Consider the following 144179-nt stretch of genomic DNA (forward strand, 5'->3'; position numbering starts at 1 on the left):
TAATTGATGAATTTTGGAATGGGAGAGGGGTACGTTGGTTCTTCATTTTTACTAATTTCTTTAGGTATTGGGAAAGAGATTTCCTGTGAAAAAATTTCAATCTTAAAGCAGAAGTCTAGTTGATTCTTTTCTAAAAATGAATAGTCTCTTGATCCCCTCTGATGATATTAATTTTAATTATTGAAAAGTGTTTTTGCTGCTATTGTTTCCTCTGTTAGCTATTTTACCTACAGATATTGTTTCCTCATTTAATGCAATTTAGTATTGATCTTTCCTGGTGGTTCAAATCAGATTGAACCAGATATCATTACTGATGATTGACTCTTTTGTAACCTACAAAAATAGCAATTTCATATTTGGCAAGTCTTGTAAGAATTTCTGTTTTTCTGCTTATGCTTTTCTATGTAATTTGGCCTCTGATAGAGGTTAGGAGCAGGTGCTGGATGCAGTGGGCTGGCGCCTTGTGAACCAGAATCTCTGAGGGTTTTCCACTGCTGGGCCACACAGCAAGCAGTGTAGGTGGGAGGGGTGAAGGAAGAGGGCTGAGCATCACTTCCCATTTCACCACCCTGATGAACTGCCCCTCCACTTTTTGAACCCACTTGTCAACCATGACACTGGGACTACATGTGACCATTCTTATCTCTGCAACAGTTTCTCCCACAGTATTTTGGACAGCACTTGGCTCCATATATCTAATCTATTCTTCTGTCTTGCTTTCATGCACTCTGCAACATTTCTGTTCTATTTATTACACTTTTTTCTTTTCGATTCGTTTTTTTCCCCTATAAGGTAATGAGTGTGCTCAGTTTACCATCTTGATCTAACTTCTCGAGAATGAGTTTAAGGAATAATTACTGATTCAAGAAATGATAGTGAATCTGAATATAGCAGCCATGAAAAAAAATTTTAATTGTTAATGAATACCCTTCCCGATTAGGGCTCCAGATCTGAATTGTTTCATGGATAATTTTTATATTACTCTTGAGAAATATATAACTCATAAATTATTTATGCTTTTACGGAGCATGGAAAAATATAGAAAGTTTTCATGTCATTTTATAAAGCCAGCTTAATTATAATAAAAAACCTGACAAAAATTGAACACAATAAAAGGTTGGCCTTTTGAATGAATACAAATGTAAGCACCCCAAATAAAACCTTAGCAAAACATATACAATAGCAAAATAAAATAATAATAACAATACCACATTATCAAGAAAGTGCATGTGAGTACAGTTCCACAGAAGCACAAATTGATGTAACATAAAATGTTATTAGATCACAGAAAACAAACCAAAAAAAAGGTATCTCAGTATCTGTAAAAGATATTAGACAAAATCCAACAACTATTTATAATTAATGTGTATTTTTAATATTAGAAATGAAGTTAGCTAATTCCTTAATAAGATAAAGAATCCATAGTGGAAAAAAGAACTAATGTCATACTTAAAGATCAAACTATAGAAGCATTCCATTAATAACATAAACAGAAGAAGGAAATCTGATCTTTTACTATTGCTTTGCGTTATTTTTACAGTTCTAACCAATGCAACGTGGCAAGAAAAATGAATGTTAGACTTTTGGGAAAGAGGATTTAAAATTTTTATCAACTAGATATTAGATGATTGTCTACTGAAAAACACTGAAATAATAGAAGTGCCCAGTAAGGATGCCAGTTACTCAGTATGCATGGAAAATTTAAGAGCTTGCTTATATATCAGGGAAAAAATCATGAAAAATATCATGGGAGAAAGATTCATTCACCAAACAATCATACGTCTAAATCACTGCAGGATAACCTTAACAAAAGATGCAGGAATTTTATGAAGACAATCAAAAATTTTTCCTGTGTCATGCAATAGAATTTAATAGAACAGAATAATTGTAATGTAATAAAATAAGGCATACCATGTTCTTGGAAGGGATTATATCATAAATACGTGAATTCCCCCTCAAACAATCAATAAATGTAAAGTCCAAAAAAACGTAAACAATATATTTTGGGGGTGATTGACCTAATAAACTTCAAATCTCTAGGAAAATAGATATGTGAGAATAGTCTAGACATTTTGAAATGATAGTTAAGGGTTTGCAGGCTTAAAATTATACTATGTAGTAAATACCATGATAATAGTGTGCTGTCCCAATAAAAGTGGCAGATCAATAGGACAAAATAAAATGTCCCAGGATAGATTCAGGTACATATCAAGTTAAACATAAGATAAACGTGTCATTTCAAGTCAGCAAGAAAAGAACAGGTATTAGGAAAACTAGTTCACCATTTGGAAAAGGAAAAAACGTTGGATGGTTACCTTACAACAAATGGAGAAATTGATTAGGTAAGAAACTTACTGAGAATGTCTCTTTCTTGGTAACTCTCCCTAGTCTTGCTCATGCTCTCTTAGGATGTTTAGTACATTAGCTTGACTTGCCCTGTCTATAAACAAACAAAAAAAAGAGACCTAATCATATACAAGCAAATAAAGAACTATTTTTTTAATTACTATATAGCCATGTCTAAAAGTGTCATTTTGTCCTGTATAAATGGGTCTATAAAAATCACACTCTTATATAGTCTGAGATTTGAATTATTCTAAGTCCTTTGAAAGAGTGAGACCCGTGTCAGAGGTCAAGCTGTAAAAAGCTTGGAAGTGATTTTGGGCCTTTAGTGTTTAATTAGTAAAGATAAGCATTATCTTTGAAGCCCCAGCTAATATTTCACCAGTTAAAGGACAGAATGCTAAAGAGAAGAGACAATCAGACGGATAAAATACTTCTTCACACCCACAGAAGAAACACTGGCAAAATCAGTCTCTCTCTCTCTCTCTCTCTTTTGCTTCTTATCATGGAAAGACTGCAAGAATTAAGAAAGTAATCAAAGTTGCAAGAAAATCGACTTCATGTCTTTCCTAGGAAATGACAAAGATAAGAATGAACAGAAGCTCCCAAAGAAGAAAGCTTGTAGGAGTTCTAACACGTGAGGATGTTTCTAGTAGTCCTACAGGTGCGAACAAGATACAGCAAGGAACTGCAGACTGAACTGGAAATGTGTTTTGATGAAGTCTGAGACAAAATAAGAGTTCTGTTGAATCGCTATGGAAAACCTTTGAGTATGTTGTTTCCTTAGAGAGATGCCCAGCCTTAATGGTTAGGAGCATTGGCTTTGGAGTCAGACGGAGGTACCTTGGAGCTGGTCCTGCCACTTACAAACTGTGCAACTTAGGGTATGTTTCCTCATATTCTTTGAGCCTCAATTTCTCCATCTGTCAAATGGGGTAATAAAACCTACTCTCAAGGGATCATGTGAGAACTAAGTGAGACCATGGCTGCAAGGCACTTAACACACAGTAAGAGCTCATAAATGCTAGCTATTATTATTGAGCTAATTGCATTGATACATGTTTGCTGGGTTTGAGTTGTGTCCTTCCAAAAGATGAGTTCAAGTCCTTAGTACCTGTGAATGTGATCTTATTTGGAACTAAGGTCTTTACAGATGTAGTTAATATTTAAATTAAATCGGAGTCATACTGGATTAAGGTGAGCCCTCAATCCAATCACTGGTGTCCTTATCAGAAGAGACACAAACCCACAGACACACACAGAGGGAAGATGGCCATATGAAGATGGAGGCAGAAATTGGGGCAATGCATATACAAGCCAAGGAACACAAGGGTTGCCAGCAACCACTAGAAGCTAGAACGAGGCAAGGAAGGATCTTTCCCTAGAGCCTTTGGAGGGTGTATGGCTCTGCCAACACCTCGATTGTGAACTTTTAGCCTCCAGAACTATAAGAAAATAACTTGCTCTTGTCTAAAGCCACCCAGTTTGTGGTATTTTGTTACGGCAACCCTAGAAAAATAATACAATGTGCAGTAATTAATCTTGCACTTTTAGTTGCTTAATAACATGACTGAAAAACTATATTATTGTGTAAAAAATAACTAGAACTAAAAATGTGCATTAATTTACTGTTGTACTACACGAGTTTTCATTAAAAAGAAATGCCGATGCAATCATTCTGTTCCAGAAGTTCCAGTACAACTTGAAAAAAACTAGTAGATAAGGAAAGAGAGAAGATGGGCATTAATTCTTTGGGTTGGCATCATTTGGATCTTCATCTGGGAAGGCAAAAATTCAATGAAGGGGAAAGCAGTAAAGGAGGGTGTGTTTGCAAAAACACTCTAAGAGCCTGAGCCTATGTCTGACCTAGAAGAGAAATCCCATGAGGGACAGGAAAAAAAACCTTTCCTCTTGATAGTCACTGTCTACTTCCTTGTCAGTGACCAAACTGTGTACCATGTTCTTTGGTGAATTTGCAAGTAATGCAATATTTTTCATCATCTATGAAATTTTATTTATTTTCCACTATCTTCATGTGTTTTATGTGCTTTGTGAACTAAATTGCTGAAGGCAAAATTTGCTTAAGTGGAATATTGCACAACCTGAGGAGCATCAGCAATGATTATTCTAATTCCAAATAATATTCCTGCTTAGCTTTATAAGTCCTTTTTTTTTTTTTTTTTTGAAAAATCAATCACTAGCAGGGGAAAGGACATGGATCCTAAGAGGAAAATCAATTCAAATCTCTTGCTATAAATATGAAGCGATTTTTGTTTATGTGTCGGTATGTTTATGTATGACGTGCACATGCCTTATCGAGGTATTCCAGAGAACATGAAAAGGAGATTATTTGGACAAACAGAGTAGAAAAGATCTCTTCTCTTGAATTGAAATTATAAAACCTTAAATGCCTTGTGAATGTGAACATTTAGTAACTTGATCAAATAAGAGCTGTTTAGACTGTAGGAGATCAAACTATCCAAACTTTAAAACTTAAGTATTTAACTTTGACCAAGTCAATGTGCATAAAAAAACCAGCAGTAATTAATCTTGCACTCTTAGTTGCTTAATAATTTGACTGAAAAAGCTATATGATTGTGTAGAAATAAGAATCAGAACTAAAAACAAAAATGAAAACCATTTGTTGGAAGAGGTGGTATCCACAGGTGTTCTAAGGCATGCCTTATATGTTCTCCTGAGTAAACTAAGCGTAGGGCCCTATACCTACTTCAGGGAGTGATGCAGGCGTAAAAATGTCAGGCTGGGAAATCAGGTGTGCAAAAAATAGCTTTCTTATGCTTTTGAAAACTGAACTGAATTTCATCTTTGAGCACCCATTTTTCTAAGAGGCAGAAATGTAATCTCAGTCCATTCTGGGTAATCTCAGGGTCTCCCCCTGCCTTCCCCTGGCCCTGCACCCATTTGAATCCTTCTGCTCACACTGCATATCTCCTGTTTGGTCTTAGAGAACGCCAAGATATCATAGGGAATCTGGGCTTTGGCCATTGTTACCCATCCACGGGGCATCTGATGAGCTGCACTTTGTCCTACCTGTTTCCATACAGCATCTAATGAGTTGCACTTTGTCCTACCTGTCCTTGGTCACCAGTCCATGTCTATCACAGCTGTGTCGTGCCTTGTTCCTGACCCCCAGGCTTCTCCAGACTCTGCATCATTCTCCAGACCCTGCTCAATCTCAGTTGTTTCTGGACCCTTCTCCCATGCCTCTGGAGCTTTGAGGGGCCCCTAGTGAGTTGTTACCAGTTCTTTCTGCTAAGAAACACCACAGCCCTTCTCCTCTTCTACTCTTATGATGCTGTGAGGTGGGGGATCTCTTCAAGGCTTGCCCCTTCCCTGGGCCCTCCCTGGGGACTGAGGCACAAGTCTCCTTTGCTCTCAGATTCCCTCAGGCTTATCTACACAGTCTATGTCTCTCCTCCAGCTCCTGTTAGATGTACGCCTTGGGAGTGGGAGTGACAGGAGATTGGCTCCTGCTCAGGAGCACCAGCATGTCACTCTCTTACTTTCCCTCTGACTCACCTCCCTGTCTTACAACACAAGGAATGTTTTTAAATCTCCTTTGGAAGTGGGGAACCAAGGAAACTCACTCAGACTCCCCTTATTTTTCAGATCCATTATTTATGCCCCACATCCTTCTAAAGTTCACCTAAGAGGTTAACTTAATTTTTATCTGCTATGCAAGGTATATGATATTTTTAAAATAAAAGAGAGTACCAATATTATAATGAAACACAGAAAAAATTATGGACTCAGCATCTTCTACTTTCAGGAAAGAAACTAAAAAGAGAACAAATAAAATAACCCTCACTGAATCAACTTTTAGCTCTATGTTACTTATTTAAATATGTCCTATTTTTCAACTAACAGTTCTTGTTTCTTCCGATGCTTAATTTTTGTTGTAGCCAAGAGATTTGGAAAAGCTGGATGGTCCATCTACTGAAAAATGTCTCTTGACTCTTTTGCATGCTAACTCATTTCTTGATAAGGTATATTTCAAAACCTGCACCCATTTCTTTCATGTCACAGAATCTGAAAGAATTGACTCAGAACAGAAGCAACAAGCATGAGGAAATCTCTACATAATTATCAACCTTTCCAATTATTTTTGGCCAAATCAATAATTCATGGAAATTACCATTTGTCAAGACCTTAGTTAAAACCCTATCCCCTGGGGAGGTGGGCCCCTGGAGAAATAGTAGAACAAAGAAAATCCCAGATACTTGGTGAACTGTCCCCCACCTGGTCTCAGAGTAAACCAAGCCCTCGCTCTGTGCAGCTGAGGCTCCAGTACGCTCAGGAAACATTTGTCCTCCGAGGTTCAGACAATAGCAAGCCCTAAATGCTTAGGATTGTATTTCTTGACGCATGTTCCCCAGAACAATGAATGTTACTGGATAGGGCATGGGTAAAGGGAGTCCATGGTCCAAAAAGCTTGGAAAACATCAGAATAAGCAAAATTTAACTGGTTTCTTTACTGAAAAGTCATTTCAGAGCCTGTAATATGCTAAAGTTTGTCAGGAATGCTCAAGAGAGGATATGGTTTCCCAAATTTATTCGATCACAGAATACATTGTTATGGAACATTTCCCAGGACTAGGGTTATATTTGGGAAAACTCTGGCCTCTTCATACATTGGAAATGACTAGAACAGATCTGAGCATCTACTCGGAGTGAGACCTACTGGGAACAACCCCCAATGCCCAGCACAAGGCCTGGCCTTCGTGAATATTAGCCTCTTGTAAGTCTCTCTCCCTCATCATCCTTTCTGTCCAAACTACAACAAATTTTGCTCACTAATATTGGTAACAATCCTTCTTAATACTATCTTGTAATAACTTTTTTTGTTTTGTTTCTCAGTCTGGAAAAACCACCTTGCTCATCTCCATCTGCAAAAATCTTACTCCTTCCTCAACAAAGTCCTTCTTAAATTCCACTTACTTTGGGACTTCTTGGTGATCTTTCTATTTTATTTGAACTCTTAATAACTCACAGCTTGGCAATTAATAAATTTTTAATCATCATGTCGCTTGAGATCGAGAAAACAATTTTGCCTCCAACATGAGATGAGTAAGAATCAAATAAAATTTAGACAGTGATCAAAATAGTCACTGCGACTTCATTTCAAGCCTGCTTCATCCCTTGGTGAGAACTGACTTGTGACTAAGGCTGTATCTTCAGTTCTGATAGTGACTTGACCCACCTTCCATTCCCACTTGGCCACTTGACTGCTACCCACTGGACTCCATCTCTCCAGTCCTACTGGCATGTCCCCAAGTCAATGCAGAGCAAGGACCAGCATGCCTGACTGCAAAGATAGATGAAAAAACCAACCAGCAGACAGACACCAGGCCAACTGTGGAAGGACCAACTCAATGGGAACGCTCGGAGTGGCTTTTAACTTTCATTTTTCCTTCATCTGTTATATCTACCATATCACAAAGTTTTATATTTCTTTCTTTATAAGATATTTTAGATTTTCTCTTTATATTTGTGCCGTGCACCAACATTGCAGTTTGGGATTCTATGATTTCATGGCTGGTCTCTCCACTGGGTTGTCTACTTCAAGTTTTTCTAACCTATCCAGCATTTGGCTCTCAAATTTTCTAAAATGCTGCCTTCATTATTCCTGGGGCTGAGAGCAAGAAATCAGGAACTTGAATTTGAAGTCTGAAGATCCTAGACCCTAACTTTTTTTGTCTCTTTGTTTTGACCATAAATAAATCTGAATTTATGGGACCAGGTAGTTTTATATCCTAAGCATGGATGAATCAACCTTCTATTCTCCTAATGTTGCTGTGATTGAAATAAGTTCAGAGAAGCAAAAGGTTTCCATTCATGAATAATAAAGCCTTTAAAAACTGTATTGGAATGATGTGCATAAATAATCCAAAGCAACAGGGGCATCTGTGGTATGAGAGTAACCAATTAGATTTCAAAAGCAAACATTCTGTTTTCTAGTAAAAAATTCAGTAACATGTTAAACATCTCATAGGGTCAATAAAAAGTTTAAAATGTCAGAATTTTAATTTAATTTAATTTGAGCTATGTTCTCTGGAGTCAGGCTAGGTGGCCACAGTTCAGGCCTGGCTGATGTGCTGGGGACAGGAGGGCAGGAACAATCAGACAAGTGGGAACAGTTGGTTCCAGGTAGGTCTTAGCTGGTGAGCATGAGCAGTGTAGGCTGGGGGCATTAATAAGATCACCAGTGGTATTGTCTGACCAGCCGAGAAAGCCTGTATGGTGGAGTAGAAAATCAGATCTGATGAAATCGAGACATGTTGCTCTAAAATCCCAATGAACATTGAAAATAGCAAGAGAATTTACTCAGGGGTGGAGATGAATCCAGGTCTCAGATCAAATTTCCAGGAATCTATCTCTCTCCCTCTCTCACCTCTGCATTCCTGTGTTGATTTCATCCTCGGGCAGGTTTGGCTTCACAGAGGAAAGTATGGCCACCAGCAGCTCAGGCTTATATCCTTCCAGCCTGGCAAACCTCGGGCAAAGATCACAGCTTTTCCAGTAATTCCAGCGAAGTCCTGTCATTGAACTTCTGGGCCTGCCTTGATTTACTTGCATTTTCTAAACCAGACCCTATGGACTGGAAGACAGCCTACTCTGATACCTAAAGCTAGGGGTGAGTTTAGCTTATCAGGATTTATGGCATTAGTGTAAGGAGAAATGTTTGCCCAGAGGAAAATCCAGGTGCTATTATTTGAAGGCCAGACAAAAATTATAGATATTCACCAGTGCGATTATTGTGATTTATAAGAAATATATATTTGGTCATCCAGATCACCAAAACATATTTCTCATATCTTTTTGGTCTTTGTCCATAGTTCCTGACTCACAGCTCCCCAAACCCTTGGAATTTCCTAAGTGTTGAGAGTGACAAAGGTATCTCTTGTTATGTTAATGAAGGTGACTTTTGTACCCCACCCAACGGTAGGGGCTGGTTGCCAGGAGAACCAGCCACGTGATCAGAGGATTGGAAGTTTCAGTCTCGCCCCCTGATTTCCGGGGAAGGGAGGGGTTCTTGAGGTTGAATCAATTGCCAATCGCCGATGACTTAGTCAATCATGACTATGTAATAAAGGCTCCATAAAAACCCTAAAGGACAGCTCTTCTGCCTTTCTTTTTCAGAGACCTTCCATGTTGGGGAAGCAGAATGCTTCCACGTGCCACCGTGCTGGCCCCAAACTCCACAAGGACAGAAGCTCCTTTGTTCGGGACCTAACCCTATCTATCTTTTCATCCGGCTGTTGAATTGTATCCCTTAACATCCTTTGTAATAAATTGGTAATCTAGTAAATAAGTGGGTTTTTTTGAGTTCAGTGAGCCATTCAAGAAAACTAATCGAACCCGAGGAGGGGATCATGGGAACCTCTGATTTATAGCCTTTCGGTCAGAAGCACAGGTAACAACTTGTGACTGGCATCTCAAGTGAGGGGTGATCTTGTGGGACTGAGCCCTTTACCTGTGGGATCTGATTTTTTTTCCAGGTAGATAGCGTCAGGGTTAAGCTGAATTTTTGGACACCTTCATGGTGTCCGAGAAGTGCTTGTGGGTGTGAGGAACACATACGTGGGAATCGGGTCCAGGAATCCTTTTCAGCCAGAACGTCTATGATAGCTTCCTATCTCTCGTCTGGCTTCTCATGGCCGAAAGCACCTCTTCCCAGGGCCTCACACATGTCAGAAGCAAACTTCATTCCAGAGAGTTTCAGCACCCATGTGAGTCCTCTCGACATAGATAAAGGTGCTTCTCAAAACACTGTAATGCCATCCGACAGAATTACAATAAACTACAACTCTGCAATGACGACCATGTGAATGATGTCTCCTGGAACTAACTAAGGTGGGGCCAAACTGCACAACCAAAGTATGACCCCGAGGTCAATGTTCCTTTAGTCCTCACGTTCCCCTTCAGATAAACAGGGGCATTTTTTCGAGGCTCCTGGGTCATTTCTTGACCTCAGTTTATCCTTTTAGGTCTTCAAGGAAGTTTCTGGCAGCAAAATGTCTGATCCAAGTCTTCAGAGACACTGTTGGAAGCAGAAATGTTGGGTGAGAACACTAAGAGAAAAGGAACTTGGCTTCTCATCTGGTAACTCCATTCTCAGGAATGCGGAGTAGCCTAGAGAAAAGGCAGGGAATGCATAGTTAAACAGAGAACAATTTAATACAGAAGCCTGAGACAAGTCCTGAAGGCTGCTAACATCAATCTTCTGTTTCTAGGAAACTTGGCTTAAGTTAAAAGAGAGAGAATTGAAACACTTTCTTAGGGCTAAAAGAAGTATAAATGAAGATTTGGTCACAGTTAATTATTCAACATTTATTGACTGCCTCTTGTGACGGCCGCATTGGTGCTTATTCGTTGTGACCCAAAATATCATGTCCTTCCCAACCGATTCCTCAAGACCCGTGTTGAAATCCACTACCTCCACCAAACCTCCCTCCTGCTTTCTAATTATTGATGGTCACTTTTGCTCTGTTCTGATAGGTGTTGGTCACTGAGCTGGAATCCCTCCCATCAATCTTGACACTGCTAGGAGAAAGCTTTTTTTTTTTAGGAGAAACCTTCCTAAAAAAGCAAATGTAGTCATTTGAGTCTCCACAGATGTGTGACAAAAGCACAGACACCCAAGAAAATCATACAAGGCCCTCAGGATCTAGCTCCGGCTTTCTTCTCTATTCTCATTTTTGTGGTGCCTCTAGCTCCCTTCAATGCCTTCCCCAGGCCAACCCACACTTCATTCACACCAGAACACACGCAGTTTATGACACACCATGCCCACTCTTGTGTCTCGGTTTTTCTCTGCGGTGCTCTCTCAGGCTGGAATGCTCACCCCCAATTCTTCTCTAGTTCAACACCAGATCTTTACTGAGCATCTCCTTGCACCAGGTGATATGCTAGACGTTCCAGGCGTACTAGTGACCAATGGTCTTGGGCTCCTTGGAGTGCTTACAGTCTAAGGGGGAAGCATAGGCAGAACCACACACTTACAACATTACAAACCTCATGAAGTCTGTAAGGACAACTGCTGGGAACTTTGAGAATCTGGACCAGGAGACTTGATCGAACCAGGGACGGGGGATGGACAGGGAAGGCATCCTGGAAGATGTGTTTTGTGCTGATATCTGAAGGATGAAGAGGGTGCACATTCTAGGAAGAAACACCATGTGCCTTGGGACGGGAAGGGACAGAGCACATCTGGGAACTGAATGTGAATCTGGTGAATATGTGGTACAACATCTGGTAGTTCAGTTGAACACAATGCAATTGTGCATTCTAAGGAGCGTGTACCTGTTTTGTCCCATTAAGATGATAAGCTCCTACAACCCGTGTTTCCCCACATGCAGGACATAGTCTGTTTGCTCTCCCAGAGCCGCTTCCCCCACTGCTCCTGCTCCTGGAGGCTGACCTGGATGTGTTACAGCAAGGGGCTCCCGAGCTCCCTGGCTTCCATGTTGGTTTGACTAGTGGTGCCCTGGCAGGGGATGGAGGCAGGGATGAAAGTGAGGGACGGATAGGAAAAGAACAGGGCAGTGGAAGGCCATAGGGTTACTCCTAGATGCGCTGGTCTTCTGGGGTTAGTGGAGGTAAAAAAGGTCCAATAAAGTACCCTAAATTCTTTGAGCAGAACCATTCATGTGTCCATACACATCAATTATGCTCATTACTACAGGTTGCCAAAGAATGCTCTCCATGTTCTCCACACTGCAAGAAAGTCTTAGTCTTTTTAAAAAATATCTATCTCTATATCTATTTAACTATCTATTGATGGATATACATATAATTTCATATATATAACTTTATATATATTATAGATAAATACATACATAAAATATAAATAACTTTAATATATAATAAATTATTTTATATATAATATAATGCATATATACATATATTATAGTTTTATATATGTTATATAAAACATATTTGATGTTGTATAATTACTATAATATACATTATGATATTATATATTATGGTATATAATATATAATAAAATATAATATAATTTATTATGTGTGTGTGTGTATATATATATACACATATATATAAATAACTTTAAAGGAGACTAACCAGTATTTAATCATAGTCATCTCTGGCAATGAAACTTGAAATTTTGAGTGTGATTTGTTTTATTTTATTCTTTATACTTTGTTGTATATCAAGTTTTTAAAATAGCATGTATTATTGATTCTAGGGCAGGTAGGAGAAAGTCAGTTTTAAAAATATTCCTTACTTGAAAATGTAAACCCTCTTTGGGTGGGGTATGAGGGAAAATAAGGGATCTCTTGTGCAGTAGAGTGAAGGGGTGTATAAGACCCAGGGCTGGGAAGGGCCTGAGGGACACAGAGTGAGGACTGTAGAGCGGGAGTGGACACCCGCGGAGGGGAGAGAAGGACCAGAGAGGGAAGCTGGAGGTCGTTGAACATCCACCTCACCTGTTTCACCACTGAGGACAAGACCAGCTTCTATGGGAGCAAGAGCTTTTCCTGGCAGAAACTTACCACTTTTAAGGAGTGGCTATATGCTTTAACATGGAACGGCAAAGAGAAGGCGAGAAACAAGAAGAAACTGCACGAAGTCCGTAGTGCTTGTTGGTAACTTGGTAGCCATTTTTTCCCTTCAAAGCGCCATAATAATGATTAGCCATGACTGGTTTCCATTCTAATAAATGCATCGGAATGGGTGAAAGGAAGTACTTTCTACAGGGTTGTGGAGTATGGCTGTAACTAATGTTATCATGAGACTTTAATTAGTCTTCTTGATTTTTTCCATGATTAGACATAATGCCATATACCCGTCCCCTACTGTTTTGTCAAGAATCTTTTCCTGACTCTTTCCCGGAGAGGTTGCCTTGGGTGGCCTGGGTCCCACCAATAAAGCTTGCTGCTTCTCTCAAGATGACTTCTCTCAAGTCATCTCTAAATGACATTTTCCTTCTAGGTTTTGATAACCACTCCTTTCCCTTATTCCTTTGGACTTAAGGGTGCAACAGCCCAACGCCACTAGCCTGGGGTCATTGCACTATGCCTTAGCCTTTCCTGGTCCCACTCTTTTTTTTTTTTTTTTTTTGTGAGGAGATCAGCCCTGTGCTAACATCCGCCAATCCTCCTCTTTTTTTGCTGAGGAAGATGGCCCTGGGCTAACATCTGTGCCCATCTTCCTCCACTTTATATGGGACGCCGCCACAGCATGGCTTGCCAAGCAGTGCGTCGGTGCGCCCCCGGGATCCGAACCAGCGAACCCCGGGCCGCCGCAGCGGAGCGCGCGCACTTAACCACTTGCGCCACCAGGCCGGCCCCTGCTGGTCCCACTCTTTTGTAAACAAATCTTTTGTAAGTAATCCCTCCAAGAATTATCCTAATGTGAATGTGTTGTTTCCTGTTGAGACTGACAGATACACCCCTCTCACCAAAAGCAACATCCCCATCTGTGCTGTCCAGTATGATAGCCACTAGCCACGTGCGGGTATTGAGCATTGAAATGTGTCCCAAAAGAAAAGTGCTGGAAGTATAAAATACACACTGGATTTCCAAGACTTGGTATGAAAAGACTGTAAACGACCTCAATAATTTTTATATTGACTACATGTTAAAATCACATTTTTAGGTATTAGATATATTACTAAAACTAATTTTACCTGTTGCTTTTTACCTTTTTAAGGTGGCTACTAGAAATTTTGAGTTACCTATGAGGCTCATATTGTGGCTCATATTTTATTTCTAATGTAGAGAAAGGCCCTAGATATTGTGTGAGTGATCCTGAGAACCACCGTCTCCTACACAGTGTGGATTGTTAATACCCACGTAAAGGAAATACCCATGCTCGTGAGATTATAAATACACAATATCCTATCCTGTTGGAGCTAAAAGGGAACTTAGAGACTGATTTTCCTGATGAGGAAACCGAGGCAGGTTTGTAAGCATTTATGGGATTGCATATGCTTTCAGAATGACTTTAAAATGGTCTTTGTTTTTGTGTCTTCATTCTGCAAATCAGACTGAAATTCCTAGAGAAAAACTTTAAAATATATTAAAGCTCCAGGTAGTATTAAAGCTCAACTGGTTTGTCAATATCCAATTTTAGAACACAAAGAGGCATTAGAGCTTGGCAGGACTCACTGTTCATCCTTGTAAAAGCCAATTGCTCTATGGCATCAGAATCTAATAAGCTCTTCGCTGGTTCATAGAATAGGTTGGGATTGGTACTTTGTAAACATAAAACCATGTCCCGCACTGAGTATTTATCCAGCAGGGCACAAATACACCACTTCCACCCAAGCACAGAGTTACAACCACCACTAGGTCCCCTTTGGAAGGTTAAAAGGGACTTCCCTGACTTCCCCCTCCGTGGTCAAATAGAGCGCAGGCAGGCAGGCGAGAGGAAGGTTTGGAAGTCCCAACACTGGGCAGCAGGAATTCCTCGTGAGTGTCCTGCACTGGGCCTGCCGCGGGCCCTGGTGTGCAGCCACGGTGGGCCCAGACAGCGGCCTCCACAGCTTAGAGGAGTTGGTGTGGAGCGGCCAGGCTACCGCCCACATTGCGGGGCGTCCTGCCGAGACAAGGAAGCCAAGAAATCAGGAACAAATCGGCCTGGAATAAAAAAAACCACCTCACGCAGGTCCCACGGGCCACCTCCCTCCATTAAACAGCAAGGCGATATGTATCCCTTTCTAACCTGCTCTCTGAGGAGGGCACGAAGAGGATAGAGGGTCAGGGGAGGCAAGAGAAAGAGGAAAACCGCTGTTCGTGAAAGGTCATTTAACTCCGTTACCGACGCGCGCGCACACACACGCGCGCACACACATGCACATACACTAATACAAACAACATTTAAGAAAAAAATTACTTCTTCAGAAACTGGGCTTATGGATTTTTTTTTTAATCTTAATTTCTCCCCCCTGATTTATTTATTGACTCATTTCCTAAGAGGTTGTTCCTTTTAAGGTCCTGGGGAACTCTTCATCATCCTATACTACTACAAAGGAAAACAATCAAAGAGGAAAAAAATACTGCTGGGGGAGAAAAGGCTTCGCGAGGGCCGGCAGTGGACAGTCGAGTAGGTGGAAGTCAAAGCAGATGCGGAGGAAGTCCGCTCGCCCCATACAAATGGGGGCGTGGCGCGCATCGCGCTCCTGGGAACTGCAGCCAACAAAACTTCCAAAGGTTCGGGCGGCGGGAAGAGGGAAAGGATGTAGCGAGGGAGGCGGGAGGGAAGCAAAGCGTAGGGGACTTGGAGCCGGTCAGGGCTGCGAAGAGCTGAGCGCAGCAGGAGAGGTTTGGGAGCCCCTAATCAAGTGAGTGGGTGGAAGTCAGGCCCCCGGGGATCCCGCCGCCCTTGCTGTCAGTCAGACAAACCCGGGAGCCGCCGCAGCCCGCAGCTCGGCTCAGAGGGGGCGAGGCTGCCCGCGGGACTGTTGGGGGGAGAGGGCGGAGTGGGGAAGGGGCGTCGCCCCTGTCGCCCCCGCCCTCTCCGATGTCATTGGGCCGCCGCTGCGGGGTCCACGCCACCTTTTCTCCATCCCAGCCCGCCTGCCCAGCTGCGCTCCTCCCGGGGCTGGTCCGGCCCGGGCCGTTGACGTCACCGCCAAGTTTGCTGCCCTTGGCGCCCCACGTGTGGCGGAGGCGACGGCCCCGGAGGCGGCAGGGGAGCGCCTGCGAGCACAGTGGCCGCGGCCGCTGACAGGTCCCGCGCAGCCCGGCTCCGGCACGCCGCTCACAGGTGGGGCCCGGGAGCAGTTTGGAGCAGCCGGGCGCGCACGAAGAGGCTCCCGTTGGGGCAGAGGGACTCGGGGGGACCTCATCCCAGGGCCGGAGGTTGCGCGCAGGCTGGCAGAGGGACGGAGGACACAGGGAAGCACTGCCTCTGGCCGCTGTCTGGAGCGCACGGAGCTCAGCAGCCCCGGAGCCGCGCGTCCCCTCCCCGGGACCGAGCGAGGGATGCACGATCGCTGAGCGGAGATCGGCGCCGAGAGGCCGCTGCGGCCGGGACTGAGACGCTCGCTTTCGCCACCGCCGCGAAGACCCCCATTCCGGGGACTCTCAGGGAACTGGGGCGCCAAGCACTCCCCCAAGACTCAGGACTTGGGCGACTCTAAGACGATGGTTTCTTAAGCACGGCACCACGTCCCCCTTCCCGCCCCCTCGACCGGAGGCAGGGATCCCGCGCGGGGCTCCGGGGGCTCCGTCTTTTCTGGGAGCCCCGGCTGCCGCCTCCCTGGGCAGCTCGCACGGCCGCAGGCACGCACGGGCGATGTGGCCTCCGTCCAGCGCGCAGGCCCTCCTGGAGGATGTCAGGGCACCTGGCAGAGCCTAGCATGGCCCGCGCGCTGCCCGACGTCGCCTCCGGCTAGGATGGCCCCTCCGGGCCCGGCCGGCGCCCACCCCACCTCGGCCGAGCCTCTGTCCCGCAGCATCTTCCGGAAGTTCTTGCTGATGCTCTGCTCCCTGCTCACATCCCTTTACGTTTTCTACTGCCTGGCCGAGCGCTGCCAGACCCTGTCGGGCCCCGTCGTGGGGCTGTCCGGCGGCGGCGAGGAGGCGGGGACCCCGGGTCGGGGCGTCCTGGGCGGAGGCCCGAGGGAGCTGGCGGTGTGGCCCGCGGCGGCGCAGAGAAAGCGCCTCCTGCAGCTGCAGCAGTGGCGGAGGCGCCGGCCGCCCGCGCCCCGCGGCGACGGCGAGGAGGCCGCCTGGGAAGAGACCCCCGGCCTGGCCGGGGGTCCCGGCGGCTCCGGGGCCGGGAGCAGCGTGGCCGAGGCCCCGCCGGGGACCCTGGCCCTGCTGCTGGACGAAGGCAGCAAGCAGCTGCCGCAGGCCATCATCATCGGCGTGAAGAAGGGCGGCACGCGGGCGCTGCTGGAGTTCCTGCGCGTGCACCCCGACGTGCGCGCCGTGGGCGCCGAGCCCCACTTCTTCGACCGCAGCTACCACAAGGGCCTCGCCTGGTACCGGTGAGCTGGCGCAGGGCGCAGGCGGGGCAACCAGAGCGCAGAGGCGGTGGGGGCGGGTTAGGTGGGAGGTGGGCTTGAGAGAGCCGGTGATGACCCCCAGTTCACCTCCCGCCGCATTTCATGCAGAAGGCCAAAGGTCATCAGTAGTTGTCCTCAAGTTTAGGGGTCTCGTGCCCCGCCGTGCCTTCTCCTTCCGGGGAAGTGGATGTTGAGGGAAGGAGTGGGGTGGAAACTGTGGCCTTAATTTTTTCTTTAGTCCTTGGGATTCCCTTTCCCCCGCATGGCCGCTCTCGTCTTTTTCTCCTGCTCTGTGAAAGTATTCATGTGGTTAGCCAAAGAAAAAAAAAAAGTACTTCCTAAGTTAGAAACCTGTTCAATTCTTAGTTTGTAACCTAGTCGATCCCTCTCCCAAGGAAGCCTGTTTTCATGTCTCCTTGATCTTCTGGGCAACTCCCTGTGGTTAATGCAGTCTTTGCCATCAGGTATTTATTTACCTTGACCCTCTGCCAGATAATTGTCTTAGGTGGTAAGTGATATAGAGACTTAGTAAAAGTGTCAAGAACCAGTGGGGAAATATATGTCCAAGCAAGTGCCGGCAACCAGTCACCGTGTTTGAAAGAAGGCTTCCTTGGTAATAACTTTTGTTTGGGGCCAGGAGTGAGTTTTGTAAAGTGCTTTGTTTATTTATAGGGAAGAGTACCTTTTGTCTCTGGCCTGGCAGAAACTTCTAAAGATCTTCAAACAATTCTCTTTACAAGTGAGGTAGCCATTTTTTTTTTTTAAAGGAAGAAAAACGGAAAAAAATAAATAGGGACACTGGTTACATTGTAAAAAACTCCCTCCTAATACTGTTTAGGAAACAAGTCTGATTTAGATCTTAATTTTGAATTTGCCAGTCTTCTCAAATTCAGACCACCTTTAATAATAGAATCAGCCAAACTCTAATAAATCCTAGCGTCACCTGGATTTTGTTTGTCATATATCACTGGCCTTTTTTCTTTTCTCCAAGAACAAGGAAAAATCATGTTGCCAGAATTTTCCATTTTATAAAGTTTTGTCTTGTTCATTAAATATGCATTCTCCTTGTTGTTTTAAGTGAAATAATATTACAAAAGTTACAACACCATTTAGATGTATTTCAAAAGCCCACTAAATTAACCATTCATCCCCGAAACAGAAATGGACGTGATTTGACAAGTTTATTTACTTGAGAGGTCAAGCACACCCTCAGATTAATTTCAGGAGCCAAATTCACAGTAACGTAACTCATGAGAAAACATTTCGTCCTAAAAGTCAAATTCCAACATGAAACTCTTTTAAAACAGTAACTTTCCATTTGTGGGAAAGAAAAACAAGCAACCTTCCCTTAATATAGAATATATATCATTTAAAATCATCAGCCACTTAAAAAATTCCCTTGTGTTTCTGTCATTTATGTTGTATCCTCTGGGAAGTTCTTATAAAAATGACCTGTTGAATCTGGAAACAACAGGTCCTTCTTTTTAGCACAAAGGCAGCTCTGTTTTTTCCATCAAGGACACAAAAAAGAAGTGATTAAAGACCCCTCCCTAAAACTCTTATCTAGAGCAGTTTGCGTTGAATTCGGCCTGGTACGGTGCTATAAGTGAACACATTTCAAGCTGGCTGCCCAAAACATCTAAGACAATGTTGGGCTCTGAGGTGCAATTAAATATGGTGAAATATTTAGTACTAAAACTCTTTATTTTCGTTTTGCCGTATAGATTTTATTTCCACAAAGTGGGATTGTTTCTTCTTATTCCAGAAATGAGTATTTGAGGGCACAGTATATCTACAGACCTGGGTCTTATTTTCCGTGGAGCGTTCTGAGCTCATGTAAGAGAAGGAAGGTTTCAAGGTAACTAGAAACACAAGTATTAAAAAAAAGAAAAAGAAAGAAAGAAAAGAAAAGAGAAAAGAAAGAGTCATAAAGTTTTGGGCCATTCTCTCGTTTAGAAACTGGATGCACGCTGTAAAGTAAATCTCTCCCTGGATTGTTTACTCCAGCAAAGGACTTCCATAAAGCAATTTATGGCGGTTACAAAAATCATTGCACAGTAGACTTCATGGTTTGGTAAATTTAATTTTCTAAGTGTTGGGGCAATGTCTTTGTTTTACCATTTGCAATGGTTTTTTATTGGATGCGTAAATTTAAGTTTAACTCAATTACATAGAAAACCCTTATTTAAAAAAAATCCAATTTATGGAGCCTGGATTATGTGATTATTTAATGAAATTTTGCCACAGTTCACTTTCATCTTGGCTCTGAACTTGGAGTTTGATGTGTGTGAGAATGACTGAAAACTGAAAAAAACCTCTCCCACACAGAATGCCACTTAACTATTAAGAGCACTTTAGCTGCTTGTATTTGTCCAGTATTTTAGAGTAAGGGATTCGGTTAGACCTTCTTGAGTCAGCCCCAAATTTGTAATATAGGATTTCTACCACACACTTATGACCGCACACACACACACACACACGCACACACACATACACGAACAGGAAAAAAATCCCAGTATTTGCACCCAGAAGTAAATTATGGAAGAGAAAAATCTTTATAATATTTTTAAGATGCTCACTGACATGAGAGAATCATAAATGTCTAGTCCTGTTCTTTTGCCCGACGAAATCTGTTTGCCATAATAGTTTGTTGTGGCAGCGCCCCCTACTGTCCTGACAAAGAAAGTAATCTTGCTATTAGGAAGTTGGAAGAAAATCCCTTGGAGAATGAGTTTGAGAGTTAGAAATGCCTGTTACTAGGATGTTTCAATAAATTTCTCTCACTAGGAAAATAATAAAGTGCTTTATAAACTGCATCCCAAGAATGGTGTAATTGACAGTTTCTGCGGTTGAACAAATTTGTAGCAGTAAAGGCAAAGAAAATGAATTTATCAAAATCTCTATGAAGGAAATTGGCCCTATTGATTTAAGATGTCTAATATTACTCTAAAATAAATAAAACAAAGGCAAATTTTAAAATGCCAGGAAATTTGTTAATGATAATTTAGGATGCTTCGGTGGAGTCTTCTGGGTATGGAACTCCGCCCTGATGGAGTTTAAAAAACATTCCACGACTTAATTTAGCAGCCGTGGTATCAGCACAACAAATGTCTGTGGCTTGCATGTCATGGGAAAGCAGTCCTTTGCGATGAATAGTCTCCATTTCCATCGTACGTGTAGTGGTTTCTTAAAGGACAGTGGGGAATTGTTTCATTAGCTTCAAAACTTTGGGATCCTTTCTAGAAGTCAAAATCAAATGCCTCCACTGTAGTTCGAGAGCAGGTGAGCTTAGAATTTAATAAAAAGGGCCCTCTCTGCCTGTGTATATCTGTACCAACTAGAAGGTGTGGTTTTTTTTCCTCCTAAAACAAAAGATACCTATTTATAAAGTAAAGATATGTGTGCATTTATATATGTATTTATATATGTGTGTGTATATAAATGTTTGGTTTTTGTAATACTTTAATCCTGTATTTTGGGACAAGATAGTAAGTATTCATCATCCAGTCTCTTATACTAGCACATCTACTTTCTATGCTTGATTCGTTTTCTTTAGTAAGCCTGGACAATTTTAGCAGAGCTCAATATCACTTAAATTATTTTACTCTACGGCACCCAGGAAGATCAAAGATTACTCAACTTGGAGTTTAGGAGTTAGTTCTCCCCTGACTTCATCAGAATTTGAAGTTTTCTGGCCTCTAGTGACCATCGCCTGTTTTTCAAGTCCCCCAGAGAGGCAAACTGAACAGAGGAACTTTCGGTTCCTATCAGGAGACACCGGCATTTCGGAGCAGCTGGGAGCAGCTGCAGAGTACGTCCCTGTGCCGTTTCCCACCCTCCTGAGCCACAAGGCCCTTCTGCCTGAAGGGTTGGAAATGAAATTCGAGCCAAGGGAGCTGCAGAGTCTGGCCACCCATGCAAGGTCATATGGACTGGAGTCCAGAAAGGCTCCTCTGTCCTTACAGCAAAGTTAAGGACATTGGGAAGGGACGAGGGGTGGGAGGAAAGTGGGAAGAAGTTGCTTTGGACTCAGTCTAGGGTACGTGTCTACAGGGGGAGAGGGGACAATTTCTTTCATACGTGTACTTCCCAGGAGGTCTCAGTGACTGGACACTCTCCATTCACTGAGAGGTTGCAAGTAGTCCCTTAAAAAAGCCACAATGCTGTCATTTTGTTCCCTGAATGTCTGAGCTCTGGGCTTATCCCCCCAGTAGACTGCTCCAGCAATCCAAGTCAAATAGCTGAGTGCCTGTGTGTACGTGCACATGTGCACACCCACACACATGTGTGTGCAAGAGCAGACACCCAGTAGGTGGGGAAAGTGATGGAATTTATAAGAGGAAAGTTGTTAAGTGGTTGGGGGAACTTCTGAGTAATATCAGACACCCAGGGTATGGAACAGGCTTTGGGACTCTTGAGTCCAGGCATTAACAACAACAACAACAACCGCGTTTGGTATAGTCTGGAATTGGAACACCTCTTGTGAGTGAATATTCCTTTATAATGATGAGATTTATAATGTGCTGATATATTTTACGTGAAATGCTTAGCCATCTATGAGTGAAAATCCCCCACAATATGGTAATCTCCTGCCCTCCCTATAAAAAAGAAAACACTCTGGCCAAAATTTTTGTCTCATATAAATAAGTCCGTTGATTGGCCGGGAAAGAATATGTGCCAAATTTGTATTTTGGAGGGGTCATGGGAATGAAATAAGCCTGTGCAATTAATGACAACAGGAGCTAACCTTACACAGACCAGATGCTCACATCGTGAGAAGAGTGTTGCAGAGCAAACAAACCGACTTGACATAAACAACGAAAGGCCTCATATCTCTAAGGGATGCATTTGGACAACTGCAAATTGCAATTAACATCAGTCGAATTGCTGGGCCTGGTCGGGAACTTTCTATACTTGGCGCTTCTCCACAGGGGGACATCTTCCTTCACCAAGTAATAGTAACTTGGCTGATAAAGAGTGTCGTTTCTTGGCATGTTTCCTGATGGTATTAGACTCTTAGATTTTTGAAAATTTGTTTCTGCTTAAGCGATGAGTTACAATTGTGAAAATGAGGTTGCTTATTAAAATATATGCCTTTAATATGTAATCAGAGGAAACTGCACCTAAGTAATATTTTAGCTCCCTAGTCTTTGCATTTATAAGAATGTCTTAAAAATGCTTGCCAGGGCTTTAAAACTTTTGCTAATTTGATACAGTTTAAAAATCTCTGTGTGGGATATTGATATAGTTAATAAATAAACTTATGTGAAACCAGAACTTAGAAATTGAGGAAATGCTGAGTTAGTGAATTGTAGCATCTTCCTAGTCGCTTGCCTCCAATGATGCAACTCCTGACTTTTTGCATTGCTCATGTGGTCGTGACTGTCAGGCTCTAACATTTACGTGTCCTATGGTCACTTGAGGACTGTATTCCCGAAGTTCAGATTTGACCCTGTTTCAGAAGTTGTCAGATGACAGTAAATGTAGAAAAGAAAAGGGGAAATGTTTATTAAGAATGAAGTTTAGTACTTAGCGTTAGGCGTGTGATCTTCTTGCGAAGGTTAAAAAAAAAATGCTACGCCCTGACTCTTGAGAACAGCCCACTTTGAATGTGACGCGTAGCGCCACCTAGTGGGAAGGAGAATCAGCAAGGAACCCGAACGGCTGAACTTTGAAAACCCCATCATAATCAGTATATTTGCAGTCTCAATTTAAAAAAAGGGAGGAAAAGTCGTGTTAGGTAGCACTCATAGAAAGTATGATCTGCTGAGCCTGGCTGAGCTGCACTTTGCCTCTCTGCCTGAGCTCACTTCTTTTAGGCAGGGCGTTTATTCTTTGGAGAGAAATAAAAGAGACTTGCCTTCACAATAAACCTGAAAAACAAGATATAAATGATTAGGAGATTTATATTAGAAATGCACATGACTGAAAGGAATGCCATATGCCCCAGATTAGTTTTGTTAGTGTGTTTTGCCTCTGTTTCTGAAAGCCGGCTTCAAATGAAAATACTTCCAGATGATTTTATTTCAACGTCAGTACTGCAGCCTCTTTCCTTCCCCTGTGTCCTGTGTACAGGCTCTGGAGGAGGGTCCCATGATTCGGAACAGGCAGCACACAGAAGCCTGTTTAACCCTCAGTGCACCAGAGACACACTATTGAAGATCCTGCCCGCCTGGGACAGTTTCACAGGAAGGTGCTTCCAGAGTTCCAACAGGAGAGGCCCTCCTGGGACTGCAGTCCAGTGCCAGGGAGGCTTGGGGGAACAGGGTGGTGATCAGGTTAAAAGTAAGACTGGAGGAAAGGGAAAAATAGGACCTTTACAGTGGAGGCCCCTGGCAGACCCCACTGTAACCAAGTGGAAAGGTTAACATGTGGAGATTATGTGCCCTCTGGTGTAAGGCAGTGAGGGGGGCACTTCACTTGTGGGGTGTTCTACCCCCAAATCCACACCCCAGTCTCATCCTGAGAAAATGTTAGAGCAATCCAAATAGAGGGCAGCTACAAAATACCTCCCAATGTTGTTCAAAAACGTCAAGATCATAAAAACAAAGTAAGATGGATAAACTGTCCTAGATGAGAGTAGAAAACGTCAAGATCATAAAAACAAAGTAAGATGGATAAACTGTCCTAGATGAGAGTAGAGAGAAGGGACTGGTCACTAATGAGTAAAAGCAGTGTGGTACCCTTGACTGGATCCTGGAACAGAACAAGGGCATTCATGGAAAAGCTGGGGAAATGTGAATTATGTGTGTAGTTTAGTTAATAGTGTTATATACTAAGCTCAATTTCTTGGTTTTGGTCATTATACTAGGGTTATCTAAGATGATAACCTTGGGGGAATCTGGGCGAAGGGGTATATGAGAATTCTCTGTACTTTTTTTTTTTACAATTTTAATATCTAAAATTCTTCCACAACAAAAGGAAAAGCTGCAACATCGACTATGAAGGCAGGAGATGCCTCACGGCGTCGAGGGATGAGGGCTCGTACTGAAACGCTCCTCTGCGCCAGCTCCCTCTTAGCCCACGTTGCTTCTTTCCTTTCCTTCCGAAGGCCCCCGGCCCAGGCCTGCCAGCTTCCCCTCCGCTGCCAGCACCTGTTGCTTCCAGACATGCTGACTTTCCCTCAGCTTATTTCATAATAAAATTGGCTCATGGCTCCCCTCCTACTCTCTTGTCCTTGAAACAAGCACAGAGACCGTTTCATTTTTCTTTCTTTCTCTCTGTTACGGCTGGCAAATGTAAAGTGAGGAAGGTAGCAAACATTGCTCGCCCTTAACTGAATCCTTCTTGTGCTGGAGAGCAAAAACTTGGATGTAAATGACAGGTTTTTGAGAACACGAAGAAAGGAAGTAGGCGTCAGAGGGAAATCAGACTTGGGCATCTGGCTTTTTTACTACAAACAGCGGAAGAACAGTTGTCAGGGGTTGGGAAGCTGGTTTCTGGGTAACGATATGGGGCCATGGCTGTGGACACTTCGTATGGCCAAGATGACTACACAGTCCAGATTTTCTGGGCCAGCTTAAATATTCTATCTGCCCTGGGGCTTTGACTTTTGGTTTAAACGCTGTGGCTTATGAGGACAAGCCATGGGAGCAAAACAGACCCAGAACAATCGCGGTGTTCAACGACGAGGGAGGAAGAGAGAAAATCTGCCTTCAGAGCACTGGAGGACCGGGACCTGGTGTCCTGGGTGGGTCTTCCTGCTGGGACTGTTAAGCCTGGGATGCCAGGGTTATCAGACTCAGAGTTCCTGTCTAGGTGGCGTGCTGGCATTTTCTGCTTCTGTTTTTAAACACACAGTTGTGCATCTGAGATTCTGGTTTAATAGAGTAATGAAAATCTGCCTCAAAACATTTCCTTTGATATTTTTAACAACTGTAAAAATAGACTTATCCATATTACATTTTCACTTAAGCAAAACAAAACAACAAGACTCAAAGTTGAGACTCAACGTTAACAGCATTTCCTCCTAATGGTTGATTCACTTATCTTTTTGGATCCGTTTTATAAACCTGTTTCATGCAAAGCATGAAACAGTCTACTAATGCTCATGTAGAAAAAATAATTTCTGTGATTTAATACCATTCCCTACCTGTTGTTTGGCATTTTTCCATCTTAGTTGCTATAAACTTTTCTTCATGTATTTTGAAGCTTTTTTAAGACAGCAAAATATTTGAACCCTGAAATGTACATTTGATGAAATCTATCCATTTAGTCTCTGTTTCATTTATTTCTGCTCTGATATTTGTTATTTTCTTCTTTCTACTAACTTTGGGCTTATATTGTTCTTTTTCTAGTTCCTTGAGATGTCAAGTTAGGTTTGTTCATTTGAGAGCTTTCTTTTTTCTTAATGTAGGCATTTGTCACTGTAAACTTCCCTCTTACAACTGCTTTTGATGCATCTTATAAGTTTTGGTATGTTGTGTTTCCATTTTCATTTGTTTCAAGATATTTTTTCATTTCCTTTCTGATTTCTTTTTTGATTTATTGATTTGTGAATTTTCCAGTTTCTTCTTTTTACTGATTTCTAGTGTCCTAGCACTGTGGTTGGAAAAGATACTTGATATGATTTCAATCTTCTTAAATTTGTTACTACCTGTTTTGTGACCCAGTGTATGATCTACGTTGAAGAATGTTCTGTGTATTTTGAGAAGAATGTGTATTCTGCTACTGTTGGATGGAATGTTCTGCGTATGTTTGTTACGTCCATCTGGTCTAAAGTATAGTTCAAGTCTGATGTTTCCTTATTGGTTTTCTGTGTAGAGGATCTATCTATCATTTTAGACATAAGGTAATAATACTTACTTTTGGTGACCCCTCACTATGTGCTGGATGATGCTGAATGACCTGCTGTATGTAGTCTGGATATTTTATTAATGAGATTAATATTCTTAGGTAGGTTCTATCACTTTCTGCCCTCTATAGATCAGGAAACAGAGACTCAGAAAGGTCAAGTAACTTGTCCAAGGTCCTATAGCCAAGTAAAGGGTAGAACTGGTGCTGGACCCAGGTCCACCCGCCTCCAGCACGCCAACACTTCACCACTAGGATATTCTGTCACGTTCTCAGATAGAATTGCCCATGTGTGGTTCCTGCCCAAACAGCAAGCCGTCAGTGGCTCAGAGATTGTGGGGACTGAAAGACTGCCCCATGTGATTGGACATGTTTGTTTCTGGTCTTGGACCTTTAGTTAGAAAACTGGGCAACATATCAACATATTGTTGAAAAAATGAATTTCTAAAGGTGTTTAAATATCCTTGTGAGTCTGTGTGCCTATAGGGAATAAGTAAAGCTGCTTCTGTTTTTTATCAACTTCTCTTTTATTTTTTTAGAAGTAATCTGATCACAGAATTCATCCTATAGAGCGTATGTGAAACACTGAATCATTCAATTGATTTTTCTCTCCTATCCATTAAAAAATAGCAATAACCATGAAAAAAACTCTTAACTATTAGTGGTCCAAATGAGCAAGTTTCCTCCTTCTAAACTGCTGAATGGGAAAGCCAAAATATTGTCAGAAATGCAATCAGAAGACTGCTCACTGCTCCTGGCATTGGGCCAAGGTGAGTTGGCCCATTATTAGTGCCAAGCTCCCTTTTGACAAGGAATCCGCCAGCTGGGCACTCCCCCTGACATGGCTGAGTCATTGCCAAAGTCCATCTTTCTCACTCTTTACTGTATTTGCATCTTTTGATTGACACGCCTTTTTTCATTCTCTAGATTTATTAATACTCCCAATCAGGGCACAGCCCTGTTGTCACCCCCAAGCACTATCCAGTCTATCTTCATTATTATTATTATTAATTTTCATCTAATTAATTTCTTGCAAGCTGGTCGTTATTAGTGCCAAGCCCTTTACTATAATGGTCATTTCATTGCCACATAAGACATGGCTGTTGATTTGAATTTCCTTTGGCTCTAGCCAGACAGAATCATAACTGTAAAGGATGTTGGAGTTAGAAGATATCTTAGAGATAAAGATTATCTTTTGCTTATGAAGAAACCGAGATGCCTTGCCCAAGGTTAAGCTAAAGGACAAGAACTCAGCCTTCTAATTCCCAGGGTATGATTCTGGAGAATACAACTGGGAAACAATTGCATGCTCCAAATGATGTAAATTTTGTTTTGGAGGGTTTGCAACAGTAACAAAAATGTTCCACAGAAGGGAACAAGATGTAGCATTATTTTTTCTCCTCCTAGAGTGGGTGAATTAAAGCACTGAATTGAATTGAGTCAGCGGTCAATTCATCTTTAAATTTCTGGTTTCCATGTCAGGTGTTTTCCCCAATATTTGGATGTGTCTAGATTTTGGAACCCGGCTGTCATTATTAGCCTATGGATCCTTGTATGAAATTTGTATGTTATGGTCGTTGCCTTCTTGTACAACGTTAGTGGGAGAAATCCAAGTACACACAGGAAGAAGTTTGCTTTTTCTCTCTTGAGTGTTCAGGGTAGGAAGTAATCAATCACATTATGGGAATAAAATGCCTTTTCCCTTTTTCAGAGTTCTTACTTGGATTAGATCTCTCCTTTCAATTGGAAATATCAAAGTTGCCGGGCTGGTTTGAATGACAAAGTCAAAAACAATGTGTTTGTTACGGTCATAAATCTTTGCAGATTCTCATTAAGAAGTTCAGGTATTTAAAAAGGAAACTAGATTAAGCAGCAACTGAAGTTACATTCCCAGAGCTAAGCGCTCCCCTCATCACCTTTCTTAACTGAAGCCATGTTTGCTCCAACGAGAGGTTTTGAAAAGTCCTGGCAGTAGGAAAACACTGCAGGGATGAAGTGATTTCATTTCACAAACAAAGCTTTTGAGTAAACAAAAACTGGCATCTGTTTTTTTTTTTTTTTTAATTTCCTGGTGGACTGTAATTATTCTTGTAGTTTCTTTCATCAAATGTTGTAGGTTTTTTTTTTTTTTTTTAAGGAAATAAAAGCCACTTGTTTTTCTTTCTAATGAGGCCTTACTCTTTCTTTTTGGTGTAGGAGGACTGGGGATTACAACAGTATCTGTTAAAAAAGCTTTTCCCAAAGCCAGAGGGTCTACCAGAATGCGTTGCTAGGCTTTAATGATGGAAAGAAAACAAATTGGATCTGTTTTATATTTATGTGGGGGGAGGTCATGGGGAGCTAATGCTTGTGATAAAAATTCTTGGGATTTTCAGGTGCGTTTGCCCTGTGGCGAAGGGTGGCAAGTAGGAAGCAAACATTGGAGAAACTATTTCTCAGCCCCAGATGATGGTCACCAAGTAAGAAAGTGGACTCGTTATTGCCGGGCCCTCTGATTTTTCAAAAGAATCTTGGAATACTGATTTTTTAAACATATTAAGAAAGAATTCACCTATTAAAAACCAAAACCAAAACTAAAACAAAATTCTGCATGGATTAAACAAGTCAATCTCATTTGAAGGTAAATGGTTGCTAGTTTATAACCTATGGCTTATTGTGAAGACCGGAAATAGATAATGAATAGCTGGGGTGCGCTAAGAGTTTTTCAATCTGTGACTCACAAGATGTTAATGTATAATAAAATCAATTCTTTTTTAAGCGGAAGGGAATATAGTAGGATAAAATGGGAGAGTGAATCTCATGTAGTAAGCAAAACAAATACTATCTTGACAAACTTGGTTCAGTTATGCACATATATAGAGAAGCGTGTGCAGAAAGAGTTGGATGTAAACAGTATTTGTTATAATGGATCAATAGAAAACAGTTTGAAGAACACTGGCTAGTGTGAACAGAAGTCCTATTTGAAAAGACTAAAATGAATATGCTTCAGGATCCCTTGAGAAACTAAGTGTGAGCATTCTAGGCTATGGATTCTAAACCTCCGTCTTTTTCAGCCTTGTAACCCCAGGGCCTGGCACTGTATCTGTCACATAATAGATTTACTATTTGTTTAATTAAAAAAAAAGAAAAAAAAATGACCCGTTAGGCCAGAGGTCAGCAATTTTTTTCTGGAAAGGGCAAGATAGTAAATATTTTAGGCTTTGTGGGCCATATGGTCTCCGTCACAACTATTCAACTCTGCTTTTATAGTAGGAAAGCAGCGTTAGACAGTATGTTAATGAATGGGCATGGCCATGTTCCAATAAAACTTCACTTACCGAAACAGGCCTTTGGCCCACTGGCTATAGTTCGCAGACTTCTAGGGCAGGCTAAAGGCTTCAGATACCTCGGTCACCTGCTCTTGCCTTTCTTAACTTATCGTGTTACTCTCAGATGAGTAGCCACCACTAACATTCATGGAGGTGCTGTGAATGCATGATGATTAACTCCCCACTGGAGATACAACTCAGAAATAGCAGAGCTCTTGCCCTCTCTGCATGGCAGTGACCTATAGAACTTTGTGTTCCGAATGATGGCATTCCACGTAATCATGTAGAGATGATTACATGCTCCACCACAAATATTCTGTTTTGGAAGAGACGTCATATAAACACAAACAAGGCAGTCTTTGGTCATTTTTAAAAAAAGTTTAATAATCCATTTTGATGTTTCCTTGACTCTGTACTTGAGTGCGTCTGTAATTTATACATTTCCCCCTACTTTTCCATTTTTCCTTTTGTCTTTTGGACTCCTGGCATCCTGTGAAGCATTTGGAGGGTGGGTATTAGGGGACACAATAGGTAATACTTCATCACCTGACCTCTGTTCTGAGAAGCAATCCCACCATGCAGTTTAATTCAACGTTGGGTCTTTGCAGGTGGGGAGCGAGACATCAAGTTGAGATCAAAGTGTGGGGAAAGATCTCTGAGGATTATTAAATGGCATGTTTAGGGAATTTGGACTTTGTTCTAGATCATCATTGTCCAAAAGAAATGAAATGGAAACCACATATGTCATTGAAACTTTCTAGTAGCCACCTCAAAAAAGTAAGAATGAAGAGGTGAAATTCATTTTAATAATATTTTTATTCAACCCAATATGTCCAAGATATTATAATTTCAACATGTAATCAAAAATAAAACATTATCGGGGCTGGCCTAGTGGTGCAAGCGATTAAGTGCGTGCACTCCACTGTGGCGGCCCGCGGTTTGCCGGTTGGGATCCCGGGCGCGCACCGACGCACTGCTTGTCAAGCCATGCTGTGGCGGCGTCCCATATAAAGTGGAGGAAGATGGGCACGGATATTAGCCCAGGGCCAGTCTTCCTCAGCAAAAAGAGGAGGATTGGCAGATGTTAGCACAGGGCTGATCTTCCTCACAAAAAGTAAAATAATAATAAAATAAAATAAAATAAAATAAAACATTATCAATGAGACCTTTTGCATTTTTCATATGAATTCTTCCAAATCTAGTGTGCATTTTGAGCTTGCAGCACATCTCAGTTCTGACTAGCCACATTTCAAGTGTTCAGTAGCCCCACGAGGCCAGTGGCTACCATATTAGACAGCACAGCTCTAGAGGCAGGGGCAGGGGAAGGGGTCTTCAAGGCTTTCAGTAGAGGACTGATTCCACAGATCTCCTCTGGTTCTGCTGTGGAAGCCTAATCCTAGGTGGCATATGAAGGGTAGAGGATGCTTGCTACACTGAGTGGCTGTTGAGGAATCTAAAGGACAGAGATGGGGCTTGAACCAGAGCAGCACAGTGGGCATGGGAAGTGGGGGAAAGATTTGCTAGATGTTTGGGTAGTAGGAATTACAAAACTTGGTGTGGAATGCTAGCAGTGAGCAAAGGGTGAGAAATTGGAGAATATATGAACATTTCTAGGTCAGGTGTATTTATTAGTAACTGTGGCTGTGATAGGGCACACAGAAGGAAATAACAGGTATCAAGGAGAACAGACCGCTTTGTTTCAGACACATGAAGTGGAAAGTGTGTCTGGGTAAGCTGGAGCTCACAAATAAGGTCAGACTCGGGAGCCATCACGAGGCCTGGTTGTTGAGGTTGTGCCAGCCGTCACCACAGCTGAGATGTGGAAGTGTGTAGCAGAACACAAGGAGATGGTGGAAAGAGAGCAGGACCAAGACAACACGTTTCTATTCTTGCCCCAAAGGGAGACAGTTTCTGTAGTTTGTGCTTGCAGAAGTGTTTAGAGGAACTGTACTGATGTCTATAATTTACTTTGAAACTCATTAAAAGTGGTAAGATGAATTGATGGATGGATAGAGGGATGGAGAGATATGCAATAATAAAAGTATAGAAAAATATATATTTAGAATTTAGTTGGTGGGTAAATGGGTGTTTATTGTACAATTCTTTCTTATGTTTAACATTTTCATAATAAATGTTGGCGGTAGTGGGGAGGAGAGAGTTTCAAGGCCAGTGGTATCAGATGCTGCAGAAGGGGTGAATAGAGGTCTGAGACAAAAGAATGTCTCCTCAGTTAGGATGTCATTGGCGACCCTGAGACCAGGTGGGCTATTGAGTTGTGACAGAAGCCAGCTGGCAGTGTGTTGATGAGTAAATGGAACTGTGTCAGAAGAGACAGAGAAGGTAATGAACTTCACCCATGTGTCTGTCTGATCTCTGCTGTCTCCCTCTTCTTTCCTGGGCTTCAGTTGACCAGTGGGGTCATCATACTTGCTTTGTGACCATGATGGCTAGTCATCCATGTAAATAAAACTTCCCTATATGAAAGGAGGGTTTAAAATGTGTTGAGTGTGTTGTTGTCCTGGTTGCTGCCTTCGTATGTCCTGTTTTCTGCACTGATGTGGTTACTTATACATGGTGGCTTGATCAACGGTTTCCTCATCAGAAGGTTTTAGCCAGATTTTTTTTTTAATTGCAGATGGTGCTTTTTGGATGGATGCGTAAGGTTTCCAGTATTAATTATTGAACACAAGTGGCATCTGATATGCCTATTTCATTTTCTCAAAAATTTTGGTAAAAGCATAGTGGCTATTTTTCAGGGCAGTGCTGCACCAGTGTATTCTAAACTCCATTGTAAGTGTGGAAAGAAAAATAAACTTGCCGTAAGAATCTCCATCTTGGGGCTGGCCCGGTGGCATAGTGGTTAAGTTCTCGTGGTCCGCTTCGGCGGCCCAGGGTTCGCCGGTTCGGATCCTGGGCGCCGACCTACTCACCAGTCACCAAGCTATGCTGAGGCAGCGTCCCACACAGAGGAACTACAAAGACCTCCAACTAGGATATACAACTATGTACTGGGGCTTTGAGGAGAAAAAAGAAAAAGAAGAAGATGGGCAACAGATGTTAGCTCAGGGCCAATCTTCCTCAAAAAAAAAAAGGGGGGGGTGAGATGGAATTATTGTTAAAAAAAAAAAACTCCCTCTTTTTGAACACTCCCTTGCAAGTTCCACGCGATAATGAAGAAATTTAAATGCTTTGTGTTTTCTCTCACAAACATCGAAATTTTTTTAAAGTTTCAACCATCAGATATTCATTCATCAGTGACATATTCTTATTTCTTCTCTGTGAATACCAAATATCAGACATTCTTTGTTAATGCTCCTCATACTTTCCTTTCTCTTCTCTGGAAATTTTGGTGATGATGAGAAAGCATTAAAAAAAGAAGAAAAGAAAGAAAACCCTGAGAAAACCAAACCAATTTATTCCTTTACTGTCTGACTCAAAAATTTATTGCTCATGGCAAAAAAAAAAAAAAAATTTAATGTTTTGTTTATTATTTAGTGGATAGTGACTGTTTATCTCCAATTCATAGAGGCTCATAGAGAAAGGAGTTAGAGGACATTTCAAGCTGAAAATTGCTTAAAATAAGGAGACTCGCTATATCTGAATTTGAAAAACTCTCTTCATGGCGTCTCTCTAGATTTAGTATTAGAGTATTGCAAATAATTCATCTATTTTACCATCAGCCTCCTTTCCAGCCCACTCAGAAATCTAAGAGTAGCCCTTTAGCAGCATGGTGACAGATTAAGGGGGATTTATCTGGAGAGGATGAGGAGGGAGGGAAGAGAGGAGACTGTAGGGAGTCCAGAGAACTGAAGAATTAGAAAGCTAGTGGCTTAAGTTTAAACACATATCTGCATGAAATCTTAATTCATCTAATATCCTGATGAAAATGAAGCCAGCTGCCATGTTGCCCTCTGGGTATGTGTTAAAAAACTTGAAAAAATTTCATTGCGTGATCAGAAACCCTACATAATTGGGGCAGAGGAGAAAGTAGCAAACTAGAAGGAAAAAAAAAGACTAGAAAGAGAAAGCAGTGTGAGCAAGTGCTTTGGAGGGCCACCAATAAAGGGGCAAAAAGACCAACATGAAGGGGAATGCCATATGAAAGCAATTTCAGATCTTGTTCGTGGTCAACCCTATGTTTGGGGCAGATACCTCTGAAGGCTTTCGTGAGTTCTGAAATTCTCAGATGTGGGAATGTTGGTACCTGCTCTTCTGCATCTGTCTCCCCTGTCACATGCTTCTCTATGGCCATGGGTTTTCAGTTAATTTCCTCAGACCCTAAATTTATTGCCTTTTCAGTTTCTACCATAATTTTGTTCACTTGGTGGTGTTTCTAAAAGAATCATTTCCCCCCATTTCTGGAGACTGAATATTGTTTTCACAGCAATTCAAATTTTCTGCCTCTACAAAATTAACAAACAGCTGATCTCATAAACTGTGCAGTCTCCTTACACATTATCAAAGTGTGTGCGGGGGTTACTCTATATGGCAACGCTAGTTAAAAGAATAAGGCATTCAGAAAGACATGACAGTATTTCAAATATGGTTTCTTATAATAGATTATTGATTTCTCAGGGAAAGGAAGCATGAAAATCATTAATCAAATGATCTAATATATGATCAGTGCTACGTAATATTATTATGAAATGCTTAGAAATCCATTGGACATTAAATGTCTCATTCCATGTGCACCCCCCGATTGTTTAGCAAACTACATCAATGGATACATTATATTTTGACTCTATTCTTGCAAGCATGTTTCCCCTTCATTTATAAAAAAGCAAATAAATAATAGTTTATCTAAACAGCTTTATTAATATATTGGCTTGAACATGTGACTTATATATGCCTATTATAAGTCATATTATCATAATGTACCAGTACAGTTTTAAAGGTTTGGGTGAAATTATTGCCCTTCAAAACAGGAAGTTCTTAAAAATCAAGTAATAATTAGATATGTAAGCAGTTTCAGTATATTGATTTGGACATCTGACTTATGTGTGCCTATTATCAGAGTTTTGTAGAGTATGCTAGCAGTTTCGAAAGCTTGAGCAAAGTCATTTTCCTTGAAAACAGAAAGTTCTTTTTCTTCCTCCCCAAGGCCTCTAAAAACCTGAACTGTTGAACTCAGATTTGAGTAATGATGTACTGTGCTTTGCCAAATGACTCGTTTCCCCTTTTATAACATCCATCAGAAAAAAGGAAGTGTTCATTTGGACAAACTGTTTCCCAAGAAAAGTTTTCTTTTGTATTTGTTTGCTTAAGTCGAGGTAGTTTTAAAATCAGAGGAAAACTTCATATTGTTCTCGGGTGACATTTAAGAAATAAAAAGGTTTGAGTCTGTGGTTATATTCTTTTGGCACAGAAATGCTAAGACAGTAGTTAAAGGAAATAGTGTCTTCCATAATCATAAGGAAGTAATGTAGACTACTTAACGACATATGTTCATATAAAAATGACAGAAATAAGACATATTTCACATATTTGCAGTTTTTTAGACACAACCACAACAAAATATAAAATGTATTTTAAACATTTTTTTTTGAAAGTTTGAAATATTTAGGCTCAGAATGGTGTGACTGGATTTACTTTTATCATATTCAATTTGAAATTCATGGGCTTTCTACCAAAGCTCAGCCCTCTGGGGACTGAATTTGTTTATTCTTATCCAAAAATAAAGTGCCTTATTATTAAGAAAAAAGTACACTATCATAAAATCTCATTATTAGGATTGGAAATGACCTCCCGGTCATCTAGTCCAATACTTATCTGATAGACCAAAGTTTATTAAAACAGTTCCATAGCTATTCTAGTCATCAAATAATGCTTTTGAGATATGTCTCCAAAACACTGATATAACATAACTTATTTGAAGAGTGAAATATTTAGTCAGTCCATTGCTTCTTTTGCCTACTGGTTGCCGAGCAGATTCACATCTGTCTATCGTTTATTCATGTGACTAGTTGTTTTGAGACAGTGTGGAGTGTGTAGACAACTTTAGAAATATGGTTTTATTAGCTCATATTAAAGTTTATTTATTTATTAGGAAGATAATACAGCCAGTTCTGCTATAACACTTGTTTTGAAAACGTGAATTTGTTCCAGTGGAATTAATATAGTAGGAAACTATTTGAATATAATGCCCATTTTGCATTTGCTTAAGCACATTTTTGTCCACAAGAAACACTAGATGAATGCACAAAACTGCACTCAGCTGAATTCAGCCACGCAAGAATACATACACACACACGCCTCGGATATCTACCAGCTACGTCAGCTTATGCAGGCTATGAGTCACACCCGTCCAGGTCCGGTGTACAGCTTTAGGTCCCATTTTATTTTATTTTTATTTTTGTGAGGAAGATCAGCCCTGAGCTAACATTCGATGCCAATCCTCCTCTTTATGCTGAGGAAGACTGGCCCTGGGCTAACATCGGTGCCCATCTTCCTCTACTTTGTATGAGCCACCGCCGCAGCGGAGCGCGTGCACTTAACCGCTGCGCCACAGGGCCGGCCCCTTTAGGTCCCATTTTAGATAACCCTCCTTCCACCACTTCACAATAACTCACAAGCTGCCACCCTTCCAATGCCCGCTTCCACAAGAAAACCTCAGGGCTTTGTCAAGGTGAAGTGTCGTATTTATTGTAGTATTATTAATTTCGTAACCACTGGTAAAACTGTGCTACCATTGTTAATAGGTTCCTACCTTTTTTTTTAATGTGCCACTGGTAAAGTTTTGGAGTGTTGTACTTTAACTCCATTTTCCCCATAAGCCTGGTGGTTTTTGTTGTATAATTTTATACAGTGCGATGATCTTAGGAATGCATATGTTGGAGTTACAGCACAATGGACTATATATGCTCACCCATTACAGAAAATGTAGCAAATGCAGTAAAGACTATCCTTGTAACCAATTTGATGTATCTTCTCCCAGGCGTTTTACTAGGTATCACATATTTTTAAAAATTGTTAACCTACTTAGGCTCAGGGCATATGTACAATTTCTTATAATTTTATCATTTAGGAGTGTAGTATAAATACTTTCTAACTATATTGTTTTAGGCCTTTTATAAATATTGTAATGACTTCTGAATCCCCTTTTAAGAATATATCATAATTTACTTATCATTTAACCTTGAAGTACTTTTTAATTTGGGGCTGTTATAAACAGTACTTTGACGGATATCTTTGTTTGTAATGCTATTTTTCATACTGAGCACAAGTTGCTTAGAATGTACTCTCAGAAATAGAATCATAAGGTCAAAGGCTATGAACATTCGACACAGATTGCTAAATTGATTTACAAAATAGTTGTATGAATTTTTACTCCCAACAGCATTGTACAGGTAGAAATGTGATAAAGTTTCTATGTTTCCTAAAACAGAGAGAAAATTTCATTTGAATGGAAAAATGTGTTCAATTATACAAATGTTTTAATTTCTTTAAAAAAAAAGATACACAGTGCTAGGCACCTGGATTTTTTTGAAATATATCGTTGTGTGTTATGGTCAAAGAATCTCCAGCTTATCTAGCATTAAAATGTTTTTCTGGGGATTTAGACATGTTGCTCATACATTTTATGTATTTAATGCAAATGGCAAATTTGAGAATCATAATGATGGAAAATCAATTTCTATTTTTAATAAGTGAAATAATTTAAATTTAAATAATTGCCATACTTGCAAATAATTATTCACATTGACATGGTATCTGTAATTCCTCTTACCTGAGTAAGACTTCGTTATTAAGGTGCTCTGGTGTCACACTGAGAATCCAGTTGTCACTCCTTAAATATTAGCAAGTCGCTTTCCCATGCCAATCACTGTAATGGGTACTGGATCTGTGTGGGAGGAGAGACCTTGGGGCCCAGGCTCCAGATTGGATTGAATTAAGGCCTTGGGTGAGGAAGGCATAGCTCTGCAAATACCACTGTGCAAGACCCTGACTTTTAAAGATTTCAAAGATGTTTCACTGATCGCATGGGTTCAGTGGTCTGGATGTGCCATTGGTCACCTAAGCACTCCTTATTGTTTAATGTCTACTTGATTCCAGTATTTCCCTCTGACAAACAAAACGGTGGTGGACTTCTTGTAACTAAATCTTGAATGCTCACCCATGATTATTTTCTTAGGATAACTTCCTAGAAGAAAAATGTTGGGTAAAATAGCATATACATTTTTTTCAAGGTTTTTGATAGATATTGCAAAATTGCCCTTTGGAAAAGTTATGCCAAATACTCCCACTAGTGGTGTGAGAGGGTACCTTTCATTGGCTTCTAGATTAACAGCCATTAGGTGAAGTCTTTTCTCCGTACATACATAACAAAAGGTATTATCAACATTTCTCTTGATCCATAAAATAGTCATCAGACATAAAAGTTGAGTTGGGGCGTGCCTGAACTTGATGCAAATGATAATCATATTGACTGTTTGTAGAAAAGCACTTTCTAGTAGAGAAGCCTGGGATCTCGTCCTGACTTTGTTGTTACTTAGTTAGTGAACTTATACCAGGCACTTGACTTCCCTGTGACTGAGTTATTTCATCTGCAAAATAAGAATGTCAAATTAAGTGATTTCTGTTCATTCCCTCGGAGACTAAAATTGTACCATTCTATATGTATCCTGTACTATGCTATATAAATATAGACTAAGGAAAGCTTGTGGGCTTTATTATCATGACGAATATTCTCAAGCTCTCACCTTTCCTATCTCCTCGGAGGTACGGTTAGCTTTGCTGGTTCCCTCCACAGCCCGACCTAAGGGCTCTTCAGGGTGGAAGGTCGTGGGGAAGGCAGGCCCTCTGCAGTGAGGCAGCTAGGAAGCAACCCCGTGGACCCACTGGAAACTGAGAATCCATAATAGCTTAGAGGCAAGATCTCGTCCAGTCCAGACAAGGCAGAATCAGGGTGAAGTAAACCTTAGTTTCCTGAGTTAATGGCATGCTAGTTAGGCCATCCTACCAAGCAAATGCCTGTTCTGTCATCCAGTTCTAGACTTGAAAATTGTGATTAATTGCACTAATAAGTTTACTGCCAAAAAAAATTTGAGTAGTTGCTTGATCTAGGAATAACTAATTAATTCTTAGGATGTCTCTTGATCTCACATGCTGGTGAGATCTTAATTAAAATGAGATGCTATATGCTACTTAAGGGTTGTGGACACCCCCAACACTGCAGTGGTGGTTTGGAAGATATGTCCACAAATTCTTTGATACTCCTTCCTTCAAGAAGTGGAGCTCAATCCTCCTCCTCTTGAGTGTGAGCTGGGCCTAGTGACTCATATCAAAGAGAATACGGCAGAAGTGATAGAATGCTACTTCCAGGATTTGATTATAAAAAGACTGTGCTTTCCAACTTGCGTGTGTTCTTTGTCTTGGATGATTTGACACAGGGAAGTTAGTCACCATGCTTTGTGAGCAGCCCCATAGAGGGGCCCACATGGCGAGAAACTGAAGTCTCCTGCCAACAGCCACATTAGTGAGTTTAAAATGGATCTTCCAGCCTAGTCAAGCCTCCATGTGACCGCAACCCCAGCTGACAACTCGATTGCAATCTCAAGAGATACCCAGAGCAAGAACCACCCAGATAAGCTGCTCCAGGATTCCTGACCCTCAGAAGCTCTGTGAGATAATCAATATCTAAGTTACTAATTTCTGGAGTCATTTGTTATGTGGCAGTTGCTAGTACAACCACCAGCATCATTTGCTAAAGCAGTGCTTCTCAAATCTAAGTGGGCATCAGAATCACCTGGAGAGCTCATGAAAACACAGATTCTTGGGCCCCAGCTCCTGAGAATCTGATTCAGTAGGTTTAATGTGGGACCTGAGAATGTGCATTTCTAAGAAGTTCTCAAGTGTTGCTGATGCTGCCAGTTTGGGGACCATCTTTTAAGTGTGAAGGACTTTATCTGCTGCCTGGAAAACCTTGCTGTGAACATGCTTTCCACAGCAGAATAGAGCTTTTCCATGGCACTATCCTGGGAAATTTTTCTGGCCTTCCCAATCCACCTGGAGCCTCTCTTTGCTATCCAGCATTGAAGGGAATGAAGCTTAACACTTACAATGAAGGCTTTTGAGGCTTCTAAATCTGCTGGTCTGTTGCTAGCCATTCCAGCAATTAGTGTGTTTTCCAGCTCTTTCTTTCCCATTACAATTTCCTTCCTTTCTTAGCTTCTATTGGCAGACTCCTTGCTAACCCTTGGCATGGTCTTGTGCTGTCTGGGAATCTCTTAGACAAATGCAGAAGGAGCTAAGTCTATGAATAAGCTGTAAGCTGAAATGGTGGGAGTTGAAGGTTAAGAATGGTTTTCCCGTTGTTTTCTCTGACACAAGTCACCGTAATTAGAAGTGAGCAAAAACTCCCCAATTGGAACTAGGAATCAACTAGATGCAGACTCATGCTTATGTCTCTGTGGCTCTTTTCTTCAAAGCACACTCCCGCCTTTATCTGACCAGTGCAGTTTCATTTACAATGTCTTATGAATCTGGCAAATTTTGAAATCAAATGGAGGCTGGGAATTTTATTCCTTTCTGTCCTCAAGCATCATTATCCAACTTTTTTGAGCCTCTAAAAGACCCTTCTTTTCCCTTAGTGCAGGAGCTTGCAGTTTGGTGGGGGCATCGGGAAGGAATCACAGTATAAGGCAGCATGTGCAGTGCCAGGTGAGGGGTAAGGATGATAAGTATCAGAGAATTTCAGAGCTGAGAGAGCAGGAGAGACCTTTGTGTGCTGGGGCATTGGGCGAAAGCCTCCTGAAGGAGATGGGATCATAAAAAATGAATAGGAATTAGATAAACAGAGAGACATTGGAAAGAAATGCTAGGTAGGGGCAACTGCAAAGTGGGACAGAGATATTTAGGTGCTGTTGTGGGGTGGTAGTAACAGGATTAGTGTGACTAGGTGGACATTTCGTCTATGAAGAGTATTGTGAGATAAGATGAGAAAGAGAAATTAGAACCTCATTGTGGGGACTACTGAAAGTCAGTTTAAAAGTTTTGAAATTTTTTTATGGAAATAGGGAAACTTTGTGAACAGGGTAATGATATATACCCTTAAATGTTTTAGGAAGATTGCCGTGGAAGTGGGTATAGACTAATTAAGTGAGTAGGTGTTGGGTGTGGGGTAAAGTGTGCTTCAGGTGAGAACTCCACCAAGTGGACAACTTCTGTACAGGTAATGGAAACATGATCTGGATGAGACTGGAAAGTAAGAATCAGAGAATAAAAGGAATTAAAAATGACTCTTCCCAAATTATCATCATGGTAGTATGGAAATGGGTGAAACTGAGAGAGTATGGATAAGGGGTTGTGGTTCTGGATGCACAGAGAGGTCAGGGGGTGAATTCCAGGTAGAACCTTCCATCAGGCAGAGGTATAACACTACAGATGTAGACTTGGAGTGATCTGCTTAGAAGTGAGAGGAGAAACTATGGATGGATTGAATTTTTAAGAGATGGAGAGCAGGAAGCTTTGGAAGAAGCCTTAGTGGGGACACTGGGCTGTGGAAGGATGTTTTAAAATGGGTTCAGAGAGGTCGGATGAGACACAGGGACACTAATGCCATGGAGGCCAGGACAATGGTCATCTTAAATGCTGAAAGGAAGGCTGCTAGGGAGAACCAAGAACACTAAAGATTGATGGATTTGGCAATGAGATGGTGAGGGTAAGCAATCTCATGGACATTCAATATTTTGACTGAAATCCAGATAAAAGGGGAAAACCTTTTTGGGGAGATGGAGTGGGTTGTACTGTTTCTCCTGGACCTCCTGAACTCCGGGACTGCACGTAAAAATCCCTTTCTGCCCATTGGGATCGGGCTGTTAAAAAGCAGAGTCTTATGGTGGAAAAGGGTCATCGCTTTTCTGCAATTCAATATATAAACTTTTCACTTATTCCTTTCATGTCTCCCAGATCCCTAACAGGATGGTTAGCTCCTTGAGTCTGTTTTGCTCAATTTTTTATTTTCCTGTGGTTTCTGGCCCAGTGCCTCGCACCTGGTAGAAACTCAGAAAATAGCTGTGGAATCCCCCATCTCCTTAATCCTATAAAATAAGAGAATGGGTCTGAAGATCAAGCAGGTGAAATGACCTGAGCGGATTAAAACACGGCCAGGACATCTGCCCTAGGAAGCCCAGCCTCTTAGAACAGAAGCCAGAGGGTCAGCAACAGCCAATTCAATCGTGAGCCCTGTAACAACCACAGGATCCAATAACTTGAAGCAGCTCTCACATCCCTTCTGCCAGCTAAGGGGTTGTCCTTAGCATCCTAACTTCTTTTAAACCTTCATTTAAAATTTCCAAATGCATTGGTTTCCTAGTCCTTCCAAATAAAGTTCACAAGACAGAGGTCCAACTCTTCATCCCCTGGAAGGAAAGTGTATGGGACACACTGTGATCCGGGAGACAGGAGACCTACGTTTTGCCACGCGATGCCTTGATTTGGGACAAGTCAGTTCCCCTCTTTAGGACTCGGTTTTGTTTTCTCAAAAATGGCTTTGACTCAATGCTTTCTGAACATATTTGGTCATCTAGGGAGAAATGTTCTCAAGCAATTCATAGAGGTAAAAAAGACATGGTGAGGGGGTGAGGTGAAGAGAGATGAAAAAAATCTATCCAGAAGCATTTTGTTACTGAAGAAAGCATTTTCCTGTGAAGTCTCTCTTTCGTTTTGTTTTTTAATGGCATTTTATGATGAAAAATTTCAATATTTAGCATAGCTCTAAGAATTTTATAGTGAACACCCATCTACTCACCACCCGGATTCTATTCTTAATGTTTTACTGTCCTTGTTTTATCACATATCTTTCCATCTATTTATCCTGTATGCAGTGTGGATTCTCTCCTGTTTTCATGATCCCTCAGGGCATTTTAACTCTCCTCCAACACACAGGGCTGTGGGAAAGTTAGGGACAGTTGCCAATTAGCCATTGAGACAAATTGGAGTTGGCAAATTGGTAACCAGCGCCATCTTGGATACCCTCTGAGGGACCTTTTCTCCCTGCAATCTTCAGAGAGTAGAACATTTGCTAAAATAATGCATCAACTGTACAATGTAAAATATGACAATAAGGAGACTGAGTTTTAAAATAAACCCACAGAATTTGTAGATCCAAATGAGCAAAGTTCATCAACGCAGTCCCCAGCAGAGGCTATAAACCCATTCCAGTATTGCCATCACACAAAGTATTTTGGGGAATTTTTTCTTTTGGAATTCCCCTCAGAACTCGACAGCTTACAAGAAAACTGGCTTTATTGCTTCTGGATAAGCACACACTGATTAGACTTGTAACTGCTACTTCTCAAAGCCATTCTCCAGCCCACCTTTCTCTGTTTCAGCCCACCTGTGACTCTTGCTGTCACTACCCATGAGCTTGTGTGGGCTGAAGTAGCACTTGTGAGTTCCCTGGGTCTGCAGACAGCTGAGAAGAGACCTTTGATGACAACAAGCTTCTCCTGTTTCTCTCTGTGGTGCTGAGCAACTCACCATCCAGTGCCCGCATCTCAGCTTCCTTCTCAATAAAATATGGCCAAGAGTTTTTACCTTGCTCTAGTTAGCGGGTTGTTGTGATGAAAGAAAAAAAACAAAAGAAAAAAAGAAATGCTTAGGAACCTAAAACTCCTGTAAATACATGAAAAATACATGGAGTATTATGATTTTAATTCTATTTAAATAAAAGTTGTCAGGCCAAAAAAAATAAAAGATTGAAAGGAAATACATTAAAACGCTAGCAAGCTAGAATTATGGATGAGTGATTATTTCCTCTTCTTGTTTCCAAAATTGTTTATAAGGTGATATTCCCTTTATCATGAAAAAGTGTATTGGGACTAAGCATCTCTTGTTCTTATCATTTTAAGACAAAAAAGCAAGAAATGATTTTTGTAGTAGAGAGTTGAAGAAGGAAATGACCAGTCATTTGGGAGAGAAATTGAAATATTATAGAAATGAACCTTCTTTGCCTGATAACACTGACTGCAGGTTTATACCTTCCATAGCCTAAGAACATTCTTACTTTGCATCCCTGGGTAACAACTGGAATCTCACAAATGTGTTGAGAATATTCCAATGTAGAGGATTTTATCACTTTGGAGCTATAAGAAGACTTTGAGAGGCTAGGTTAGCTGTCAGTTAACCTGCTAACTCCTGTCTTCTGCACTGTGCCACTTTCCAAGCTGGATTAGTGGTGACTCCCAGAATAGAATTTCCAGGTCACAGCGTCTGTGAGCAGGAAGGTGGGAGGAGTGTGGAATGGCTAAAGACCTATTTTAGATTCTTAGAACAGAGAATGTGAAAACCACGGAGGTTACAAGGGGAGGTATCATTGAGATTCTTTGGATGTACTATTCAGAAGGTTTATTTTGCCTTTTTTTCCTACTCTCTTTCCCAAGGGATTCAATTTACATCAGAATTTTACTTCCAGTCTAGTTTGCTGCATTCAAGGTTGAGAAGTTGATAGTTGTGAAAAATGAACATCTTAAAAATCATTACTGGTTGTGCAGAGACAGAAGTGGAAGGAGCTGGCAGGGCACCGCCTGGGAACATGAGCAGTGAATCATCTGGCTCATTCTTGTCTCGTCTCGGAGCATCAGGCTCTGTGTACTGATAGCATGCCAGAGCAGTCTCCACTGGAGGGCTTGTGTGGTTGTGTGCTGTGTTACACAAGCTGTAGCCGTGCTTGTGGAGGTCGGATGCTTAGCCTCTCCGCTCAGGAGGCGTGGTACCAATATAGCCTCATAATTAAAACCTTTAATTATCTCAGAAACACTTCCAGTGATGAGATGGACTGAGCTGAGGCAAGATGTGATCTACTTTGCACCTCCCTCCGCCCACGAACAATAAACACATAGGAATGTCGTATAAAATATAACCACCACCACAACAAAAACAAGTACACCCAGCCAAAGTTCAAAGAAAGGAAGTTCTGCCAGAACAGTAAGCGGAGGCTGAGGCTGCAGTGACCACAGGGGATAAGCAGGAGAGAGAATCTGCAGGTGGACGGCTGGGGCTTGGGGCTTTGGCCTGCATTTGCCAGGAGGGACAAACTGTGCCCCCTGCAGAAAGCCAGACGCCGTGACAAACCCCATGCTCCTTGACCTCGTGGCTCACTTCCCAGGCTCAGAAAAAAGTGGCGAGGAAGCTTGTCCTGTATGTAGGATTTTGGACAAAAGAAAAAAAATCACCCACAAGGAATTAAAACTGCACCTCTCTGAGCTGTATGCTTGCATGTGGTCTGAGTTTACACTTCCTGTAAAGTGTGAGAAATCAACAGAAGAACTGGTCTCAGGACCATTGAAACCCCTGTTATCTGTGGCAGAAGAAAAACTGAAACTTCTTTGGATGATTTTTCATCACTTGGTTCCCAGGGGACTCCCCCAGAATGAACAACCACAATTGAGGACGAGAGCACCATTCGCCATTTCAATCACCTGAAAAAAGAAATCAGCCTTGAGGGAGAGGCTGTAGACCCCACAAACCCCAAGACAGACCTCAAAAATATAATACTCTGTAAGATACTTAACATGCTTGTTTCAAATTATTAAAGAAATAAAAAGAAATACAAAAATCAGAATGAAAAAGTATGACAGCATAGAAAAGATTTGAAAAAGAACCAAATAGAAAGTGAAATGAAAAACAGCATTGAAATTAAAAACTCAATGGATAGGATAAATTATAGATTAAAAATTGCAGAAAAACATAGTAATAACTAAAAGATCAATCCGATAAATTTACCCTACAGCAGAGCAAAACAGCTGAAAAATATTAATAACTAAAAGATTTGATGAAATTACCAAAGATATAAAGAGATGGGGACTAGAAAAGAGTGGTTCAGAGACATGGAGAATAGACCAGTGAGGCCCAGGATCCATTTATTTAGACTTCCAGAGGAGAGAACATGGATAACTTTCAGATTAACAAAGAGAGAGTTAATTACATGCAGACTTTCACTGAAACAACTACTAAATGACATATTTAGCAAGAAAGACTGAATCCAGAAGGAAAGCATGATGTAGTAAAAGCAACGTTGAGCCAAGAAATGGGTAAGCTTGCTAGTACATCTAGATGAGCAATGACTATAAAATTAATACAAGTAGTAAATTGGTTGGATTACTAACGAGAATGAGAGGAAAGTGAAGTGAGTGGCAGTGTTAAAGCATTTTAAAGTCTTTTTGTTGATAGCGAGAAGGATAGGGATACTAACTTTAGATTTTCCTAAATTCATCATCACGCAAAACATTTAAATGTAACCACTAAAGGAATAAAAACTGCAAACTGGAGAGGTGATAAAACGAATACAAATAAACTTGATCAATCCAATAGAAGTTAAGAAAGGAACAAAGAGACAGACGTAGTAAACAGAAAGCATCAAATAAGAGAAAAGTTCAAATTGATAAGTAATCAACATAAATGTAAATGGATTAAACTCAAACATTGAAAGATTCTCACATTGGGTAATTTCCTCAGAGAAACAGGTCTCCATCAGCAAGAACCTGGATCTCTGGAGAAAATCCCTACTCCCTTCAAACTTCCTCCATGTACTTCACTTCTAATATCTTCTACACCAAGGGATAAAAATACATGTTGCTGTGCAGAGGCCGAGTCAAGATCAATGTTCAGAAAAAATATCATTAACACATATCCTGAGGTGCTGCTGATGGGAGAATTGCTTTTCTTGGATTAACATTAAAAACTTCCTTAAACCAATCACTAAACTCTTTAGCTTCCTACACAGCAATGGTAATGTAGCTTTTTGGTCAATGGGATGAGTCCAAATGTTTCATTGTGTAACAGTAGATTGAGCCATTCATTCATCGATAATTAAGAAAAACTGTATGCCTGGCACCAGTGCTAATAGTTGCAATTTTGTGATTTTTAGGTTGCCCTCTCACAGTTAATTAAAAGCACTTAAAAAGTTCAGAAACATATATTCAGGAAAGGAAGCAGCTCCAGCTGTGTTCTCTAGGGACAAATTTCCATAGCCAGAAAGAGAGAGAATAGTAGTCTTCAGTCCAGCATCGGGGACCCATGTCTTGAGGGAAAGCTGTTTTCCTGTGCTCTGTTGGGCTGAAACCTTCTGGATTCCATCCACTCAGTGATTTTTAGAGGCAGAGTGTCAGAGCTGGAAAGAACCTTCTGAATTCCCAATCCGTCAAGCTGCTATAGAGATGAAGAAAACTCAGTGTCCCCCCACCCTCTACTAGGATCAGCAGAATAGCTGGGCATCTCTGATATTTTCTTAGTTCTCCTAGATTCCTACTCCTACTCCTAGATTACCTACAAAAATCCTACTCCAGTTGCCTTGCCACTGACGTAAGGTCCTCGTGCAGGGTGGTCTGAGTGAAACATACCTTGGTACCAACCAACACACAGACCCTCTGGGTCACTGGAAGAGCAGAGGATTCGCCATCCCCCTTCTGCGGCAGGTGGCGCTCTTCTGATCTCTCCACTCCCCTTGTACTCCAACTGTAGTTTCTTTCAATACCATTGCCCCCCTGAGAAGAACGCCCGTGATTGGGACCTGCCCCAGGGTTCCGAGGGCATGTTAAAGAGCTTCATCACTTACTTTCCTCCTTTCCAAATGGGATCCACGCATCCCTGGAGGATGTGGGGTCTGGGAGGTTGAGCAAAATGGGTTGCCTCCTCCTGCCTGCCATCTGCAGCGTGCAGCATAACAGGTTCGCATTTTCCCCACTTTCAGTGCACCCCTGAGAATCTCCGGGGTCTTGTTTAGGGCCCCTTTTGGTCTGATTCAACTCTTTTACTCCAACAAAATGAGCAAACAACAGCTGGCTGCCTTAGCTTTTCAGGCTCTGTAGCCGCTCCTGATACACAATCCCCTTGTAAAAGAAGCTAAGGCCTTCCAGGCAACTGAGGTTAGACAAAAATCATCTTTTTATGAACTCAAGTACTGTCCTGTCATGGTAAATATAAGATGCTTTACGGTCGCAGGGCACGTCGCTGGGCTTCATAAACCCTGACTCCTGGAGCTCAGCTGGGTGCCTTGATATTTGACTCTCTGGATGGAGTTTGGCCCGGTGGAAATGTTTGCCAGCGATTTCCATCAATGTAGAAAAACAGGACTTGTAGCCCATAAATTCTCTGCCTGGCCAGGGTGGGGTGGGGTGGGGGTAGGTATGGTGGGGCTGGGGGAAGGGCTGAAGACAGAGGGTGGAGGATGTTAAAGGCCTTCCATCAGGATAATGTTTCTTCAGTTTTCGAATCTGTCTTTCACGCTGGACATTTTTATAGGGCCATTCAATCCCAGGATGTAAGGGAGATCAGAGAGGGCGGGAGGGGGCTGCAATGTCGGGAATTGGATAGGGTTACTGTCCCCAGCCCGCTGTTTCTCCGTATGTGCCCCGGCCGCCACACTGGTGACAGGATGTGAAGCGTTCACAGAATGGCCTGGGATGTCTGTCTGTCCAAGGCCTCTCACAGAGCGAGTCCCCTGGATTGCTCCAGGCCACGCCTGTGCCTGACTCATCTCCTGGCCTGTGGTAGGAGCCCAGTAAACTCTTGCAGGCTGCAGGGCTCCCCTTTCCTAGAGACAGGGCCAAAGGGACTACTGGCCTATTCCAAAAAAAGGCAGGATGGTAGTGGTGATGGGTAGAAGGGAAAGAAGGAGCAGAGTCAAGGCCATCATTTGTTCCCATTTTTGGGCATTTTGAGACAGCACAAACACCGGTCTTTGCCTGCGGCCTCAACTCTCTGTAAGGGACATTTGCAGCGTGCTTTGTCAGCCATGGATTTCTCCTGGAGCTGAGCTCCCTGGCCCAGTGAGAAACCCATCACCACCAAGGACTTCCCTGAGGAAACTGCCTTCAGCTCCACCCAGACCAGCACTGCATCCTCGTTTTGCTCTTGGTGCCTCCCCTCCTTACCGCCACGATAGGGACATTTGTGATGGCAAATGCACAGCTCTGTCTTTTGGATGCTCCTGTGAGCAAAAGGGCTGCTGTTTGCTGCTGTCTCCAGCCTGGTGGGAAGTCTGTGGCCAGTGCATTTGGGAATGGTTCTAGCCTGGCAGTATCTCAGGGTGAATGCTTGCAAGAAAACCGGCAGCAGGGAGAGAAAAATGCAATCTAACATTACCTCCTAACACCAGAGACTTACCACTAGTAGGACGTGGACAAAAATACACAGCTGCAGCCAATGTTTAAGCTTCCATTCCTCCAGGGCATTGGGTCCGCATGCTGGCTGCTTGCTAGAATCACCGGGGAGTTGTAAATACTGATGCTCTGGTCTGTCCCCAGAGACTCCTATTTAATTGGTCTGAGGTGGGCTCCAAGGAATCTTTGTGCATCCTTTAAAATTTCCCGAGATGATTCTAATGTGCACGAGGGATGGGGGCCTCTGCTTAGATCTGTTATGAACAGAAATGAGGGAGATGGGAGTGGTTTGCTTCTGGTCTTTTCGTGGCTCTTCTACACCCACATCCCCCTTAGGCTGAGCATTTTAAGGTTTCGTGCTGTGCTGGACAATATTGCTGGAATTTAAGTCTGAATTTCACCTCAGCCTGTAAACTTGAGGAATGCCACTAATTTCCTAAACTTTGGTGTCTTTCTCTCTTAAAAGAAGAAAACATTTAAAAAAGTTTTACTGAAGTACTAGCTACTTTAGTTCAAAGTCAGGTTCTTTATTAGGCACCTGTATTGTGGTTGTACTTTGAGTAAAATAGTAAAATGTTTAAATAATATTTAACATTTAGACATATTTATTGAGTAATGGAGCTGTATTGTTTTGCCCTGAAAGAGGTCAGCTCATTTTAGGATGGGCGTAATCAGCAAGGGTGTCCAGACTAATGGAAACCCTGTATTCTAAACCAAAAGTCTGGACACATGTTATGACAAAAAAAGAAAAAATTGTCTCAATGGTAGACATCCTGAATGTGATAAGTGTATTATGATTACTTAGGAGGATGCTTTTGTTCTTAGGAGATGCACGCAGAAGTATTTAGGGGTGAAGTGTCACGATGCCTGCAACTAACTGGATATTATGGTTCAGCAGAAGAATATATCCCTTCGCACACACACAGAGGCAAGCGTGGCAAAAACGAACAATTGGTGATTCTAGGTGAAGAGTATATGGGCAATTCACTCTTACTGTTGTTGTAGCTCTCCTATAACTTTAAAATTTTCCAAAATAAAAATTTTAGGAATCAAAGGATTGAAAAGTTGGTGGCCCAACTGTAAACTAACTGTGAAAAATGAGTATTGTTAATTGCACAATTGAAGCAAAATAAATAAATAAATGAAATTCTATATTTGCTCATTGTTTACCAGCCTCCTCGGTTTAAGGATAATGCGTGCTTACATTCTGTGCCCACAATGTGACACAAAAAATGCTAGTTGCTGCTAGCCATTCTCTGAAGCTATCTGTTAACAATGTGTTCATTTCTAGAATTTTATAAGGCGAAAGATGCCTTAAAGGTAATAAATTGCTTAAGATCTTTATGTATATAATATATATATTTATAAATTGTGTACTATATATAATATATATTTTAATCTAACTTTTAGTGTAGTCTGGAACTAAAAAGTTTGGACATACAAATGTCTGAGTTCCTGGATGTTTAGGGGAGGTATGGTCCATTAACATGAAGTGACCTTCCCCAGGTTGCCTCGGTGACAGTGCCCAGCTGAGGGCCTGGGGACTGAAGCCATGATGGGCACTGTCACAACGAGCATCCTGCAGCGCCCAAGGACTGTGTGCTTTTTCAAATTTTCATCAAGGGTACCGTATGGCAATAAAGAGGTTTTGACTCTTGCCATTAATTCAGAGCATTTGCCCTTAAACTCTGACTTACTTGCTGTTATTGTCCTACTTTAATTACTTGTTTATTAATTTTTGCTTGTTCAACTTCTTTGCCTTTAATTTTACTTTTTAAAGCCATGTGGTGCCACTTTGTTTTAGATATATCTCTTCAGAGCAACATATTGCTGCATTTTTAAAAAAATACATATACCAACCAATGGGGCCACCCACTTTCCTTGGTTGATGTCGCCATAAGCAATTTGTTTGGCTGATCATCACATTTCATGGGTTTTGTTGTTGTTGTTATTTATTTTTCACTTTTATTTTTCTACACAGGTTATGATTTTTATTAACTCTTTAAAAACAATTTGAATGGTATTCATCATATTCTTAGTTCTGCTAATTTCATCTTTAATATTTTAAAAACTGAAAGTATGTTTCTTTTATGGTCAGGATACAGAGAGAGAGAGAACCTGTTTACTCACCCTCTGTAACATGAACTCATATTCCTGCTTTTACTCCCTGCAACACTTTCTCCACTGGGTCCCATTTTCTGTTGTAATAATGATGCTAATAACTAATATTAATTGAGAAGCCGTATGTTCCAGGCTCTGGGATGAGCGATTTGTAGTCATTGTTTTACGTGATTGTTATAATTACCTACGAGGTAGGTGTCATGACTAACCCTTGTACAAAGGGGGAAACTGTGACTCAGAGAGGCATGGCAACTCACCTAAAGTCACACAGCCGTTAGGTGCTGGAGTCAGGCTCTGAACAGAGACCAGTATTATTCCCAAGCTCAGACCTTAAACTACTGCTGTTACACCACCTGGCATTTTATTACTGCTTTTCAATAACATTGTCATTTCTTCAACAGCTACTTTTTTTTTTTTTTTTTTTTTTGCTGAGGAAGACCGGCTCTGAGCTAACATCTATTGCCAGTCCTCCTCCTTTTTTTTTTCCCCCCCAAAGCCCCAGTAGATAGTTGTATGTCATAATTACACATCCTTCTAGTTGCTGTATGTGGGATGCGGCCTCAGCATGGCTGGAGAAGCAGTGCGTCATTGTGCGCCCGGGGTTCCAAACCCGGGCCGCCAGTAGCGGAGTGCACGCACTTAACGGCTAAGCCACGGGGCCGGCCCCAACAGCTGTTATTGACATTGGCATTTTGTAAACATTTTTATGACAATTACTTAGACTTTTGTATTTAACTTATTAGATGATCAAGCCTTTTATTGTCTGATCTCTCCATTATTCAGTTCTTTTTAAAAACATATACAATATATCAAGCATACAGATAATACAAATAATCTCTCGTGGACCAGACTTGACATTTTGCCATATTTCCTTCAGATGTAGGTACAGATTGATACAGACATTTTTAAAAGAAATAGACCGATGTAGTTACATGCATGTCTCTCTGTGGCCCTTTTGAATTCTACCCCTTTACTCTCTTCCTTGAGGTAACCACCATTCTGAATCTGCTTTTTTATCATTCACTTGCATATTTTTTATTTTTATTGCTTACATACACGATAAATGATGACTGCTAGTGTTTTTAAAATTTATATAAGATATTTGAAATTTTTATTTTATCTGTGTATTCATTATAGTACTTTCAGTAATGTTTTCAGCATTTAATTATGATTCTTTGCATGTCCCTTTTTTTTAAATCTTGTCTTAATAAATGAAATCTTGGTGGACCATAGCTTTCCTGAGTCATAGATATTTTCCCCCAGAATTCTGCAGAATCTGATTCCCAGTCTTATGTATTGAATGCTGTGAATTACATGCCTTTGACAACTTATCTTGTCTTGCTTTGAGGTGACTTGAAGGACTCTATCTTTATTCTTAAAATTCAAAACATTTATCCAGACACATCACATGGTTGTCCCTCTTCAGTAATTTTGCCTTGTCAATGGTAAACCTTTTCTGTCTCCAGATTTAACTCTCTGAGAGTGTTTTCTGGAACGTTCCGTCCCCTGCATCTTGAGGCTCTGTTCTCTGATCTCTGTATGTCTGCCCTTTTCCTTTCCTGTTCTCATCTCTCAGTAGCTTTTCTCTGCAGCCTAAGAGGAGACTTCAAGTTTGGCCTCCACAATGGTAATTAACTTCTCTACTTCTGGATGTTTAGTTTCTTTTAATGATTTCACCTATCCCTTTTCATTTCTATCTACCTCTCAAGAAGCTCCTTCTTAGCCTGTCATTACCCTCGGTAATTCACATCTCATCCCTGTTTTTATAAAGTCCATATTTACATTTTGTAAGTGTATTGAGCAAGTATGACAAAACTTAGTTCGGGTTTTGTTGTTTGTTATACATCTTTTTTTCTCTCCAAAATGCACCTTTGTTGTCTCTTTCTATTTAGGGCTTTGTTCCTTTCCTTTAATTTTGTGGTTTCTCTTTCTAGAACTGATGTCGGTTGTTATCTGTTGACTCATACTTGAATGTTCAAGGTTTTATTCAAGCCTTTAATTTGCTCAAAAAATAGGGTGCATGATTCACTTCAGATGAACAGGAGGTCCAGTTAATGAAAAATCCATTCTAATTAAGTGATTCAGCGGCTGTGAGAAGGGGAAAAGAGGTTGCATCTCAGAGCACCCACCGGGGAAGCATTTCTGGGCTGTCCCCCGACCTCTGCTCCTTTTTGTGAATCTGCTGGTCTAGGTGGCTGCGTTCTACATGGCCTTTTGTTTGTTGGGAGTTGGTTGTTTTTGTTTGTTTTAATTTGTTTGGCCGAGCCCTCCCTCTGGGTACATGATGGACTGTGTCTGATCTGCTCCCTATGCTGCTCCCTGCTCTTTCCGGGGAAATTTCTGCTGTCCTGAGGATTTCCTGTAGGGGTGCAAGCAACGTTGCCATTGAGTTTGCGAGTGGTTCTCTGTGTATTCTATGATTTCTTCTTGCTTTCTAACTCTCCTCGAATCTAGGGAGATTCAAGGAGCTCTTCTAAGGTAGCCCTCACTTAGTGCTCATCATACTGCCGTTCTAGGAAAGGTACCCGGGTACCGCTGCCTGAGGTACCGTCCCTTCGCTTGATTCCATCTGCGTCATATCCATGGAAGTACCTCGAAGCTGAATGTGGGGATCACTCGTCACTATTTTTCATGCTGAAGGAAGGTTTCCCACATGTTTATCTTCTTTTGGTCATTTTGCCTAAGATTGGCTGAAGGTATGAGAAGGAGGGATTTTAATGAAGTCAGAAGTATCTTTACCTTCATGATTTGTTCCTTTGCTTAGAAAACACTTCTTCAGGCGTGCCTGCATATTCATCTCTGTTTCAGATTTTTATATATAATATAGTATCTTCATGCACACAGGTAACTCAAGACAACTGGGATTTACTTTCGTGTGTGGCTGGAAGTGCAAATGGGACTTTATTTCTCATCTCACATAGTTAAATGATTGTCCCAGCATTTCTGCTGAATATAAATATCTTTCTAATTCTCATTACTATTTCATTAAAAAGTGCCACATTTATGTCGTAGAGGAATGATGTCTTGTTTGGATGTTAGGTCTTGAACCACACATGGAAGGCAAGTTCTTACAGACTCAAACATTGACCTGAGGATCTCTTGTAACGACATCCTTTAAACAATGGGGGGGGTAATGCTTCGTCGCCAGTTCTCGTCCCCGCCCTGCGGGAACCGTGTGGCAGGTTTATAAGAGCAAGGGCTTGGGGAAGGCTTCCCAGAGTGGATTGGCAGGAAGGTGAGCTGCAGGCAGACAGAGGGCTCTGCAAAGAGGCGTGAAGGTTCCGTCTATGCTCAGGGAGCCAGGGGTGTTTCGGATCAGCAAAAATGTGGGTCACAAGCTGGGGAGGAGTGAGTGAGGTAGAGGCAGGTCCCCTGGGACTCCACTGGGGATAACTGTGAGTTCCAGACTGAATGTGCCTTCATTATTATTTGCTAATTGGCCAGGTGCCACTGAATGATTTAAGTAACATTATCTTCAGGGGGCTTAAGGAAGAGTAATTTGACAGCACCGGGGTGCAGCATGGACTAGCATGGGGGGAGTCTGCCTGTGGGGAGATCACTCATGAGGGTACGGCCATAGTTTAGTTTCAAGGTAAGAAAGCAAGGTGGAGTTGGGGGTGGACGGATGGTGGAGGGAGGTGGCATCGTTACAACCTCAGGGATGCATCTTGTCCCACCGCCACAGGTTTTGAAAACCTGGATGAACTTTTCCTCTTTCTGCTTGAAAAACAAAACCTTTGCCTTATCTGTCTTTTGAAGGAAGGCTGAGCAAGATTCTAACTAGATTGCCCTCTTACAGTTGAGACTTGACAGTTCTAAGTCACCAGCGCTCAGCAGGAAAGGCAGTAATGGGGCTGCGGACTGACCACGGAGCTTCCACTGTGCCTCTGCCGCCTGGGGTGTCAGCACCACGCAGGGCCCCACGATCTCAAACGGCAGCTCTGGTAACCACTTGTGTCTGGGAAAACTTTGTGGATTTGCCCTTCCCCTGTGAGCACCTTTATTTCTTCCTTTTATTTTTTAATAAGCTTGATACATTATACATTGCTCATTTGCTACTAAAATTGGAACCAGTAGAGCAATAATTTGCAATTACCTCTTTGAGCGCTGTGAGTTCCCTGCTACTTTCCTGCAATCAGGGGAAGGCCCAGAGCTGCTCAGACTGCCGAACGTGGGCGGTGGGCTTTGCGGCGGAGCCTGGGCCAGTAGAAGCTCTGCCTCAGTGCTGCCTGGAGCACAGGCTAGCTACTCAATAGAAACTCTCAGAAACAAAACAAAACAAAAAAACCCTAAACAATAACACCCAAAAGTAGGATCTATCGAATGGATAAGATATCTTGTTTATGAGGCAGGAAGTCCCCAGTTCTGGCTAATTCACCAAGAATGTTCTTTTTCCTCTTGAATCTGAGTTTCCTTGGAGCCTCCAGCCTCCATACTTGCTGGCGATCATATCGGTGACACTGTTCCCCTATGTTGCTGTCTCATTTTCCTTGCAGATTCCTGCCTAGAGTTTTTATAGGAAAATTATTAGATCATCCATTGCTCTAAAGTCCCTATCTGTAAGGGGTGTCAAAGGGGTAAAATTCCTTCTGGACATCATTTTAAGGGAAGTTTGATAAAGATGTGGATAGTTAGGCCATGAGCCTACTTAACAGTTTTAAAAGAAAGTAACTGAAAGGGTAAGGGAAGGGAGTTAGGGATGATGAACTTAAATATATATAGTCTGAGAAACCAATACTTGTTCATGTGCTTAGGAGAACTCTAGGAGGGTTCAGAAAGGAGTATATCAGCTGGCCAGGGGCCTCTCAGAAGAAAAGTCTTTAAACCACAGATTGGGGCGGATGGGAACTGGATTGGTTAGGCATCATCTTAGAGGTATTTAGGGAGGTTTGAACTGCTGTTTATAATTTTGGTGCATGGATAGTTTCTTTAGAAGGTAATCTGATCTGGACAAGTCTTGAGGACCCTGAAGGATCCACAGGTAGAGAAGGTCTTAGTTTTTTCAACTAAGAGAGAAAGCATAGTGTTATCTTCAAAGAAATCCTTCCTGATGCTATTGTAAAACTGCTGGTGCAATGCTGGCTGTGATGGCATCAACATTAGTGGGTGCAGCGGGGGAGAGCTACTCCTTTCTGCAAGCAGCTTCTCCTGCACAGGGTCTGTGGAGGTGCCCTGCTTGGTTATCTCCATGTGGACATGGCCAGCAGCATGTTTCCTGTCCTGTGAACTTACAGCGCTCTCTACTCACTCACCTCTCCTCAGCCCTGCACTCTCAGTGCCGACGAGAAGCTGAAGGGAGGAACCGGCTCAGCTCCGTACTCAGCCTTGAAGACACCATCTCACTGCCTGTTAATCAGGCTCTGGATCTTGTATGCACCTTTGGGCCACGACGATTCTTGCTTATCACGTAGACTCTGCCTCCTGAAAAACAAAAGGGAATTTAAGTTAACTTGATCCTGGAAAGACCAAGAAGCCTTAGACCCAGGGAACCAGAAGTCCAAATGACATCAAAAGGCCACTTTTCTAGGCAATCGATTGTAATTCTCCTCCCTGCTAAAAGGGAAGCAGTATTAGTCAGTAACCAAAGAGGGAACTACTTGACTGCGTTTACTCAAGGCTTGAGTTATTTGTTTGCTGTGAAGAAGGTAAGGTGTGGGAAGCCCTTCACCTAATCCTCCTTCTCAAGTACAAGGGCTGCTGATGAGGCTGCTTGAGGAAAAGTTTTAGCTGTACTTTTCTTTATCTTAATTTGCATTTGAAAGAGTCTCCCGGGGCCGGCCTGGTGGCGCAAGAGGTTAAGTTCGTGCTCCGCTGTGGTGGCCCGGGGTTTGCTGGTTCCCATCTGGGGCACGCACCGATGCAACGCTTGGAGAGCCATGCTGTGGCCGAGTCCCATATAAAGTGGAGGAAGATGGGCACGGATGTTAGCCCAGAGCCAGTCTTCCTCAGCAAAAAGAGGAGGACTGGCATCAGATGTTAGCTCAGTGCTGATCTTCCTCACAAAAAAAAAAAAAAAAAAGTCCCCCAGCCCTGCCTGAACCGTTAATAACAAACACAGCACTCAATAATCCTGAAGCGAGATTTGGGTGCTGTCCTTCCAGCCAGCAGGCAGAGTTCTCGAGAAAAACACATTTCAGTACAGATGGAAACTCTTTTTTATAAGTAAATTTACAAATGAGGTGACAGAGCCAAAGCCAACCACCTAAGAAAAGGCAGAAAGAGCCCCCTGCCCCCAACCCCATCCCCACGTTTGACACTTCCTTTCAGGATGCTTTCATGGGGAAGCTGTATTGATCAACACTGCAATCGTATTTTGCCCTGACATACCTGGCGCTTAGATTGTAAGTACCGTGGTCAGCCAAGGGAAAATTAAAGTGCTCGAGAACCAAATACAGCAATTGCCAGTCAGACAGCCATAAACGCAGGTCTAAATCAAATCAGTAAGTGCCCCTCCATTGGCGTCTCCATGTGTGGGGACAAAACGAGGCCTGAGACGGGAGTCTTTCTTTCACAAAGCATCCAGCTTAGTTGGATGGAGTAGATTCAGACCTAAAATGTTGAATTAAATTCTTGAGTTAAATAATGTATGAAAAACATAAAAGAGGAAAAGGAAATGCCACAAGGCAAATAGATCATTATGATAGAGTTGTGTGAAGGAGATAGTTGGACCTAAACTGAGAAGGGTTTGGTAGGAGAAAGAAGGTAAAGAATGAAAATTTAAGAATGAGAAACCATTTAAGCACAGCATAAAGATAAAAGCGAATACAATTTATTCAAAAGAAAGTTTTAAAAAATTATTTTTTTTTCAAGAACGAGACTCATTTAAGCAGGGAAAATGGTTTGGAGCCTGAGAGGGAAGGGCTCTGGCTAAGCGGTTTTCAGTTATCTCGCAGCTTTGAGCAGGGAGGGGATAGGATCAAAGTGGTGCTTTAGGGCAGTTCCCGGGTCGCTGTGTGCGTGTCGCTGTGTGCGTGTCGCCGTGTGCGTGGTGGAAACCTCTACCACTTAGGGAAACATGGCTACCGGCGCAGATAAAGGGTGATCCTGCCTCTATTTAAAATGTTGATAGTTTGTTCATGATGGATACTTTTTGCATCAATTTTGATTTTTTAAAAATATTGCATTAAGATCTTATATATCCTGATTACTGAAATTTTTAGTGCTCCCTTAAATTTTGCCCCTGAGGAAAATATCTCATTTGTCCCACCCTAGTCCTAACCCTGAATAAATCCTCAAATTTGAGTGTCTACATGAAGAAAAGTTTAATTTTTACTCAGATAACCGGTAGTGCAGATGTTTTTGGTGAGGTGACTGGCCCACGTGGTGATTTAGGGATCCAGGTTTCTAACATAACACATGCCTTGAAGCTTGCTCTGAGGCTCGCCTCCTCTCCAGCAGCCGGAAGTGGAAAACAACACGCAGGACTGTGGAGGCTTGGAAGTGATGTACGTCGTCTCTGCTCTCATACTGTTGGCTGGAGCTCAGTCAGAAGCCATGCCATACGGGGTGGATGGTTGGCAAATGGGTGTCACTGTGTTCTCAGGAAGAAAAGGAAATAGGCTGGATCAACAGCTATCAGACTCCTTTGTCACAAGTTTTGAAAAGAAAATTTAACTGGAAAAAAAAGAATATGAAATTTCAATAGTGAAAAAAAAAGAAAATTTAAACTAATGCTATTCAAAGTTTGGTTCATGTGCTCTAACATTTTTTTTTAAATACTACTACTAAAAATAAATAGATTCAATTATCAAATAAACGTGTAAATGTTTCATGCTGTTGCACCCTTTGGCAGATTCATAATGCATGTTAGCATTTCAAGGCTCTAAGAATAAATGAAACAAGAGAATTTTAATTTAACCCCACATTCCACAAATATATATGTCCATGGAACCTTCTTTTCATAGAATATCTATCAATATCCTATGGCATTTTGGGAAATGGTGTGTCTGGAGGAAAGGGAACTTTTGAGGTAAATCAATAAGAAATGAATAAAAGGTCCTCTGAGTACCATTAACCATTAGCATTTCCATTCTATTAGTTGGCAAGAATTCATGGTAGACTATGATAGGCTCGTTAGGTGACATTTCTCAATAACTTTCCCAGAGGCTAGGATGGAAAAAGCACCTGATGAAGGAGTTCCAAGTGTGACAATTGGTAGAGCAAGTTGTTAAATCCGTGTGGTGGTTGAGGGGACACGTGGAAGGTAGTGTTGAAGAGGCCAACTCAGGAGCCCAACAGAGTGAGGAGCAACTACTGTCGGAGGAAGACCTTTGGTTCCTTGAAGAGGATTTGGTTTTCTGGGAGGGATCAGTGTTAGGGGAGTTTCCCTGAGGTCAGAGATTGTTCAGTAGTGGTGAGCAAAAGGAGTGTAGCAAGAGAAATTATCCACGGAAAAGGCAGGAAGTATTTGAGAGCTCAGAGACTGAATGGTGCTGTGCAGTAACCACGTTTGTGCCTTTGTTGGTGGGTGACAGATGTGGGGTGGAGATTGTTGTGAAGTCTTGGAAGATGATAAACTGAAAGTCAACATTATAGATGGTTCATTAACCTGAATATTATCTGGGATGTTAAGAGACATGGTAGATATATGCTATGGACTGAATGTACCCCCAAAATTCATATGTGATGATATTTGAAAGTGGGGCCTTTGTGAGGTGATTAGGTTTAGATAAGGTTTTGAGAGTGGAGCTTTCATGATGGGGTTAGTGCCCTTATAAGAAGAGGAAGAAACCAGAGCCGTCTCTCCCTCTGCCACGTGAAGATCCGTAAGAAGGTGGATATCTGCGCACCAGGAAGAGAGCTCTCCCCAGACACGGTATCTACCAGCCTCCAGAACTGTGAGAAAAAAAAGTTTGTTTAAGCCCCCCAATCTGTGATATTTTGTTACAGCAGCCTGAACTGATTAAGACAGTAAGCAATCCAGCTACAGAGTCATTAAAGACAATGGAAATGGCTACCGGAAAGCATTAGAGTATGAAAATGAGACAGGGACTTGTTAGTATAATTAAATCATGGGGACTTTAAAAGGAGAGACATGGTATTAGATGCTGAGGGGTGGGATTGAGCTGAAGACTCCTTTTCTTGCCCTGAGATAGATGGGAGTGGAGAGTGGGTCTTTATGTAAGAGACATGGTCATAGAATTTAATAGGTCATAGAATATCTGATAGAATAAGAAATTTGGTAATCATTAAGTCTACTGTGTGTCTGTGAGGAGTTCCTAGGCAACCTGCAAAACATGAATTCCACAGTTCAATATGTTTGCTAAATGTTGCATACGGTATGATCTTGGAGTTTCATACTGCTTATTAGCACATTAGAGGGTCTGGTAAGTCCTAAAGTAAAGATTATAAACACATTTATGTCAACTCTTCCCAAACTTATTTGTCTATGAAATCCATTTTTTCATGGTACATATATTTTTTCATTCATTCCACCCATATTTACTGAACATTTACTACTTGGCACCGTGCTATGAAATGTTGGTGTTCTAGAGAATGCGGTTTGTGAAATGATCTTGTCCAATTTTCATTTTTCAGCTGAGGAAATTAAGCCTATGAATAGTCAGTAAAGGGAGGAGGTAAAGAGAGAGAATTTCCATGGGAAAGTCAGTGGGGAAAATAGACTGCAGGATAATGGGAATTGAGAAGAGTGATATGGAGATGGTAAGAATGAAGTTTGGGAGGCAGATACTTTTTTTTTTTATTTCCGGGAGTGGCATATGAAGATAAAGGAATAAGACAAGATGAAAGTGCACACATCTTAGTGGTGAGGAGAGGGTCTACCTGGTAGATAGTCAATTTTATGACATTAGAGTACAAGGGCTGGAAATTAATCAGAGAAATACACATAATAACCCCATACTCAAGCAACCCCTAAAACTGGCAAGAGGCCGTAGATAAAGATTCATCTGATACTTTTTGAGGTATTGTGCTTGACGCTCTGGGTGACACAGACACGAGAAGGGGTGTCCCTTCCTTGGACGAGAGGTCTCTTCCATGACCTTATGGAAGACGTAATGCAGCCTCAGATCCAGTATCAACAATCATTCGTTTCCCAAGCACAGCTGCGTTATTTCAGAGATCACACGACCACAACCTCTAGGGCCCAGCAAAGTGTGACAGAAAATATAAAACCTCTTCCAAGCAGAGAGGTGCTTAGCTCCCAAGCATAGATAGGGAGAAGGGAGAAAAGGTTTCTCAGATGGTGAAGGCAAACCAACGGAAGAGAAAAATCGAGAAATGAAAGCTCTGCCATGGTGATAAGCAAACCCTGGGATGAGTTATTCCCGGAAGTGCTTCCTGTGGAGCGAGCAGAGCATTGATGTCTCCATTCATTGTGCACGTCCCTCTCACACGGTTGTCATTATTTGAACACTATCTGGTGTCATTAAGATATCAGTGTTATTCAGGTATACCTGCATTGGCAGTTTAATTATGTCTGGGTAAGGCTCGGTTTTTATTCATGGGTGATCTGGGGGAGTTGCCAGACACCAGCCTGGAGATAAGGGCGAGGTGCCGGAAGAATGCTAATGCTCCTCAGCTTACACTTGACAAACACACGTGCCAGTTATTACCAAACTGATTATTTCGATCATTAACAACACATACATCAGCCTCCTTCACCCGAGATTGCCACACACATTCATCTTTTCATAAACAATTATCTGACAAGGGCACTGAGAATGGATGCTCTGGGGGGAATTGCCCACCTTGGGTCAGCCACTAGATGCAGCAAGCTGGACACCCTGTTAGCATCATCATTTCATTAATCAGATTAAGACAGTAACCCCTCGGGTGAGCCCTGTGTTCGTAAACAATAACCAATCAGGGTGCCTTTGTGTTGCCTGTGGCGGCGGCTGCATTTCTTTTTAGAGGATGCTGCTTTGCAGGTCCCCTTGGAAAACCTGCATCTTTGCCCATCTTATCACCCGCCCATTTATAATAATTATTCTCGTTCGGAGGAGCAGGGCTCGAGGAGAGACTCCGGAGTGGTGGAGGCGCCATCTGCTCCTTATTGCTCACCTGAGTCAGAGCCTCCTGACATCACTTCTCCACAGCAACGTGAGCCAAACTGAGCAAATTAAGAGGCTGGGGCTGCGCCAGCCGTTGCAGGGCCGGAAAAGTGATGAATGAAAGCAATGGGAACCAGCAGACCTGCTCCCAGGCAGAGCCCTTTCCTTCAAAGGGTGACTCACAGAAAAGGCAGTTTTGCCTGAATTTAGAAAGGTCATCTCAGACCCTTATCTAACGTTTGTTTCTCTGCATCCACAGCTTGTTCAGATCACATCTCACCCGTTTGGAAAAGAGAATCCTCTGTCCGATTTCACTTAGCTTTCTGTTGTTGTTCTCTTCTGATGTAATACAAAGTTTGAGTTTGTTTTTTTAATGAATCTAGATGGTTGCCTTTTCAATAAGCATGCATTTCTATTTTTAAGCAAGCCCAAAGCAAGAAATATACCTATTTGTCCTTGGAATGGTTTCATTTGGTGGCACATACAGCATGGTGATAATGATGACGACTATGCTTTACCTTCCTGTAAGCCTTCACCAATACAGTCTTTTTTGATGTTCACAAAAATTGGACTTGCTTTTAAATAGAAAGATTTTGGAAACCGAGGTTACGAGACATTATGCAACTTGCCCAAGATCATGAGCTGGTTGCTAGTAACCCTTGATGATGGTTCTCCTTAATCTTACTTTTGCAACCGTACCATCATCCCAGAGTCATAGTAGTCCAAAATTATATGTGAGGCTTCAAGTTCCTGACAACGGTTATTTATGTGAGAGGATCTCAATCTCTTTTCGTACATAGCTCATGCTTCTTTTGAATGGCTTTAACAGTTAATTTTTTTTTTTATAATTGAGCTCAACTCTTTATAATTTCCATCTGATTCTAGATTTCCTCCTAGGTGTACAGAGAACAAATCCGATTCTCCATGTAAATATCCCCCATTTAAATACTCTCAGATATTTAAAGACAGCCATAATATCTCCTGGAACTTTCTCTTCTTTAGACTAATTCCAGGTATCGAGGCTATGTGGTACTGTATTCATTTTCTAGGGCTGCCATAACAAAATACCACAGACTAGTTTGCTTAAACAATAGAAATTTTATTTTCTTACAGTTCTGGAGGCTGGAAGTTCAAGATCAAGGTATCAATAAGATTGGTTTCTCTTCTCTCCTTGGCCTTCTTGCTGTGTCCTCACATGGCCTTTCCTCTGTACATGTGCATCCCTGGTATCTCTCTTTCTTCTTTTTTTTGTCCCTGAGCTAACATCTGTGCCAGTCTTCCTCTACTTTTTGTATATGGGACGCCACAGCATGGCTTGATGAGAAGTGTGTAGGTCCGCACCCAGGATCCAAACCCGCAAACCCTGGGCTGCCGAAGCAGAGTGCAGGAACTCAACCACTATGCCACCGGGCTGTCCCCACTCTCTCTGTCTTCTTATAAGGACAGCAGTCCTGTTAGAGTAAGGCCTACTCTTATGACCTCATTTAACCTTAATTGCCTCCTAAGTGCCCTCTCTCCAAATACAGTCCCATTGGGAGTTAAGGCTTCAGTACATGAATTGGGGTGGGGGGAGGAGGCACAATTCAATCCGTAACAGGTGCAGTTAAGTCAAGGCCTCCATTTCTTCAGCATGTTTTATTATGTGTACAGGAAACAGAGAAAAATCAGCACCTTTCACGGGTGGAAGAGGTATCTGGAGGTGTGTGACGTACCTGACCTGCATCGCCTTCCTCAAATAGCCTTCAGAATTTGTGTCCACTGAATGAGCGCTATGTAAACAGCCAACAGAGGGCCATCTGGCCGTGATGCTCAAAGATTCAACCTAAATCAGCATTAAAAATGATCAAGCCTGAGGCAAGGGATATGATTCCACTAAGGAAAGAGACTTCTCAAGCAGCATGTGTCTCTTGGAACTACTTATTCTCTAGCACAGGGTGTAAAATTGGAAGAATTGCCCTCTCAATTCTCACAGAAACTGGACTCAGGCCTTGTTTTCTTATAATATGTTTGGGAAGGTGGAGAGGGTAATTATATAAACTAGCCCTTCCATTTCCAACATGTACACCAAGAGTTAGTGAGACAGTGATGAATTGCCCGGGATGAGGTTAGAATAATTTAATGAAAAGAGGTGGAAATAGGGTCTTTAATTTCTAACCTTTTGAGCTGTGGCTAAAATCCATTAATAGAACATGGATTAAGAAGTCCAAAGTAAGATTGCTCAGCATCACCCACCAGTGAATCACTCTGGCACTTGGGTCAGAATTAGCATCTGAGAATTCTTTAAAACTTTATGGCTGGAAATTTTTTTTTTCCTGGCTTGACTTCTTTTCTAGACTTAGCCTCTTTAGCCAGGAAGATAGGAAATGTTTGGCATCCATTCAAAACTCCTTCAAACCACAGGGTAGAACTATAAAGAGGCCTTTGGGGATATGCAGGGTCAGTCTGAATAGTTTATATCATAGCTTTCAATAAAAAAAAAATTCTTTTACAGTATCAGTAAGGAGAATTATATCATAATATGTAAGTAGATTTAGCAAGATTTACAAATCCACATGTGTTCCCTTAAGCAGTAGTTTTCAAATATCTGATGACCTTAGAACTCTTGGTTCAAATGAAATTTTACACTAAAGTAAAATTGAACAAAACTGATAAAATGGAAGTTGCTCTGTTTAAGTAAGGATATGGGGTCTCAGAGACCCCTGCCTTTCCATTTCGCTCTTTTGGGTATCTCCTAACAGAAACGAATGCCAAGATCTCCCAAGAAGATAAACTGAATGCTTTTTCTCTAGGAGGCTCTCATTCTACAGCATCTCCCAGTGAACCACAGAACACACTCGAGTGAGTGAAAACCGATCATTAAGTAGTAAGTCACACCTCTCCTTAAGTTTTGAAAAGTATTTTGAAAATGATATGTGGTCTTCCAACATAAATGTAGAGATTCAAGGAAGCAGATTTTCCCCACAGCAGGAGCATTTAAAACTCTTTGTTTAAAGCAAACTACTGGAAGAAAAGGTTTATTTTATCAATTGAGCATGCATTTTTAATCCATAGAATCATACACAGTTAAAGATGCATGGGACCCTAGAAATTGAAATCAAATGAAATAATCACATAAAAGTGCTTTGTAATCTGTAAAATATTTTGCAAGAATAAGTGTTGATGATGATGATGTTTCCCCCCTTCCTTTAACTGGAGCTGTCATATTCCTTTGACATTTAACCCCTGGACCCCTTAACTGGAGTTCAGAAAAGGGAAAAAATGTCTTGCTTGTGTCAAGCAGCTAGTCAGTGACACAGATAACACTGGAACATTATAGATTGTTGCTTGAAGATATTTTGATCAGTCATAAAAAGCCTAGTAATCAGAGGTCAATCAGAAATAAAAAAGAAGCCTTCTACTTTCTTTGTACAAAAATGTATTTCATCTATACCTGAAATGGATTCCAAGGAACTACTTTTTCTTGGAACACAAAAGATAAGTCCATCAGAGTGGATCTGTGGGTTTAAAACGTGTTCATAGAGGGAATTTAGGTTTAGTTACCTAAGCCCAAACTGGGGTGCAGAGGGGCATCCTCTCTTTATAGTTCTGCAGTGATAGTTTGGAACGTATAGAATGGACTCTCATCTTACGTGGTTGGTGGTGAGCTTCTAAAATCAGTGTGGAAGGTGAAGAGTCTACAAAAATCAAAATTACCTCTGAGAATCCTTCAGACTCTTAGAAGCCCAAAGACACATCATATATTACTTTTGTCCCTGAAAATTTGGCTGAGATGTTCCTTTTCCTGTGATGTTGGAAGCTAAGATCTCTTTTGAACCGAGCAAGGCAGCATGCATATGTTATATGTTTTGTTCTCTTTGAGCTCAACTGGTTGAATATGCTGAGGAATTGACATGATCTGATTCTACTATACAAGTTTCTTACTTTACCCAGAAATTGACTCATGGTGATAGGACTGATTTGTAACTCAAATAAATTTGAAATGAGGATATAACAACAAATATGCAGTGATGTTTAAGGAAAAAGGTGTTCTTTGGCGATGTTTCTAACCTGTGAAGTGAAATTATGGAGAATGGCTGTGAACTTCTCCAACTGACCTCTAGTACCTTCCTCTGAGCTAGGATCTAGGTTTGGAAGAGCATTGAGAGTGGTATGGGATTGTCTTCAATCATAGCCACCAACAATTCCTCCCATCCACATTTGTGCATTCCACTTCTCCCATCAAGAAGTCGAATCTAATTATTTCCTCTCCCCTTGGATCTGAGCTGGCCTTGTGACTTGCAGTGGCCTGTAGAATGAGGCAGAAGCAATGCTATGCCAGTTCTAGGCTTAGCCATTTAGAGGCCCGACAGCTTCTGCTTTTGGGGCCCTAAGCCACTATATCAGGAGGCCAACCACCTTGCTAGAGAGAGAGGTCAGCCAGACCCCAGCCCGTCAGCCTCCATGGCTGAGGACCCGGACATGTGAATGAAATCATCTTGGTCCTTCTAGGCCCCGCTGAGCTCCAGGACGAATAAATGAGTCCAACTGACATCACACGGCGCAGAAGAACCACTTAGCCAAGGCTTTCCTAAAATACAGAGTCATGAGCAAATACATGGTTTGTATTGTTTTACGCATTAAGTTTTGAGTGCTTTGTTAAGCAGCAGTGGATAACTGAGACAGTTGGCCAGGAGATTTCTGATAGACTTTGTTTCATAGACTCTTCCCTGATACTTTCATTCCTCCAAAGAGACTCTTCTGCTTTTGTATCCTCTGATGCTGCCCAGACTCCTGGTGAAGAAAAGCAAAACAAAACCAAAACATCAGGAACTTCCTCAGTGGTAGACCCTGCACAATCTTCCCTTCCACCCACACAGATGATGGGGCTAGAGAGTCAGGCTCCAGTGTCTTGATGTGGCTCTCAGCTTTGTAGGAGGGGTCACCAATGAGGGTCATGGTTTCATAAATTTCACATTCCTTATTATTTTACTGGTGCTTGGTTTTCAATTCCCTTTGCAAGGGAAGACAGTGACAGGTAGCACACAGTTATTTTCTGTAGGATTCAAAGCCTTAGGGAGAAGGGGGCAGTGATAAGGATCAGAAATGGGAAGTTAGATAATTACAGGGTAAGGGGGTAAATGAATTTTTAGGAAAAGAAAGTGCTACCATGAAAATATCAAGAAACAACCTCAATCACTTACAGATTGGTGAGTCCACTTCTCTTGGGATACTCAGTGACCACTCTGGATGGCTGGCAGTCAATCAGTCATTGAGCCATTTCAGTCAAATGTAAAACAAATCTGTCTTTACAAAAGGTGGAATTACCATCTGTAAACACAAAGGGTAACTTATCCATGCAGTACCACACTGAGCCTCATTCCATGAAACAGTTGCTGGATGTCTGACGATTAAGTACTAAGATGTGTCACTTCTGTTGAATAGAAAAACACTATAAAATTGATAGGTCACTTAAAATACACAAATGTGGCACTTACAGACCGAATAGATATTTCTTGATAGAAAACACCTTTTAAACCTTGGCAGGGCAAAGCAATCTGCTATAGAATGTTTATTGTATTAGTTGAAAACGCGGTTAAATTCAGTGATGTTGTCGCCTAAGAAAATATCAAAGCCCAAATTTTAACCTTACTGAAATATTGATGGCATTAAGAGGAGGCTGATGAAATAAAGGATTCTTATTACTTTCAGTACTTTGAAATAACCTTCTACCTGTGAACTACAGGAAAATACTTCCCCACGGTCATCTTCCCCCCTCCTCCGATCCTTGTCCTGTACAAGAGATAGCTCTACCCTCAGTTGACAAGTGTCTGATGGAAATTTTATATGATTTTTCAGTGAGGCATCAGTTGTCTTTAATACTTGAAAGAAAATTGAAGGGAAGGATTCAATTACTCATGTGAAAAATGAACCTTCTACCCAAGGTTTGGCCACTGCTGGTATGCTTGTTTTAAAACTGAATTATAGGTGCGATACATTTTCCAGAGACACGGGCATTAATTTTTCTTAAACCATTCAAGATTGGGAGGACAGAATAGGAGGGAGCAGAGAGAAAATAAGATAATAAGAGTTTCACGTTGATTTATTCATCTTTGTGCAAAGTAATGGGGACAGGAGGGAGACTGTTCCGGGAGTCTGAAGGAGAGATCGAGGAGCTATAGAGGAAAGCATTGCAGGGCAGCCTGCCAAATAGGAAGTCAGATTGTTGTTCTTAGATGATATAAAATCACTTTATTTCTCTGGCTGCTTTGTAAAAATACATATGCATAAAATATGCCACATGATGCAGCCAGAGTGAGCGAACGCCACACTGTTTATCCAGGAAAGGATTGTATTCCTAACCTGCCTGTGTGGTAGCTCATTCCTTTAATAAAGATAGACTGGTTCTGTGCATAGCAGAGCTGAGGCTGTGTTTCCAGTGTGTTTGAGTCTGGTAGTGCGCAAGAGATTGGCTCATAGTCAACCCTCGGCAGATGGATGGGTTCTTAAGATACAAAGTTGATGCCCCACAGAAGTCTGTGTATGGGAGCTATCTCGAAGACCTAATGTTGGATCACTGCGTGTAGATGGGAGAAGCACTGGGCCAGGAATCTGGAGTCCTCCCTCAGTCACTAACTATCTCCAGGCAGGACCAGGTTCATGATTTGTGGGGCCCAGTGCAAAATGAAAATGTAGGGCTCCTTGTTAAAAATTATTGAGAATTTTAAGGCTGCAATAGCAGAGCATTAAACAGAGGGTGGGGCCCTTCTAAATGTGGACCCTGTGAATCTGCACAGGTCTTATGTCCATAAAGCCCATCCTGGCTCTTTGACGTTGTGACAAGAATCTTCTCATTTGGATTGTCAGTTTGCGTGTGTGAAATAAACTGATTGGACGGGATTAGCAGCTTTCACCCTACAGATGGGAAACATTGGTGGGGTCAGTTAGCAACATTACTAAGTTGTATCTTCTCTCTAATATGGAATTCAAGTCTTAATTCCAGAGAATCTCTCTCCATCCTGTTCTTCAAACCATGTATCTGTGCAGACTGGTCTATGGACCCTCTTGGGTACCCAGGAGATGGGGGGCAGAAAGCTTGTGGTCATTGTCTCATAGGGCAACAGAGAATTTATGATAAAAAAGAAACAGCATATTTTCTCATATCTATAAAATAAAATCAAGTCCATTCAGTTGCATTAAAAATTAGTCCTTGCCTTTCTTCTAAAACAACTTAAACCTCTTTTTGCCCCCAAATAGAAATTTTAAAAAATAGCATAAGCTCATTTATCTTGGAACCGACTTTGCAGGCAACACTGGCAGGTTTATCTATTTGAAAAGAGACCTTGAAACCCGAGGGCCTTCTCTAAAGCTTGGGCTCTGAAGTTGAACTTCTGGGAGATGACAAATGAGAATGGGATGAAGTATAACTTTTCTTGCTTTAACCATAAAAGAATCGCTAAACCTGAGCATACAGATTTGGTTTGTGAGTTCTGAGAAACATCACTCTGTGCCCAGCAGCTGCAGACTGAGTAACTCTGTGGTTCTCCAGGTCACTTAGGGAAGGTTCTAGAGTAGCCAGGAAAACTTATATTTCAGTTTCTGGTCTTGATGAAAGAATGTAATATAATTCTGCAGATCTGCTCTTTTTTCCCTTTCCCTGACCCAGAGAGTAGACAATGGGACATAAAGCCATTTATTAGCATAAAGAAAGCAATTTGTCATCTACTTACCATTTTGTATGAATGGATATGTCTCTGATCTATTGATACTTTGCCTTTTTTTGTAAGAAGGGAAAATCTGATTTGGAAGAACAGAAATCCTGCAATATGTTTGGCTTACTTTTACAGGCTTTTAATTTCTCTTTTTTATTCATCCATTTAATAAATACAGTTGACCTTTGTTATTCACAGATTTGTATTTGCGAACCCACCTACTTCCTAAAATTTATTTGTGACCCCCAAATTAATAGTTAACAGCACTTTCACCATCATTTGCAGACGTGCACAGGGCAACAAAAAATTTGAGTCACTCGGCATGTGTGTTCCCAGCTGAGGTCAGGCAAGGCGACGCTCTACTGCTTTCTTTCAGCTCTCCCACTGCAAACCACCATCCTTTTTGAGGTCTGTTGAGTGTCATGCTTTTCACATTTTGGTGCTTTTTCTTGGTGATGTTTCCCTGTTTACGGGGCCTCAAGCACAGTGCTGATGTCAGGTGTGCTTGAGCACAGGAAGCCTGCCATATGCCCTTTGGAGAAAATACGTGTGTTAGAAAGCTTTGTTCAGGCAAAGCTTTCTATAGCTCTAGAGCTATAGAGCTGTTGGCCATGAGTTTAATGCTAATGAAACAGCAATATATATTAAATAAGGTGTCTGTAAACAGAAACACACATAAAACAAGGTTATGTATTGATTGGTTGATGACAGTGTAGTGACCAGAGCTCATGGGAACATAGCCCTATGTTTCCCGTAGGAACAACGGTTCAGTATTCCCTAACTCACTGTTCACGGGGACTTTATAGAACATAACTACCTTGAATAAGGAGAATTGATTGTGTGCATTGAGAGCCAGCTCTGTCCAAGTGCCTTCAAGGATGCAAAGTGCAATAGAATGTATCCTATCATCAAGGAGTGTGTTTAATGACAGTAGTGACCATTTTTGACAACTCATTATTCCAAGCACCTTAAATACAGTATGTTCTTTCATTCTCTCAGCAATACTGTAAGTTGGGCATTAAACCATCCATAAGAACAAAGACTCAAGTTGACACAGCTACTGAGTGGTACAGCCAGGATTTGACCCGATTCATTGACTCCCCAAATCATGCATTCATCCTCCCATACTCTTCTATCTATCTAGTCAAGAAGAAAACTCACATACTGTCACTATTAGGTTGAGAAAAATAAGGTACCAAAATAGATATTTCTGGTTTGTTTTCTCAAAAACACCAAGTCCATCCTTATTTCTCCCTCTAGCTTGCTTTGAGATATCTATAAAAATATTTTCAGAGAAACTCTTCTGGAATTTACAGTCTTTCATATGTTAAGTCCTTTTTCTTCTGATTTGTTGCATTAAATATAAGGTAGGAATTTTAAACAAGCAAGAAAAGAACTTTATACTCTAGACTATCATCCTTTACTACGATAAATGTCATGCAATTTTTTTTGATTATTGCCGTGTTAGAAATAGCATATTTTCTCATATCTACAAAATAAAATCAAAAGCTTCAGGAAATTGTTTCCATGAAAATAACATCTTTTTATCCTGATACAATCAGATTCCTCCAATATGTATTATTTTGACTTAATGCCCTTCATTGGATTTAATCAACCTCAAATAACAGATACATATGGAGTGATTTTCTCCTGCCTTTAAAAAAATAAATTTAATAATTTTTCAGATTATGAGAGTTCTTTTATTATTTTTTTTCTTGCTTCCCTTTAAAGATCTGGGGACTCTTTTAAAGCAGGGTCTATGTTCCAGATCTTTCCCTTTCAAACAGGACTTAGGACAACGACATTTTTTTCTGGTTCCTTCAAAGTTGGAGGATAAAGTGAAATAACTTATAAAAATCACCTTAAGCGATGCCTAGATTATAGCAGGACTCATTAAATATTAGTTACTTGCCTACTTTTCTTATTAGTTTAATTTCTGGTTAGCATTCAAGGCCATTTATAAGGCTAGTGTGTAAATGAGAAAACCTAACTTGTACAGATATTACTATATATAGAAACTTTACGTGGGTAGAGTTGTCTACGGTTTACAGAGCCCCCTTCCCCCATCCTGGAAATATTTTATTCAATTTAATCCTTACAGCAACCCTGAGAAAAGGACAGAGCAGGGGCCATTGCCTTTTTTTGGTAAGATGATGAGACAGGGTTCTACTGGATATGAGATTATTCAGGATAAGATCACAGATGTCACTGAAAATAACCTGTTATACTTCCTCCATTTTCATCGTGAATCAAAGCAAAGATGTCACCATGTTGCTTACTAGTTGTCAATATTTCTTGGAAATATTCAAAACCACCAAGATTGTAAAACCACCAGAATCTGGCTCCAGCTTGCTGCTTTTTGATGCTCTTATCTTCTGCTGCCCAGACTTCCCAATTCACACTTTTGTCTGAGGACGATGGAGAATGGTTGTCTTTCCCCATCTTGGGCATCTTGTCAACAGATACTGAAGAAGTCCTGAATTCTCTCTTAAACTCTGAATATCTAGATTCCTTTTCTGTGTCGATCTCTACTTTGTTCCACATTGTTGTATGTGTGTGTGTGAGGAAGATCAGCTCTGAGCTAACATCTGTGCCAATCCTCCTCTTTTTGCTGAGGAAGACCGGCCCTGGGCTAACATCCGTGCCCATCTTCCTCCACTTTATGTGGGACACCACCACAACATGGCCTGACAAGGGTACGTCGGTGCGTGCCCGGGATCCGAACCCGGGCCACCAGCAGCGGAGCGCGCGCACTTAACTGATACGCCGCAGGGCCAGCCCACACTTTGTTCCACTTTAATTTTGAACCCTCAGGCTTTAGATTCTCCTGGAAAACTCGTTCCCTCACCATATGCCTCTGTATCCTTGCCAGGTCTTCAGCTTGCTCCTGAAGCGCTAGGCTTCATTTCCTGATTTCTGGACCGTTGGCTGCTTCTTCTGGAATTTGACAGCTCAGGACCATTCATTTGCCAGTTTGAAGTCTGAACTTCCCAGTGGTCCACTCATGGACATGCCCATGTTCCTCTGCTAACTAGGAGAGTCTATCTATGGCCCCCCACGTCACATGACAACCAGGTCTTTTGCAAATGCAATTGTAAATGAACACGTGCAGTGAGCACTTGGGAGAGCACGGGAGATCTTTCCACGTGCAGGAGACCACCATAAGTCCCAGTTCGGCAGCACGCACTCCAGCCCTAGCAGCACTTGCCAGAGAAGTCACTCCCTGGTGAACTGTGTCCGCAGCTTCTCTGTCTCCAAGTGGGCTGTTTCAACTCATCTGGCTGATTGTGCTTGCAGAGACTTGATTCTCAACTCTAATTACAGCCGCTAATTCAGGCCTGGCCTTCTGATCATTCATCTTTTAAGTGTTCAGCTTCTGAATCCCATTTGGTTCCCTGTACCCGTCTCTTTCTTACCACCTCCCCTTGATGTGGCCAGAATAGTTAACTCAGACAATTAGTAAATGCTGAATCATTGAGTCAGTGAATGAAGCAAGTGTCTGTGTGAGGTATACAACTTCCTGAGTGGGTTTAATGGAAGCTTAAAGAGATTTTTCACAGATTCATGGGGTTTCAAAGGAGAAATTTGCATGTTAATAAGAAGCTGTTCAGACTGATTCACTTAATGTGTTTGGAGTAAGTATAATTAAATGTCAAGGGAGATATATCATGAAGTAATGAAGCTGAAGCCAATTTATCAAAAATAAGGTCTAGGGAGAGACGTTTCAAATAATAAACAGTTCTCTAACCTTCCTTTTTAAGGTGATTTGCTTAGTCTGGGCCAAGATTTACATGTTTTTTGAGACTCGGTTCAAACAAAGATGCTGGGAACAGAGTGGGGGTGGGGTAGGAGAATGGACATTTTTCCTATTCAAGTTTATAACATTCAAGGAGGTCTTTCCTGTCTGGAACACTTTTAAAGGGGACAGAACCTATTTAGCTTTTCTTTCTCAGATATTGGGATGTGGTTAGGATTAGCCCCCACTCCACTCCCACACAGACAGCTGCCATTTGCAGACTCTTGTTCTGATGAGAGGGAATGTCATATGTGAGGGCGACTAATCACTCAGGAATTGCACTTCTAACAAAAATTGCTGAAAATATAATCCCCGGTTCTGGATTTTGAAGAGTGAACTATTTACTAACAAGCATGTCTAGGGAGTTGGCCATTCTTTGAACAAATTCAAGCCATGCTTTGCTTTGAATTCACTAAGGAGAGAAGTCATGATAAAATTACACAGCCATCTTTTTATACTTTATTCCCTAACCGTTTGATTGACTTAACCAAGAAATTCAGGCTCATGCAGTAGATGAATTCTCTTGAATTCCAGATGACACTAAAGTGACCTCAGGAATAGTTGCTTGACCGAATCAAATGAAAACACTCAATAGCGTCTTGATTCTGTTTATCAGAGTGTGGAAGCCAGTGCGTTCATTCCTGAGCAGACTAGAGTGAACAGGACCTTCAGTGGCCCTCCTCAGAAAGATCTCAGGGGAGGAGAGGAGAGACTTGAGTCAATGCTGTAAAACCACTGGGTAGAAGGAAGGAAATGCCTACCTCCTACTTACTTATCACACTAACAAAATGAAAAGTCATATTTACAAAACTGAGACATGGAAGTGTTTCCACTTGCAATGACTGTGCATCGTACTGACTGGAGCCCCTGGGAGGACTAAGCAGAGAAAGGCCACGATTCAAGCATAGACTCTTTCTGAAGCACCACTTAAATTTTGGGTGATAGCAAGTTCCGCCAGGTTCCACAAAGCAAGCTGACCTTGAGAATCTTTGAGAACAATCTATTTTGTCCCGTATCCGAACAGATTATGTTATGTAGGGTTTTTTAAAGTTAGTCAGTTTAACGCACTGCCTCTGTATGAGCAATGCCTTTGAAATCTTCCTGTCTTGGGTTCAAGTCCCAGGACTCCTCCTTATACCCTGGGTAACTTTAGACAAGTTGCTCATCCCCTCTACACTTTAGTTCTGTTGTCTGGAAAGGTAGAGATCATAACATCTGCCTTGTTTGGGTTTTGTCAGGAGTAGAGATGGTGTCTGTGAACTATCTTGTTATTATTGGTGTGATTTCTATCATTTGACACATGGCCTCATGGAGCCATCATTTTTGGATCCATCATTTGTGGACATCGTTTACACTTAAAGTGATTGGAGGGTACAATTTTCCCTTCACTTTTAAAGCTAAAAATAAGGACTATATTTTAGGTGGGATTGTGCTTGTCTAACCAGGAGGATCCTTTGGAAACTCTGTGTTGCATCTGTTCAGAGCAATGAAAAGGAGGGCATTTTTGTCCCTGGGATCAAGCCCCTCGTCATCCTCCTCTTCCTAATGACAGATTTACCTTCCTGTGTGTGTGTGTGTGTGTGTGTGTGTGTGTGTGTGTAGAGAGAGATAGATTATAACTGTGGTTTCAAATGTTTGTACCAGTAGAACTCGTTCTTATAAAAGAAAAAAAAAACTATTGCAACTCTTGCTATCTAACAGAATCTGTGCTGATAGAATGAGGGAGGGAGGGTGTCTAGAACCTACCCGCTTAGCCCATCCTCTTACTTCACTGGGTGACCCTAAAACATTTCCAATGAGCCTGTACGGTTGTATTCGGCCTAGTTTGAATGCATAGTTCATTGGCTTGCATTTTCTCTGGCTGTACTGGACAGGTGCTTGCATTGTTGTTTTAGTGATGTGCAACTTTTATCACATCACCAAAACTTTAAGTGAACACAAGAATATTGCAGTGTGGTCACAAACACTAAGATAGTCTTGTACAAATATTCCTTAATTTTGCAGAATAGAAAGTTCTTTCTATAGATGACTGTTCAGCAACCCAGCAAACCATAGGTCTTGAACTGCTCATTTATGCCTTCAAAGTGTGTTTCCAGCTGTGAGCTTTTCTCTTTCTACCACAGGAACAGTAAGTTGGATATTCTCCAGTCACGCTGTTCTCAGGACTCTCCACAGCATGACCAGTCAGAAGGACTATCACCTGGATGGGAACAAATCCTCTTCTTTAACTTTGTTTTGAGTTCAGAGGCAGCAAGTTCAAGAATAAGAGATGAAACTTTATGAAACTAGATGGCAATTCTTTTGCTTACTACTATCAAATTTTGATATGAAATGTTTATGAATTCCTTGAAGTCAGTCATTTATCAAAATAAAATATATTCCCTGTAATGTTACTTCCACAGTGTTCATGGGTGTTATGAAGGTAGGAGGATTTTGTGGTCAAATATGAATGGGAAATGAATTCAGCAACTTAAGTGGATTTTCTTGCAGTGGACTTTTAGGAGTTGTGTTTCTAAGGTTCACTGTGACAAGTCAAATGGGTTTTGCCATATGCAGTGTTTCCAATGTGACAATGACCATGGAAAGCATTTGTCATGAAAACCCATAGGACTATATATTCCTTGGAACACAGTTTGGGAAATGCTGGTTTTTCCTTTAATTAAAGCAAATTGTGATTTATAAAATGAAAACATTTTTAGGATGGATGAACTTCCCTGTTAGAATTTGATAAGGGTCTTAGGAAGTTATTTTAGGACCCCATACGCAGGTCCTTTCTCCTGAATAAGTAGATGGCAATAGGAATATTAACTGCCAATTTCTTTCCTGAAAACATGTTCTTAGAGACTGAATTTTACATGATAGATTGGTGTTGTGATATGATTGATTTTGCTGTACCATGGGACTAGCAATTCATTTTCTCTCTAACAAATAGCAGATGCTGTTCATTCAAGGAAACCACCTACATAGAAGTAAAATATCTTTTTTTTTTTTTTTTTAGGGCTGTCAAAAGTACTATGCTATGGAATTTTCCATGTTTTACTGTTTTAGGTAGCGCATTATTCTCCTAGGGTTACCATTTCCCTCTATCAGCGTCTACAAACCAATAGGACTATATATATATAGGACATTTGTGACAGCTGTATATCTTGGATCCTGTATTTTCCAGCTTTATCTCCCCAGTCTACCCTCCTGCCCTCACCACTGTATACACCCATACTCCATTCCCATGTACTACCTTGGCCCCACATTTTGCATCTTTGTATCATCGTGCCTTTGTACATGAGTCCATCCCTCTGCTTGAAATGCCTATTTTCTTCTTTTCTACCAAACCCCCACTCATTCCTCAAAGATTAACTCCAGTGCCATTTCCTTCATCACTTTGCTTTCTCCACTGGTTCCTCCAGTGGTTGAATTCATCACACTCTTTTCTGAGTTGCATGCCACTTTGTTTACAGCTCATTCTCTGTCACTATTTGGGTTCTCCAGGAAGCAGATCCTGAGAAGGAGTTAGGAATACAAAAGATGTTTTGGAGAGGGCCACCTGTAAAGGAAAAGGGAAGGAAGCTGGATTGGGCAGACCCGATGCAGACCTGACAGTCTCTGCTGGCTCCACCGGGAGATCTGGAGCACAGATTGCTCATCAGAGGAGTCCCAACTTGGGCAGACTGGGCTAAGCTCTTGTGCCACCACCTTGTTCAGTCATTGACCAAGAGCCGCCTGGAGCGGAGTCTGTGCTCTGTAGCTGAGATGGACCTTAAGGACTCCAAGAGCTGGAACCTGTCAGCTGACGACACCTCACACAGCAAGGCTGCAAGTCCTTTCCTGAGGGGGGGATCAGAGTAGCTCGTCTCTATGTCTTCCACCTTTTTGCTGCCCATCAGAGTTTTTCTTCCTTGACCTACATACCCAGAATGTTAGAACTAGAGGGCCTTTAGAGATCATGTAATGGAACCTCCACATTTTATACACAAGGAAATGGAGACATTTGTCACCCACACTGGATCATGATTTCCTTCATTGTATGATCCCTATTGAATCCCAAATCAGAATCTACCAGATCAATCCAACCATTCCCATTTCTACTCCCTCATTCCAATGACATCCAAGTAACGGTTTTATCTGGCTACTCCAGGAGGCACTGCCTTTTCCTGGAGGCCAAGAGGAGTGAATGTTGATGGATGTTGGGTAAGAAAATGGGGAAATTATTAGTGATATCTGCACTAGGCCATAGTAGTTCAATTACACATAAAAAAATACCAGTATTGAGACATTAAATATTAGGCTTTTTTGACTTGAAGTCCCCAAGCAATTACAGATAATGAAGGGGAACTGAAACCCATGAAAACAGATCAGCTGCAGCAATAGTTGGGCATCTATGAACAAACTTTTGTTTGTAGAAGGAAGAAAACCAATGAGCAGAGTGGGAGTAAGTCACAGCAGAGTGTTTGTTTTCCTTCCTGTTTATCAATCGCTCTTCATAGAAGCTGCTTGGCTCCAAGCTTGTCTTAGACGTGCTTCCCAGGACTCTGCTTTCACTGGCTGTTGGTGCTTTGTGAGTGGGCCTCCACTCTCCCCTAGGATCTGCCCCACTCCAGCCACGACTGATAACGCCTTCATTACCAAACCCAGAGCAGGTGATGTGTGTCTTCCTGGTCCTGAGGGCTCTTGATTACTCAGCTCCCTAAAAGGAAACACTTGCCACATCAATAATTCAACAGAGCAATTCGGGGAGTTTAAAAAGTGTAATTAGACAGAATCAACTCTGTGTCCCTTGAGCATTCTCTCTCTTTTTCTTCCTCACGCTCCATTCCCTCCCTCCCCTCTTCTAAAGTGTCATTTTATGGACATAGGAGGCCTCCATTCTCTGATTTTAAAGCCCAGGCATAAAAGGAGAAAAAAATCAATTGAAAGGGATGAACATGAGAAGTGGAAGGTAAGTGCAGGCCCAGACTGCGGGTTTCAGTTCTTGGGACTCGCTGTTTTCTCCTTATAGGCAGCCTCAGCTCTTGGGGCTTGAGGAGTGGAAACGGGGAAGTTGTTTCGGGCTGGCACATGCAGTTGTGCAGGAAGACTCTGGGAATGGGGCCTCCTTCCCCAGAATAGTGAAGTGTACAGCCAGAGGCACAATGTGTGCAGCCCAGAGGGGCACCCATAGGAAATTACCCCTGCTAGTGATTTTACACTTCACTTTGATCCATCTAGTGTCCTCAGGTAAAGAGAATCCATTTTTTTCCCTACCTTGAGGAAATTAAAATCACTCACAGACTAACCAGATAATATGAAAAGTATGAAAATTAAAGATGTGTCCTAGTTCAGTATGGTAATGTGATTGTGAGTCACTCTTTCCATGTAAGTCTCCCCTTCTCCCAAATCCCCAGTAAAATGGCCAAAGAAATAGTAGCAATGAGAAAAAAAGCACTATCAGTAATGGAACAAGAACAAGTCACCATCCACATACGAAAAAATTCATCAAGTTCTCTAAGATATAATACAGGGAAATCTAGATTCAGGAAAGGGCAGTCAGGCCAGGAGCCAGTGAAGGAAAGCTTGGCCTGGGAAGGAAGCAGAAGGGGCCATCTGGAAACCCCTAAACCCAGATCCCAGAACCTGAGGGAGGGTGGGCTGCAGGGCAGTGATGGAGGGCAGATCCCGATTCTAGCCTGGGGAGGACCAGTGCCGGGATTGAACAAGCAGCATTCACACCTGCAGATGCAAGGTCCGGGCCTGCAGCCTTGATCCCTCCCCTCCAGCGACAGGTGGGGCTCAGCACAGCTGGTTTCAGGTCCCGGCCTCGGTGGGGTACCTCCTGTGTTCACCCCACCGCCGCCTGGTGGACTATTTGACTTTTAATTTGACTAAGTAATCCCCAAATGGGTAACATTCCTCTTCTCCCTTCCTCTGGCCCTGACAGATTTCGACAGGAACTCAGAAAAACAGAAGCCATTTCAGCCCTAAATGTGGGCAGATATAGATTCTCCTTTGGCGCCCTGTAAGGTCAGCAGGCAGAAACATGATCAAACGTTAAGTCTCAGTCGTTTGAAAGAACATAACCGATTGGAGGAATCAGAGGGAATATCCTCCCTTCCTGTCCCTCCATGATATAGGGTTTCAGTACGAAATAGGAGAAAACGGGAGAAAAATCTCTCATTTGTTTTCTCAACAAGATTTCAGTCTTCAATTGAAAAGGTTAACTGAATACCATGCAAAAGTCATGAAAATGGCCTAAATATATCCTGATTCCAAAAGGAAAAGTTTAATCAAAGGATGAAGAAGGAAAACAAAACAAAACAAATCCTACAATCATCTAGATGCCAAAAACAGTTTCCTTCAAAAGAAGAAAAATGAGGTTAGCATTAGATGTCTTCCTTATACTTTAAAAAGCATTAGCCTAATATTACAAGTTTTGAGGAGGAAAATTTTGTGACTTAAGGTTTAACCATCCAAATGATCTCAAATGTTAAGGTAAAGAAAGTGAAGGCATCACAATAAAAATGAATGAACTGAAATTATATAGTAAAAAAGGGAGTTAATAATCTGTGATGGTAATTCATTGTTTACAAGAGGCATACTAAAACAGTTTGAAACAATGTTCACAAATATATGAATGGTCAAAGCTGACTTCTCAGCGGCGTGGGTGTACATACACACACACATTCAAAGAGAAAAGAAAGTAAAAGTAAACAAGCTGAGGTGACAAAAATCACATCAGACAATGTACAATTCAAGATAAAAGACTTTAAATGAAACAAAAAGATCTGTTTTTTAATAATCAAGACTATAACCTATAGCTTAATATTCGTGAACTTCATGAACCTTTATGTGCTAGATGACATAACAATTTAGCATCAAAATATATGAAGTGAAAGATGTTAGAAATGCAGAGATTTTTTAAAATATTTTTTTGTTTTTACTTTTTATTTTGAAATAGTTATGGATTTACAAGATGGCAAATAAATGTACAGAAAATTCCTGTGTACCCTTCACCTTCACCCACCTTCCCTCAGTATTAACATCTTGTGTAACTAGATGCAGTATCAAAACCAGGAAATTGACATTAATGTAATTCACAAAACAAGCAGAAATTATCTAAAATACCACAATACGGTAGAATATTCTAATACATCCATTTAAATCTTTGCCAGAGCAATTGGAAGAATAGTAATAAACATATGGAACTCTCAAAAATATACTTAATTTTGATTTAACAAATAGGTATCAGAAGGCTACCTATTCTACAAACAGAAAACAGGCAGTCTTTTCAAACGTCTGTGGAACATTTATAAAAATGTTTATCTACTTGGCCAGAAAAAGCATAATAAGTTTCCTGAAAGTTTAAATAATATTATACTCACTTTGACTACAGGTGAAAAGTAATAATAAAAGGAAAAATAAAATTAATAACACTACTACAAAGTTAAAAACTATTTTTTTTTCAATCCTTGAATTAAAGAGGAAACCAAATCTGAAGTTGGAGATCATTTAAATAAAAGTCAAATGATAAACACCTGTCACCTTGTACAGTCAGTGATGTAAGTAGAATGAATTCATGTCCTTCTATATTTTAATCTCAAGTTAGAAAAGAATGAAAATGAGTCAAGTCAATATTCAAATCCAAAAACTAGAACAGGAGCAAAATATAATAAAACAGTGAGAATAGATATGGCCAAAAATATCAAAGACATTAGAAAACATACACTGTATAACTCTACAATGGTGAATTTATTTCAATGGTGAAATAAATTATTATCCATTGAAAGACACAAATCACCAAAACTGTCTGTAGGAAACAAAGGGGACATGAGTTATTGAAAGACAATCCAAATTACATTAAAAAAAAAAACAACAAAAGCAGACAAAAACTGTTAGCAATTTCTCCATGTAAAACTAACTTTCGTCTGTTATTTGAGGCATTAAAAAAAACGTGCTTCACTGTGGGGGGCACAAATTCTAGGGAGACTGTTCTTCCCAACAGCAACAACAACCCACCAGGTGGCCAAATCTACCATTCCTCACTGTCTTTACTCACGTCTTTGCCGCATTTGATATTTGATGCTTGACCGCTTTTTAAAAGGTTTATCCTCCATCCCTTGCTTTTGTTTTTCATTGACACCATCCTTCTCCTTCGCTGCCTTTTTTTCCCAATGTTACTCCATGTGGGCCCCCAAAGCTCCAGATTTTGTCCTACCGGTTGTTATGTCCTTTGTCTCAATTAACTGATCCTGTTTCCTTCTCAAGAAAATAACCGGTCTGGCCACATTCTTTGTCTTTCCCTTGTTATTTCACCGGCTTTCTGCATAACTACGTGACCAGATGTTGAAATCACTTTTTTGTAGAAAGGAACCATGTAAGAGGGAAATGGACAAAACTTCACTTGACATTTTGCTTGATTCTAGAGTCTTAGATGCAGGACCCTTGAGACCCAGTCCCTCTTCTCTCCTTTATGAACCTCCCAGCCTGTGTAACTTCTCTCTTTTGACCATACATCCTGCCTCTCGTTCCTATCTTGACCCATTTCTGTTCCATTTCCAAACACTCAGCATTTCTAGCTCATTCCAGATGTCTATTTCAGCTTGTGAACTTGCTCTACCGCTGCCTACAAAACTTCACTTCTGTGTTCTGTGGTAATACAGACGAAACTAAGAGCATCATCTACTTCTGTACTCACTTTCTTTTTCTCTGTGGTCTATGAAGCTTGACTTGAAACAGCTTTAGTGGTGTTAAACGTTATTTTACCATTATATACTTGTTTCAGTTTTTGTGAGTTTATGTTGTACATCCCTAACTGAGCAGATACCATTTCCTGTATGACTTGATATTCACCAACAAATTCTTTGTGATCTGTTTGTAAAGTGAGACTTAAATAGACATTATTTAATAGATTGTCTCCTGAAATAGATGATAAACCTTGAGATGGCAGAGTTTGGCCTCACACATTTTCCTTTAGTACATGGTGAAGACTCACTAATCTGTTGGATGACCTATGATGTTCTGTTTTGATAATTTTGTATATCTAGGGTAGAAATAAATCACCACAATTGTCTTAATAAGGCAGAAAACATTATTCATTGAAAGAAAACAATATTAGATTGAAAACGACCAAACAAAAGCATGCAATAAATTATTGAGAAAAAATTAGAGATTTCTAAGTGGGAGACTAATACCCATCACTTAGCAGTATCACAGATAAACAATTGGTTTTTTGAGTCATGATACATTATCAGTATTTTTCAAACTTCTGTTTTTACCATGATCCACATTATTTATATGCATATACATACAAACAAATAAGTATGAAATACATATTCGTGAAAGAATACTTTCTCTTATGTGATGCTCTCTAATAATATCTATCCTATCCTATTTTATTTTATCTATTCTTTTCAATGCAGGTGGAAATCTTCTAAAGCAGGTTCTCAACAGGGGTGATTTCTCCCCTTAAGGGACATTTGGCAAAGTCTGGAGACACTTTTGGTTGTTATCATGTCCTGGGGGTGAGGGGAGGATGCTACTGGCATCTAGTGGGTAGAGGCTAGAGGTGCTGCTCAAATCCTACAATACATAGGACAGCTCCACAACAAAGAATTATCTATCCTGAAATGTCAATAATGTTGAGGTTGAGAAACTAGGATCTAAAAGATTGTGTCCCCAGATCTAAAAACCCTACTATGCTAGGCTTACCAAGAAGAGGGAATATTGCCTATACTAATATGCCAAGGTTCTTCCAAGAGGAATAATAAGAATAATTTCTGTTTTTATGGGGACCCTACAAAGTAGACTCATTTTTCCTTATTATAGTGCTTGGCATATTCTTTCTTCAAGTTCATGTCAACTTGTGAGACTTAGGTCTTGGAGGCCATAGAGGCCACTTTGAGGTTAAAACATTAATGAATGCCTCTCTAAGTGTCCATGAAAGCTGATTCAGCACTCAGGGTGATTAGCAGTGTTGGGTTAGAACTAATGAGCTTCGGGTGCCAGTAGTTGGTATTTGAGCTTAGTGGGGCATTGAGACCCAACAGCACTCAACTTCTTTCTGACCTGCTTGGGCCTCTATTACTTCAAAACCCAGTAGTGAGAAAACTGCTGAAATGGCAGTTTATTCCCCATTAGGCTAATTACTTCTCTTCCCAAGATCAAGACTATATTTTGAAAGGACTGAGACATCTGAAAGCAGAGAACATCCTGCCTACTGGGGCAGGGAAGCTAAGGCAGTTTTTGTGCCTCTCAAAAGAAATAGGCGATTAGCAAAGAATCTGAAAGCAGAACTTGAAGTGGAAGGATTTCTAATGTAGTCTGTAAACCAACCTAGCCGAGAAACAAGTTGTGACTAAAACTCAGAAGCGTGGTTTGGGAGGTGTGTCACCACAGACAGCTGCTGCTGGGTAGAAAGAAAGGATGGCAAAGCTCAAGGGAATGCATGTAAACGATAGCAAATTTGGAAGGAAGCATATGCAGTTGCTTTTTGTCTCAGCGAGCCCTCATCAAACTCAACACGTAGGGATGTTGTCCTAATTTTTCTATGAATAAGCGATGTATTTTATTTCTCTAAATGGAAATGTTTTGCATATTATTCAGCATTCTTAGCTATAATCACTACGGACTTGTTCTACAGACGTATACTAGTTGGGAAATATTTGCTCTGGCCTGGAGGGTAGGGTCTTAGATTTTCGTTCCTATTTGATTAGTATAACATTGGGCAAATTATTTTATGTCTCCCAGCCAGGCTCTTGTAATTTTAATGTGTAGTTGGACCGGTATGATATAGTTTTGTGTCCCCTTGAACATAATATAGATTTAAGAGGACTGGATAATAATGGAACTGTTCTAAGTATAGCAGATCCTTTATATCTCCACCCGAGCAGACATTAGAAATTAAAAGCATCCTGGAGAAAGAGAAGTTAATAATGAGTTGCAACTTTTTGGTTATAAGAGGTATAGAGAGTACCCATAGCAATAGCATATCAATTCTTCATTGATCTTTTGCTAGGCTTCTTGCTACTCTGAAGGTAGAAGTAGGGAGATGGTGACAAATGATTAAATTTGATTTTTATAACAAGGGTACTTTGATTATTTGCATTAAATGGATGAGGAAACTGAGACACTGAGAAATTAAGGCACTTATGGGTCACATAGTTATTAAGAAATGGAACCAGATACTTCTAGTCCCAAAGCCTGACCCATTTTCATGCTGTTTACCATCCTACCACCCCTAAGTTCTATGCTTCATAGCAGGGGATGATCCTCTGATATTTTGGATTTCTACAGTTATTCTAAATGCCTTGCAGGCAGTTAACAATTTTTGTTGAAGCTTATTGTGGGAGAACAATCCAACCAAATCAATAATAGTTTGTAATTACTTTCTTTTTTTCTAGACTTAGTAAAGGTTAAACAATAACCATATCTTTTTTCAAGCAGTTGACATGAATGAATGAAATGACTATACACATTAGTTTCCAGCTATTTATAAAATATTTCATTTATTTTAATCATCTGAAAGTCCAAACTAGATCAATTTCAATGAGTTTAAGAGATCATATGGCAGTTGGCTGTTACTGTGGCTAAAAATAAACACACCATCATCATCATCATCATCATCATCATCATCATCATCATCATCACCATCATCATCACCACCACCATGCTAAGCACTTTCAGCTCATTTGTACAGCATTTTGGGTAGCTTTAACAGTTTCTCATCATGGCTTTTCCCGTTCATAGTAGAAACAACCATTATCTTGGTGACCCCAGGCCCAGCAGGAGGCACTTGCCTCTTTACGAAAGAAAAGTGGGCTAAAATAGAGATTAAGTGGCTCCTTCACTGATGCTCAGACTATCAGTGTTGCAGACATGAGTAAAAGTTGACTATTGTAAAACTTTTGCAAACAAAGTCAGTGTTGTAACCATTTAGACTTAATCTTAAGACCCTGGGCAGCTGGCAGGATTTGGACCTATTTTCTTATCTACTTTACTTTTGGCCTTTTAAGAACAAGTTAAAGAAGGCAAGTGAATCAAATCAGAAGTAGCAATTCTATTCTTTAGAGGGTACAGCAGTACTTTCAGTGTTTGGAAGTACAAGTCGACCAACAATTCCATTCCTTAGAGGTAACCACTGTTAGCTTGGTGTGCGTGTGTCCAGACTTTTGGTAAGCCCATGTCATATATAAATATAGCATATTTGTTATCTTTGGCTAAAATAATCTTTCGTAATATTACTACAAAACCTCAGAGACATATAGTTATTTATTTGACAAGGCTGCAGGGTTCCTCTGATCCGGGTTGATTTGAGATCTCAGCTGGCCTCACTCATGTGTCTGTGGTCAGCTGTGAGTCAACCAGATGGTTCTCCTGATCTTGTCTGGGTATGCTCACATATCTGGGGAATCAGCTGGCTGAAGGTTGATCCAGGGTGGTCTTTGCTGGGATAACTTGAGTGACTCAACCTTGTTCTATTTGTCTTCCATCCTCCAGAAGACTAGTCCCGACATGTCCTCCCAGTGATGGCCAGGCACAAGAGCATGAGTGGAATATACAAGAGGTTTTTCAAGCCTCTTCTTGAAATAACTGTATACTTGCTAATGTCCATTGGCCAAAGCAAGTCAGATGGCTGAACTCAGTATCAAGGAATGGGAAAATAGATTCCACTCATGATGAAAAGGATGTAAAATTCATGGCAAAGGGAAAGGATAGAAAGAGGGATGAAGAATTGAGGCCATGAACACACTCAATCTAACAATCACTGAAACGTATTTTAACACACAGGCATTGTTTTTTTATTGCCTGTTTTTACAAATATGAGATAATATCCTATCATTTTTTGGCTTATACTATTTTAGATCTTTCTTAGTTTGAAACAGATGTGATTAGATCTTTTTAACATTGCAAAATGCTCCATTATGTGGATATACCACAAGTTTTTCTCCAGTTCCCTAATGAGGGACAATTAAGTTGTTTTCTGATTTGGAGACTTTTTTAACAGTGCTACAGTAGATGCCTATTTTCATAAATGTTGGTGCATTTACATTGCTATTTTTGTAAATTGAACCTGTAGAACTAGAACTGTTACCGAACCAACTGGGCTCGCCTCCTGGTAAGTTAAATAAGACTACACCAGTGGAAGTTGTCTCACAAAGTAAAGTGTATTTGCAGCAAATAGGAGGCCATGAGGAATCATTTCCAAAGTCATGGCTTCCCGAACAAAGGGAAGCAGGAACTTTTATTTGGTTGGGGAATGAATATTCAAAAGGGAGAGGCAGGTATTCACTTGCACAGGCTCAGTTGGAGAACATGCTTCCACATAATGAGGCCTAAGCTCCTCCTGGAGAGATCTTTGCACTAAAAATAAGGCAAAGGTCATGAGCATAGCCCTTCTGGTGAGGCTTGGTCAGTTTCAGGATGGTTGGTGGTTACATCTCCTTAACATACAAAAGGAAAAGAAACAACTTGGAAAAACAGTTAATTGCTTCCAAACCCACCTTTGAGTTTCTCAAGGCACCTAGTTGGTAGAGAACTGTGGGATCCCTCGTACTTTATCCTCCAGCAAGACTCGGCCACTTGTAGTTTCCCTGAATGTGCCACAATCTTCTGCTCCTCCATGTTTTCAAATACTGTTTCTTCTAGAATCCTTCTCCTCCTCCCACTTGACTCTGATAAACTATAGTGAAACCCATGATAAAGTGAATCTACGCATAGCTAGTGATTGGCTCCCAGTCTCCATATCAGACTTGCTCTGTGCTATCTCAAGTTCACAGTATATGCAATTGAACTGTTTGGGAGGCCACATACAGCTCTACTCTCATTATCATTCTAATGTCCACTCAAGCACCACTGTATTTGTGAAGGCTTCTCTAAATTTTTTAGGTGGATCAGGTACTCCTCCAAATGTAACAAATATTTCCATTATAATAATTCTCCCATTGCAATCCAATGTTGTTATGTCTTTCTATCAAGATGGTAAACTCATTGAGAGCAGGAACGTAGTCTTTTTATCCTTGTAGTTGCATTTTCTAAGAGAGTGCTTGGCCAAAGTAGGCACTCAATAAATGTTTGCTAAATAAAAATCTTACGCTAGGGGTCAAACCCAAAAGTAACCGTATAATAACAATTCAATCAATATTTATTGATTATGAGCAGTGAATTGGATATGTTTGAAATGATAGGATAGGGAGCATGTGAATGTGCCTTCTTGAAAGAGATGGTATTTTTAGAAGTCTGATGAAATTTCAGACTTTTCCCTCAGAAAAATGTATATATGCTCACATTCACATTTTTACATATACTTACAGTGAGTTCACTACTTCCTGATGCTCATTCTTGGAATGTAGGTTAAAAACCTCTGCTTCAGTTGATAAGAACATGGTCCTATGTCAGACTTAGCTATATGAAGGACAGATTTTAGGGACTTGCGGTTAGACCATCCATCTTGACCTACCCATCATAGTCCTTCATTCTTACCTCATGACGGGTGTGCAAGTGACCAGAGTATAGATTCTGTCATATCTATGTCTTTATCTATATTTTAGTTATCTTCCCTACCCCTAAAATATTTTTTAAGACTCATGTATTATTTTAGGCTATTGATAATTAAATATATACAAATAGTAACATCTACCACAAATATGTCTCATTTGACATTACTTAACCATAATTCGTGTAAATACATAGATCTATTGGATTTATTAAAAAAAAAATCACTGGATAGAAAATATAATTTCTGCATCTTAAAGAACATTTTAAGGTATATTTAGATTAAATGAAACATCAATATCTCATTCAAAATAGGAGCAAAAATGGAAACTATTTAGGAACAATACCAACAAGAAGTATGCACAACTTGCCTGTAAAAAACTTTACCATGAATTCATGACCTGTGGCTAGGCAAAGAATTCTTAGACATGGTGCTAAACGCATAATCCATGAAATAAATGGATAAATTGAACTTCATCAAAATTCAAAACTTTTGCTCAGCCAAAGACACTGTCAAAAGAAAGACAAATACTGCATGGTATCACTTATGGAATCTAAAAAAAAAAGTCAAACTTATACAACAGAGAGTAGAAAAGTGGTTACCAGGGGCTGGAGAGTTGGTAATCTAGGGAGAGGTTGGTAAAAGGGTACAAACTCTGATTTATAGTATGAATAATGTGTGAGGATCTAATGGATAACATGGTGACTGTAGTTGATAACACTGTATTGTATAATTGAAATTTGCTAAGAGAGTAGAACTGAAATGTTCTCACCAAAAAAAACCCAAAAAGAACTGAAAAAAGTCATCCAAATTTAATCATTATGGTTCAGTCTAGCAATCATTAAAAAAAAGAATGAAAAGACAAACTATAAACTGGGAAAATATTTCCAAATCTTGTATCCAACAAAGGACTTCTAGTTAGAACATATAAAGAATTTTTAAAACTCAACAGTAAGAAAATAAACAACCCAATTAAAAAATGGGCAAAAGGCTTTAATAAACATTTCAGTAAAAAGGCAATTAAGCAAATGAAAAGATGTTCAATATCATTAGCCATTAGGAAACTGAGATACCACTGCATAATTATTAGAAAGGCTGAAAAAAAAAACAAAAGCTGACAATACCAAGTGCTCACAAGGATTGGAGAAAATGGAACCCTCATAAATTGCTTTGCGAATGCATATGGTATGGCCACTCTTTAAAACAGTTTGGAAGTTTCTTACAAATTTAAATACATACTTACCAAATGACCCAGCAATCCCACTCCTTGTGATTTACCCCAGAGAAAAACTTGTATTCACACAAAAACCTGTACCAAATGTTTATAACAGTTCTATTCATAATTGCTGAAAACTGAAACCAACTCAACTGTCCTCCAAGATGTGAATGGATAAACAAACTGTGGTTCATCCACACAATGGAATACTACTCAGCAAGGAAAAGGAGCAAACTATTGCTGTATGCAACAGCTTCAATCAGTCTCAAAGTCATTATGCTGAGTGAAAGAAGCAGTCTCAAAAGGTTATATATGATTCCATTTATATGATATTCTCAAAAAGACAAAATTATAGTGAGAGAGAACAGATCAATGTTTGCCAGGGGTTGAAGGGAGGGTGAGATTACAAAGTGATAGCACAATATTAGAGTGATGGAAACTGTTTTATATTCTAATTGGGATCATGGTTACACATCTAGGTACATATTGAATTTCATAGAATTGTACTCCAGAAAAGTCAATTTTACTATATGTTAATTTACATAGAAAATGAAATAAAAGCTTTACTTAGGAATATAGAGGAAAATCTGTATAAATGACAGCCATATCATCTTCCTAGATTGACAGATTCGGTATGAAAGAATGTCATTTCTTCCTCAGTTAGTCCTTACGTTTTATGAAACCCCAATTCCCATGGAAGTGAGGAGAGGAAGATGACTTGATGAAAATATTTTCTAATTCTTCAGTCCATTTGGAAGAAAACAAATTCAATAAAAATATTCAAGAATAGAATAGACAGGCAATTTCCTGTTAGATTTGAGACATATCATGAAGGTACAATAATTAAAAGAGTGCTCTACTAGTGCCAAAATAAATGTAGAACAGAATGTAAAAACTTAATACACGAAATGGCAGTTACTTAGGAATTTAGTATATGAAGTAGGTGGCATATCAGTACTGGATAAAAAGACAATTATCTGTCTTTTTTTTTTGAGAAGATTGGCCCTGAGCTAACTTCTGTTGCCCATCTTCCTTCTTTTTTCCTTTTCTCCCCAAAGCCCCAGTAGATAGTTGCATGTCATAGTTGTATATCCTTCTAGTTGCTCTATGTGGGATGCCGCCTCAGCATGGCTTGATGAGCAGTGTGTAGGTCCACGCCCAGGATCTGAATGGATGAACTCCAGGCCACCAAAGCAGAGCACACAACCTTAACTGCTACACCACCAGGCCAGCCTCTCTGTCGTTTTTTAAAAAGAAAAGTATTTAGAATTCAACCTCAGCAGTAATTTAAAATGAATTCCAAAATGAATAAAATTAAAATCAAAGATGGGTATTTGTTTATTTAATATTAAAATAAGAAAGATCTTACTTAGAAAACATCATGAAGGAAAAGAAAAAGCCATAAAGAAAAAGAGTAATAGATTTAAAACATAAAAAACATTAAAAACCCCATAAACAAAAAAGAAATGAGAAATGATAAACAGGAATACTTGCTACTTAAAAGAAAAGGTATAAATATGATTAATATAAAGAAAATGTCTAAAATCTAAGAAAAAAGGTGCCCCAGTAGAAAATAATAGGCAAAAAAAATACAAAACTAAGAAATGCCTTAAAAATCATATTCCTAATAAATATCAGGGAAAATGCTCACTAGTTCAAAATGTTAAGTATTAAAATATTGAAAAATCATTTTCCTTTGTTCTTGGCAGTAATTGTGCAGTATTATAATACACAGTCTTAATGAGTGCATGAGAAAACATATACTTTAATATACTGAAATAGAACTTAGATATTTAAAACAATATATTAAAATTCAAAGACAAAATTTAAATACCTTCATGGAAGGCAGGTTTGCAATATGATTTAAAATATACATGCCTCCTTTCCTCTTCAAGGAAATAATTAAACATGTGAATGAAAATGTTTAACTTTGGAAACAGCCTAAGTATACAACAACGAGAGATTCACTAAACACTTTATGGCCATTCATATAATGGGATACTGCACAGTCATTTAAAATGAAGTCAATGTGTATTTAACATCAGGAATGATGTTGCCTATTTATTCCTAAGTGCAAAAGCAGTTTAAAATGGCATATGTACAAAACGGTCTCATTTTATAAATAACTTATAAAGAACTGCATAGAATAGTCTAGAAGAATATATTTTAAAATGCTACGTGTGTGTGATGGGTGGGTGATTTTACTTTTTAGAATTTTGTGCTTCTCTGAATTTTGTCAGTTTTCTACAATGAACCTTTTTTACTTGTGCAATTTGTAAATTTCTTAAAAATTTAATTAAAAAAGAGTCCATTTGGATAGCAGCTGTTTTCTCCATGGTCTCCCCCTCGAGCCTGTGATGTGTTTTCCTCCACTGGGAGAAGAGAATCCTTCCTGTGCAGTCCCACAGATGTAGTGCAAGGCCGGCTGTGGCATCTCTGTGGTGGTAGAACCACGTAGTCCATGTGAATTGCTTCATTGGAAAGTCTAATTCCTGAGAGCCCTCAGGCTTGTTTGGAACCAGAGCCTCTTCTGTCTGCCTCCTTTTTCTTTATAATGACTTCTCTGAGCCCTGGTGCATTCTCTTCAGGCCCACCCTCAACACTGTCAGGCCTCTGAACAAGAGTGCAAATGGAGACCCACATCCCATATGTCTAAACATTTCAAAAGTGATAAAGCAAGCTAATAAACTGTTGAATGAAATATATGCTCTTCTCCTATTTTGACAAATATTCCTTCATAACAAGAAAACAGAAAAATATATTTAAATCTATTGTTTTTATATGTCTGGAAGCTTTGGCAAAATACCAAAGATGACTGGATTTGATTATTATTGCTCAGCTGGGTATTCTGTTGATGGGCCAGCAATGTTTGCATGAGTAATAAAATGAAGACATACACAAATCATGAGCCGTTATGTCTTTATGCAATACAGTTCATTTTTCCTGCTTGATTTCAGCAAAATACTAATTACGTTACAATCAAGATTTTTATATTAATTTTGTTCTATTGACAATAATGATCTAAAGCAGGGGTGGGCAAACATTTTGTGGAAAAGTCAAAATAATAAATCTTTTAGACTTTGTAGGCCATATGGTCTCTGTCACAACTGCACAACTCTGCTGCTGATGTTCAAAAGCAGCCCTAGGAGGACCTGGCGGTGTGTCCATGAAACTTTATTTACAGAAATACTTGGATTGGACCTGTGGACCAGAGTTTGGAGATCCTTGATCTAAAGGATTTTTAAAGGGCAAATGTACAAATTTGGATATATCTTGATCCAAACTGTAAATTAAAGTGTAAAATTTGAAATTATTTTCCTATGTTTTAAGTTATTTTTCTAGTAAGGTATTCCAAGTTATCAAAATCCAAAGACAAAATGTAAATTATAATTTTTAAATATTAAAATTTGACACAAAAATTAAAGTTGACTTTATATTAATTTTTTTAAATTATAATTCAATCTTATTAAGCATTTTCATAAAATTAGAACTAGTTTCCATTCTAGCTTTCAATGCCCATCCAGTCGCCCAGGGAAAGAATTCAGTATCGTGCTTCACCTGTTTCACCCAGAACTACATATTTATGAGTTTTTGAGTAGCATCATTTCCTTAATAAGGCAGAATGACTCTCCACCTCCGTGCACAACTGTTGTGAGTACCATGCTAATGTGTGAGTACCTCCAGGACCGTGAATTGGAATAGGAGGAGAAGCGAAGAAATGAGCACTCAGTAATACTAGCAAATGATGCTTTTATATCAAGAAGCGATTTCATGCCATCTGATATGAAACCCTCAATAAGTCACTCATCTTTTCTCTCAGCTAACTACTTCCCTCACTCAGACTTCCGGAAACCAGAAGCAGTGACCATCTCCAGTGCTGGCAGCCACACCAACCCATGTACGTTCTCAGCATTCAGACCTGCTATTTTGAAGACATGGGGCCAGAGGTTTGGAGAAGCGTTTCCCTGGGACCTGAACAGTATTAGTCATGAGAGTGGACGTTTAGGGCTGTGGATTTCACTGTGCCAGCCCTTGAGTGACAGTTTCTTTAATAAATTTGTGTAGGTGAATATGTGGGACTTTCTACGTTGGGGGTCTTTGAGCTGGGCGCTTCTTGTCTAAGGGCACTACTGCCGTTTTCACCTATGTCCCTCCTGGAGCGAGGGTTTTCTACTTCATGGTGGCATGTGTTACAGCTATGCTGCTGGGCTGTGTCAGTGGACACTCGATTGCTTTCCTGAGGTTTGTTTTGTCTGCATGCCTCATTTCATGATGATGTCATTATTTAGGAGGTTTGTTTTATATCATAAGAGTGAGATTATTTTGGAAGTTCTGTAAGTGAGACAGAACGTGTATCATTTTCTACCATTCAACACCAGGGAAGCTGATGGCAGGGTACTGATGGCAAGCTTTAGAAAGAATATCCAGGCAGTCCAAGGCCCCAGAGCATGCAAAATCATAGCTTCACATCACTTTTCCTGTTTTAAACTTAGAAGACATATTGATTTAGCACCTACTCTGTGTCCGGAACCCAACAAACAGACAAAAAAAGTCAAAGAAATTAAAACAAACAGAAAGCGCACCTTTGCCAAAATGTAACAAAGAACCTTTCTAAAATTTCAGATTTTTCCTCATCGTACTCTCAGCGTGTCTCTCTCTCAGCTTTCCCACTCTCCTTAAATCGTCGATTTCCAGGCAAGGAAAGTACATTTCTTCCCTTATCTCCAGCAGCACATATGCAAAGCCCTGATAATTCCAGGCTGATGAGAGAGCCGTGCTCTGAAGCAGCTGTCCACAGTAGCACAAAAGCTGATAGCACAGCTCTCCAACTCATCATTTATAAGACTCCTGTCAGGAGCCAAGATGAGCCCAGATGGGGGTTTGCTGTGGCTGCCACCACAGAGCTGGGAGAGGTGCCTGCCCTTGGCCCATGCCCTGCCCACTTTGATCAGGAATTCCACATTCCCCTTCTAGATGGTTGATCTTATAACATGTTAAAAGTACCAGACAGGATGGAGAAAACCAATTCTCCCTTTCATCAGGGCTCCCATGTAATGTAGCTTTCCTACTGGGGGAGCTCTGCAAGGGAATCTCCCCTTCACGGCTGAACTTTATTTCTCAGGGATTTAAAACTTCAAGGTGGTCACGCCCTGTGCATATTATATTTCTAGAATTAGTGAAGACTGCTGTGTCATAGAAAGAACAGTGAACCAAGGGTCAGGAGACCAGAATCTAAGCCAAGCTTTGTGTCCGTGTGGCTGCATGACTTCTCAGACCTTCCCACATCTGTGAGATGAAGGGGCTGGACTAGGGGATTTCTAAGACCCCTCCCAGTTCTAATATTCAGTGGTGCTGCTGCTTAGAGGGATACAGTCCTCCCCCTTCCCTTTCTCATTCACATTCTTTTCTTTTTTTTCACACCTTCTTGATCTCTTTGTCTCTCTGTAATCTCTCTCTCCTTCACACACACATACACTAAGGGTTTGTAAATATTTATCAGCCTTTAGATCCTGACTAATTTGATTATAGTTTATCTCCACTATTTATAGTCATTTTTTATAACTAGATTTAGGATCATTCTGTAAGAATTATTTCTATTCTAACTGATTTCAGTTGTTCTCTCAGTTTTTTATACACTGACTTTATGCTTGAGCTTTTAATTTGGCTCTATCTCTGGTTCAACTGAAATAAAACTTCGTTTGGTTTTTTCTCACAATTACCTAGACGCTAAACTTTTTGAATCATTGTGTATCTGAAAAAGTCATTTTGATATGACTTCAAATGAAACTTAGCTGAATATAAAAGTCTTTTTTCCTTTAATCCTTTACACCCTTTGGGCACATGTTGCTAAAATCTAAGGTCAACCCACCTCCATTTGCCAGTAGCCTAGTTATTGTGTTATTTTGTTTGCCTTTCATTTTGAACGCCTATGAAAGTCTTTATTCTCAAACTCTGAAGATTTGCTAATATTTTTCAAAGTGTGGATCTTTACCAGGGCTGGAAGTCGGGTGAGGCACCAGTAGTACATAAGGTAAAATATCTAGGAGAAGCTTACTCTCCGGGTAGTGCAAGTGTTGAGTTCTGCACACAGGGTTGGAAGAATAATTGTCACTCTTGAGCTTGGTACATAAAGAATGTCTTAAGTCCAGAGAGAGACCCACTGTGGAGAAGTATGACATGTTCCTCTCTTTTTCCAAGTGGTTTCTTAGGCTCTGATTGTTTTATAGATTCTGACATTATTAAGTTGTCTGTGAACTTAGTTTTTAATATGGTTAGTTGACTTTTTTTCTGGATATTCTTTGATATTTTCATAGGACATTGTGAGAAGCACATCAGTTGCCAAGAGCCAGACACCATTTAAAATAGAGTTTGGGATAATGTACACAGGGTTAGAAATGATATTTTAAATCTAAATACATGAGTTCTCCAGTGAAGTAATCTTAGAAGGAGAAATTCAGAGGGTGATGCAATGAGCCTTGTGAGATATTGGTCTATTTTTGTATTTTCTAAAAGTCAATGGATGAGATAATTTGTGGGATTACTTGGGAATCTCTAAGGTCCTACACGAACATAAAGGATTATTGCTTGAATTTATGATTCAAGATAACTCTTGCCCCTCCCCTTTCATGACTGCTTTGCTCTCTGACCTGGGTACAGATATATTTTCCACCCTTTCATGAGGTTCCCCAAAATTATCAACCAAGAATCCTTGACTTTTTTCTCCTCCCCTGGAGTGCCAAGGAATGTTGTGTTGCTTTCTTGAAATAAGCTTTTCTTCCCTTTGTTATAAAGCCTGGTGAGAGTAAAAACCATCTCTTCCTCTTTCTTTGCTTCAATGTTCAGAGTTTTAGAAGGAGTCTGCTGTCAACGGCCCTGGGAAATGTACCAGCCTTTAAGTTTGATGTTTGACGTATCTTGACGACAGTTTGGTTATTCGAATTACACATCTAGATTCGGTCAATGTGGGAGCCAGTGCAAAAACATAAGTCTTCCTCTTCCACAGAAGCCAACTCAAACAACAGCTAAAAGGAGTTTTCTTTCCAGCTTCACAAGTCACGTTTTGAGTGCGGTCCCACATGACAACAGCAGGAAAAGAAATATCGACGTGATTGGGGCTTGGCCAGAGGGACGGCAGGCTGACAGCACCGGGGGGTGGCGGTGGGGGAGTGGGGGGTTGCAGCAGCTTCCTCTGCTCCAAGCTCCCGCCATCAGGGACCCACGGGAACTACCTTCAGGCCATGGCCTTGAAAAGAGCGTGTTTTTCCTAGCATTTTCTGCTGCCAGAGGCTTCCAGAAACAGACACATGGTTCTGTTTGGTTGTATAGACTAAAAAAATTGTATGTGTACATGGGCCAGATTTATTTATTCCTCAAGGTAAATCACCTTTGCATTACAATTCAGAGACTTTCCCTGGAAGCATATTCTTCATTGCAGAAGAAAGCCTTTGAAAACATGCTATGTCTTTTATGTGTTTGCAAAATACCAGACAGAATGACTTGCACTCTGAGATGAATAGGGAAGTTGTGCGTGTAGTGCTCATATGTCTTGGCAGGATGTCAAAGATGGCCACCAACAACAATGCTGTTGCCTGGGTGTTTGGGAAGGTTGAAAGAACATATGCTTTAGAGCTGAATGGACCTGGGTTTTCATCTTCTCCCTTTCACTCATTACTGCGTGTCTTTGGACAAGTCATATTACCTCTCTGAGCCTATTTCCTCATCTGTGAAATTAAGCTAATAATTCTACTTTCCGCTGTTTCTGTGAGACGCAAGAAATAATACATCAGATCTTGGTCTGTGGTAAATGCTTAATAAGTGTTCATTTGCTTCAGTCTTCGTCATGTTCTTCCTAAGACACGTGAACTTGAATTTTGCCTGCCCTGTATCTGTTATTTTTAACATAGCTCTATCCGTGAACTTCATATTCTAGCAGTGACATCTTTTTTTGATGTTTCAGACACAGAGGAAGCGTGGGACAGAGATGGGTCTCCTTAGTCACTGCCTTATTGAATGCAGTGAGACCACTCAACTCACGACTTCCTGGTCTTTCTGCTGCCCCCTAAGCACTGGGAAAACGCCAAGTGAGCCTTCATCTGAACCAGCCTCAGCACTTTCCCTGGGCATCAGTTATTTGAGCTGTGTTCTTTCAGACCTCATTGATTTTAAAATAAATTATGTTGATGCAGAATTGCCCTGCTTGATGATTGATACAAATCTTTCGATTTGATTGGTGGAGTCACACTTCAGAACAGAGCAGTTCGAGGTGCAGAGCTTTCCATTTGACAGATTAATGATGAATTAAAGTCCTGCACCGTCCGTGGAATCCTAGAGGTGGGAATGCCTTAGAGACACAGAAGACAATACTCTTATTTTGCTTATGAAGAAACCCAGGCCCAGAGAACTAAAGTGATTTGCTCAAGATCACACAGCTTATTAATAGAAGAATCAGGAATCCACACTCCTATTCCCAGTTTTGAGTTTCCTATAAGACTATGTTGTCTTCATGGAGACATGTGATCCATCTGTGCCATATTTTAGAATAAAGCCAATAGTGTTTTGTCTCCATTTAAATTCTTAGTTAGAAATCCTAACTTTTTAAAATTATCTCCAACTCTGCTGAAGGAGAAACTTACATTTTTTTCCTTTTTTAGGGGAAGGGGGCCTACTTCTTTCTTCAAAATAACTATTTTTTGGGTTTTTTTTTAAGTAAAATTTTTATCATTTTCCAGTTTTAAAACTTTGGGATCTTTTTTGAAAACTTTGACATCGTTCCCTTCCTAAATCAGCTGTCCAGCCTCCTCAGTTCTCCCTTCGGGATTTCTCCTGCTCTCCCCGCCCCTGTCTTTCCCATTCTCAGCCCCCTAATCCAGGTCGTTAGCTCCTCAAGCTTGGATTATGTTGGAAGAGCCTCCTAAAGTGTTTAACTCCCTGCACTCTTCTTGCTCCCTTCCACCTTGTGCGCTGCCCCTGATTTAGTTCATCGCTGATGGTAATCATGCCATCGTCTTTTCAGTCTAATTTCATACAACTCTCCTGAGTCAAGCAGACACATTCCTTCCTCTGTATTCAATTCAGACTTTGGGTCTTTCAGGATCTTCACAGCTACCCTCTGGATAACTGTCTCATGTTCTCATGCTCTCCCTCTGTCAAATCTGCTCCATCCTTTCTCTGCTGACTTTCTCTTATCCGATGCAACAAAAGTAACCTTGCACTAGGCTTTGGGAGGACCATCCATCACCTTCCATATGGTGACTGTGGGAACTTGTGCATGCCACTTAGCCTCTGAATCTCAGCTCCTTTGTCAGAAAAATTGGGGAGCATAATACCTGCCTCCTCTCTCCTATGGCTGTGTCAAGATCCAATGAGAAAGCAATTGCTACAATGTTTTGCAAAAGCAATTGCTACAATGTTTTGCAAACATAACACACTCTTCAGATATCTCTGTACTCATGTCCACACTCTAGAGACACATCTACTATGATGCCGTGAACACCACTGTGCTTACAGCACCGTAAGATTCAGTGGCCCAGTGTGGGGCGGAGCCTGGGCAGCTCCTGTCCCAATAACTTACCTAGGGTGAGGAGGAAGGGGTCACGGAGAGGACCACTGATTCCTAGCTATGGGAGCTCAACTCCTTTCCCATTTCATAAAATGATCTGAATTTCCACAAATTGGAGATGTAGTTGGTTTAGCAAATGCCCTGTTTTGAAGTGCATGTTTTTCCTGGAGAATTATGGAAAATTGGTCCATTTATTTTTTTATAAGCATTGCAAACTTTTTATTGAAGTATAACAAAATTCAGAAAAGGAGACAAATCCTGGGATACAGCTCAATGACTTTTCACAAGGTGGATAAATTTGTGTAACCAGCACCCAGGTCATGGACTGGGATAGTTTCATCTTTCCAGAAGCCCCTTGTGCCTCATTCCGGTCACTAATTCCCCCAAGGGTAACCACTATCCTGACATCTAACACTATAGGTTCCTGTTTTTGAACTTTTTATAAAGGAAATCATACAGTATATACATTTTGTGGTTGGCTGTGTTTGTTAATATGTGTTTATGAGATTCATTCACAGATTTTTGAGTCATTCATCCCAATGGTGTATAGTATTTCATATATATACATACATACATAAAACAAATGTGTATATGTTATATATATACACACATATGTATCCCTCTATTTTTGATGAATGTTTGGGTAGCTTGCATTTTGGCTATTATGATTAATTATAAACATTCATGAATGTGTCCTTTGGTGAACATATGTACAATTTCTGTTGAGTCCTGGGAATGAAATTGCTGGGCTATGGTGTATGCATATATTCGGCTTTGGTAGATAGTGCCAAAAATTTTCTAAAGTCGTTATGTCAATTTACACTCAAACCAACAGAGAGCCAATTGTTCCACATCCTCACCCACACTCAGAATTCTCTGTGGTTTTTATTCTAGCCATTCAGGTGGGTGTGTCATTGTATGGCATTGTGTGTTGATTTGCATTTCCCTGATGACTCATGAAGTTCAGCACCTTTTCATGCATTTATCTACTTTTGGATTCTGTCTTTTGTATACAGTGTCTACTCAAGTCTTTTGCCCGTTTTTCTTTTATGCTGTCTGGCTTTTTTAACTTACTGATTTGTAGGAACTCTTTTTATATTATGGACATGAATCTTTTGTCAGATAGATGTATTTTACATATTTTCTCCCATTCTGAGGCTTGGCTTTTTATTCTCTTACTGCTATCATTTGATGAATGAAAGTTTTTATTTTTAATATAGTCCAATTTGTTATTTTTTTCCTTATGCTTATTCTTTTAAGAAATTTAAGATATCTTTGCCCCTTCTGCCCAGAATCATTAACATGTTGTCCTAGATTTCCTTCCAAGTTTTATTATGTTACCATTCATATTTATATCTGTAAGCCATCTGGAACTGATTTAATGTATGGTAAGAGATCAAGATTTCTTTTTCCATATGAAATATGGAAGGAATTGACTGAGTACCATTTATTAAAAATACAATGGGAAAGGGTAATTTTTGAGGAAGCAATATCTTCAGAAAGGGCCAGTAGCAGTTCTAGTGGGAGGGTGGGAGAGCAGGAAGGCAATACGAGGGCAGTGGAAATTCAGGGGAGAAATGGCCCCAGTGGATACGAAGGGTGGAGCACATGACGTGGGTTCCTTTCTAATACCTTCTTGAATGTGTTATGTGCACAATGAATATGTATTGTTGAGTGCCATCAAGGGCTACGTCTGGGTGCTGCCCCTAACCATGGAAGTGGTGGTGCAGACAGTGCTAGAGCAGTGGCCATTTTATCCCAAGGGAGACCTTGCCTCTAGGACGGTCAATGGGCACTGTCCTGGAGGCAGGTCTGTTATATCAGCGATGTGGCAGTAGGAAAACTTTCTGGGTCATCTTAGTACTCCTGCCATAAACTACTCACTTGATTCAGGGCTTGAGTAGGAAAAAACCAACTCTTTAGCAAGTCTGTCATGGTTCCTGCTTGGCCATTTCTTACGCCGTACACAGCATAGGCAGCTACTCAAATAACTCTAGGCCCGTGGAGACTATTCCCAGTGTGGCTGATCAGACCCAAAATGAAATCCCCAGGACGTCGAGGTGGCACAACTTTACAAATCAGATGGAGGTGTTACCAAACAGTTTCCTTCTGGGCATAACTGTACCACACGGCATGGAAGGAAATTGATTCCCCTGAGAAACTGAGCTCATCTCTTTTACACCGTAACAAGCCAGTCCTTCCGTAGATCTTGGCTTTGCCAGTTCATAGCTTTCAACCAGGTATCCTGACTGTCTGAATGTCATACACAGGGGCCTCAAATGGACAGGTGTGTGGATGTCCCAGGAACATGCCAGAGGGTCTCTGATCTCCTCTGGACTCCAGACCCATGGGCTTCTCCTGGCAGTCAGGAGCTCCAAACACCAGGCATCACTCTCCTAAGAGCAGTTCTTGGTGTATTCACTATAGTAATGGTCATGCCGACACTCTGTTTACAGTCCAGATTTCCCAAACCGCTGCTTGACTTTTCTGGTGAGATGAATAAATTGAGATTAGAGAGGTTAAATGACTAGCTTGTGGTCACACAGCTGGCAGTGGGCAGAGACGGGCCACAAACCTCTTTTTCTAATTTCAGACAGCTCCACAAAATCTCATAAATTATTATATTCCCTTTTGGTCTAGCAAGAGGAAAGCAAAACCACAGCCTCCGTTGGTATTTTGTGCTAGTGTTTAATTATCTGCAAAAAAAGACTCCTTTGTCTAATTAAATTCTATTGATGCGACTGAAGCCCTTGTCTTCTTGGTGAGTTCTTTCTTTAATAAATTATGGTAAAATAGACATAACATAAAATTTACCATCTTAACCATTTTTAGGTGTACAGTTCAGTAGTGTTAAGTGCATTTACGTTGTTGAACAATAACTTTCCAGAGCTCTTTTCATCTCACAAAAGTAAAACTCTCTACCATTAAACAACTCCAATCCCCTCCTCCCTGCCTCTGGTAACCATCTTCCTCTTTTTGTCTCTATGAATTTGACTACTCTAGGTACCTCATATAAGTGGAATCAAATAGTATTTGTCCTTCTGTGACTGGCTTATTTCACTTAGCATAACGTCCTCAAGGTGTATCCATGTGGTAGCATGGGTCAGAATTTCCTTCCTTTTTAAGGCTGAATAATATCCCACTGTATGCATAGACCATATTTTGCTAAACCATTCATCCATCGATAGACACTTGGGTTGCTTCTACCTTTTGGCCATTGTGAATTCTCATGGCACTCTTTGGGGAGAAAGTGCAAATCTATGCAAACTGCCTTATAATAATCCTTAATTTGCTTGTGAATTCCCTTACTATCCTTGTCCTCTAACAAGCTTCTCTAATTTTTTCTTGTAATTCTGGTTTCTACCCATTTCCCCATCCCCATACCTACAATAAATGTCTCCAAGTCCTTTTCACTATTTAGAGGCAAAGTTGGAATAGCTTAACTGTTAGCCTGGAAATGAAGGCCACCTAGGACCTACTCCTCCATCATCCAATTAGACTTTCCACTCCCCACCCCAGCTTGTTCCACCTTCAGGGGAGCCTCGTGTGTCTTCTTTTTGCACGCACCTTTCTGCTCCTGTAGCCTGTCTGGTATTTCTACAAAGCTTTCATACTACTAGGATGGCTCTTTCACTGCCTATCCAGGGCCCAAGCCCCTGTACAGAGTACAGTCACGGTATATGCCTCACTCAGGTAAGAAAGGACGATTCCCAAGTTCTTCTAAACGTCAAAATACAGTATTCCAAATTACATGTGCATTTCCTTTTATCTGATAGATGAGCTCTTTTTTGAATGTTAAAATTCGAATTGCAGGGGCCGGCCCAGTGGCCTAGTGATTAAGATCGCACGCTCTGCTTTGGCAGCCCAGGGTTCGTAGGTTCAGATGATCCTGGGCACAGACCTACACACTGCTCATCAAGCTATGCTGTGGCAGCGTCACATATAGAAATAATAGAGGAAGACTGGCACAGATGTTAGCTCAGGGACAATCTTCCTCAAGCAAAAATCTTTCTCACCAAAAAAAAAAAAAATTCAAATTGCGATAAGAAAATGAGTATGAGTAAAGAAATTAAAAAGGAGATTACTATTTAAAGACTCTTGTGTGAGTCCTTTTACAAAGCAATCGTACTTTACAATGCAAGCTTTGTCAGGATTTATTTAGACTATCACTTCTTCTTTTTTGAAAAAAGTACCTTGCAGGCAGCTTATAGTTTACTCCCCTCCAACCCCATGTAAACCAGTCCATTTTCCTCATCCTTTAGATGACAGTAATTCATGTGTTTTTCTTCTGAAATCCTATTTTAGCTGTTTCCTCTTCAAACTCCTCCTATTTTGGATAGCCCTTTCCCCTACTCTACTGAGATAATTTAAAATATGGTTTCTTTTTTCAGCAATATTAGTAGTATTTCCTCTGGCCCAGCACAATCTGCAGCTTTAATCTCTGCTGAAAGGCTGCTGGGGACCTGTGCATCCCCCAGAGACGGGAGGAAGGAAGGCTGGGATTACCAACCAGCAGCTCCCGGGTGACGGATGCTATCTCTGTTTTCCTGGCCAAAATACGAGGTTGAGTAAGTAAAAGTCAGAGATTACAGGAAAGGAGGCAGGAATGCTGACTTTTCTTTAATCAACAAATACTCCTTCTTATCACTTTAATGATATTTGATGTTTGCTTTTAGAGTCCAAAACTTTTTCACACATTTGATCAAATTTCCTTCACTGAGATATTCCAACAATTTCTGGATCGATTTGGCTCATCTTATAAAAGTGTAACCTAAGCTTCCAAAGTAGGCTGGCCTGGCCAATTTCTGAGTTCCATGGAGGGAGTTACATGGTGACGATATCTGTGAATTCCTATCACACAGTGGCACCAGCATTGCCTAGGCGGTAATAACAATTGGTGTCTCCCTTGTGTCAACACCAAACCCTCTGGTCTCTGCTTAATCTTACCTGGACCTTAAGGTATATTTAAGGAGTGGGGGATGGGAAACATTAAAAGTTCTTTTGAGAAAAGAATTGTAGATTTCTTAAAAAAGAAAAAGCAACAGAAATCAGATATCTAATTATCATTTCTCCCTTCCAAAAAAAAGTAAAGATACCCTGACTGAAATATCAAAGAGAGCAAAAATCTGAGAAAACCTCCATCATTAAACTAAGCCAGGGTCAGTGGTTTATCGCTACAAATGTTGCGGAATTTGTGCTAGATATAATGTAGATAAGAATAGGAGTGTTTATGAACCAACTGGTGTGATGCCTGAGACAGATGTCAAAGTACAGTCATGTGCTGCATAACGACATTTCGGTCAACGACAGACCGCATATATGACGATGGTCCCCTAAGATTAGTACAATACGGCCTAGGTGTGTAGTAGGCTATACCATCCAGGTTTGTGTAAGTACACTCTATGATGTTCGCACAACAACGAAATCACCTAAGGACGCATTTCTCAGAACATGTCCCCATTGTTCAGTGACCCCTGACTGTAATCCATTTGGGGTGGTGGGAGAATAGACACGGAGGGGTTATGAATGAAATGTATGAAATGAAATTGGCCACCAAGTACTAATTTCTGAAGCTGGGTGTAAGGTACATGCGATTTATGTTACAATTCTCTCTATTTTTGTGTATGTTTGGAATTGTTTGTAATACATAGTTAGCAAATAGTGTAGGTGGGACGCAATTATAGGAAGTCAACAAAGGCAAACTCATCACACAAAGTACATTCTTTTATTACAAAGGCAAACTAGAAATTAATAATGAAATTATAACAAAAACAGCAAATCAAGCATTGGAATTCAAAAATAAAAATACAAGCAATCCTAGATAATGCCTGGACCAAAAAGGAAATAAAAAGTACAAAACGCAATTGCTAAATGTTTGTGAAGTTATGACAAGGAGCAGTACATGTCAAAACTTGTGGGATTTGACCAGGTCTGTATTTAAAGGGAAAGTGTTGCCTCAAGATGCTTTTATTACTTGAGAAGAGAGATTGAAGGTAATGAACTAAGCATTTGGTTAAATAAATTGCAAGAATGACAAAGCATAACTAGAAGATGGATAAGGGGGTATTAAAAGGTTAAAATACAAATCAGTGAATGAAAAAAGTATAATCTAGGGGCCGGCCCAGTGGTGTAATGGTTAAGTTTGCACGCTCTGCTTTGGCAGCCCGAGGTTCCCGGGTTTGGATCCTGAGCGTGGACCTACGTGCCACTCGTCAGGCCATGCTGTAGTGGTGTCCCACATACAAAGTGGAGGAAGACTGGCACAGATGTTAGCTCAGGGCCAATCTTCCTCACCAAAAAAAAAATATATATATATATTTTTTTTTATGTATATATAAAATCTAACCTAGAAAGCAGAAAGAAAGGCAGAAAAAAAATTACGGTTGAGATTGGGAATATAATTTCAACTACTCAACTGGGTGGTTTTTAGAAAAATATTAATTGCCCAAATTGGCACAAGATGAGGAAGAGTATTACAGTTAAACAATAACTGTAGAAGAAACTGAAAAGATATTTGAAGATCCTGCTGCCTTTCCTACCCTCACACCGAAAACGCCGGTATAAGATGGCCTTGTAGATGACTCCCATCAAATTTTGAAGGAATAGAAAATTATTTTGCTACTTAAACTTCTCTAGGATATAGAAAAATATGAAACATTTCTCAACTCATTTTATTTGTGGAATAATTCATTTTCTAACAATTGATTAAACTATTGATCAAAAGAAAAACTACAGGAACATCTCATTAATGCATAGGGATGAAAAATCCAAAACAAAATAATGATGAATCAGATCTACAACTATATTAAAAGAATAACATACCATGATCAAATGAAGTTTATTCCAGGAATAGAAGTGAATCCAATATGAGAATATTTATAAGTTTGATTCTTATCAGTGGAACAAAGGACAAAATACATTTAGTCATTCCAATAAATCCCCCAAATACATTTATTTTAATATTGATTTGAGCAACATCTATTTCTTATAAGACTTGGAATTAGAAAAACAGTGCCTTAATATTATAAAAATATATATATATCAAATAAATAATGGATTTAATGGCTGTACACTTAACTTGGAAGAGTAGTTTTCTTCTCTCTGCTCATCTTTTTTGACTAGCCCTGGGACGCATCAGTTCTCAGTAGGAAGGTATGCCTGAACGGGCTAGCAATGTCTGCTCCATCAAGACTTCAATGGGATTTTTTTTAACATGATAAAGTGAGTCTAACATTCATCAGGAAGAATAAAAAGACAAGAATCATCAAGGATGTTTTGAACAATAGAGAGTCAGAATTTACTTTGGTGTACATGAAAATACCCTATAATATGATAATCACTTAACATGAGAAGTAGGCCAGTGTAAAGAGGAATCAAGATAGATTATTGTAATGATGGCATTTCAGATTATTAGATAAAAGATGGATTATTTAATGTCTTGTTTGTTACAGGAAAATTCAGGAATTATAAAACGAAGTATTTTGTGTACTATGCTATGATATGAAGTTAAATATAATGGCTTTGTTTATAAGAAAACTACAGAAAAGGCTCATAGCGTTTTTAATACCATCTCATAGCAGTATAATTGTGTTTATTACAATATTCTAATTCGCCTAAAGAATCAGATCAAGGTTATTTTCTTACAGCATTGTGGGTTAATAACAATAAAAAATAAAAATTATATAGCACTTATTCTGTGCCAGGCACTGTTCTAAGCTATTGAGGTAATATTAACTCCCTTAATCATCACAACGACCGTATGAGATCGATATTATTATTATTTACCATTAAATACACGAGCAACCAGAGGTGCAGAGTGTTTATGCGGCTTCTCCGCGGTCACACATCTAGTAAGTGGGCGAGCTGGCGTTGCGACTCCAGCAGTCTGGGTCCAGAATAAACATTACACTCCATCTGCTCCGAATGAGCTCTCTATGTAAATTAGGGGAAGTCGCTCATTTTTCAGGCTCTCATACGCCTTTTTGCTTTGCTCAGGGACCTGATGCCGAGAACCCTGGACGGGCAGATCACCATGGAGAAGACGCCCAGCTACTTCGTGACCCGGGAAGCGCCGGCGCGCATCTCGGCCATGTCCAGGGACACCAAGCTCATCGTGGTGGTGCGGGACCCGGTGACCAGAGCCATCTCGGACTACACGCAGACGCTCTCCAAGCGGCCCGACATCCCCACCTTCGAGAGCCTGACGTTCAGAAACAGAACCGCGGGCCTCGTGGACACGTCGTGGAGCGCCATCCAGATCGGCATCTACGCCAAGCACCTGGAGCGCTGGCTGCGCCACTTCCCGCTCGGCCAGATGCTCTTCGTGAGCGGCGAGCGGCTCATCAGCGACCCGGCCGGCGAGCTGGGCCGCGTGCAGGACTTCCTGGGCCTCAAGAGGATCATCACGGACAAGCACTTCTACTTCAACAAGACCAAGGGCTTCCCCTGCCTGAAGAAGGCCGAGGGCAGCAGCAAACCCCACTGCCTGGGCAAGACCAAGGGCCGGACCCACCCCGAGATCGACCGCGAGGTGGTGCAGCGGCTGCGCGACTTCTACCGGCCCTTCAACTTGAAGTTCTACCAGATGACCGGGCACGACTTTGGCTGGGATGGATGACAATATAATTTAAAAAGAAAAAAAGAATATCAAAATATAATATATTTTTTTACCAATCGGTAGAGAAAAGGCAGTTTAATATTTGTGCTGAAAATATTTGTTTCAGTATTTTTTTCAATGAATGTTGAGATTGTCCTCACCTCCACCCTTATCTTCATGTATAACCTACACCAAACATTTGGATCAACAAAAAAGGAAAACTTCACTCACCTAAATGCTTGCCATTTTCGGTTTTTATTTTCTGTTTTATGTATGCAATCATGAAGTGTGCACAGCAGTTGCCATTAAAACTTTTAAGAAAATCCTGAGGGTAAATCTCTCTCTCTCTCTTTTTTTTTTGAACAAGGTCCAGATAAAATTGATGTCTATCCTTATGTTTTTCTCCCTTTAACTTTTTTCCTGTGTCACTTTTTAAAAAAACATTTCCCAATTAATAATATTACATTAGTGGTTTGCACACCACCTCACAGTTGTCACCGTGCTTTCAAATAAAACATCTTTTCTGATCCTTATACTACTATGTGGTATCAGAACTTGGTACCTAGAGATTATTATCCCCATTTTACAGATAAGGAAACTGAGTCTCAGGGAGACTTATCTTAAGGCCAGATGGCAGACCCTGGACAAAACTCTGCTTGTTCCTTGTTTTATGCCACTTTTTCCAGGGAGAATGGGGAATAAGACATCTGTACTGCTAGAAATGATTAGCTAGTTTGGGGATGATCTGAGATGGGGCAGAGGGTTTCCTGTTGCTTTCTAAGTTCCAGGCAGCCTTCTGGACTCAGTCACATCACACAGCTGTGCTCAAGGAAACCACTCAGACCTGGACACGTCTTTTAAGAGCCAATCTTGGCTTTTAAAGTACCCTGAGATAGGGAAATGAGCTTGACTGAAGTTGACAGAAATCACTGGATTCTCGTATTGAGACCGAGATGGACAGCCACACCAGGATCAGGGCAAGATGTGGTAGGAGCACAACTTCCCTATTTGTTGTTTTGACTGTCATTTTTTTTTTTTTAAAAAAAGGAAAAATCCGGGTCTGCCCCATGGCGCAGCGGTTAAGTGCCTGCGCTCTCCGCTGCGGCAGCCCGGGGTTCACAGGTTCGGATCCCGTGCACACACTGACGCACGGTTTGTCAAGCCAAGCTGTGGCGGTGTCCCATATAAAGTGGAGGAAGATGGGCACAGATGTTAGCCCAGGGCCAGTCTTCTCAGCAAAAAGAGGAGGATGGGCATCGGATGTTAGCTCAGGGCTGATCTTCCTCACACACACACACACACACACACATACACACACACACACAAAAGAAAAATCCACTTCAGTCAGAGCTTACAAGTATGAATCTCATTTTTCTTTTTCTCTTTTTAACAAAGAAAATCTGCTTCTCTTTGTAATATCTCATTTCTATCCTTGGAGCTAGTAGTAAAAAAAAAATTCAGTAAACATCTCATTTACAATGCCCTTATTTTTCACGGGTGGAGGTCTGTCACTTTGTCACTTTGTTTTTTCTCCATTTCCTGTTCACACCAATTATAACCTAATATTCATTAAAATTTGGAAAATATTCTAAGAAATGCAGATGTGGGTAAAATGGTGGTTTTTCCTTTTCTCCTATTTGTTTCTGCCCAGCACCTATTTAAATAGCTCAAATAAATCAATGGTTTATTAACGGTATTCCTTTCCTTCTCTGAGTGGGCATTAACAAGATTAGCATTAATGGGAAATAAATTGGTTTAGAGAGAAGCACATGGGCACGAAATATATAAAACGTTTGTAATTAGTCTGTCAGCAATATTTTATTACAGGTTTAAACCCAAGAGGAAAACGTCTCCTATCTCATGGAATTTTTCTATATCTGCCAAAATTTAAAGGACCAGACACTCTAGTATTCTAAAATAATATCCTTTTTCTTCTCCAATGATGTCAATCAAGAGAAAGTAAAATTGTTTTGAAATATGCAGTACAATTGTGCGTTTGCACTCATAGACACTCTATCAGGTGAAGTAAATATTTCTTGACAAGCCTAACACAGGATTAAAATGAAGGAAGAAAATCATTTCAATTTCTGGATAGTCCATCATTGCTCCAAATCTTTGGATTTATGTGTTAATATCCCATTTTCGGGAGTTAAGTGAACCCCAAATCCAGGTCCTCTTCTCCAGTTGATTTCCTTCCCTTCTGTGCCCTCAGTTCTCCAATGCAACAGCCTGTTTTTGTTCTACTTGAGTCGTCACTACCAGCAGCAAGATACTCATTTTAAGCTCCTCTCATCTTTTCTCAACTCATTTTGTTTGTGCTTCTGATTCCTTTATAAGCATTTGCTTGGCATTATTAAAAGTGGCTTGCACAAGGAAACAAATCCATCTCACAATTGTATTTAGCAACCTTCATCTTTTTGTGTTAAGAAATAATAAAAAAAGAATTGAGTGCAAAGGACCTCATCTTGCATGTAGATTTTTTTTGTTGTTCATATTATTTTTAAAATTAATGACTATACAGCACTTCAGGAAAACCTTCTAACTCCTAAGATTTCATAAGAGTCCTAGAAGTTATAGATCCCAGCAAAAGGTAAAAGATCTAGAGTCAGTATACTCTAAATATCCACCTGAACAGAAATTTCCCTTTTCTGCCTCTACGTGATACTTACTCCTGCTACGCATAGACTTGGCCTCAGATTTCTTTTGTCTGTTTAGCTACATCAAATAAGAGGTTTTACTCTTGATCTGAACATCTTAGCCATCCTTCCTCCCAACTGTCTGCTCCACAGCTATGCCCATTCACCTCCTTAACTCTTCTTAGAGGTGGAGAATTATCTCTCCAGGAGAAGAACCAGACGTCTACAGCTTAATTCTGAGGAGTTTGCTTTTGAGGCCGCGTCTACAGTGTATAAATTCCCTGGATAATTTAGTAACTTTTAAGGGAAATTAATTTTATTCTAATGACTGGAGATTAAGAAGCTTCTAGAGAATGGATGTTTATTATTCCAGGAGTATTAATCCCACTCTAATTTTTTTATTTTCAAAGATCTTCAAAGTTAGAAGAAACCTCAATGGTAATTTGGATCAAATCCACATTGGGCACTCGAATCCTTTCTTTAGCTGATTATACGGGGGTTGAAAACGTTGCTGTATCTGTAAATTCTTAACTCTTGATTTTGCAGTTGTAAAGAGGATAAATTTCCCCTAAACACATTTTATCCTGTTTTGTCAGCTGAGACTTGCCAAATATAAAAGATATCTAAAATTCGATGTGTGAATAAATGAATATGTCTATTAAATAATAATACCTTATATTCATGTAGCAGATTATCCTTTCAAATGCATCCTTTCACCTTAAACCAACAACAGCTCTTCACTGTCATTAGTTCCACTTTACAGATGAGGAAACTAACACTTAAGACAGTGGTTCTCAGCAAAAGACGATTTTGCATCCCAGGGCAATGTCTGGAGATATTTTGGTTGTCCCAAGAGTGGTGGAGTATAGGGTGCTTCTAGTGGGTAGATGCCAGGGATGCTGCTGAACATCTTATAATGCACAGGAGAGCCCCCATAACAAAGAATTATCCTGCCCAAAATGTCAGTGGTGCCAAGGTTCCCAGCTTAAGAAGAAATAAACCAGTCACAGCTAGTGTGGTCTGAAGCAGGTCTTAAAACCAGATTCTAATTAATGCTCGACTGATAATCTTTTCACTCACCACTCTTAAGTTCTTCTCTTGAAAACCTTTCTTTCTCTCTCTAACTCTATAAGTGACTCCATTATAGTAATCAGATCAATGTTTAATGTTGTGCTTTGCCAAGAGGAGTACTAAAGAGAAACATCACTGAACTGGGTTTTTACAGCTGAGATACAGGAGCAGCTTGTAACAAATGCATAGTTGCATTTGATGAAACAGAATCAGCTTCAGGTGGGAAAATAACATTGCAATAAAACATTTCTAGAGGCTTTTCAAGTTCAAGTCTTGCAGTTTCAATTTGCCTCCACGACAGTGCTGTGACAGTATTTCTTGTCACCTGACACAACCAAGTGTCAAGAGATACAAGTAAATGGCTCCACTTCTGTTAAACAGCTAAATTCAGATGGACGTGCTATGGTTTGCAAATGGCCCTGAGTTGCTGAGTAATAGCAGAGAAAGGCGAATTCTTACTGCCACATTTTCTAGAAACCCTGGAATTTTGGATGCAATTATCATAGACTCAGGGAAGAGAAGAGCTTGTGGTTCCCAAACATGGGAGAGTATGCCTGAGATTCAGTCAAGTGAAAGTCTTTGTGTAGAAATAAAAGACTCCACCTATTCTATTGTGTCCTGTAATCATTGAGGAAGAAAGGGACTTGAAAAACTCAAAGGGGAAACATCAGCATTACTGTAGAATTGGTGGTCCTTCAATTATCTTCATCAACATGAAAACAGATTTGCTGTCAGAGTCTCAGTTATATGGATGAAAAACATTGTTAGGGAAAGTATAAACCTGTTTGTCACATCATGGAATTTTGGAAGGACAGGCCTTCCCTTTAAAGCTTGATAACAGGTGAATTCGGGAAAACTACAAGGCATTACCCAGAGTAATAAAATAATGGATTTTCATTATGCCAGGAGGAAATAAAACTGAAAATAGAAATTGTTTCTAATATATGGATCCGTTGTGGGATATTTAGGATATTTAGTTAGTATATTTCAGGCTATAACTTTAATTTTCTAGTTCAATTTCCAACTGTTGGTTGTGTTCCTTTAATAGCTATATGCTCAACAACTCTCCCTAGTTTTATTGTCAAAATAAAAGGTAACAAATATAGGGAATATACATTCTGTTGTGAGTCCTTTTCATCCCCAAAGTCCTGGGTCTGATATTTTAGGTGCATGTGAAGGATCAGATATGATGAGAAATGGCCTCCTTTATCAGCGCTGCCTGGCTGGTACATGATTCGGCTAGATTTAGCTTGGTGCTAGCTGATAAATCCTAATGGGGCTTTAAGGTTCTTTCTGGTCTGCACATTGGCAAACCATGGTACATGTGCTTGGTCTCTTCCAAAGTCACTTTATAGCAAACCTAGAATGTTTACCATCGCTGGAGTCTTGTTTTCATTGCAAAGAGAAGTGGTGTGTCTTTTTCCTTTCCACCTCCTATCTGCATGCTTCCTTCACTTTCTAGTGCCTTCTCTCCCTACATCCTGCCTGTGTCTAGTGATCCCTGGTCTCCCAGCCCCTACTGGCCTAAGTTCTGCCCTCTCTTCAAATGTACCGTACTCAATGGTGTCCATGTCCTACTTCAGATTTCTGGGGAAAATTGTGCAGTCCACTTAGGGCAACTGCTCTCAGCTTCAGCTCTAGGGAAGGTAGTCTGATTACCTGATGTAGATACCAGAACAGATGAAGGTCAGATGGGTTTAACTTTCCCCAAGAGTATTTACATTAGGAAAACAGGGCCCAAAGGAAGATGGATGAGACAGGGTATGAAAGTGCGGGGGCACGTTTTGACAGGAGATGGAGGTGGTGTTGGAAGGACACTGACCAGGTTTCCAGTGCCCCACCCCCACCACTGACCTGAAGAACCAGGGTCAGCCACTTGGCATTCCTCTTCTGAAAGCGTGTCTGCCTCTGGTCTGGGCAGGGGCATTTTTCTCCCACCTGTTTTCCCATAAAGCCTTATCTAAGCTCAGATTTCTTTATTTCAAGCCTGCAACAGCTGGTCAACCAGAGAACAGTAGGAAGCAAGAAAACTTTACAGTCATTTCACAGCAATGTTTCAGAGGAAACAAGAGTTCTTGAACAGGTACTATCAACTAGTATCTTTAGGATCAAACTTAATTCTTATTTCAGACTACTTGATCTTACTCTTTGAATCCCAGATCAGTTGTTCTTTGTTATGAAAAGTCCAGCTAAATATTCTATAATGACAGTAACTTACTTTTATATAAAATGATTCAAAACATTTTTACACCCTACTTAGTTAGGCTTGAATAGTTTGTCTTTTTCCTTTCTAGATTAAAAAAAATCTTTATATAGTCTATTATAGCTCTTTCCCATTTGCAACAAACTCCACATTTCCCCTCAGCTGAATTACTTACAAACATCTTTTCAGCCTCTTTCTTTCTACCCTTCTTACATATCATTTCTCTTTTGCGTGAACTTTCACCCTTCAGTATTTTCCTATATCAAAATCCTTATGCCAAAAGTCATCTGTTATATTTTTGTATTCCTCTTTCCTTTACAATTAGACTTTTAGCTGTTACTTTTCCCTTTGTGTAACCATCTGGCTCCAGAATTATACCTTATTCTTCATTTCAAAACTTAGCCTTATTCTTCCTTCTTTGATCTTCTGTACCTTTTCTCAGATTGTGCCTTTCCCTTTTAGGAAAATGTCTCTTTGGAGAAAAATCCCCTTTCCACAAGCCTTTGAGCATATGGCTTTTAAACTTTCTTAGGCATGTAGCTTTCTTATCCCTTCTTACCCAGTAAAATGCAAAAGTACCAAACAGCATTGGCTTCCGACTATAAAACAATTCCGTATTGAACGTGTCCAGCTCTTCTCCCATCTAGCCGTAAATCATGAGCTCTTTTTCAGACTCTTTGGCCCCTGCTTTGTGATGAGGCCATTAATAAAAAGTTCTGTATCAACGGAATGATAAACTTTACTAGCCTGAGCTGTATATAATGCATACACAGAAAAATTGGAAGCAGATCTGTTTTTACCAGCCTCATCCTGTCTTCTGACTGAAGTTGCAAATCTCCCGCATGCTAACAATGCCCAGAGTCCATTTCTCGCATCAATCCTTCAGTGTTTGTCTCTAGGTTTCTCCCCAGTCTGTTCTCTGCTTTTCCGTGCCCGTGTAGTCCCACAACATTTTCATTATTTGATTGACTCTAGCTCCAATTTCTCCAGCCTGATCTTCATCATTTTTATTATCATCTCCCTTATTTCTGCTATTGCCACTCTGATGTTTTCTAGATGTCTAAAACTGTGCTGAGTCTGCTTTTCCCTGAAACTCTATCATCTTCATGAGCACCCCTCCTTCATTTCCTACATTATTTTAAATTTTTCTCCACTCACCATTTGAGGCCAGGCATACAGCCATACTGGTAAATTATATGATTAAATATTCATTAGACTTACCTAGAGCTTCATACTTTATATGCCTTGAAAGGTATATATACCTTGATGGTTCTTCCAATCCAGTCATTTTATTGATCCTACTTTCCTTTTTTTAAAAAACATGATGTTCAGTTCCTCAGCTCTTTCTGTGCCTTAATGATGAAATCCCATGCCTTGTGGATAATTTTGTGAATGGTCTTGATCTGACCACGAATGATGAAGTCTTGCATGAATCATTCAGTACCACTAAACCTTGGTTTTTGTATTTATTTAAAAAAAAAATGCAGTGCTGCCAGGTTCATTCCAACTGAAGTGTCTGGAAACATTTTATGGTTGGGGCTCTCACTAATAATTATTTTTCTTCTGTCTCTTAAAATGATTATCATTAAATCAATCACTTTCCCTATTTCCCATAGGCCACTGAAAACTGTGACTAAAATTTGCTGTTGTTAGTGTTATCTGGCCACCAAGCCTTTCCTTCCTGTATAACTTGGTCACATTTGTCCTTGTTGGAGGAATGGTGACTGCCCTTGAATTGTGTGTTTCTTCCTACTTTGCTTGTAGGCCTGGCATTATCACTCCTCCTTGACTCTGGGGCCATATCTTTTCTGGATTCTGAAAATACTCTGTTAAAAAAAAAGTCCTTCAGAGAAAACTGTATTGTGGTTACCAGGGGCAATGGGGGTGGGGGGTGGGCACAAGGGGTGAAGGGACAAACAAAAATGTACAACCCAAAATTTCACAATATTATAAACTATTAAAACATCAATAAAAAAGAAAAAAAAATTCCTTAATAACAGTTTCTAAATTGAGGCTATCTTAATCCATCCATTTTTGGCCCTTTAATTTACAGACTACCCCCCACCTTGAACAGTAAAATATAGCTATAAAGAAACTCATTCATTCTTGTGTTAACCATTGCTTCCATCATCACTTTGATCTGGTCCAGACAGACCGTGGTTTTCCTTTGACATGCACTATTTTCTGTGAATTTTTATACTCTGATTTTTTTTCCACCTCCTGCACCATTCCCTGCTTTTTCAAAAGAAAGAGGTAGGAACCTTACTCTTTGAGTCCTTTGCTGCTGAGAGAATGCACCATTTATAACCATTTGGAAATGGGACAGTGCCTCTTGCCTCTTGATCAACCACACAAATGCCTTCTGGGTCTAGAGTTTGTCCACAATTATCATCAAGTGACAGAAAAGGCATTCTCTGTTGCTTTGTGTCCTGGCCTCTATGGTCCTTACAACTAAATCCAGTCAGCTTTGATTTGTGGGAATTTACTTGGTTTCCAAGGTGTCCTTTGAACTCTCTTTTTAAAAAAGAGTCCTTTTTTATTTTGCTAAAATATACATAACATAAAATTTACCGTCTCAACCATTAAATGTATATTTCAGTGGCATTAAGTACATTCACCACATTGTCTGCAACCATCACCACTATCGATTTCCAGAACTCTTTTATCATCCCAAACAGAAAGAGTACCTATTACACAATAACTCCTCCTTCTCCCTTCTTCAGCCCCAGGTAATCTCTATTCTACTTTTTGTCTCTATAAATTGATTTCTCTGGGTACCTCATATAAGGGAATTCATACACTATTTGTCCTTTTGTGTTTGGGTTATTTCACTTATAATGTTTTTAAGGATCATCCATGTTATGGTATGTGTCAGAATTTCCTTCATTGTTAAGGCTGTATAATATTCCACTGTATGTATAGACCACACATTGTTTACCCATTCATCTGTCACTGGACAGTGGGGTTGTTTCCACCTTTTGGCTATTGTGAATATGGCTGCTATGAACATGAGTGTATAAATATCTGCTAGAGTCTTTGATTGCAATTCTTTTGGGTATATACCTCAGAGTGGAATTCCTGGATCATTTGGTAGTTCTATGCTTAACATTTTGAACAATCGCCAAACTGTTTCGCACAGTGGCAAAGCATGAGGGTTCCAATTTCTCCACATCCTCTCCCACACTTGTTATTTTCTGTTTTTTTTTTTTCTTTCTTTTTTTTTGGTACTAGCCATCCTAATATGTGTGAAAAAAAGGATTTTTTTTCTGTTCTTATTCCTTAACTTGATGTCTTTGTTTCTGGCTGCCCCTTTACTTCTTGTAATTCTTCTAGAGGATTTTTTTAAAAAAGTGATACACAGACTTGTTTCTCATTGTCCTTGCCCTTTCCTATCCTTCTTCCCCATCTCTGTCCCTCAGAAACAATCAGCTTCTTCTTTTTCTTTCCACCATAGGAACCTGCTACTCCTCTACTTTCTTTGACTGCTTCCTCTGCCTTCTTTCAAACTTCCCATGCCCCGGAAACCCTCCTGATCGTCTGCCCTGAAAGCCTATGGTGGCTTCATCTGGAAGGATCCTGACTTGCCCAACTCGTTGGGCCTTTCCATCCTGGACTCTTGAGGTGTCCAACCTGTACCTTTTTCCTTCTCATCACAGAAAGCACATTGTCCGGGTACCACACTCACTAGCCCCCATGCACACAGCCTTCCCCAAAGACTGTGTTCAATCTTACCTTTATTTGAAGTGTTGCCAGATTCTTGTTTTGCATGTTGAAGACACTTTTTTGATGGTATGTAACACTCAAGTGACCCCTCTGACCTACTCAGGACCTTGAATGAGTGGGCTAGGTCTTTGACTGCTAGCCATAACCACTCAAGTTCCTGATAGCAGACACCATTTCCTTCATGCCACGTTCCTTTTCCACATAAAAATTCACCAATACCATCTTCAGGCTGGCTTGTCAACCTCACCAGAATTGTAAACACATCCCAGTGTTTCATTACTCAGTCACAATTCCTCCCTTATCCTGAAGGGATAAGCAAAACTTAAGCCTATTTACTAGGATCACTATGAATAAAAACAAGTTGAGTCATTATTCATTGTTTCCACTTCAAAAAAAAAATAAATAAAAGTATCACCACAAATGAGCAGGTGTGCATGAATTCTTGCTGCTGTCATCTTGAAAAATAGGTATCAGAAAAATGCTACCAGGAGCAAATTCAGAAGCAGCCCAGGCTCAGAGAATAATCCTGTCCTTAGAAGGCACATTGATGCCTAAATTTTAAATATGCAGCCACACTCACTGAGGCCCCACCTGGCTTGACATTTTGCTCAAATTCTGATAATTAGGCTCATTTCATTTTTCTCATAACCAAGCGCCAATCTCATAATTCCACCCGGTAGCTAAGTGTTATCTGCTACCTCTATGGCTGGGTGTTAGCCTTTCTTCCCCCAGTTACTCCAGGATCAGGAGGGCAGATGCCCATCTCTTTGACCACATTGCTGATGTCTGCTTCCAGACCTCCCTTGCTTTATCTATGTAGGCAAGTCAGGAGGTGGGACAATGGTCTTCTGTTTGAATTTGCCCAAGCACCTCACCTGTGCCTGTAGTAATCTCTATTTATTTCATCACCTTAGCGACGTTGTTGCTGATCCATGCTAAAGCCAAGGGAAGCCTAATTCTAAAGAACATGTTCCAGTGGCTGTGGCTCATTTTTTCCTTCATGCATTTTCTAAGACAAACCAGATTTTTCTCTCAATTTCAACATGTTTCTTGCAGAAATTTGAAGAGTAGCTTTGTGGCTTTGGTTCCTCCCAATTTAATTGATATTCCCCAGGTGGCTGCTGTTTCTCCTCAAGGGTTTTCTCGAAGAAATCTCCAGTCTCCTTGGGCACACAGACAGCAGGAGTTCCTTCTGTCCTCTCCTGCCTTCACCCTGGGGCAGGTGGATTTACTACGAAGGGAATAAATCTCAAGCTTCAGATCCTTCACTGGCATGAGTCCCTTACAGGATCTTTTTCCCAATTTTACATTTGCAGGTTTGTATTTTTTTCCTTAAAGGAGCACCTAAAATTGTCTGAGCTTCAGGACCCATGAAACCCGTCTCCACTTCTGCCTGTGTGAGTCTTGGGGAAGATAAATTTGCCAGCAGGATGCCATTTCTTCCCCTTTCACCCGCTTCTTGGTTAGTACATCCCAAATTCCATCCTCCCCCAACGCCTTAGTTATATTCTTCACTTCCTCTTCCTCATTCTTAGCATTTGCACTGGCTGGTAGCTGTAACTGGACAAAGAGAGAGCTGGATCTGTGTAAGAAACAATGACAAACCAGTGCAAGGGAAGCCCATTCTCTCAGCACCATTTGAAAGGAATGGTAATGACGCATTTTAGTTTTAACTGGTAGTGCCAGATAAAACCGATCAGCACAGACCTAAACCCAGGGTGAGCAGGGACACCAGATATGTTAATATAACTCACAAATCACCTGGCACCCTCCTTAGGCCCTTATAAGCCTATTTTCTAACATAAATCTTTATTACTGAGAGTCAATATGTTTAGTAAGAGTTTGGGCGTTCGATTTGAACTCTAGATTTGCCCATTTCTAGCTGTGTGACTCTGGGAAACATACTTAATCTCTCTGTGTCTTGGTTTTCTAACCTTTAAAAAAGGGATGTCAATAATAGCACTCGTGGCATAGGGTTGTTATGAGGATTAAATTATTATGTGAAGTGTTTATATCAATGCCTGGCACATGGTAAATAGGATATAAGTTTCAACTTTTACATTAGCTACTATTTAGAAGCTTTATAGACTTGATCTCTTGGTTCTAGACAATGACTGTAGTTTGCATGAATATGTTTATGTACACCTACATCCCTATCTTCCTATGCACGTCCAGGCCTCTTTGCACAGAGATTATGCAATTTGGGATAATTGCATTATATTTTAAGATTATTTTACCTTGAAATTAAAAGACTGCTCAAATACACACTGAAAGTTTCCAAATCCTAAAGCTCTCGAATAGCTAAGTAGAAATCGGAAGGAGAGAGGAATAATTTAAACCCACTGACAGAGTCCGTGTTTGTCATTCCATAGTCACATCCCCATATTTTGCAGAAACAAGTCATGGGCAGGAGAGAGCCCACCTAGGCTTCCCCATCATAAGTCAGCCAAGAGAGAGCAAACACTTGGGGTTACTCGGCTGAGTGACCCATGGGTCTCCCCATTTCAAGGCTGTGAGAATCTGTAAGGAGCAGCCCCTAACAGCCTCAGGTCCTGGAGTTATGCTCTGACACGATCTTGTGACTTTATATAAGTCCTTTGGGGCTCTCAGAATCTCAGTTTGCTCAACAGGGAGTAGATTAAATGGTTTCAAAGGTTCCGGCTCTAAGCAAATATAAATGCAAGTTTCATCGAACTGTTTGCTTGGTGAATCCTAGTGATGACATAGTTCAATTGTAGAACACTTAAGGCTTTGCACAAGTCTTTTGAAGTCTTTTTTTCTTTAGCAGCCAGTGTCCCTAAAGGTGATATTTCCATATTCATCACTGAACACTCCTAATAGCACTGACGTTCAATGACACTTCCTCAGTAATACCTTTGCAACAACACAAAAGAGTATTTCTTTACTTAAAAAGTTATTGTCACTGGCACAGTGATCCAGTAGAATTAGTAGTCTAAGCCACATCCCACTTCTGCAATCATCTAGTATAGAACAACTTAAATTCACATTTTATATTTTCAATAGAAGAGGAAAAAGATGGTGATATGGAAGTTAAAAATACATTGATTTTTCAAGTGATAAGCTTTAGGGGAAAAAGCTTCATGAGAGATGATTCATATACCAGCAAGGATGTTGTTCAACCTCCACAACTATAAAAACTAGGTTAATCAAACTGAGGTGCTCTGTTTATCAGAATGTTTTGAGGACATGGAATTAATTCACGCTTACAGTTGTAAAACCCCAACATGATGGAAGTGATCTTTAGCAGCACTTCCATAAGATGAAGATATTTACCATGAAATAGGACTTATATGCCATGAAATAAAACTTTACAAGCCTCCTGGCTTTATAGACTAGGACTAGTAGCATTTTATATAGCAATCAAATTGGTTAAACAGTTTTAGCTTTCCTGCCTTTTCTTAAATTAAAAAGTTGTAATTTTTCAAGGGTAAATCTGGGCTTCCTAGGGATTTTGCAAATATATTAAGGTTCATAAAAAATGAGCAAATTAATAGTTTCCCTTGATGGTTTGGTTCAGTTGAGCCAATTGTACATTTTTGTTTATTTTCTTCTCCCTGTAGTGGAAAGGGAACTTCAAGGAGATCATTTGTGGTGCTGGATGTTGATTTGATGCAACTCATTTGCTCATATTTGTTGAAGAAGAAATTATATTTATGGACATGCTGTATTAAGGAGGCACTCTGAAGTTTCAAGTTTTCTGGTCATATTTGATGATCATTAACATTATAAAAAGCCTTTCAAATCTCCATTAAAATATTTTTCTATGACTAAGTTATCAAAAAGTGCTTTAAGGGGCCGGCCCAGTGACGCAATCAGTTAAATGCTCACGCTCCGCTGCGGCGGCCCGGGCTTCGCCGGTTCGGATCCTGGGCGCACACCGACGCGCTGCTTGGCAAGCCATGCTGTGGCGGCGTCCCATATAAAGTGGAGGAAGATGGGCACGGATGTTAGCCCAGGGCCAGTCTTCCTCAGGAAAAAAAGAGGAGGATTAGCAGATGTTAGCACAGGGCTGATCTTGCTCACCAAAAAAAAAAAAAAAAAGTGCTTTAAGTCTTTGAATTTGTTTTTAGTATTGCAAATTTTACCCCATCTGAGAGAACTCACCAGTTTCTTTCTCTGAGGAAATATAATTTCTTCTTCTGTTTTATGTCCCTTGTTCTTGATTATTTCTTACAAAAGCTGCTAAATTCCTTTATTCAAAATATTTCTCAGAATTTTCTTAATTCTGTAACTTTTCCATTCTAGTAATTTGAACTGGAAACTGTTTAATGTGTTAAATGTAAATTTACTGTGACAAAACTGCCAGAAAAATTATAGACAATAACAATAAATTAAAAATTTAAACTTAAAATTGGAAAATCCCATTTTAAATGGATTTAGTAAATTGCATCACTATACTAGTTTTCTGTCTCTTTCTATGTAACATAAAATATGTATGTTTTCTATGATAAAAGTTTAAAGAGTGTAAAACATCTGTCTCCATATAATATTTTGTTTGACATTTTCCCTTCAGTGTTATTGTTGTTTAAAAAAATAAATTCGTTTTTGTTTTATATTTTGTTTAATAAAAGGCACTCATTTCATAAATACAGGGTCAGTTGCTGTCATTCATTGACGCTTATTTATAGAACATATTGTTAAGGATCCCAAGATCACTGATGGAGTAAACATTATTTCAATATTAAAGTTAGTCTCATGTTCTTTAAAATGAAAATTATCAAAACTTTCGACTTGTAAAGTCTTTCCTTAAAATCAACTATGTCTAACTTTCTTTTGGTCCAAAAGCAAGACATAGGAAGGCTTTTGGTTTTCTGATAAAGCAAAAATTCATGTTAGTTAATTTATTATTTAAACAGTGTGTTAATTTTATCCTTTTGGATTTCTAAAATACTTTTTTAACAGCTCTATTGACATACAGCTGAACATAATAAACTGTACATCTTTAAAGCATATTGTTTGATAAGTTTTGAGATATGTAAAAACTCGTGAAACCATCACCATATTCAAAATAACAAATATATCCAACACTTCAAAAAGTTTACTATTTCTTCTTATAGTTCTATCAGGTTTTGCCTCACATATTTTGAAGTTCTGGTATTAGGTACATACACAGGATTATTATGTCTCTTGGTGAATTGACCTCTTTACCATTATGGAAGTAGTCTTCTTTATCTCTGGTAATATTGTTTTCTGGGAAATATACTTTGTCTAGTATTAATATAGTCATTCAAGCTTTATTTTGATTAGTGTTAGCGTGGTAAGTCTCGTATACATTGTGAAATGATCACCTCAGTAAATCTAGTTAATATCTGTCACCAAACATAGTTACAAAAAATTTTTTTTCTTTTGATGAGAATATTTAAGATCTACTCTCTTAGCAACTTTCAAATATGCAATACAGTATTATTAACTATAGTCACCATGCTGTACATTATATCCCCAGGACTTAGTTATTTTATAACTTTTGACACCTTTCACTCATTTCACCCCCCCCCCCACGTCCTGCCTCTGGCAATCACCAATCTGTTCTCTAACTATGAGCTTGGTGTTTTGTTTGTTTGTTTGATTGGTTGGTTTTGTTTTGTCTTTAGATTACATATAGGTGAAATCATATAGTATTTGTCTTTCTCTGTCTGACTTATTTCACTTAGCATACGGCCCTCAAGATCCATTCATGTTGTCACAAATGGTAAGATTTCATGTTTTATCATTAAATAATATTCCATTGTGTATATATTCCACATTTTCTTTATCCATTCATCCACTGATGGACACTGAGGCTGTTTCCATATCTTGGCCATTGTAAATAATGCTGCAATGAACATAGGGGTGCAGATACCTTTTTGAGCTAGTGTTTTCATTTTCTTTGAATAAATACTCAGAACTAGAATTACTAGATCATATGGTACTATTTTTAATTTTAGTATTTTAAAATAGTATGACCTTATCTTAACTTGATTACATCCTCAAAGACCAAATAGGGTCACATTCACAGGTAACTGGGATTAAGACTTCAAAATATCTTTTAGTAGGGACACAATTCAACCCCAAGAAGTACCATAAATTCAGAGGCATAAAATAAACATTTACTGAGTTACTCTGAATTGATCATAAACAAATTATTTCTCCTTCCTGGGTTTCACGTGTGTGTTATCTATTGCTGCAGGAAAAAATTGCCACAAATTTATTATCTCATGGTTTCTGTGGGTCTGGACTCCAGGCACAGCTTAGTCAGGTCTTCAGGTCAGGGTCTCACAAAGCTGTAATCAGGCAGGCCTCCCTCTCATCTGGAGGCTGGTCTGGGGAAGAATCTACTTCCACGGTCATTCAAGCTGTTGGCAGAATTTTTTTTTGAGATTATAGAACTGAAGACCCACTTCTTGCTGACTCAGGTGGAGGCTACTCTCAGCTCTTAAAGGCTGCCTGCAGTTCCTGGAGGCCACCACATTTCCTTGCCATGTGGATTTCCTCAACACACCTGCTTACTTCATCAAGCCAGCAAGGAGAGTCTCTAGAGCCAGTCTACTGGCAAGATGAAATCTTATATCATGTAACATAATCATAAGAGTGACATCCATAACCTTTGCCATATTCTGTTGGATAGAAGCAAGTCCTGCCCACACTCAAGCGGAGGGGATTATTCAGAGGCACATATACCAGGAGGTGGGGATCTTGGGGGGGATTCTTACGGTCTGTCTGCCACATGTTTCCTGGCCTGAAGAATCAAGGGACTAAAATTGGTGCTCACTCAAGTTCCTTTCAGCTCCGGCATCTAAGGGTCTAGGGACATCCTTCACCCACCAAGTCTACGTCTGCTGGCAACCTCTCCCCTGTCCATCATGTCCCACTTCTGACATGCAAGCACAGAGCTGTTCATAACTGTATCCATGTTTTTGCCAATAAAAGACCCAGGTTCATCTGCTACCTTTGCTGAGATTAGTAACCATTTATAGAAAGGCTTCTTTAACCAATATAAGTTGACTTCTAATTCTTGCATAAAATAAGGCCTTCACTTTCCTCTGACTGAGTAGAATAATTCGAATGTATAACACTCTTGACTTGCTTTTTGTTGATACACTCTCTTGTGTAGTCTCTTGAAGAATAAGAATACTTTCTTTGCTGATCTGAAGTTATCAAATCCCTTGCTTCTAAAACGGTAAACTACAGAACTGTGCCTTTTTGATATAACTTAATAATTGCTAAGGAAGGTCCCCATCATATTGTTTTTCCCTGGGCTGCTTTTATCAGATCCAATCTTCATGTTATTCTTGCTTAGAAGACCTGGTTTCATAACCTTTCTTCTCTCACCTGCCACACGATTCCCTCTGCTTACTCCACCACTCTTTCTTTCTTTCTTTCCTCCTTTCATCTCTTCTTTTCACTATACCATTTATGGTTAAAGACTGATGCTCTCCGGGAGAGAAAAGCTCAGAACTTACATGTCCCCACCTCAAGTCTCCTACTGAGCTGCCACTCTGGTCGCAGTCCATACACATGGGCGGCCTTCCCACTCTGCTCCCTCCCCACCCTCCCCATGACACTAGGTTCTTTAACTCCTGGGCTAGGCTGGCAGAGCGGTTCCTACAGCCCTAGCGTCCCCCTGGCTCCCCCTCAGCCTGCTCTACACTTCACTCCTCACTCCGGCCCGCCTCTTGCCTCGTTGGTGAGAGAAAGGCATTCTCAACCCTGGAACATAACAATACAGAGCTAGATCAGTGTTACATTCAGATTCAAGTAAAGTTGCAGTGACTGAGGGCCAGTGGCTGTTGCAACTCTTCTTTGAATCTTCAGCCTCACAACAGGGAACCTATTCCTCAGCGCGTTACCATTTGACTGTAGCCCCACAGGATGGATGGGATTATTGTTGGTGGCATGAGGGCAGGAGACAGCAGAGTGCCACCATAGAAAAGCTTCTCAGAATACATAAGTTGATGAATTACTCTATTGTTTCAGGTCACTATTGAAGTACTGACAGAGGTACGACGGCACTGCTATGGGGATGGACATTCCCTGAGTCACCTGCCCTGTGTGCTCCCTCCCACACCCACAGAAGACATCGCTTATCGAACATAGCACTCTGACATGTCAAAGCCTGATCTCACCTGAGAATCCTCCCCAACCACATGCTTTGGGAAACTACCACCAACTGATTGAAGTCAGTGCATGCGATGCACTTATTCACTATCCCTGCTCTAGAGTTCAGGGGACGTAAAGTGATAAAATGCAAAAAGAGGCTTGGAAAGGACAATGGACAAAATCACTGGGATCTCAACTGACAGTTGGCTCTTTTTACTTTTAATGTTATCAATTTCAGCTTTCCTGTCCTATAACTGAAATACAAGTGCCCAGAAGATATCTGGGTTTCCTAAGATCACAGAGCCAGACTATAGTGTTTTTAATTTGCTTCATTTTCATTTGTGAAATAGCAGTAATAGTGGCTTCAAATCTGGAGAAATGTTGTAAAGATTCAATAAAGTGATGTGCATCAGGTTCTTAGAATAGCGCGTGGTATGTGATAATACTTGATATAGCTATCACTGATATTAACATTACTTAGGATTTCCAAGCAGTTTTCCTTGAGGTGAGGCTTGAGAAACATCTTTTACCACCAACACAGCCTGTCTTGTGTGGGCTGGGTGGAATCCTGCCTCTGCTCCAGGGACAAGCCTGTGAAGGAACTGGCTGACTCATTTACCTCTACATTTACCATGTCACGGCAGAGTGGATGTGTCTGTGGGCTCCACAGCATTGTGTGAACCATAATAAACTTCCCCAATGCAACCCGACCCGGCCCCTCACTGTGCTTCCCGTTAACTTTTACTTCACCTCAGAAAGACCTTCATGGGAAATGTGGTTTTAAAAGTGTTGGAGAAATTTGTCTTCAGGGACCTCTTTAGTTACAGAGCCCACGTGAAGTAACCAGGGCAGGAAATACATCTGTTCCGCAGCACCGAGTTGCCCCAGTGGGTACAGAGCTCTCCAACGCCAGGGGAACGTTTGCACACCAGCGTCCTATATCATAGCCATCTGCCCCAATAAATCCTGCACCGATTGCTAGTTAAAACCAGTGGTATCCAGGGATGGAGTGCTTGATTCATTAGCTACTGATGAGGCTAGGAACCGAAAGACCTGCCTTCTCTTTTCTGCTTCATTACATTCAAGAGCAATGAAGAAAAGTGGTTTTGTCAACACGCTCTTGGCAATAAATGTAGTTTCAGTGGGCTAAACTGTAGCCTTGAAGCCAAAATGGTCCTAGGTTTCTATCACGTTTCCATGTTGAAGGTCATGGTGCTCATTGCCACAACCTTTGTGCTTATCTATATCTCTAGTTTACTACCTAAAAATGAAAAGAATGCCGAACACACTGACTGCCTTTCAATAGAGCAATGAAGGTTGGAGCCAGATGGCCCTCAAGGACCTTGTTCTCACGCAATGGGTCGTGCTTAATGTCTGAGGTACTTAGAGGGAAGGTGCTATTCAAACTGACCCAGGGCTCAGAGGCCAAGGGTTTGCCAACAGGCCTAAGGGAGCCCTCCCAGGTTTATGAAGTGTCCTGAGATTTCAGCTTCCACTCCAGGCCTTGCAGGTACATCGTTTCCCCCGCCTTGTGCCTTCGGGCCACACACTGCAGCACTCTGAAGGGCTGTAACAGGGAAGGTGGGATGATATTAAAGAATTTGGCAAATCACAGGGTCTTTCTTTTTAGCCTGTGTTCCAAGTACTAAATATTTGAAAGGAATTAAAACAAACACCTCAATGAAACCAGTGAGTCCAATTATTTCCACTTAAACATGTTTTATCATGCTGTAAGCCTTAAACGTATACAACGATGTATATCAATTATTTCTCAATAAAATCAGGAAAAAAAAATGTTCTGCTTCAATCCTAATTATATCCACAACCTGCACTACGTTTCTCATGAAAAATAGAAGATGCATTAATTTTTTAGAGTTTTCTAACAACTGAGAATTTAAAAGACAGCAAAGCAATTTGATTTTTTCCCCAACTCCCTGGAACAAAATCCAAGAATTCAATATCATTGGCCAGGGGCATAAACAAATGCACAGGACAGTCAATGAAATGTCAAATGCAGTGCAAAAAATCTTAGTTAATTTTCAGTTTAATTTAGTCTTGGAATTCAAAGATATCTTTGGGGTTAACCATTCCAGATTCCCTAAGATCTAGACAAAGCCCCCAAATGGTTGCCTTAGTCCTTTACGCCAGTGAAAGTCATAGTGGTCACATCCTGATTTCCTCAACCTTCTAAGGGAACTGAGGAGGTAACCCTTTCAGCCCCTCTTACTCCATTGACTATTTGGAAGCAAAGAGAGCTCTTAGATGGGCACTCCATGAAAAGACAGAAGCTTTTAACTTTATTGGCACAAGTTCAAACTGCACCCTGTAGCACACTGACATAATTTTCTTGAGATTAGAAGAGGTGGAGAGGGGAGAATGCAGTACTTCCACTAGAAGTTGCTGGATGCCACTAATAATTCCATACTTCAGTCACCCCTGGCTTTGACTTCTGGATGTCAATCCAGATCTGCCTTTGTGGGCTCTATAATTTGCCTGAGTAATGTCATTTGGTCTGACTTTCTGACTAATTGCACCTTCACCAATTTGCCCCATTTCCTGGCACACTATGCTTGTAGCCATAACCTCCACAGTCCACATGCTGTGTAAGCTGTCTGCTCAGCTCTAGGTTCCTTCTGACTTATCTTGACACAGAGAGCATCAGGGCATTCACATGCAGCAGCTGGAGCTTCAGAGTTGGGAGGAGGAAATGAACACTGTTGTATCGTGTAGCATATTGGGCTCAGCTCGAGGGTTGGCGTGAGACATTCTTCCTGATATTAATGCAAACCACATGGGATGTGAGGACAGAGAGGGGTTTGACCCAATTCATAGAACCAGAATCTATTACAAATAAAGCCCTAATATGGCAGTTAGAAGGGTTAAAGATTGAAGGAATTTACTGCATGCCAAACTCACTCTGACGGAGGGCTGGCATGGGTCAGGTAAGAGGAAGCAAAGATCAAATGGAGATAAGACACCGCAAACAGAGCATTGCCCAAATGGGCGTGGGAAGAGAAGAGAGGGTCAAGGTTGTGAGATGTGTGCTGATTTGATCCGTGAGGCTCTACTCCTTAACTCCTGGTTTATACCAGAAGGATATCCTCTCCAGCCAAAAAACATCACCCCAACAATCCCAGAAGTTCCTGGAATGACTGAGGCCTCTCTGCAGAAAGTCATTTATGGGCAGGATTGAGCACCTTCTGCCCAACTGAGTAACTTGCAGAATTGAATTTTTTTTCCAAACTATCTACACAAGTATTAAGACTAGTAGTAGTAATCTCTGGTAGGTGAGAGGCTGCCCTTATTTAACACTTTACCAAACTCTATAATTATCATTAATATCTCAGGTTCTGACCCTGGTGGATGTGTGCTGGTTTCTTCTGTGAGTCTTCAGTGGTTTATTTCTGGCTCAGGTCTACACTCTGTGCTCAGGCCACCCTAAAGGATGCCTATCCTACAGGATATCTCTCTTCAGTGGTGGCTGCTATAATCTCAGGCACAGTCCCAGGAGGCTGTGCCCCAGTTCTAGGAAATGTGCCTTAGACATCCTGCCTACATTGCCTTCCATAAACCTTTAATTCCAAGCTATCCTGTACCACAAAGCTGAATATCAACCACCACCAAGTCTTTTGGGAGACAACCCAATATCCAATTTTCTGCATTTGCTTTCCCACATATCAAAACTTATGTTTCTCCAGTGTGATAACTTGATCTACATTCTGATTATTCTCTTAGCTTGAAGATTTTCTTGATTTTCAACTATAAATTCTAACCTCAATTAACCTAATCATAGTGGCTCCAAAGGAAGAAACTGAGCTGATGCCTTTATATCATCAGTGAAGTGAAGAGTGTTATTAATGACCGTTCAGCTCAAGGGTTTCTGAAATGGTTCACTTCAATGCCCTTTCCCACCAAAGGATACATGCGAGAGGCTTCTCCACTACCGTTAGCTTCCCTCCTCTCCAGTGTCCTGAGTTTGCCCTCTTATCTGGGCTGATGGGTATTCTAGGACATTGGTCAAGCAAGGAGGAGACAGGAGCTAAGCAAAGGTCTTAGAGCCTAGATGTCCCTCCTGCTGAGTAGTCACAAGATGAGAAAATAAAAGTCTCAACAGTGACCCAAGAAAGCCATGTTTGGTGCAAAGGAGGCCTTCTTGGAGAACTTGCATATTTTAAAACTATATATGAGGCAGGAGGGATAACGTTCCTGTACTCCACAAATCAAGATCACTGGGGACAGTTTTGTTTTAATGCTGTTTTTTTTTTCAGTACTATCTCTAATATTTTGCAGTGTTGTCTTTCTAAATAACACTATGTATCATAGGGACTATTTGGCCTTCATCATAGCAATGCGTAACATTTAAATTCCACCCCAAACTTACTGATTTTCGTGTGCAATTTTTCGCATAGCATTGGTAACTACCACTTAATAAATATTCAAATGATATTGCTCAGAGTTAAAAAGGATTTTAAATTATATTTACAATGAATCCTAAAACAGCAGCACAGTGGTCACCACTGTCACTTCAGAAGTTTCCACAACCTGAAACAACAGTAGGGTATAAAGGATGCAGACAACAGGTCCCAAGAATGTCTGTTTACAGATGAAACGGGGCTGCTACTCGGCAAAGATGACAATACATTGGGTCACTCGGAATCATGTGGTTCTTTACTTAATTTTTCCTGCAGTATTTGGAAATTTGGCCTTTTAAAACCTTTTTTTTTATATAATGTGCACTTGCGCTAATAATGTCTTCACAGAGAGATTTCAATTTGCATCAAATGAAACTGCCGTGCAGTCAGTACCCAGGGAACCATGCTCAACGGTGAAGGTGGGAGAATCCCAGGGCAAGGACTCAGCTCCCAGGACACCTCGGCTGCTGGGGAGAACAGCCCCTGGTGGTCCTCTGCTGGGTCTCCTCCTCAGGGCTTCCTGAGCAGTGGGGCTCTCCCTCCTTAAGCATCTCTCCTTGGGGATGCTTCTGGGACACTTGAAGTAACTCTTTTTACTTTTTTTCCCCCACTCTCTCTTTCTCAATCCAGGAAAACCTCAATCTAATTTGGCACCACCACCACCACCACCCCTACTCCACCCAGCAAGCCATTTGGCTTATACCCGTGAATCCTATTCACCAGATTATCATTCAGCTTCTCTCAGCATTTCAGAGGGCAATGGAAATTGAAAAGATGTTTTCACCTCCGTAGAATGGCAATGACTGGAGATTTCCAGCGGATGTCCTGAGAACTGTAGAATAGTCCACATTACTAGGAATTTCTGGAAAAAATTCCAAATGAAGTCAGAAAGAGTACGAGAGAGAACGCCCCAAAATTCTGAGTTCCTCAGAAATCCTATCTCCAGGGGAGGGGGAGAAGAGAACCCCTAAAACTCCTTGTTTGTGCTCCCTTCCCATTGTGCATTCCATACAAACAAGCCTGCCTCCCACCTTCTTGTGAACCAACCATGGCACATCTACTGATTTGGTCTTTTTAAAAGTATTTAGGAGAGGGCCAGCCCCGTGGCTTAGCGGTTAAGTGCACGCGCTCTGCTGCTGGTGGCTTGGGTTCGGATCCCGGGCGCGCACCGACATACTGCTTCTCCCGCCATGCTGAGGCCGCGTCCCACATACAGCAACTAGAAGGATGTGCAACTATGACATACAACTATCTACTGGGGCTTTGGGGGGAAAAAAATAAATAAATAAAATTATTTAAAAAAAAAGGTATTTAGGAGACTGTATGAGGAAAAGGAATTAACTGTTGTTTTCTTCTAAATCCTAACTTTGGACTAAGGGGGACTTCAGGCAAAAAATAATACCATGCTCATTCTCCCTATAACTGGAGAAAGGTATTTTTTTTTAAAATTTTTATCCAGTTTTTTTAATATATAATTGATAGATGACTTTGTATTACCTTAAGGTATGTAACATAATGATTTGATATACGTATAAAATGAGAAATGATTACCATAATAAGTCTAGTCAACATCCGTCATTTCACATAGTTACAAATTTTTTTTCTTGTGATGAGAACTTTTAAGGTCTACTCTTGTAGCAACTTTCAAATATACAGTACAGTATTGTTACCTATAGTCACCAGGTGGTACATGACACCCCCGGGACTTATTTATCTTAAAACTGGGAGAAGGGCAGGCATTTTTGAGAAAGCTGGACTGAGATGGTAGGTCTATAGGAAAAGTGAGAGAAAGCAAGCTTTGAGTGGGGAAGAAGTAGATGAACTGAAATCCTCTCATGAGTTGCATATGCACATTGGTTTAAAAAAAAGAGAGGAGGGCAAATATGTTGTCTTGGAATAAAATCAGCTCCAGAATAGAAAGTGCTGTGAACTAGGAGTGAGAAAAGAGGCCTAAATTTCCAAAGTCACTTTGCTGGGCCAGGTGGTGTCTGGGGCACAGACCTCAGTGGATGTCTCCGTGTTTCTCACTCACTAATGCACACCAGTGCAAAATGAAGCATTCTTCCAAGTTTTGAACTAGTTATAAATGTTGGTGGTGACCTCAAAATGTGAAAAAAGAAGACCTGGCTGATTTAAAAGGCCCACTTAGACAATGAAGGAAACATGTTCTCGGAGGAAAAAGGTAAAGACTGAGGAATTCTTTATGCTCCCGTTAAACAATGCACTGCCAGGGCCAGCCTGGTGGTGGAGTGGTTAAGTTTGCGCACTCCTCTTTGGTGGCCCGGAGTTCATGGGTTCGGATCTCAGGTGCAGACCTATACACTGCTCATTAAGCCATGCTGTGGTGGCCTCCAACATACCAAATGGATGAAGATTGTCACAGATGTTAGCTCAGGGCCAAACCTCCCCCCAAAAAAATACCCTGCCAAATGCGTTCTCATTCTGTCTTCGCATTCCCCTGGGGAGGGATTTGGCTTTTCGTGGGACAGGGGAAGAAAGGGCATGCTGGGAGATCTAGAACAACCCAAAAGTCCCTATGGGAGCCTAAAGGATCCAGAAAGCCATCCAAGGGTGACTTTGATAGTGACTAAAAACCCTTATTGTCTACAGATTAAAATGGCTTAATTAAGACAATTTCTCTTACAAGCAGCAGAGAATGCCCTGCTACAGGTGGATTCTGAGCACGAACACATCCGGCTCCATTCTAGACGTTAGAGGACCTCAACAGACTTTCCATGGGATAAAAACAATGGTCAACATTCAGTCAAGAGAAGTCGACACGTATTCCTGGCTGGTATTTCCTGAGTGCTCATTATGTGTTAGGTACTGTTCCCAGCTCACGTGTGGGTTCACTTAGGGTTCCCAGCAACATCAACATTAGCGTGTGGAAGAGGGAACTGAGACACAGGGTAGCGAAGTCGTTAAGTTTTCAAAGGGGGCAAGCGATAGAGCCTGCCTACAACTAGACAGTCTGGCTCCGGAGCCTTCCCTCTTCACCCGCTGCTCCACTGCCTCTGGGCTGTGACAGGCACATCATCACAGAGGACTTTGTACTTGAGAGTTTCAAAGTCAAATGAGTCACATTTGGAAAGCATTTCTAAGCAGCCCTCACAGGCATGGTGCTAGATGGTTTTCTACTATTTTTTGCAGCAACCCTGTGATGAATCTATTCCATTTCCTTCCAACCCTGTTCTTGGGAGAGTAGGTTTGTAATAGAAGTGATATTGTTTTCTCTAGAGACTGCACGTTTACAGAGAAAAACCAAAAGCAAAATTTAATAAGTGAATCCTATTATCTCTGCTTTCTTTGGCTAACCATACCTCATTCTTGCTGCTGTAGGACCACCTTCCCCAGGGGCAGTTTCCCAAGCCCTGGCAGGCGGTCCAGGCAGAGTCCACTTACCTCCAGAGCTAAGGCTGCTCACCTCTCGCAACCTTTACATGGATGCCAGAAGCCGTCTCAGTTGTCGTCTTTTAATACAAAGAGCACCCTGATCAGAAAAAGTTTCAATGTCAAGTTGTTTCTGGATGGATCAGTGAAATAGGATCTTGTTTGTTTTATGTTCCTGGCTTCACACTATCACCACAGTAATCTTCCAGAAATTCTTAGAGAGTCTTTCTCATAGTCAAAAATTTTCATTAGCTCATTATTTGTGTTCCTATGATCTGGTCTGGATTATTTTTTTTTCTCATATTATTTTCTGTGATTCCTTCCTTCCTTTCCTGCTCCTCATCTTATAGCCCATGCCTACCTGACTCTGGTACACTGACTCATGCTTTCTGGAACATTCTCCTGTTCTCCCCTGTCCTGATTTCTCTGCAGGTCTCCATACTGCAAATCTTTCAAGGTCCAGTTGCAGTGCTGTGTCTTTCGTAATCCCTTCTCCAATCACTCCACAAAATAAGCTATCTCTCCTCTTCTCATAGCCCGTCATCAGAGTCCTTTAGTGACACTTGACAATTTCTATGCTGTTATTTATATACAAAACTTATGTTCCTGGATTGCATTTTCCTTAAACACAGGACTGGCTTCACTCTGGGGCAGAGAGAGAGGCAGACATGGGTACTGAAGGACACAGGGAAAGAGAGCAGAGCCCAGCCCTGGCACTACATGCACCTCACATTTCACAAGGAGCCAGAAAAGCAGCCTCTCACACTTCACAGAGAAACGCCCAAGGGCAAATGACTCATCTCTTCCGTGTTCACTTTACATTTATATGTTTTTCCATAGAGGACCCAATTGGGCCATTTTGCCACCATGCTGTACAAGTGCCCCTGTTGGGAGGTGTTTGTCCCAGATCACCCCAGAGGCCATTGACCTCCATTATCCCTGCAACATATACAGTTGCTTTGAATCAAGCACTAATCCTTAAACTAATCAGTGGTGATCAGGGAAGTCCAGTTGGCTTCATGCAAATTTACTTTAGCCAAAGGAGCTTATACAGCAAATTACTAGTGAGGATCATTTTTCTTCAGAGGTAATTAGATTCCCTCTCCTACCTGCCCAGCACAATAGAATCTGGTGATTTCTATCAAGGCTGGATGAATAAGGCTTGGTTCCCAATTCTGTGTTTCTCCATAGTATAGCCAAACCTAAGCAGGATTTTAAGGGCAGGATAGGAGGGCTTCTCCCCGTTGTCTGTTTCAACATCTTAAATGGCTGATGAATGGTTCTTCTTACCTCTTTGGTCTTAGGCTGGAGCTTAAATCACATTATATCAGCTAGCTTGGGCTACAGCCAATCATGCCCTACCCTATTCCTGCCCCCTCCATCACTTGGATCAAGAACTGTTTTATTATCTGTACTGGCTTGAAGAATACAGGCCAGTAAGAAGTTCCTATGGCTGTACCCATCACACAGCTTTGTATAATCAACCAACAGTCCTGTGAGTCAGTGGTGTGTTGGAGCTGACTCCTACTGGCTCACTGGAGCCAATTGTTTGCATCTCTTCCCAACCTCATGGACTTTTCATTTAGTGATGTCATGCTGGTGGCTTGAAATTGACCCATGGTGGGGGTATTTACACTGTGGAAATTGGCAAACACTACAAATATGGCCTGTTTTTCTTTCTTTCTCTCTCTCTCTTTTGTTTTTTTGAGAGTTGGTTTTACAAATACCACTGAAGTAAGCCCAACAACAAATATAAGACAGAATACTTGCCCATACAGGCATTATCTCATTTCTCGTAGTACAGAAAATATATCTCGTTTCTTTGAGGCCCAGTCCGTATGAGAAAGCAGAGGCACAGAGTTGGTTGTTCCAAGGGAAAGAACACTGAATGAAGATCCAGAAATAATCTAGATTGCATCTTAGTTCCACTCAGAGCTGGCCTAAGGTACCAATTTTTTCTGCCCCAAAGAGTCAGATGAACCTAAGCAAGATGGGGGGAAAAGACCAAATGGACTGATTAACTTTTCAAAAAGGATAAATGAAGTCAATAAATGTTTAGAATAGAAATAGCTGCTCCCATTCCAGGCCTCTAGCAGCCTCTAGTACATTTCCATGTCATGCTGGCTGTAATGGGAAGTGACAGCTGATGAAAGCTGCTATTCATGGTCATCTGAAACAGCTTTTCCTCCCAGATGAAATTCGGTGTGGCATGAGTCTAAACACACAGACCAAAGGCCAGGCGAATGTATTCCCCAGGTCCCCAAGGGCTGGCAGAGGCGACTCTGTTTGTGAAGGGGGCTTCCTGACTGGGCATCAGAGAGGCCCAGTGTAAACAATAGGAGTCTTTATGCCCCTTGGATGCTCAGGCCTGAGATGGTGGTCCTGGCCCTAGACTCTCCCCATCTCAGGCCCTCCGTTTTGTTTATAATCAACCACAGTCACTCGGGGTAACTTTGGAGTTTTGTAACTAGTATTTTCCACCACTGTAATGAACAAAGCCCAGACTTATCCTCACTACCTTCTAGGTGAACCATTTCCCTGTAGGGAGCAATGTTGGGGTGGGTGACATGATGTGTGAACTGCTTCAGTTTTGAGACGACTATTCTGACTCCTTGTCTGGAAGTACCAAGAGCAAATGTAAGTCTAGCAAAGGGGTTTTTGTATGGAGTTCAGGAATGCTGGGTTCTCCTGGCAGCCTGTAGGACTGATCTTTATGAGCTTAAGGCAAGCAAACACTCCTTGGAACAAGAAGCCATAGCTTCTCTCCGTGTCTTACCATCTGAAACTGACACGAAGTTACAAACATATGGTTTCCATCAAAACAGAGTTGGCGGTATTCCATCAGCCTCAGGGAGCTAGGGACTTAGTAACTAGGGTAGCTAGTAGCTTAGTAGCTAGAGGCAGGGCACTTAGAATAACAGCATCTGGGCCAACAGACAAGTCCTTCTGGAAGAGCCAATATAACTACACTAGGGTGAGCACTGGACAAGATAGCAGGATCAGGAGACTAGAACTGAGCTATATCTAATGTAGGCCCATAGCTTCTGCCTCTATTCTGAGTCACCTATCAAGACCCCTACGGTTCTCCTTCTTTCTTGCTCTGAAGTTAAATTACCAGAAAGTTGGCTAAGAGAGATGAAGCATATTTACATCAGGCTGGCAAGATAAGGCCCTCATGCTAGGGAAACCAGAGCAAAATGTCAACGTCCCTCTTTCTGAGCTTCCTGACTCCTGTCACAGCTCTGAGGTCCCCAGTGAACATATACTAATCTCAGGCCACAAACCCACCTTTGCAAGATATGTGACTTTATTTTCTATAACTAATCCTACCTTCTCTTCTAAGATCCTATTCCACTGGTGGGTAGAAACTAAATTTCTTGTATATCTCTGTATCCCTGGAAGCCTAAAACAATGATAGAACTCAAGAAGCAAGTTTCTGTGTTTGTGAAGTTTAGGATTCTCCCAATTCTTTTAAGTGTTGTATCTCAGTTTCTTGCCCCATGCCAAGGCAGCTGTGTGTGCACACCTGTGAGTGTGTGTATGAATATGCATCTTGGGGTGTGGGGCGTCTGGTCCTAGGCATTGCTGATCAGTACCAGCATTCATGAGCTGCCCTGGTTCCCATCGTTTCTCCAGTTATTTGGCCATTTAGCTTGTTGCTTCACCCTTCTTGTCCCAGCCAAAAGGCCTCTTCAAGTCTGGCTCCCCTTCATATTTTCTGTGTTTCTCTGGGGGGTTCAGGGCAAACAGTCATTCTCCTGTACCATTCCTCAGCCTCGAGGACTCCTTAGCCTCAAGGACTCATAGCCGTTCCTAGTCTACAGCTCCATTGCTGTGCTGAGCACCAGGGAACAGGGTTTTTATTTCCCCATGCTCCACAGGGAAGAGAGACACAGATGTCACTGCCTTGCTTTTCTCAACCTACCTGGAGTTGTTATCATGCTGACCTGGCCTTAGGACCAGGTGGGTAGGGAGCAGGGCAGCACCGGTCTCTAACTTCTGTCCTCCTCTCTAGTTCTCCTCTCTCCGTCCAGCCTATGAAACCTGCCCAGTGTATGGGCAACATAACTCAACTCTTCATCTACCTTCTCATTTCAGTGTTTATGAAAACTTTGCTGTGCTTGCCGTGTATGCCCTTGAAACTCATAATTTTGAGGTCCTTGAGACGTAAAAATCTTCTTCCTGTAGACCATTGCCCCTGCCAGCAGTTTAAAAATCAATTTTGATCCGGAGCTGAGTCGATTCTTCTTCCTCTTGGTATAGCTGCTAAAATGTCCCTGTCCGGTCCACATGAAAGTGGAATGTTCTATCTGTCTGGGTTAGAGGAAGCATCACAGGGTAAAGAAAAGGGAGGGAAAACTTTTGGCTAATACTTCAAAATATTATCCCGCTTTGTCCGCTGCTTTTGATCAGATGGATGCAAAAGCTCCCTACAGTCTGTCCTCTGTCCTGAGGCTGCTGCTCCTGTGACTCCAGGAAGGGTTCTGCCATATATTAGCTATATTCTGAGACTAAAGAGGACCTGGAAACTTAGGATCCTGCCAAAAAGTTTGGACAGGAAAGAAATAGACTCTTCATTTCTCCTCCAGTCTCTCAGATGGAAGAGTCTCACCATGGCACGTTTATTGAGGAACATTTGCATGGTCTCCAGGCTGTCTGTCATCTTAGCATCTCACTTAAAGATGATGGAGAGGGGGCTTATATCCAAGAGATATCTTGCATTTTTTGCAAGGTGTATGGATTTCAGGATCTCCTCCCAGTGGTGGGGAAAGAAAATGTAGAAGTTTATGCCAGATGTTCTTTCTCTCAGAACTTTGAAGTGGTTAAGCATAAATAACCCAGGTTTTGCCCTGTACGTCAAACCCTTTACATGTCATTTGTTAGTGTTGCTGGCTTTTATTGTCAGGACATCCATTATGTGCTTTGATGAACAACCAAAGCACTTATAGTCTAACCCAGGAGTTAGTAAACTTGCCCAAGTGTGTGCACATCAAGAGATGTGTGGGTGGGTGGTTGGAGTAGAGTGGTGTGTGTGGTGAGGCAAGGGTGGATATACCTGGATGCCAGTAGAATCCGCCCTTTCCAGTCCTCCCAGCATGTCCTCAACACTACTTGACATTCTTCACTTCCATCAACAGAAAGGCTGAATGCAACTGATTGATTTGATTCAGCCAGTATCACATATATATGCACACACACATACATATATAAGTATAACACCACATAATGAGGTTTCAGTCAACAATGGACCACATATACAATGGTGGTCCTATAAGATTAGTACCAGATAGTGCAGCCTAGGTATGTAGTAGATTATACCATCTAGGTTTGTGTAAGTACACTCTATGATGTTCACATGATGACAAAATTGCCAGACGATGCATTTCTCAGAACACATTCCCGTTCTTAAGTGATGCATGACTTATAATATACATATCATATATACATATATTTAGTTGTGTGAATTAATTTCTCAGAAAATACGGCAATTTACAATAAAGATTATAAACTAGGTAGCATGGGTGAGAAAACTGAAGCCAAAGGAAATAGAATTACTTATCCAAAATCTACAGCTAGTTAAAGGGAGCATCCTGACTTTCATGGAAATTCTTTTCCCACTCTATGAGTTTAATCAGATTTCTGGCAGCTGGAATAATGCACACTAATGGAATAAGGATTTTAATAGGGATTTTAGATGAGGAGTAAGACCAAATTTGAATGGTGAGAGTTCTGATTTGGGCATAATAGTTAAAGTCTTAGAAAAATGCCAGAAGGAAGCTTGAAGCCACTGGATACCAGGAGGTGCCAGAGGGCTTATGTAAAGAAGAGTGTAGATGGAGAAACAGCAGACATAAATTTTGTGGGGTCTTTATTCAACAATTGTTACAACTATGATAGTACTACTCTAGGCACTGGTAAGGGTAATATAAAGATGAATAAAACATGATCAAGTAAAATTCAGATATGGCAGCATATGAATGTTTCACCCATTTTTTGCAGAGTTCAACTTGATTTTTACTGGTTTCTTGGCTTCATTAGAAGGATTCATCTGTCCTATGAGGTGGTGGAGGAAGGAGTACCCAGACTTATCCTGCAGAGGGTGGAGCTTGGGAAGGCAAAGTAGTCTGTGCGTGTGTGTTAATGATTTAGGCTTAGATAGAATGGGACAATTATCTCTTTCTAACCTGCCACCAGAAAAGAAAAGAAGAAAATAGACCTGTTGTGTGGGCAGGTAGAGGATGTGTGGGCAGGAACCTAGAGGAGAACGGAAGAATGAGAGAAGAAGAAGATGGAGCCTAGAAACCAAGTATGTCAGTTGAAGTTCTCCAGACAGCAGACACTAAAGTGGAATTAAAAGTAGTAGAAATTTGCTGGGGGAAATGCCTGTTTGTCTTTCAATAAATGGGAGATAGAGCAAAAGTAGATGAGAAGTGGGGCCGGCCCCGTGGCTTAGCGGTTAAGTGTGCGCGCTCCGCCACTGGCGGCCTGAGTTCGGATCCCGGGCGCGCACCGACGCACTGCTTCTCCCGCCATGCTGAGGCTGCATCCCACATACAGCAACTAGAAGGATGTGCAGCTATGACACACAACTATCTACTGGGGCTTTGTGGAGAAAAAGGGGAAAGAAAAAAGAAAGAAAGCCTAAAGAAATGGGTTTGGAGGATTGTGGTGTCCTCTTTAAAAAAAAAAAAAAAACAGATGAGAAGAAGCTTCAGATCATGATGCAGGTCTGATATCTATGGAAAGAAAGGGGAAGCAAAGGAAGATTGGATAAGAAGAGCCTCAAACTGCAGTGCAGCTCCAAGAAGTTCTCTCTGACGGGGAGCCCTAGAGCGGAGACTGCCCACTAGAGAAGCTCCCACTGGGAAGAAATGTCCTGGCTCTTGCCACTCCCTCTCCCTCACTGGACTCAATCATCAGCTGGAAGCAACCTGGGAAGAGTGTGGCCTTGGTATACGTGCCATGCTGGGTCCAAAGGTGGGACAGCTGGAGGCTGGTAGTCAACCATTCTCACTTTAGCAGGCTCACCCAAGGGAAATCTGATCCTCGCCCCTCTATGGATAGCACACCTGGAGTGCCTCAAACCAGGAGAGGGGCCCAAGAGTAGACTGCCCCTTGGGGGTGGTGGGTAAGGAATCCAAGAACCACCGTTTGCTGCTGGCACTGTTCAAGTGCCTCAAAGCTGTGTTGGATCAGAGTCTTTGACAGCCAGCCACCCAAACCTTAAATGACGAGAACTTCACACCCTCTGCATGAAGAAAGCCCTTGATAGCTGCCTGGAAGAGGAGAAACTTCTGGCCAATGCCACGTATCTTTCCTTATTCACAGTCTAACTGAGTGCTGCAGCAGAGGGGCTGCTGTAGATGTATTGGGGGATGAATGATCCCCCTGAAGAACCTACACAGTAGGCTGTGGACATCCCTATCTCAACTATTTCCATTTTCCACACAGACCATAGAAACCAGATTATCTCATCTGGCAATGGGATGTGGTGGATCTAGAGTTCCATGAATGAATGAAAGTCAGTTTAAGGGCTACAAAATACATTTGTGAAATGATGTCACCCTAATCATGCCCTCACTAGGGTTAGGATAAGTCAGTGATGCCTGAGAAAATGTTTGCTTCCAGAATATAATTAATGATTGCATGCTGTAGTAATTTTATTTGAGGGGAGGGGAAGGGAATGAGTGTGCAAGGGAATGAATGAACTCCTGATATCCATCTGTCATAATTTCTGGGTGTTTGACTATAGGGCAACAGAGGGTTCAGATGAAAATGGTATAATAAACTAGAAATCCTTTATCAAACGTGCTGTTACCACAATGCCACACGCTTTGAGAGAGACCATCCACCACAATCAAAAAGAAAATTACATGTTTTAAAGTAATGGAAGCAGACATGCCTCACGCACACAAAAAGCTGTACTTGGAGACAGGGAGTTCTGAATGAATAATGGATGATTCTTTCTGCTGAATGCACAATGGATTTTTGCATCATAAATAAATGAGCAACCTTTTATTTATCCAGCGAGACCTCCTTTAGCAGACACACAAAACATCATTCTTGTATCATCGTGTTCATTTAAGGACTAACCAGGTGTTTGCTCTGTGTTCTGTGGAACAGGGGAAATGGTTGATGCAAATGAAAATAGCAAATAAGGGTCAGCCACAGGTATTGTGAGGGCCTTGATTTTATGATATTTTCTTAAACTTCACATAAAGAAAAATGGAACATTGCTTTCTGGAAGGTGGATTATTATACATCTGTATTGGGAGAAGTGATATTCTGTAAAATTCTCGCTGTATACTTGGGTTGCAAATGCAGGACTCAAGAAGTGAATCATTTCCTCTCAGGCATTTCGCTTGCCCCTAAGTGAATGGTTTTGCCTATCTGTGAGCCCTGTGGGCCAAATAACAAAGCTCATGCTTCAGTGTGAGGAGATTAAATTTCCAATCAATTAAGTAAAATATCACTAATCAGTCAAGAAAATTATGGCAGTTTGAAAACTTGCCTGCAGAGTTTTGACTCTTCTGTCATGGAGGGGTGGGATCTACCGCCCCTCTGTTGAATCTGGCCAACCTTAGTGATGAGTCAACCCACAGGCTGTGGTGGAAGTGACGCTGGATGACTTTGGAGGCTGGTCATAAGAGAGGGACAGCTTCTGCCTGGTACCCTGGAGCACTCAAGCTAGAGGTCTAAGCTGCCACGCACAAAGTCTTATGGCTCTGATGACACCACGCTGTAAGGAAACTCAAGGAAGCCAATGTGGAAAAAGCACACAGAGAAGCCCTGAGACTAAGTGAGGAGACAGAGATGGCTGGCCAGCCCCCCTTTGACTGAAATGAGAGACTTCGAGCCAGGACTGCCTATCTGAACCCTCTGCAATTTCCTAACCCACAGAAACTGCCAAGATTACTCTTATTTTAAGCCACTATATTTTGGAGTGGTTTGTTAGGCAGCAATAGATAACAGGAATACAAATTCATCATAAAAGTATAGAGAATTGTAGACACGGAGACTACTCACCAACTTATTTTAACTTAATTACAGTCTACTACACAGACCTTCTTCAGGATATCCATGCCATGCTGTGTGAACAACGTCACTCACCTGGGATTTGAAGCTTCGCTGTGTGTCAGGGCTTTCAACAGACCCTTTCTTTTTTGGCAGCTTAAGGCCTTCACAGAGTCTTTTCTGAGATTTCTTCAAGCCAATGCAAAGAAAGTTTGCTTTTTCCTCTCTAATTGCCTGCTTGCTATTGCTACATCCGTGTAAAAGGTAGAAAATGCAATCTTTCTCCTTAGATAGTGTGCCCCTCTTCACCAGAAATCTAACTGGCAGCTGTATGATCTACTAGATTAATTTAATTACTTAGGAAAGAATCCCTCCAAATCCAGCAGCATATTAAAAGGATTATACACCATGACCAAGTAAGATTTATCCCCGGAATGCAATGGTGGCTCAACATAGGAAAATCAACCAATGTAACGTGCACATTAATAGAATGGAGGAAAAAAGCAGATGACCTCAATTGATGCAGAAAAACCATGTGACAAAATCCAACATCTTTTCATGATAAAAACACTCAAAAAATTATGAATAGAAGAAAATTTCCTCCATCTGGTAAAGGGCATTTATGAAAAAACACATTTAACGTCATACTCAATGGGCAAAAGCCTGAAAGCTTTTCCTCTAAGATCAGAAATAAGACAAGGATGTCCACTCTCTCCACTTCTATTCAACATAGTACTAGATATTCTAGTCAGAGCAAGAAAAAGAAATAAAAGGATCCAAATTGGAATGAAGAAGTAAAACTATTCACAGATGACATGATCTTATATACAGAAAATCCTAGAGAATCTATTTAAAAATAATCCATTAGAGCTAGTAAACTAATTGAGCAGAGTCGCAGGATATAAGATTAACACCCAAAAATCAGTTGGATTTATATACACTAGCAATGAACAATCCCAAAAGGAAATTAAGAAAACAATTTCATTTATAATAGCGTCAAAAAGAATAAAATACTTAGAAATGAATTTAAGCAAGGAGGTGCAAGACATATACACTGAAAAGGACAAAACACTGCTGAAAGAAACTAAAGACCTAAATAATTGGAAAAACATCCCTGTTTATGGATTGCAAGACTTAATATTATTAAGATGGCAATATGGTCAAAGCAATCTCTAGATTCAATGCAATTCCTATCAAAATCCAAGGGGCATCTTTTTGCAGAAATAAAAAACTCACATGGAGTTATGAGGGACCCTAAATAGCCAAAACAGTCTCGAGAAGGAAGAAAATAATGAGAAGATCTACACTTCCTTATTTAAAAACTCACATAATCCCTGTCATCCTGCAAGGCTCTTCCCAAGGCATCTTTGATGACCAGCCTAGCTGTGGTCTCTCCTTTCATATCTTCATTTCCTCTGGACCTTTCCTAGAGCCCTCTTTACGTTTTACCAATTTGTATGGTCTCTTGTGTACATGTCTTTTTATCTATCAGACCATGGCATAGCGTAGTGTGAAATTCAAGGTCCTACCATGACTCAGCATTAAGCAATATATATCCTTGGGAACATCACAATTTCTGTCTGAGCCCTAGTTTCCTCAACTTAATGATGGTAAAATGGTGCTGCATTACTGGTTCCAAGCCAGAAGGTACATCAGAATTGCTTGTATTGCCATGATTGTATGAAAACATACTGAATCAGAATTTTTAGAGTGGAGTGAAATCCTGGCATGGGCATCTTACGTCTAGAATGTACCCTTAGATCACAAGAAACAGAGTTCCTGCCTATCTTGGCTTATTGTTTTCTCCTTAGTTTTCTAGGGGGATACAAGTCTTGGCACATAGTGGCAACTCAGTATTTATCTGAATGAATTAATGAATGGTCTCCGAGGCCCTTTCCATCACTGATATTTATGTCTCTTAGTTAGTTCATTCGTGCATCCTCAAGGTGCTAACATAGCATCTTCGCTGTACTAGGTGATGACTGAGTATCTGTTGAATTGCATTGAATTGAAAGTCAGAGAGCTAATTTGAGGCACAGAGGCAGAATTCTGAGACTCCAGCAGATAAAAGCAGAAACTTTTCCACTTCAAAACAGAGACATTGTGGAGGCATAAAAATTACCCATAGAATGTTTTTGGAGATTTTTTTTTTAAGAAAGCATTTTAACACAATATGATTTCAATTCTTATTCTTATAAATTGGATTTCCACCAAGTTTCAGTTGGTTTTATACATTGGAGTCTTTTTCTGTCCACACTGTCGTTAAGCCTCCTGGGTCATCCTCCCCCTGGGGAATGCTCAGTCTGCATTTTATTTCTAGTCCCTTCCTGCAGGCTGAGGTACTGGAATGGATACGGATGCCTGTAAACCAGAAAATCAAACAGCGGGGAGAGAATGTGGTGCCTTTTTGGTCCGCTTTTGGTTCCATCCTCCCCCCAGATCCAGTAGGGCTGCCCCAGGCACAGCTCTCCCCCCAGAATGTCCAGCAAAAAGGACAACTTAGAATAGATAGCCTTTGATTCAGCTATTTATACCTCCTTGTCTTCTAGACGCCAACAGTTCTGGGGCCATTTATTCCCATTCCTAACATGCCCTTGTCTTTAGACTACAGCTTGAGGCTTTATCCTGTAATAACTCCAGC

At 40.8% G+C, this 144179-nt stretch overlaps 1 protein-coding gene and 1 long non-coding RNA gene across 2 annotated transcripts; one reads left to right on the plus strand and one right to left on the minus strand.

Moving 5' to 3' along the window:
* Window positions 1-15824: 15824 nt before the first annotated feature.
* HS3ST3A1 (heparan sulfate-glucosamine 3-sulfotransferase 3A1) lies at window positions 15825-109442 on the plus strand. Its single transcript, XM_004433046.3, has 2 exons — window positions 15825-17323; window positions 106391-109442. The coding sequence occupies exons 1-2, from the start codon at window positions 16728-16730 to the stop codon at window positions 107010-107012; spliced, it is 1218 nt and encodes a 405-aa protein (XP_004433103.2). The 5' UTR covers window positions 15825-16727; the 3' UTR covers window positions 107013-109442.
* LOC147914872 (uncharacterized) lies at window positions 77422-81386 on the minus strand. The gene is made up of 2 exons (XR_015554620.1): window positions 81186-81386; window positions 77422-77840 (listed from the first exon to the last, which is right to left on the minus strand). It is a non-coding gene; the product is annotated as an uncharacterized LOC147914872 (long non-coding RNA).
* Window positions 109443-144179: the final 34737 nt, after the last annotated feature.

The sequence above is a fragment of the Ceratotherium simum genome, chromosome 16, assembly GCF_057802395.1.
Source record: "Ceratotherium simum simum isolate JZ-2026a chromosome 16, ASM5780239v1, whole genome shotgun sequence".
Classification (NCBI taxonomy): domain Eukaryota; kingdom Metazoa; phylum Chordata; class Mammalia; order Perissodactyla; family Rhinocerotidae; genus Ceratotherium; species Ceratotherium simum.

Bases quoted from the DNA above. Each gene is read 5' to 3' on its own strand.
- HS3ST3A1 (XM_004433046.3), top strand. From the start codon at position 16,728: ATGGCCCCTCCGGGCCCGGCCGGCGCCCACCCCACCTCGGCCGAGCCT. The intron at 17,324-106,390 runs GTGAGCTGGCGC...TGCTTTGCTCAG, and splicing joins AAGGGCCTCGCCTGGTACCG to GGACCTGATGCCGAGAACCC.